The sequence below is a fragment of the Bufo gargarizans genome, chromosome 9 (genome assembly GCF_014858855.1).
Source record: "Bufo gargarizans isolate SCDJY-AF-19 chromosome 9, ASM1485885v1, whole genome shotgun sequence".
NCBI classification, from domain to species: Eukaryota; Metazoa; Chordata; class Amphibia; order Anura; family Bufonidae; genus Bufo; species Bufo gargarizans.
Window position 1 is genome coordinate 9,423,680 of NC_058088.1, and position 144,179 is coordinate 9,567,858.

The following is a 144,179-nucleotide window of genomic DNA, read 5'->3' on the forward strand; positions in this document are numbered from 1 at the left end:
TGCTATGTCTTGTCCATGCTTTTTACCATGCCTTGTATATTGCCTTGTTTCTGTCCTGTATTTGTTCGCCTAGCAGTACGTAACTGCGTCTTGTCCATGTTCGCCTAGCAGTGCGTAACTGCATCTGATAGCCTAGCAGAGCTTATCTGCGTCTGAATAGCCTATCAGAGCTTATCTGTATCTGGATAGCCTAGCAGAGCTGTCCTGCGTCTGTTCCTGTTTATGTCTGTTCCATGTTCCTGTTATTGTCTGTCTGGCAGTCCTTACTGCTTCTGGTATTCCGTTCATGTCTGCTTCTGTTTTGTCAGTCCATGTCTGCCTTCGGAAGAGGGTTCCTGTGTTCCCAGGAGGGGGAATGCCCATTCTCTGCCTTGCTATGCCTTGTCTGTCTCTATGTCTTGTTCTGTTCTGTAATATGCCATGCCTTGCTCCTGTACTGTCAGTACCTTGTCTGGTATCTCCTTGCCTCTGGCTCCTGCTGCCACTGACTTGGCTTACGCTCTGGAGTAGCCCCTGGCAACTACCGTGGCTCAAGTATATCCTCATCACCAGAGGTGCTAGTGAAGACCCTCCAGAGTATTGCTAGTCAGTGGCGCAGTGGGTTCTCACCCACTGATCTGGTTCAGTACATTGAGGTCTTCTATTATTGTCATTGTCACGTGTCTTGGTTTCTTTGTATGGTTATGTGTTCCGTGGTCCTTGGCCTGTTTTGCCTTGTCCAGCTCATATGTTGTCCCGGAGGTCCCCTTTGACACCCGGCACGTGACAACCAAGACAGCAAGCGTGCTAGTGCCACACAATGAGATGGAAATATCAGGTTTAGGTAGGTTAGTAGATGGAGAAAACACCAGCAGTTTTTGAAAGATTGAGTTTCATTGTTGGCATTGGTATTTTATATTTCAGCAGGGTTGATATCACGGGAAGAATTATATAGTTTGGTGTCGTTGGCATACAGATGGTACTGCAGACCAAATCTGCTGATAGTCTCTACAGTAAGGGTTGTGTAGAGAGAAAAGAGGAGAGGACCAAAGAAGGAGAGGAGGGGGGGGGGGGGGGGTACAGCCAGCAAATGATACACTGAAAGAGCCATCAGAGAAAAAGGAAGAAAACCAGAAGAGAACAATGTCCTTAAAGGGGTTGTCTGACTTCAGTAAGTGGCATTGATCATGCAGAGAAAGTTAATACAAGCCATTTACTAATATATTGTTATTATCCATATTGCTTCCTTTGCTGGTTGGATTCATTTTCCCATTACATTATACACTGCTCGTTTCCATGGTTACAGACCACCCTTCAATCCATCAGTGGTGGTCGTGCTTGAGGAGATCAGGATGGTAAAATAGGTCTGTTTGGCAAGGTGAAGGGCAGAGTTATAGGTTTTCAACATGAATTTATAATGGAGGAAGTCTTGTGACGCAAGTTTTTCTCCATAGGCATTCAGCACTTCTCGACTATCACTAACCCTGGGTTCACACCTGAGCGTTACTGAGACGCGCGTTTTACGCGCGTATTTGTCACGCGTTTTTATGCGTGTTTTTTGCAATAGTAAACGCGCGTTTGACGCGATTGACTGCAGTGTTGTCCAATGAGTCTGTGGCCAAAACGCGCGACAAACGCCCCAAAAAAAGCTCAAGAACTTGTTTATGCGTCGGGCGTTTTACAGTGCGTTCAAACGCGCTGTAAAACGCTCAAGTGTGAACCAGGGCCATAGGGAAGCATTGGTTTTCACGTGTTGAGCGTTTTACAGCGCGTTTGAACGCGCTGTAAAACACTCAGGTGTGAACTTAGGGTTAGGGTAAAGGAAGCGAGTTTGAGGTGTAAGCCAGGGTTGCTTTTTTCTCTGTTTGGAGGTTCTGAGTGTGGGAGGCACTATTTAATCCAGGCTGCATCTGTCACTAAAATCTTTTGCAGCTAGTTCTGAACTGGAGAGGAAGGAGATTGGGGACAGGGATGACTGTAGAGAATCCGTAAATTTCTTAGTGTCAATGGCATGCAGATTTATGAATGTGTGATAAGTAGGGTAGGAGTGTGCTGAGATGGATGAGGACTTGTGACAGTGAAGGAGAGAATTATGTGGTCAGAGAGCGGGAAAGAAGAGTTAAGGGGTTGTCCGGGTTCAGAGCTGAACCCGGACATACCCATATTTTCACCCAGGCAGCACCCCTGAGGCTAGCATCGGAGCATCTCATGCTCCGATGCGCTCCCTTGCCCTGTGCTGAATCGCGCAGGGCACGGGCTCTTTTGTTTATCATAACACACTGCTGGGCAGAGGCTTCCGCCCGGCATTGTGTTCGGTGATGTCACCGGCTCTGATGGCCGTTTTACTGGCTAGGGCAGCGCTAAAGCCCACCCATCAGTGCCGGTGATGTCACCAGGCTTCCTGGCAGCCCCACCGGAACTCCTAAAAATTCCTTTGCCCTGCGCGATTTAGTGCAGGGCAAAGGAGAGCATCGGAGCATGAACTGCTCCGATGCTAAAGTCAGGGCGGCTGCCTGGGTGAAAAAATGGGGATATGTCCGGGTTCAGCTCTAAACCTGGACAACCCCTTTAATTAGGTCAGTGTTAGTAAAGTGTGTTAAAGTCTTTATGTGTCTGAGAGTTTGAAAGCTGTGAAAGTCCAAGATAAGAGCTTAGAGATAAAAGCTGAGATGCAGGCACGGAAATAGGGCTTTCAATTGGGATGTTAAAGTTGCCCAGAATGAGAGTTGGTAGTTCTGAGGACAAGAAGCGTGGCAGCCAGGCAGCAAAGTGATCCAGGAACTGGATGGGTGAGCCAGGGGGTCGCTATACAACCTCAACTCTGATTGAGAGGGGATGAAAGAGTCTGAGGGTGTGGACCTCAAAAGATGGGAATGAGGCTGATGGTACCGGGGGAATGACCTGGAAAGTATATTGTCGGGAAAGTACACCTACTCTACCACCATGTCTGTTGTCAGGTCTGGGGATACTTAAAAAGTGTAGGCCACCGCCAAGTGTCAGATTGCTGAATCCAAGTTTCAGTGAGGGCCAGCAGGATAAGACAATTAGTAAGAAAGAAGTTTTGAATGTATGGCATTCTTGTGATAGGTGGGGAACCAGTGGTAGGACCCCCACTGATCCTGTGGATATGGGATAAATTTATATAACTGGACTAACCCTTTACCCCATTTTAAGGGTGGATACCAAGGAGTGCCTTAGACTCTGCTTTTGAGTTTAGCCCCAAGCCAATTCCATATCAAACCAGTTGCTCCATATCATCTACAAAGTAGACGACAATTTTCTTTGTCATTGCATATATTTTATGTTCATTTGATACACCCTTTGACACGGAGGGACGCTTATTAAAAGTATTGTATAGCATTAATGGTCACTAGCTTTTGTATCACATCTTATTTCATCAACAGGCCATAAGATGCAAGAAAGAAATCAGACATGGGTGACATTTTTTATCATGAAAGGTATTAGTGACTTGCCTCAGCTGCAGACTTCCATCTTCTTCTTGGTTTTGGTAACTTATCTAATAATTCTTAGTGGAAATGCAACTATTTTACTGCTAATCGGCCATGACCGCCAGTTGCACACTCCAATGTATTACTTCTTGTCTCACCTTTCCATCATGGACATCTGTTACAGCACAGTCACCATGCATAAGACATTGGCTATATATGTATCTGGGGATGAAAGAGTTTCGTTCCACTCCTGTATTGCACAGATGTATTTTTATGTAGCTCTTCTCTGCTCTGAGTTTTTGCTCTTGACCACTATGAGTTATGATCGATATGTGGCAGTTTGTAATCCTCTACATTATGTCAGGATCATGAACAGTAAAGTCTGCTCTGTGTTGTGCACAGTTTCATGGGTGCTTGGTTTTTCTGAGGTCATTCCAGCGATATTCATTATCTATGACATCCACTGCTTTAAATCCCATGAAATCAATCACTTTTTCTGTGATCTTTTGGTTATCATGAAGTTGTTTTGCTACAAGGCCTCCAAAATGGAACAGTTAATTTACATAGAGTCGATTTTCGTTGGTGTCTTGCCCTTCTCACTTACCCTTACTTCTTATGTCTTCATCATCAGGACCGTTCTCCGAATCCACTCCAGCTCCGGCAGATATAAAACCTTCTATACATGTTCTTCTCATATAACTGTAGTTTCCCTCCTTTATGTCACATTGTTCTGTGTCTACCTGAGACCTACCTCATTGGTCACTCTAGAGTCAGACAAGTTGCTTATGTTGTTTTATACCGCATTAACACCCATGTTAAATCCTGTAATCTACAGCCTGAAAAACAAAGATATAAAAATGGCCTTCAGACGTTTGATGATGATGAACAATAAAATATTACTTTGATCTTGTGGTAAATTTTCTGTTCACATTAAACAGTTTATATTATATAAATTCTGTTCCTTAAAGGGGTTATCTGTTGACATGTATTGTCTATCCACTGGGGGGCTCACCAGTGGGGCACCACCAATTATTACAATATGTAATTTCTGGGCACTTCCCACCCACTTCATTGGGGGGCATTATCATTTGGCACTTCCCTCTACAGAATTCACAAATGATGTAGTTGATCAAGTTCTGGAATACGGCTGGGGCATTACACAGCCCTGACAATTTGATTAAATAAATCAGGAATTAGAGGAAGGGGTACTAGTTACAAACAGTAATTTTAATAAGCTCCCTATGATCAATACAAGGATGCAGGCCACCTTATTTCTTCTCCACAAAAAGAAGCCCTACTGGAGAAACAGGCAGTCAGATGTGCTCTTTCTGTAGACTATCATGAATATAGTCCTTCATGGCCACTCTTTAAGGGCCGGAGAGGTTGAATATCCACCCCTTGGGAGTTTGGCCCCAGGGACCAGCTCAATGGCACAATCATATTCCATATGAGGAGGCAACGCTTCAGAAGCTTCCTTGGAAAATACATCCTAAAAGTCTCTGATGAACCCAGGGATACTACCTTCTTCAAGATCCATACTAGAAAGCTGGACAGACAAACAATGATCAGAGCAGTGAGGACCCCACTTAGTTAATTCCCCAGTGCTCAAATTGAAGACTGGACAATGTTTTTTCAACCAAGGTTGGAAATATCTTAAAAACCTTATTTTTAATCGCTGTGCCTGTACAAATGGCTACATAATCTAATATCGCTGAGCAATGTCCCTCCAATTCCTCCCCCTGTGCGAGCACATCCTAATCCATATTTTTGAAACACTCACTATTCCAAGATTTTAACAGTTTTAACTACTGGTCATAATCTGCAAACTAGGGGTTTATAAGATGGAATCAATTCTATTCAAATATGATCAGATAAACAAAATTGTGGCAAAGAAACAGCCGTATAAATCCCCCATATATTAGTATAGACCTGATCCAGAATATTCTTATCTCTAGTTTGAAAATGAACATTTTTATATAGTCTAGGCAGTATTATAAGCGATGTGTTGTCTTCCTATGTGTTGTGTGTTGTCTTACTGGCGCTTGAGTTCAACATATCACAGATCGGGTTGACAGATTACTGGAAAGGGCTGGCGAAGACCCAGCGGTCATGATCCACAATGGAACCAATGACAAAGTTAGAGGTAGGTGGAGTGTCCTTAAATTTTTTTTAGAGACTTAGGGTGCAAGTTTAGGGCAATGATCTCAAAGGTAGTATTTTCTGAAATACGGTACCACGAGCCACACCACAAAGGCAGCGGGAGATTAGGGATGTCAACAAGTGGCTGAAGAACTGTTGTAGGAAGGAGGGGTTTGGGTTCATGGAGAACTAGGCCGACTTCTCTGCCAGCTACAGGCTCTATCGTAGGGATGGGCTGCATCTCAATGGGGGAAGGTGCAGCTGTTTTGGGGAAGAAGATGGCTAGAAGGTTGGAGGAGTTTTTAAACTAGAGAATGAGGGGAAGGGTAATTACATTATAGGAGGGGTAAATAGTGTAGATAGTGACCTGGGACAAGGTAATAGAACAGGGTTGAATGTAGGGAGGGACTAGAACAGTTCATAAGGAAAGGTGTAGAGTAAATAAATAGCCAAAAATATCTTAATTGTATGTATACTAATGCCAGAAGCCTAACTAGATTAAGTACTGTCTGAAGAGGACTATGACATAGTGGGAATAACTGAGACATGGCTGGATGATAGCTATGACTAGGAGGGTAACATACAGGGTTACAGTCTGTTTAGTAAAGACCGTAAAAAAGAGGTGGAGAGGTTTGCCTTTATGTAAAGTCTGGGAAGATATAAGTGAGGAAAATGAACATGTGGAGTTACTGTGGGTAGAAATACATGCAGTCAAAAACACTAATAAAATACTGATAAGGGTTTGTTATAAGCCATAGAAGAGTAAGCCAGCACCTCTACATATGGTGTCTTGTGCAAGGCCCCGCTCCAGTCCGTACAGATCCAGAAAAGTAGCAAGAGATGTCCAGCACCGAGAAAAATAAAAATCTTCAGTCTTTATTTCATAAATTTAAAAGAATGCAGTTTCTTCACATAGATGATGGTGACACTGTCAATGCATTTCGATCTATAGATCTAAACGCGTTGGTGGAGTCATCATCATCTATGTGAAGAAACTGCATTCTTTTAAATTTTTTAAAGACTGAAGATTTTTATTTATATCGGTGCTGGACATCTCTTACTAATCTAATCTACTACTAATGGAAATATATTAGGCGGCAAATCATAATGAGGTCGTTATTATGGGGGACTTCAACTACCCAGGTATAGACTGGGAAAATAAAACCTATAGAAAGTTTTTGGCAATAACTAAAAACAATTACCTTTCCCAACTGGCTCAGGATCTGACTAGATGGACGGCCACACTGGACTTAGTACTAACCAATAGACCTGACAGAACAACAGATGTGCCAGTTGGAGGACACCTGGGAAACAGTGACCATCACATTTGTTGGATGGCTTGGGTGGACCTGTGCACCTAGATTGATATCATTAAGGAGACAAAAAGTTTTCTGATTGTCCTAACATATTATTCAATAACCTTTCTATACAGTTTTGTCATGTACAAACAAATTTTCATTAACATGGGCATATGGGAAAGACATGCAAGTGAGCAGAATCTGCCTTGCTTTTCAGCTGAAAACCCATTTGCATGGAAAATTCGCAAATTACACTACTCATGAACAGCGCCATCTATTGGATTCATAGTCTTGTCATGGAATGAATGGTGCATTAATATTTAATAATAATAATAATAATAAGAGATCGGTTCTGTCAAGCTAACTTAATCAGTTTCTATGAGGAGGTAAGTTCTAGACTTGACCGCAGCAAATCGATGGGTGTCATATATCTTGACTTCTGCATAGCATTTGACACCGTACCACATAAAAGTTTAGTATATAAAATGAGAATGCTTGGACTGGGAGAAAATGTCTGTATGGCTCAGTAATAAAAAATAGAGCGTGATTATTAACCCCTTAAGGAGCGGGCCATTTTTCACCTTAAGGACCAGACTGATTTTTGCAAATCTGACATGTGTCAGTTTTATGTGGAGATAACTTTAAAATGCTTTTACTTATCCAGGCCATTCTGAGATTGTTTTCTTGTCACATATTGTACTTCATGACAGTGCTAAATTTGAATCATTATATTTCATTTTTATTTATAAAAAAATACCAAATTTACCAAAAATGTTGAAAAATTCGCAATTTTCCAAGTTTCTATTTCTATGCTTTCTTCTTGCGCTTTAAAACAGATAGTGATACCTCATGAAATAGTTATTACTTTACATTTCCCATATGTCTACTTCATGTTTGGATAATTTTGTTAATGCCATTTTATTTTTTGGGGATGTTAGAAGGCTTAGAAGTTTAGAAGCAAATCTTGAAATTTTTCAGAAAATTTCCAAAACCTACTTTTTAAAGGACCAGTTCGAGTCTGAAGTCACTTTGTGAGGCTTACATAATAGAAACCACCCAAAAATGACCCCATTTTAGAAACTACACCCCTCAAGGTATTAAAAACTGATTTACAAGAATTAATAGAAAACGGAGATGAAAAGAATTTCACTTTTTTGGCAGATTTTCCATTTTAATAATTTTTTTTCGGCTAACAAAGCAAAGGTTAACAGCCAAACAAAACTCAATATTTCTTGCCCTGATTCTGTAGTTTACAGAAACACCCCATATGTGGTCGTAAACTGCTATACGGGCACACGGCAGGGTGCAGAAGGAAAGGAACGCCATATAGTTTTTGAGGGCAGATTTCACTAGGATAATTTTAAGTTGCTATGTCACATTTGAAGACTCCCTGATGCACCCCTAGAGTAGAAACTCCAAAAAAGTGACCCCATTTTGGAAACTACGGGATAAGGTGGAAGTTTTTTGGTACTATTTTAGGGTACAGATGATTTTTGGTTGCTCTATATTACACTTTTTGTGAGACAAGGTAACAAAAAAATAGTTGTTTTGGCACTGTTTTTATTTTTTGTTATTTACAAAGTTCATCTGACAGGTTAGATCATGAGCTATTTTTATAGAGCAGGTTGTTACGGACGCAACAATACCAAATATGACTTTTTTTTGGCTGTTTGTTTCAGTATTACATAATAAAGCATTATTTAGTTTCACCAGTACCCAATCCAGTACCAGTACCCAATCTCCTGATTGTAAAGAATACATTGCTTCTTTACAGTCTGGATTCTATAAAACAACTAAAACTTGGAAATACACAATAGACAATCAATTTGTGCAACAGACAACATAATTTGAAAGACTACTATGCTGCATCTGGAGCTGTTGGGGAAATAGAGACTTAATCCAGAGGCATTCCCAAAGAGTCCTTCATAAGGATTTAGGCCTATCTTCCGGTTAAGTGTGTACCAGATGGAAAAAAGCCCCTAGGGTAGGTACTCTCACCTCAGTCAGTATCTTTTAGCTTTAGCCTTTGCTACAGGCCAAATCTCCGAATATCGTGGAAAGGGATCAATACAGACACATACATATTCACACTGTTCCACCTCTGAATATAGTCAATCCGTAGTCTCTGAAATGGATAACATAACTTTGGCATATGCCTACCTGGAACTCCCATAGTTTTCCCATCATTATTACAGCATTCACCTACAACTAACCTTGTTGGCAGCATTGTTGAACCCAGGAGCCATCCACCACAGAACCCAATCACACCTTCTCTCTCTTGATTTGCACACGTTCTAAATCCATCCTCTTTAGGTAGAGTGCCCATTGAAGGAAGATTTTCTTACCAACTCTCCAGAGTCCATTCTCAATTATCACGAATACCTTTATCCTTTGATGTTTCCTTTCAGCCTCTGTAGCCTGTATCTGAAAAAGACAAAGTTTTGGAAGTCCACTGGCCCTAAGCTATTCCGTATCACACAGATTTCGACTTAGCGTAGACTTCAGGTAATAGTTTAGCCTTTACCTTCTCAGGCAGCATCAGGGCATCAAACATCTTTCATACACTCAGCATTCATTATTTATGGGCTTACCCATGGATCAAACAAAATCTCTGCTTCACCAGATTAGACCATAATAATGAGTGATACCGAAGGCATACCTGGAATAATATTGATGTTAGCAGTCTTACCCTCAGCCATCTTACAAACCTCAGCGAGCGTCTTCTGCTCTGCCTTCTGCACTAACATTGCTGGAGGGAGTGGTTCTTTCTTGACAACATCAGATTAAGTAGGAACAGCATATCCTGTCCCAGATGATCCATCTTCCAAGAACCTGAAATTATCTACCAGAAACTCAAAAATTAGGTTATTAATTGGAGACAGTCATGTGAATTAGAATTTTTATTTTTAGAGGTGGGAAGGCACTACTACTCCATCCCCACTCCAGAGGCAGCAAAGTAGTCGGATCTAAATTTGTGCACATTTAAGGCAGTGAACAGTTGGTTAGAGGAGAAGAAACTGCTTTACTATCTACTCCTACACATGTGATACTACCCTTAACCATGAGAGATCATGGAGCATGTTTGCTATGAGGCAATGGAAGCAGATCCCAAGGATTGTGAAGATAATAGGAATCCAGCATTTGATTCTGGATTTTTAATTCCCTACGGGTGTTGCACTTGAAGGGCTGAACATTTGTAGCTCCTTCCACTGGCGAGGAAGTGGGCAAGTACATACAAAGTCTTCCTTCACCCTTCTTGTGGGGAGGACTGAAAGGCAGCCATGCCCGCCTTAGGCCTTTGTTTAATTCAACTTCAACAAAATGGAGGGACAAAATTGAGGGTTATAGTGAACTTCACTCAGGCCTAGCTAATACTAGACTTTTCCAGATGATCCTTAAGACCATCCACAAAGGCAGCACTTAATATTTTCTCATGCATATCTAAGGTATGCTCAAAGCCCAACTTTTCTGGAGTCTAATGAAAACTTTCTCCCTACTCTCTGCCCTGTCCTGATGCATATTCAGACAATGTGACAGAATAATCACATAAATGCTTCCTCCCCCACCTATTGTTGAAGCTACAATCGTGAGAGAAATAATCCACAGCTCTACATTGGACTAAACCTTCTAAATCTCACTAACAACATGAGAAAACTCTCAATTTTTTTCCCCAACTAATTCTCTACCAAACAGCATAGGTAAGTCCTCTGAATTGGGACTTCTACTCATAGGGTAAAATTGATGTTACTACTGGGGATACTGGGCGCAGCAGATTTCATAAATCATAAAATGATGCTAGAAATCTTACATTTTCCTGTTAGTGGAATATGAGACTTTGTAAGAAAAAAAAATAAAAGAAAAAAATCATCATTTTCCGCTAACTTGTGAGAAAAAATAAAAAATTCTAGGAACTCGGCATTTTAGGGGCCCTAATGTGTGAGAAGTAGTTTGTGTAAAAAATGCCCTGTGAAATCCTAAAGGTGCTCTTTGGAATGTGGGCCCCTTTGCCCACCTAGGCTGCAAAAAAGTGTCACACATGTGGTATCGCCGTACTCAGGAGAAGTTGGGCAATGTGTTTTGTGGTGTCATTTTACATATACCCATGCTGGGTGAGATAAATATCTCGGTCAAATGCCAACTTTGTATAAAAAAATGGGAAAAGTTGTCTTTTGCCGAGATATTTCTCTCACCCAGCATGGGTATATGTAAAATGACACCCCAAAACACATTGCCCAACTTCTCCTGAGTACGGCGATACCACATGTGTGACATTTTTTTGCAGCCTAGGTGGGCAAAGGGGCCCACATTCCAAAGAGCACCTTTAGGATTTCACAGGGCATTTTTTACACATTTTTATTTCAAACTACTTCTCACGCATTAGGGCCCCTAAAATGCCAGGGCAGTATAACTACCCAACAAGTGACCCCATTTTGGAAAGAAGACACCCCAAGGTATTCCGTGAGGGGCATGGCGAGTTCCTAGAATTTTTTATTTTTTGTCAAAAGTTAGTGGAATATGAGACTTTGTAAGAAAGAAATAAAATAAAAAAATCATCATTTTCCGCTAACTTGTGACAAAAAATAAAAAATTCTAGGAACTCAGGTGATCAATGACAGGGGGGTGATCAGGGAGTCTATATGGGGTGATCAGGGGTTAATAAGGGGTTAATAAGTGACAGGGGGGGTGTAGTGTAGTGTGGTGCTTGGTGCTACTTTACTGAGCTGCCTGTGTCCTCTGGTGGTCGATTCAAGCAAAAGGGGCCACCAGAGGACCAGGTAGCAGGTATATTAGGTTTTGATAACAGCGTCAAATATAGCTGTTAGGGGTTAAAAAAAATCGCATCTACAGCCTGCCAGCGAACGATCGCCGCTGGAAGGCTGTAGATCCACTCTCTTACGTTCCGATCCTGTGAACGCGCGTTCACAGGAAGTCTCGCGCCTCGCGATATGACGCGTAGATGCGTGACTCTGCCTGGGACAGCCGCCTCCGGACCGCGATCCTGCGTTAGGCGGTCCGGAGGCGGTTAAACTAGTGGAATATACAATTGGGAAAGGTTACTTGCAGACATCACTGATTCTAATCCAATACTGGGACCCATAACATGAATGGAGCCCTGTCTGGAAGATCTATAGATAACACACATGTTAGTATATTCACAGTATGCAGATACATTACCAATTACCAGCCCCCACCATAAAGGGGGGTTGAATTCCTGGGGTGGGGGGGGCTTCACTAGAGCACAATAGGGGGATGGAAAAGAAAGAAGCAGAATACACGATGGGAGGGGTTCCCTCTGGAGGAGCACATTCCAGAGGGAGAAGAAAAACAGGAAAAGTTATTGTTGAACTAAAAGACACAGAAAACCAGTGTGTGTTACAGTAGATTTTGAGAAAGGGGGATGGGATGCCACATGGTTACTTCTTTGTTCTCTATAGGATTCAAAATCCTCCATTTTGCAATAGAAATACTGCTCATTTCATTTCTCCAACTTACTTGAACTTCTATCAATCACTTTCATAGACAATTTTTACCATAACTCAGCTTGCACCAGCCTATTACCCTTTAATCAACTTTTCTTTTCCTTCAATACACTTATCCACAAACTTTCATTTAATCTACCTCCTACTGCACTTTATTTCTTATGCAGTTTCTATATGCAACCTCTAGGGGGAACTCTTACACAATACTACGTATTTCCGGATAATACCAGATATCTTTGCTGCACAGTATCACAAAAATGCTTTCAACTTTCTAACTGAAACATTTTCCTCTCTTTCTTGCATTTGCTGAGCTGCTGTTAACATCTCCTTATTATATCCTATAACATTAGAATTGCCCCATTTTTGTGGTTACACACACATCAAACGATATTTGATTACTATCGAACCCGCTAGCTTAGAGCGGTTACACAAGATCTAACGGTATCTAATCACCATCGAACCCACAAATCCTTTGGTGAAGACTAGTGTTGAGCACGAATATTCGAATAGCGAATTTTTTATCACGAATATCGCCACTTCAAGAATTCGCAAATATTTAGAATATAGTGCTATATATTCGTTATATCGAATATTCAGCATTTTTTCCATCTGAACACATGATTCCTCTCTGCTTCTTGCTTGTGGGCCAATGAAAAGAAAGCAATGTCAAGTTCACAACAATACTTAGTGCACCAATCAGTAATCTGTAGTCAGACCTGCTTAAATGTGAAGTTGCACACTGCCGATTAGTGCAATCACTAATATATTGGAGCACTTGACTGTATCTGCATATAAAGCTATTCTAATGTTCTGCAGTGCTAACCATTTTCTCCAGTCTCAGGAAACTTATGCCAGCTTGAAAATGTAGCCAAAGTGGCCCATGCCTGTATTTCACATTACGAATTCGCATTACATGATTTTTACATTTTAGATTTATCGCATTTAATAAAATAATCTCGAATTCTCGAAATTCGCGAATATATGATGAATATTCTACAAAATATTTGTGAAATATTGCGAATTCGAATATAGCCCTTGCTACTCATCACTAGTGAAGACCCCTGGTCCTATTCACCTCTATAGGGATACAAAATCTTAATAACTGCCAATTGCTTATTATTCTTCCTAATAGGGACACATAGTTCTAAAGATATGCAGCCGTTATTAACCCTTCTGGACTCATATAGTCTTAAAGATATTTTTAAGATATTCAGCTGCTATCTAACCTGATTAGGGTACACACATTACTATGCAATTGGTGTTAATCCTACTCAAGCCTGTAATTGTCATTAATCCTACTCATGCCCGTAATCGGCATTAATCTCATCAGAGCTTGGCTTAGGTCCAATTCTATGTCACAGATATCCGACTCAGCTGTCTATCAATTCCCGCTTAGTTCCAGCACGTCCTACCACAAAAGAAGGAATATTCAAATAGGTTCTTTCATTCTAAAGGACATATCAGCTATAATTTGAACCCTTCTATCGCGATAACACCAATTCAACTCTTGAGAATCTACTTGAAAAAAAGGCTCAGAGAAGGTATGTAAGAAATAAAGCTTTCTTACCTTGCTGCAGCATGTGACCTCGTCTGATGGTTTTGGCCAAGTCCTCTCGGGGTGTTTAAATCAGAAGTTACGCAAGCTGTCTGCCCACCCAGGGACACCAAATTGTTATCGCAATTCATGCGATTCTCTTCTTCTTTGTGTGGTGCCAAATCAATTAGAAGTATAAGTATGAGTGCACCATACTGCTTTTATAATGAGACCAGACACACAAGTTGGTTTCATGAAAGCATCTTCTCATCCCCCTGAGCCAGAGACCTTTATTCAAGTTACATTTACTTAAATAGCAGACAAGACATCACAAAAGGGGTGTTCCTTAAGAAAAGACTATTGGCTCCCTAACTTGATAGGAGTGTTTTCAACAACTTCAACTCTGAGTTTCATTGGCACATTCAAAAATGGCAACCTTACTCCCACTCCCCCAGTGACCTTAAGACAAAGAAATGCACATGAGGCTCACACATCTGGTTTGCTGCCATCTTGTGGACAGAAAAGAGTAATACAGTACATATATATAGAGAAATAAAACCTCTCTCTCACAGGTGTGAGGAGAATGAATCCAAGTCGATGAATAACAGTGACAGGGCTGGTGGTAATTTAAGGTGGCCTTGCATTAGGATATTGATAACTCTTTGGGCAGCATTCCAAAGGGGGATAACTTTATGACAATGCCAGCGGATATGTTTCAAGGTGCCCAGTCTACTACATCTCCTCCAGCACCTGTCAGAGCAGTGAGGGTACATGATGCTGAGTCTTGCAGGTGTATAATACCAGTGGAACTGAGTTTTTATAGCAGCTTCATGATGGGTGATACATCTGAAAAGCTTATGTGTGTGTTTAAATGACATATTAAACACACACATCATTAATTTCACACTCACTGTTTTGAAACTATAAGGAGTGCTGTGGCTCATTTGAGGATTCAACTTGGGGACCATCAAGCCAAGGCCTGTTGTCGCATGCACACACCTCTCCCATTTGAGGATTGCTATATATGAATGGATTATAACCTAATATAAGGTAACGCAGTGCTGCTCCTATTTGATTTTTGACATCCACCTAAACTGACAGCCCAGGCAAGGAGAGCACTAATTAGAGAAGCAGCCAAGAGGCCCATGGTCACTCTGGAGGAGCTGCAGAGATTCACAGTTCACGTGGGAGAATCTGTCCACAGGACAACTATTAGTCGTGTACTCCACAAATCTGCCCTTTATGGAGTGGCAAGAAGAAAGCCATTTTTGAAAGCAAACTATAAGAAGTGCAGTTTGCCACAAGCCATGTAGGGGACACAGCAAACATGTGGCAGAAGGTGATCTGGTCAGATGAGACCAAAGTGGAATGTTTTAGCCTCAATGTAAAACACTATTTGTGGCGGAAAACTAACACTGTACACCATTCCTGTCATGAAACATGGTGGTGGCAGCATTATGTTGTGGTAAGGCTTTTCTTCAGCAGGGACAGGGAAGCTGGTCAGCGTTGATGGGAAGATGGATGGAGCTAAATACAGGACAATCCTGGAGGAAAACCTGGTAGAGGCTGCAAAAGACTTGAGACTGGGGCAGAGGTTCATCTTCCAGCAGGACAACGACCCTAAACATACAGCCAGAGCTCCAAAGGAATGGTTTAGACCTAATGTCACCGAATAACCGTGAGCCAATAAAAACATTAAACTGGAGCCAATGCTCACATACATGAACACTATATAAATGAAATTACACATATACCTATGTAAACATACTACAAAAGGCCTATCAAAAAACTACCAGACCACATAGAATATAAATACATTTTATTATAACAATATATAAGAAACAATTCATACATAGAGAATAGGTACAGAGAAGGGCGACATCCACAGGAGGAAGACAAAGTGTTAATGATTAAATACAATATCCACTGGTGTTGGCTTTTGTTTCAATAAATTGTTTGACATGAGGAAATCACTATAGCATACTTAAATGCCCTACTTTCATATCACTGTAGTGTGAACTTTTTACATTTTCCATATATTTCATCCGAAAGCCAAATATCCCTAACTTTTAATGAGTAGTGTATATAGCTAACCACTGTAGATACGAGATATTTATGTGTAGAGCACATTTTATGAGCTTCTTGGTTGTTATATTACAGGGTGTTGACAGGCAATAATTTTGCATCAAATTTTATACCATAAGCAGGCTATAGGATGGAAGCAAGAAACCAAACTTGGGTGAAATTTTTCGGGATAAAAGGCCTTAGTGAGTTGCCTCGGCAGCAGACTTCCATCTTCTTCTTGGTTTTATCATGTCACTATTCTTATTGGAAACTCAGCCATTCTACTGCTAATCTGCAAGGGCCGCCAGTTGCACACTCCAATGTATTACTTCTGGTCTCACGCTTCCACAATGGACATCTGTTACAGCACAGTCACCATTCACATGTATGTATCTGGGGATGAGTGTTTAGGTCTTCGCCAATATTGCACAGACGCATTGTTACGTAGCTTTTATCTGCTTTTTTGCTATTTGAAGTTGATATGTGGCAGTTAGTAACCTCTACATTACATCACAATCTTCAACAGTAAAGTCAGTTCTGTGTTGGCCTGAGTTTCTTGGATTGATTCATTTACGTAGAGTCAGTCTACATTTGCATCATACTCTTCTCACTCATCCTGACTTCTTATGTCTTCATGATCAGGATCATTCTCTGGATCCTCTCTGGCAGACGTAAAACCTTATACTGTATACATATTCTTCTCATATCATCATAGCTTATTTCAGGTCTACTGGAGACCTACCTCTTTGGTCACTCTAGATTCATTTTTTACACTGGTTTACAATGCATTAACACCTACTTTACAATATTAATTTAAAAAAATTATTTATGTATTAAAATTTTGGGGAAAGGGGGGTGTTTTAGTAGTTGTTTTCAGCAATGCTTCATGTATTTGTTTCTCACGGATCCTGATACAATGAGGCTCGTCTCCCACAGTCAGACCTCGTTACATGCCAGTTACATCCTCTCGCGCTTCCCCGCGCATGCGTACTGGGATCATCAAGAAGCGGCCGAGGCTCTGCTGTACCGCAACATTGGTGTGACCATAGACCAGTGGTGGCGAACCTATGGCACGGGTGCCAGAGGTGGCACTCAGAGCCCTCCCTGTGGGCACCCACGCCCTGGAAAAAGTCTAAAATGCCTTAGACTTTCCCTGCCATTCATCAGCGCAGGGCGCACTATGAACGGCACAGGCAGCGCACAGAATGTAGCTATTATAGCTAAGTAATAAAGTACATGGAAGATACACTATATTGGACTGTTGTATTCAGGGTCAATTGCCGTGTTGGCACCTTGTGATAAATAAGTGGGTTTTGGGTTGCAGTTTGGGCACTCAGTCTCTAAAAAGTTCGCCATCACTGCCCTAGACCCTCCAGGGGTGCTGCAGCTTACCCCTCTGCCCCCCACACACACATTTTTTAGGGTGCAAGCATTTTATTTTTTTATGCATACGCTGACTGTGGCCGGCACTCTTAGCGTCCGGCCACTGTTAGGTCCTTTTTTTTCCCACATTTTTTGGGCTTTTTTTTTTATTCTGTTTTTTTTTTTTTCTGTTAGTGTTAGGGATGAGTACGAACACCTGTGCCCCCACACACACAAAATAAAGATTTACACACATGCACACGCACACACACACTCCCCTATGGCCCGCCGGATGTTCTCGGCTAAGGAGGTATACACCCAGCTTGCCTCCGACTCCGAGAGCCCCAGTGAGGACGAGGATGACCCCACTTTCCTCTTGTCATTTGCGTCCTCCTCATCATCTAGTGATGATGATGAGCCCCCAAGGCGGCAGAGACGCCGCCAGGCGGAGCAAGGGGACCTCCATGCCAGGGACCCTGTGGCCCACACTAGTACGAGCAGCTCTGGGGTTCGTACTAGTTTTCCGGCCCACCAGTTAAGTCCACCAGAGCCCCCTACCTTTTTGGCTAGGGCCGGTGGCTGGACTCCGGTCAGTGCAGCCGAGATGAGGACATTTTGGAGTCTCGTGCTGCACATGGGCCTAGTCAAAAAACCCAGTGTCAGGCATTATTGAAGTGGGGACGTCCTGCCTATGACCGCCTGTACAAAATCAGGCTGGTCATCGATCACTTTGGGGCCAAGTTTTTGGAGGCCTATGTACCTGGAAGGGAGGTTGCTGTTCATGAGTCTCTCATCTGCTTTCAAGGGAGACTCATTTTCCGCCAGTATGTTCCCTCTAAGCGGGCAAGGTATGGTGTGAAACTGTACAAACTTTGTGAGAGCACCTCAGGGTACACTTACAAGTTTTGTGTGTACGAGGGGTGAGATTCTTATATTAAACCCCCAGAATGTCCCCCCACTCTGGGTGTTAGCGGGAAACTTGTGTGGGACCTTATGCACCCACTGCGAGATAAGGGTTACCACCTGTAAGTGGATAACTTTTATACTAGTATCCCCTTGCTCCAGTCTCTCGCCGCCAGATCCACGTCCGCTTGTGGGACCGTGCGTAAAAATCAATGCGGCCTCCCTACCCACCCCCTCCAGGTACCTATCCCCAGGGGTGAGACCCGTGCCCTTACCAGTGGAAACCTGTTGCTGGTAAGATATAAGGACAAGAGGGATGTCCTTGTACTGTCCACAATTCACTGTAACGGCATCACCCCTGTCCCTGTGCGAGGTACCGCGGCAATCGCTATATGGGAGGAGTTGATCTCTCTGATCAAGTCCTCAGGCCATATAATGCCATGCGCAAAACCTGGGCATGGTACAAAAAAGTTGCGGCCTACTTGGTACAGGTTGCCTTCTACAACACTTTTGTGCTGTCCCAGAGCACTGGCAACACAGAGAAATTCCTCCAGTTCTATGAGGCAGTCCTCAAGGCCCTGATCTTTTCTGACCGGGAAAGAGCAGGCCAGAGTACCTCGGGAACTGGAGGCGCCCGGATCGTCCCTGGCCAACACTTTCCAGGTGTGCTCCCCTATACTGAAAAGAAGGGACGGACCCAAAAAAGGTGCAGAGTGTGTCACAGGAGGGGGATATGGAAGGACACCACCACTCAGTGTGACATGTGCCCCGATCATCCAGGCCTCTGCATTATTGGTTGCTTCAGGGAGTACCACACTTCCATGGAGTACAAAATTTATAATCCCCTTCCCCAATTTTAATTCCATTTAGCCACTGACAATCTAAAAAAAACTATGGTTCTCAGACTTGAGACACTAAAACAATTTTTTTTTAATTTTTTTAAATATTATTTTGTAAAACTAAAATAAATAAAAGAAGTAGACATATTAGGTATCGCCGCTTCCGTAAGAATGTGCTCTATAAAAATACCCCATGACCTAACCCCTCAGATGAACACAGTCAAAAAAATTAAATAAAAACGGTGCAAAAAAAGGTATTTTTTGTCACCTTACATCACAAAAAGTGTAATAGCAAGCGATCAAAAAGTCATATGCCCCCCAAAATAGTGCCAATAAAACCATCCTCTCATCCCGCAAAAAATTAGCCCCTACCTAACATAATAGGCTAAAAACTATAAAAAAAAAAACTGACTCTTAGACTATGGTGATACAAAAAAAATGTTTTTGTTTATAAAAGGATAATATAGTATAAAACCTAAATAAATGTAAAAAAGTAGACATATTAGGTATCACTGCGTCCATAAGAATCTGATCTATAACAATACCCCATGACCTAACCCCTCAGATGAACACGGTCAAAAAAATAAAATAAAAACGGTGCCAAAACAGCAATTTTTGGGCAAATTTTCAATTTTAATCAGTTTTTTCCAGTAACAAAGCAAGGGTTAAAAGCCAAACAAAACTTAAAGGGAACCTGTCAACAGGATTTTGTGTATAGAGCTGAGGACATGGGTTGCTAGATGGCCGCTAGCACATCTGCAATACCCAGTCCCCATAGCTCTGTGTGCTTTTATTGTGTAAAAAAAAGAAAAATTGATACATATGCAAATGAACCTATGATGAGTCCTGTCCTTGACTCATCTCACGTACAGGACTCATCTCAGGTTAATTTGCATATGTATCAAATAGTTTTATACACAATAAAAGCACACAGAGCTATAGGGACTGGGTATTGCGGATGTGCTAGCGGCCATCTAGCAACCCATGTGTTCATCGCTATACACAAAATCCCAATGACAGGTTCCCTTTAATATTTATTACCCTGATTCTGCAGTGTACAGAAACACCCCATATGTGGTCGCAAACTGCTGTATGACCAAATGGCAGGGCGCAGAAGGAAAGGAACGCCATATGGTTTCTGGAAGGCAGATTTTGATGGCCTTTTTTTTTTTATGGCACCATGTCTCATTTGAAGAACCCCTGATGTACCCCTAGAGTAGAAACTCCATAAAAGTGACCCCATCTAAGAAACTACACCCCTCAAGGTATTCAAAACTGATTTTACAAACTTTATTAACCCTTTAGGTGTTTCTCAACAGTTTATGGCAAATGGAGATGAAATTTCAGAATTTCTATTTTTAATATAGAGCAACAAAAATCATATGTACCCTAAAAATAGTCCCAACAAAACTGCCACTTTATCCTGTAGTTTCCAAAATGTGGTCATTTTTATGGAGTTTCTGCTCTAGGGGTACATCAGGGGGGCTTCAAATGGGACATGGTATAAATAAACCAGTTCAGCAAAATTTGCCTTCCAAAAACCACATGGCGCACCTTTCCCTCTACGCCCTACCGTGTGCCCGTACAGTAGTTTACGGCCACATGTGGGGTGTTTCTGCAAACTACAGAATCAGGGCAAAAAAAATAGAGAGTTTTGTTTGGCTGTTAACCCTTGCTTTGTTACTGGCAAAAAAATTATTAAAATGGAAAAATTGCCAAAAAAATGTAATTCTTAAATTTCATCTCCATTTACCAATAACTCTTATGGAACACCTAAAGGGTTAGCAAAGTTCGTAAAATCAGTTTTGAATACCACGAGGGGTGTATTTTCTTAGATGGGGTCACTTTTATGGAGTTTCCACTCTAGGGGTGCATCAGAGGGGCTTCAAATGGGACATGGTGTAAAAAAAAAACAGTCCAGCAAAATCTACCTTCCAAAAACCACACGGCGCTCCTTTCCCTCTACGCCCTACCGTGTGCCCGTACAGTAGTTTACGACCACATATGGGGTGTTTCTGAAAACTATAGAATCAGGGAAATAAATATTGAGTTTTGTTTGGCTGTTAACCCTTGCTTTGTTACTGGAAACAATTTATTAAAATGGAAAATTTGCCCAAAAATTAAAATTCTTAAATTTCTTCTCCATTTGCCAAAAACTCTTGTGGAACACCTAAAGGGTTAACAACGTTTGTAAAATCAGTTTAAAATACCCTGAGGGGTGTAGTTTCTTAGATGGGGTCACTTTTATGGAGTTTCTACTCTAGGGGTGCATCAGGGGGGCTTCAAATGGGACATGATGTAAATAAACCAGTCCCCCAAAATCTGCCTTCCAAAAACCACACAGAGCTCCTTTCCCTCTACGCCCTATCGTGTGTCCGTACGGTCCGCTGTATGGAAAAGGTTAAGTGTCATCGGTCAGGAAGCTCCCTCCCTCTCCCATCGGGGGGCTGCTGTGCCTTTGCAGCCCCCCGATGGAGAGGGAGAGAGCCCCCCGACAGCCCTGTGCTCACCCTTCCCCGTCTGCAAAGTTGTGGCAGACGGGGAAGGTTCCCCTGGCAACAGGATGCCTTCTCAGGCGTCCTGCTGTCCATGGTGCTGAACAGATCTATGCTAAAAGCATAGATCTGTTCAGTGTAAATAAAATACAGTACAGAACCCTATATGGTGTACTGTACTGTATTATACAGACATCAGAGCCACTGGATCTTCAAGAACCAAGTGGGTCTGGGTCAAAAAAAATGTAAAAAAAAGTGAAAAAAGTTAAGAAAAAAAAAACACATTTATCACTGAATAAAAAATAAAATAAAAAATACACTACACATATTAGGTATCCCCGCGTCCGTAACGACCTGATCTATAAAACGGTCATGTTACTTTCCCCGCACGGTGAACGCCTTAAAAATAAAAAAATAAAAACTATGAGAAAATTGAAATTTTGCCCACCTTACTTCCCAAAAAAGGTAATAAAAGTGATCAAAAAAGTCGCATGTACGCCAAAATAGTACCAATCAAACCGTCATCTCATCCCGCAAAAATCATACCCTACCCAAGATAATCGCCGAAAAACTGAAAAAAACTATGGCTCTTAGACTATGGAAACACTAAAACATGATTTTTTTTTGTTTCAAAAATGAAATCATTGTGTAAAACTTACATAAATAAAAATAAAGTATGCATATTAGGTATCGCCGCGTCCATATCGACCGGCTCTATAAAAATATCACATGACCTAACCCTTCAGGTGACCACTGTAAAAAAATTAAAATAAAAACGGTGTAAAAAAAGCCATTGTTTGTCATCTTACGTCACAAAAAGTGTAATAGCAAGCGATCAAAAAGTCATATGCACCCCAAAATAGTGCCAATCAAACCGTCATCTCATTCCGCCAAAAATGAGACCCTACTTAAGATAATCGCCCAAAAACTGAAAAAACTATGGCTCTTAGACTATGGAGACACTAAAACATTTGGTTTTAAAAATGAAGTCATTGTATAAAACTTACATAAATAAAAAAAATTGTATACATATTAGGTATCACCGCATCCGTGACAACCTGCTCTAAAAAATTACCACATGATCTAACCTGTCAGATGAATGTTGTAAATAACAAAAAAAAAAACGTGCCAAAAAAGCTATTTCTTGTTACCTTGCCGCACAAAAAGTGTAATATAGAGCAACCAAAAATCATATGTACCCTAAACTAGTACCAACAAAACTGCCACCCTATCCCGTAGTTTCTAAAATGGGGTCACTTTTTTGGAGTTTCTACTCTAGGGGTGCATCAGGGGGGCTTCAAATGGGACATGGTGTCAAAAAAACCAGTCCAGCAAAATCTGCCTTCCAAAGACCGTATGGCATTCCTTTCCTTCTGCGCCCTGCCGTGTGTCCGTACAGCAGTTTACGACCACATATGGGGTGTTTCTGTAAACTACAGAATTAGGGCCATAAATAATGAGTTTCGTTTGGCTGTTAACCCTTGCTTTGTAACTGGAAAAAAAATATTAAAATGGAAAATCTGCCAAAAAAGTGAAATTCTGAAATTGTATCTCTATTTTCCATTAAATCTTGTGCAACACCTAAAGGGTTAACAAAGTTTGTAAAATCAGTTTTGAATACCTTGAGGGGTGTAGTTTCTTAGATGGGGTCACTTTTATGGAGTTTCTACTCTAGGGGTGCATCAGGGGGCTTCAAATGGGACATGGTGTCAAAAAACCAGTCCAGCAAAATCTGGCTTCCAAAAACCATACGGCGCACCTTTCACTCTACGCCCTACTGTGTGCCCGTACAGTAGTTTACGGCCACATATGGGGTGTTTCTGTAAACGGCAGAGTCAGTGCAATAAAGATACAGTCTTGTTTGGCTGTTAACCCTTGCTTTGTTAGTGAAAAAAATGGGTTAAAATGGAAAATTAGGCAAAAAAATTAAATTCTCAAATTTCATCCCCATTTGCCAATAACTCTTGTGCAACACCTAAAGGGTTAACAAAGTTTGTGAAATCAGTTTTGAATACCTTGAGGGGTGTAGTTTATAGAATGGGGTCATTTTTGGGCGGTTTCTATTATGTAAGCCTCGCAAAGTGACTTCAGACCTGAACTGGTCCCTAAAAATTGGGTTTTTGTAAATTTCTGAAAAATTTCAAGATTTGCTTCTAAACTTGTAAGCCTTGTAACATCCCCCAAAAGTAAAATATCATTCCCAAAATAATTCAAACATGAAGTAGACATATGGGAAATGTAAAGTCATCACAATTTTTGGGGGTATTACTATGTATTACAGAAGTAGAGAAACTGAGACTTTGAAATTTGCAAATCTTTCCAAATATTTGGTAAATTAGGTATTTTTTATGCAAAAAAATTAAAAATTTTGACTTCATTTTACCAGTTTCATGAAGTTTGATATGTGACGAAAAAACAATCTCAGAATGGCCTGAATAAGTCAAAGTGTTTTAAAGTTATGAGCACTTAAAGTGATACTGGTCAGATTTGCAAAAAATGGCCAAGTCCTTAAGGTGAAATAGGGCTGAGTCCTTAAAGCGAACCTTTCACCTCATTTTCACTTTTTAAACTATCAACAGTACGTTATAGATTACCTTTAGTGTGTTGTTATCCATGTTAGGTGCGCTTTCCTGCGCTCTTTATTCATCCAGAAATCGGCTTATAAAGCTCAAATTTTGTGCTGTAACAGTCAAGCAACAAGTCAAGGGGGTAGCCCTTTCCTCTCCTCTGGCCGTACCGCCCCTGCCCTAACGCCGCCTCTATGCCATGTAATTGACAGCAGGCTCACTCGCAGGGACGGCGCTTCTGAATCCTGTGCATGCGCCGTCCTCCTTATTCGCCGCTCGCTCCCGTCTTTCTTGCGGACACAAGCTCCGCTCCCGATGATCACTGGCTTGCAATCTGGTTACAAGTCTACAGTGATCACGTGGGGCACTTGGAGCATGAAGATAGTGGAGCGCGCGCACGGGAGGTAGAGAAGAGAAGCAGGCAGGAATCGCGTACGGCGCATGCGCTATTCTCTTACATGGTCGCGCTTGTGTCCGCAAGAAAGACGGGAGCGAGCGGCGAATGAGGAGGACGGCGCATGCGCAGGATTCAGAAGCGCCGTCCCTGCGAGTGAGCCTGCTGTCAATTACATGGCATAGAGGCGGCGTTAGGGCAGGGGCGGTACGGCCAGAGGAGAGGAAAGGGCTACCCCCTTGACTTGTTGCTTGACTGTTACAGCACAAAATTTGAACTTTATAAGCCGATTTCTGGATGAATAAAGAGCGCAGGAAAGCGCACCTAACATGGATAACAACACACTAAAGGTAATCTATAACGTACTGTTGATAGTTTAAAAAGTGAAAATGAGGTGAAAGGTTCGCTTTAAGGGGTTAAAGTTCCCAATCCACCACTGACAGACTGCCGCACACATCATCGGTATATATCTCTTTATGGGGGTTGTCCAGCTTTGAGGGCCTCTCTGCCAACCACCACCTCACTGGACTTGCTGAAGGACGCCTACCTACCCGCTCCCCACCACTGGGCTCCTTCGTTCCCCCGCTGCCTTTGATACTCTCCTGTCCTCACTCGTAAACCAGTTTGACCGGGGTCACCTGTACCAATCACTGACCTCAGTGGTGACATGTCCCCTTACCCTGGGTTCACACCTGAGCGTTTTACAGCGCGTTCAAACGCGCTGTAAAACGCTTAAGACATGAAAACCAATGCTTCCCTATGGGAAGGGTTCACACCTGGGCGTTTTACAGCGCGTACGAACGCGCTGTAAAACGCCCGACGCTCAAACAAGTACTTGAGCTTCTTTGGGGCGTTTTGACGCGCGTTTGTGGCCATAGGACACTGCAGTCAATGACACAAACGCGCGTCAAACGCGCGTTTACTATTACAAAAAACGCGCATAAAAACGCGCGACAAAAACGCGCGTAAAACGCGCGTTTGAGGAACGCTCAGGTGTGAAACCAGGGTAAATGTCATGTGACCCAGTGACGTGACACACGGGGGACACGTCACCACTGTGGCCAGCGATAGCCTCTAGTAACACGGGTGACCCCAATCAAACTAGCCGTTTACCAACAGGGAACGAACCGTGGAGTCGGAAACCCACCCGGGGGGAGGCAGAAAGGCTTCCATGTTGGACAGCCCCTTTAAGGTCTCCTTTAAACATAAATTTGCATATTAACATAAACATTTGTAAAACCGCATGGATTTTTATGGCTTTTTTAGTGACAATTTTCTCTTCACACCTTAGTGAATTGTGATCCCCCCCCCCCAAAACCTTCTCACCCTATAGAGAAGGGTATGGAAAACATCTGAAAAAAATAAAATAAAAAAATCTAATAGATTTCCTGCTGTTTTAATAAAAATAAAAAAAAATTACTTGGACAACCCCAAAAAAACTGAGGGAAAATTAAGCTAAATATCCTGATAAATGAAAGTAATTGAGTCTGAGGGGAAAGAAAGTCATCAAAAAGCTTAATGCTGCTAAGTAACGGTGGATAAAAGGCGGACGCGCGGGGCTAATCAACACAGCCGCCTGCAAGCGGCGGACGGAGCAAATTTCCAAACGCAAGTCTTCCGTGAACCACATGATTTACTTTAACGCGCATGCGCATTCACGCCCGCCTTCTGCACGCAGGCGCACAGCGGAATACCTGCATCCCCTTCCGCGAGGCGTGCCGGGAAATGTAGTTTCCCTGTGTCACCCGGCTCTACCTGCTTTGTAGGTGACTCCCAACCAGGAAGTAGAAGTTGCTGGTCGGGTGGTAGTCGGCTTGTATTCTGGGAGGTAAGTGTCCTTGTGTTTTTTTTTACCTGGATAAATGTATGAGGGGCCGGAAGGAGGTAAAAATGCACAGAAATATACTTGTATGTAACTTTGTGGAGTTTGGTAGGTGCCATGTTCTCCTATAAAGGGGCAGCCTGTGCTGGATTATGGTGGGGTGCCGCTCATATACGTCAGCTCGTTAGGCCACCCGTTACATTACATCACAGCACCCTGTAATAACTTTTTTGGGGGGCTGATTTTGGAGGAATTTTTACTATAAATTAGTTGACCCCCGATCTCGTGCTGATGACGTAGAAAAGCAGCTGTCCGCTTCTCGGGGGAAGTTCACATTGTGGCATCGTGGTCACGCCATAAATGTCCACGGACGACCCCTTGTACTTGACAAAAATCCACGAGAAAAAAAAGGCAAAGGTTCCAGAATGTCGGAATTTTCCAAAAAACCCGGCCTAATAAAATATAAAAAAGGCAGTTACAGAAACTACAGCTAGTTTCACACTTATCGGATCCGGCATAGAACAGTCGTCAGGGATTCACCGGATACGGCTGTTCACCTCCTGACCGTATTGACTATTCCGGGATCCGGCGGTGATCTGTCTGGTTTCCGGCATGAGCGACGGGTTTCATCCAGACAAAAAATGCTGCAGGCACCAGTTTTTGTCCGACCAAAACCCGCCATAATGGATTCCATTATAGTCAATGGTGAACGGCGGTATCCGGCTAGGCTGCATCCGGTAAACGCCAGCGGGCTACTCTCTGCCGGATCCGATAAATTCAAGTGTGAAACTAGCCTTTCAGCCTCAGTGCGCCTGCGCCGATGACGTCTTCTCTTTCGGTGATGTCATCGGCGCAGGCGCGCTGAGGAGGCGAGCCTCCTTATCTCAGAGCGCCTGCGCCGAATCATCACAGGCGCACGATTTTTGAAAAGCTGACAGGGCCGGCCGGAGGAGGAGATCACGGCTGGCCCTGTCAATCAACACAAGGAGGGGGCGGTTTTCTGCGGCTGCTACCAGCAAGTAGACGCCCTACTTGCTGGTAGAAGGGTAATTAGCATATCATAAAAGTACGTTTTTGGCTAAATCTACTGAACGAAAATTATTAATAACATAATGTATGGCAATATGGCAGGATAGGGATTAGAAGTACACAAAAAAAAATGCGTTTAGTGGGGTGAAAAAAGCCCTTTAATTTGCCTAGAAATGTGTCATTAGAAAATGACCTTTTTGTTTAAATCAAGTTTTTGAACATATTATTATTATTATTATTATTATTTATTATTATATATATATTTTTTTTATAACATTCTAATTAATTTAGCATGTTACTATCATAAAGTGCAGCTGTCGCACCGGCCATTAAGCTTAATAGGCGCCATTTCTTGTTTTGTACGGATCGCTTTTCAGCAGTCATCTCATGATCATCACAGGCAGCATTACAATGACAGGTATTCCCTATATATAGATAACACATGATCCACCCTTTACAATAGGTGATGGCACAGCTTATCTTCTCCCTCCTTACCTCTGGACAGGCCATGCCTAGAAAACTCTCCCATAGACGTCAATGGGGTCCAGCCCTGTGCTGTCCCTGGAGGCGGCTGGAAAGCTAATCTCTGAACGCTGTTATGAATGGCTCAGGCAAAATGGCCGCCCCCATAATCGTGTTCAGGAAATAGAATTGCTCAACTAATTTAGATGCATTTGTTGTGTGAACTGTAAAATGGTTATGACGGGTGAACCTGCCTATAAACTTCTGTTTTAGGGATTTTCATAAAGACTCTGATATGGAGGATTCTACGAAACCTCTGACCAGCTTAGCTTGGACTTCTGGCCAGTCCACGTGCCCCAAAGGTCACATCATAGTAAGTGTAAGATTTGAATTGGTTGGTTTTGGTTTTCGCCCACATTCGGTAACGTAGCAGGTGGATTGTTTGTTCCCTCCATAGATCGCAGCCTCGGCGGAAGGAGCCTCTGCCAACTTTCTGAAGGGGTTTAATCAGAGGTCTGCTCTTTACCTATGTTACAGCGCCGCTCTGGAGGTAAGCTCTGCTCACACCCGGAGTATACATCTGGCATAATACTATGACACGTCATAAGCTTCCTGTCACGTCAGGGTTGTCAGACCGGACATCCTGGTGATTGGACGTGGATTGATGGGTGGCAGACGCCATTGAGTTCTGTGGGACAGCCGGAGGTAGCCCCGCAGCTTGGTATTCTGCAATCTCCAGCAGTCCCATAGAGCTGGATGTAGCGGCAGTGGACACATGCAAGCACCGCTCTGGTAAAATGGACCCCGGTTCTCTTGAGTGTTTGGAGTCATGGCGATCAGAACCCCAACAATCAGACACTCAAAAAATAAACTACTAAAATAGAAATGACATAAAAATAAAGCCTCATTGTCGAAAAAAGGTGCAAAAATTATTTACGTAACCAAACTAGTGCCATCAGGCTGCTACCTCCCCCCCCCATCCTTAGTGCCATCAGGCTGCTGCCTCCCCTCCCCCCCCCTCCTTCGTGCCATCAGGCTCAGGCTGCTGCCCCCCCCCCCCCCCCCCCCCTTAGTGCCATCAGGCTGCTGCCCCCCCCATCCTCCTTAGTGCCATCAGGCTGCTGCCTCCCCTCCCCCCCCTCCTTAGTGCCATCAGGCTGCTGCCCCCCCCATCCTCCTTAGTGCCATCAGGCTGCTGCCTCCCCTCCCCCCCCCCTCCTTCGTGCCATCAGGCTCAGGCTGCTGCCCCCCCCCCCTCCTTAGTGCCATCAGGCTGCTGCCCCCCCATCCTCCTTAGTGCCATCAGGCTGCTGCCTCCCCTCCTTCGTGCCATCAGGCTCAGGCTGCTGCCCCCCCCCCCCCCATCCTCCTTAGTGCCATCAGGCTGCTGCCCCCCCCATCCTCCTTAGTGCCATCAGGCTGCTGCCTCCCCTCCCCCCCCTCCTTCGTGCCATCAGGCTCAGGCTGCTGCCCCCCCCCCCCTCCTTAGTGCCATCAGGCTGCTGCCCCCCCCCTCCTTAGTGCCATCAGGCTGCTGCCCCCCCATCCTCCTTAGTGCCATCAGGCTGCTGCCTCCCCTCCCCCCCCCCCCCTCCTTCGGCTGCTGCCCCCCCCCCATCCTCCTTAGTGCCATCAGGCTGCTGCCTCCCCCCCCCCCCCTCCTTAGTGCCATCAGGCTGCTGCCCCCCCCATCCTCCTTAGTGCCATCAGGCTGCTGCCCCCCCCATCCTCCTTAGTGCCATCAGGCTGCTGCCTCCCCTCCCCCCCCCCCCCCTCCTTCGGCTGCTGCCCCCCCATCCTCCTTAGTGCCATCAGGCTGCTGCCTCCCCTCCCCCCCCCCCCCCCTCCTTAGTGCCATCAGGCTGCTGCCCCCCCCCCCATCCTCCTTAGTGCCATCAGGCTGCTGCCTCCCCTCCCCCCCCCCCCTCCTTAGTGCCATCAGGCTGCTGCCCCCCCCCCCATCCTCCTTAGTGCCATCAGGCTGCTGCCCCCCCCCCATCCTCCTTAGTGCCATCAGCTGCTGCCTCCCCCCCCCCCCCCCCCCTCCTTAGTGCCAGCAGGCTGCTGCCCCCCCCCCCCCCCCATCCTCCTTAGTGCCATCAGGCTGCTGCCTCACCTCCCCCCCCCCCTTCCTTAGTGCCATCAGGCTGCTGCCCCCCCCATGCCTCCTTAGTGCCATTCAGGCTGCTGCCCCCCCCCCCATCCTCCGTTAGTGCCATCAGTCTGCTGCCCCCCCATATCCTCCTTAGTGCCATCAGGCTGCCTGCCCCCCCCCCCCCCCATCCTCCTTAGTGCCATCAGGCTGCTGCCCCCACCCATCCTCCTTAGTTGCCAGCAGGCTGCTGCCACCCGCCCATCCTCTCTTAGTGCCATCAGGCTGCTGCCGCCCCCCCCCATCCTCCTTAGTGCCATCAGGCTGCCTGCCCCCCCTCCTCCTTAGGGCCAGCAGCGCTGCCCCCCCCCTCTGAGGGCCATCAGGCTGCTGCCCCCCCCCATCCTCCTTAGTGCCATCAGGCTGCTGCCCCCCCCATCCTCCTTAGTGCCATCAGGCTGCTGCCTCCCCTCCCCCCCCCCCCCCTCCTTAGTGCCATCAGGCTGCTGCCCCCCCCCCCCCCCATCCTCCTTAGTGCCATCAGGCTGCTGCCCCCCCCCCCCCCCATCCTCCTTAGTGCCATCAGGCTGCTGCCTCCCCTCCCCCCCCCCTCCTTAGTGCCATCAGGCTGCTGCCCCCCCCCATCCTCCTTAGTGCCATCAGGCTGCTGCCCCCCCCCATCCTCCTTAGTGCCATCAGGCTGCTGCCCCCCCATATCCTCCTTAGTGCCATCAGGCTGCTGCCCCCCCCCCCCCATCCTCCTTAGTGCCATCAGGCTGCTGCCCCCCCCCCCATCCTCCTTAGTGCCATCAGGCTGCTGCCTTCCCCCCCCCCCCCCCCAGGTCATAGTGCGTGCTCACATGCACTACATCCTGACGATGTCTCAGGATCCAGTGCGTGAGTAATGGCTAGCTCTCCACTCACATGACACAAGTGAATCTGCATCAAGGATTTTTTTTGTGTCGAATTATTCGATTAAATCGAGTAATCGTTTCAACCCTAACCCAAACGGGGAAAAAATGATGGCTGTTTTCTTCTAAAAATTGGACCACGCTTGCTCACAGGTTGCATGTATTGAGGCTCAGCTATGTTTTCTTAAATGGGTTTTCTGAGATTTGAATACTGATGAGCTATCCTCGGGATCTGATCGGTGGGGGTCTGACCAAGTGTTTTGAGAAGGCACCGGCTTTCCTGTGAGCGCCGCTGCCTTCTCACAGCTCACCAATCACAGCGCCGTACATTGTATAGCGGCTGTGCTTGATATCGCGCTCAGCCCCATTCACTTCTATGCACCTAGGCCAATGGATGTGTCGCCACTGGCCTAGGAGAAGCTGTGAGAAGGCCGCTGCACTATTGAGCACTAGTGCCTTCTCAAACAGCTGATCGACGGGGGTCCCGCGTGTTGGACCCCTACTGATCAGTATTTAAGTCTGGGAAAGCCCCTTTTAAATTAAACTGGGCTAAAACACCAGAATCAAACCATGAGCAGGTCTGGACATGACTTTGGAAGAAAGCAGCCATGTTCTTCTAATCCTAGACGACCCCTTTAAGAACTGACCTGGGTTTCCAACCTCCCTGAAGAAGCCTGTGGTTTGGTTGTATTTAGTTTACATGTAAGGTTTTGGATTTCTGGCCGGATGTACAGAACAACCTCTGAGTAACTGCATATCTGTCCTCTGCTTGGACCGCGCTCCAGGTGCCTTCACGGTGTCGGCTCATGTCTTCTTGTATCTACAGACCATAGAACAAGTCATCACTGAGGTGGTGCTGCTGAGCGAGAAGAGCGCCTTACCAGTAGGGTTCGCTTTTATTGGGGAGTATGTAGATCCCAGTAAGTATCTAACCCAGTGTGTTTTTTTTTTTTTTTTTTTTTTTTTTTTTAGCATTCATTCTTCCAGCTGAGTAATGCCGCTAGTATGTCCTGGATCACGTCATGTCTCAGTTATATCGGATAATGATGTAAACCTGCCCAACGACAATCTCCGATTAGCAATTATGTCCATTATGTGTGTCTCCTCCCTGCACTAGACTGCTGACCAGAGTATGAGTGTGTTCTGGTTTATATCCTTATAGTGCGTAGCTTATATCAGGTCCCGGTTTGGCTCTACAGTCAGTAAAGTAGAAATGGAAGAGTCTCCTGTTGGTACATGGGAACCATCAACAAGCTGCTCCTGACAGATCTGATATGTTATTGTGATTAGTATTTTAAGCACATAGTGGTCTCCTGTTGTGAATGGATTGTGGTTTTGATTGTACCATTAAAGGGGTTGTCCGTGTTCAGAGCTGAACCCAGACATATCTCCATTTTCACCCAGGCAGCCCCCCTGACTTAAGCATCGGAGCAGTTCATGCTCTGATGTTCTCCTTTGCTCTGCGCTCCATTGCGCAGGGCAAAGGCTTTTTCTGGAGAACTGGTGACGAACCAGGCTCTCCTTAGGGCTGCCAAGCGGAGGCTTCCGCCCAGCAGTGAGCCCGATGACCCCACCGGCACTGATGGGCGGCCTTTAGCGCTGCCGTAGCCTGTAAAACCGAACACACTGTTGGGCGCCCTTGCCCTGTGCGATCCAGCGCAGGGTAAGGGAGAGCATCGGAGCATATGTTCCGATGCTAACATCGGGGGGGCTGCCTAGATGAAATTATGAGTATGTCCGGGTTCAGCGCTGAACCCGGACACCCCCTTTAACACCACAAAAACCCTGCAGATCCTTATAAGAGTGGTTGTGCATGTCTGACGGGGGGGCTTGACCCCTTCCCTCTTCTGGGCAGACCTGCAAGGGAAAGCCTACTTACCGGCTTCCCGACACTAGTTCCTTCCCTCTTCGGCCTTTGTTGCTTCACTCGGGACCCTGAATGTAAACTTCCAATTTGACAAGACTCAAAGGAAGAAGGTCACCTCTATGGCCAGCAAATGGGGGACACATCCAGGGACCTGAGCGGAGCTGCCAAGGCTGGAGAGTGCAGGAGCCAATGTCAGGAAGTAGGTAAGTAGGCCTCCCTTCACAAGTTTGTTCTCGCCTTCAATTTGGGGGCCCTGTTCTGAAGATAGGAGCGGTTACCATATCTGACATTGATGGTATATGTTACAGATATGCCCCTTTAAATGTCTTGTGATGAAGAGGATTGACCAAGTGAGGTTGTTCTGGTTCTGATCTTGTTCCAGTTTGCTGCATTCAGTTTGAGTTGGGCTGTGTTTACATTTGCCTTAAAGGCTTCATTAGGAGAGACGTCACATATGGAGGATAAATAGTACAGCATGCAGCCCCCCCCCCCCCCCCCGGTAAAATGAAATATACCATGAATGACCCCATTATAGGTCATAAGGGACTATTGGGCACTGCCGGTGTCTGTCTGTCTTGTACTCCGTTTGACGGAACAGAAATGTGTAATTCCTAAACCAGATGTGGACTGTGCCTAAGCGTTGCTTGCCTTTTACAGAGGTAAACGTGCCGAAGAAGAAACGTCTGTGTGTTAAACTGAGCCCTGCAAACACTGCCGACTCTGCTGTCTGTGACATTAAGCTAACGGTGAAAAGCAGGCAGCTTGCTGCGCCGTACACTCGCGTTGGGTAAGTACTATGAGCGGGGTATCAGTCTTGTCTGCCAGTTTTCTAGCATGGCAAATGTTGGCTCAGGTGCTGTTTTGCTCCACCTTTTCTGCCATTTTTACAAGAAGTGGGAGGGGGCGAGCGTTTATGGGTCACCCATGGACCACCACATTTGCAAGCCACCCATGGAAGCTGCCCTGCAGTAACTCGGCGTGGCCACTACACTTTGAACAGAGATGTGTTAGTTCAGCGCCAGAAGCTGCAGGAAATGGCTGATCGGTGGAGGTGCCAGTAGTCGGACCCCCACCAATCTGAAATTGGTAACCTACCCTGAGGACAGGTCATCAATACCTACAGCCTGGAAAACTCCCTTCATACATTTGTAGACATCCCATGTAAAAAATGTATCTCCAGTGCTCATGAGTCCGTAAATGGTTTTGGACCTCATTAACACTCCTTATAGCTCAATTTTTATCAAACCGATAAGAATATGGCTTAAACAAATGTTTGAGGCCACAAACTCGGAGGTAAGAGCTACACATGAGCGGTCAGCTGATGAGATCCAAAGAAAACTAAGTCACAGCTTGCAAACGGATGATTTTTTAATTCTTGTATCTCAGAATTGGCTGACCGTTTTATTTATATATATATATATATTTTTTTTTTTTCTCCCAAGACCAAGTGAAAAAATTATTTTTAGCCCAAAATGAGTAAAATGCCATCATAAAACAAACAAAAAATTGCAGAAGGCATCCATAGCCTTTTACTGCAGTCACTGGGGTAATGGAAACAATGGCAGCTTACATGTATATACTGTTCAGAGGTAATTCAGCCATTTATTTCCCAACCAATTCCTTTCTCCGGACAGCTCCAGCGCGCTCATCCTGTAAATGGCAGCTGACGGCGGGGGAAATCACTTGACCGCATGCGTCCGCACCTCCTGCTGAAACGGCATCTGCACCAGCTTCTCTCCTGGATCCTGAATGAGAAAGGAAAGTGGAGCAGACTTGGTTTCAGTGGAAGGAGCTGATGGACAGGTTATGTCATGTGCCCCACCATTAGCCGCCATTTGCAGGGCATAGCCATGGCCATAAAATAAATGGCTGCAGAACTGCTGAAGAGCTTATATTGGTGAGCTGACAATATCCCATTTATCCCATATTTGTACTGATTGTATATAAGGTAGACAACCCCTTTAACCAGAAGCAGCCCCAGGATCATAAAGTACATTACAGAGAGGTACTGACCTGTATTGGTTGAGAATTTAGCACTTGTGCTGAGATATAAATCCCTTATGCAGCTGTGCAGCCTCTTAAAGGGGTTGTCCGAGGTTCAGAGCTGAACCCGGACATTCCTCCATTTTCACCCAGGCAGCCCCCCTGACTTGAGCAGTTCATTCTCCGACGCTCTCCTTTGCCCTGCTCTAAATTGCACAGGGAAACAGCATTTTCAGGAGTTCCGGTGACGTACTGGGGCTACCAGGAAGCCCGGTGATATCACCGGCACTGATGGGCGGGCTTTAGTGCTGCCCTAGCTGTTATACCGCCCATCAGATCCAGTGATATCAACGAACACACTGCCCGGGGTAAACAAAAGAGCCCGTGCCCTGCGCGATATAGCGCAAGGCAAATGGAGCGCATTGGAGCATGAGATGCTCCGATGCTAACATCGGGGGGCGTTGGCGGCTGTCTGGGTGAAAATATGGGTATCCTTTAAGGGTACTTTCACACTTGCGTTGTTTGATTCCGGCAGACAGTTCAGTTGCCTGAACTGCCTGCCTGATCAGGAAAACTGTATGCAAACGCATGTCATTTGCAGACTGATCAGGATCCTGATCAGTCTGACAAATGCAATTGCAGTACTGGATCCGTTTTTCCGGTGTCATCCGGAAAAACAGTTCCGGTATTTGTTACTGTTCACATTTTTAAAGGTCTGCGCTGTACCGGAACACTTGATACCGGATCCGGCATTAATACATTTCAATCAGGCAACTGTTCCGGAATTTGGGCCAGAGAAAATACCGTAAAAGTCACTGAACTGAAGACATCCTGATGCATTCTGAACGGATTGCTTTTCATTCAGAATGCATTGGGACAAAACTGATCAGTTTTTTTTCCGGTACTGAGCCGCTAGGGCGGAGCTCAATACCGGAAAACTGTAATTCTAGTGTTTAATTCTTAGTGTCTCTCTTTGACTCCCGTCCCACCCATGCTGCTGCTCACTCTTCTCCCCCACCCCTCTCCATAGACTTGTATTGACATGTGTAATATGATCCTTCTGTGTAGCTGGTCCATCTGGAGATGGAAATCAAAGCATTTTTCAGCAAAGCAAGGGGGAAGGTGAACCGCTGATAACATGAGAACTATACATTTCTAACCGATAAAACATGTTACAAAGTTTCTTGTGGTCGCTTATACTATTGATTTACGTAAAGCTGTGTGATTGTACAGTGACGCTTTAAGTCTCATCCTATGGTTCTATTCCACTAATGACCCAGTGATATGAGTGGCCTGGCTATATGGTGCAAGAAGGTTCCCTGTGCTTTCCAGAAACCTACTCCGAAACCACGAAGCATCACATCAGGCGTCCGAGGACTTTCTTTAGATAACGGCATTCCAGCCCAGACTAAGTGAGTACAGTCCTAAGAAAGCTATATTCTAGGAGGAAGTAAATATGGAAGAGTACTGAAGTATTGGCCATCGCTTGACCAAGCTCCAGTACATTCCTTTTGTTAGATTCAGAATCTTGTAAAAATAAATGAGATAAGTACTATGTACTATTTTGGGGCAATATTGTGGGATTTTACAGAATAGCAGCTTAAAGGGGTGACTTGCTTTAGGCAGTGTCTCCCATATGGATGTAATGGAGGTGGTTACCCAGCAAAGATCCTGTTCTGCGGAGAATGGCTCTTCCTCATGAAGACTTGACACGTCATTGCATGGGCAGCTCATTGACTTGCCAGACATTTTCAATCCTTCTGGCAGTTGATTGTGGAGTATCTTCCCAGAATTAGGGGTACCTCTGATGGGGAAAGGAGTTGTCCACTCTAGAGAACCCAATTTAGCATATAGTTAAGGCCCATAGTTTTATCAATATGGAATTTTACTTCAACTCTTAGACCAGGAATGGCCAACCTGAGGCTTTCCAGCTGTTGCAAAACTACAACTCCCAGCACACCCACACTGCCTACATCTATCAGCTTACAGCAGGGCATGGTGGGAGTTGTAGGTTTACAACATCTGGAGAGCCGCAACATAAAAAATGTTGATTAGCGGGGGTCCTAGCTCTGAGACCCCCCCCAACGATCTCTAGAACGAGGAGTCAGTGCTGCTTCTCCTCACTGCTGAGCGCGAGAATGCAGACGATCTCGTAGGCTTTCTATTGAAACCATCTTCAGTCTTGCACTCGGCAGGGAGGGGAAGCAGCACTCGGCTGAGAGCTTCTGACTCCCTGTTCTAGCGGGAGCTGTGGGGGTCTCAGAGCTGGGACTTCCGCCAATCAACACTTTTGATATGTCCCTATGACATATCAAAAAAAACCAGTGGATTGTCTGTGTAATCCAGGACAGGTCGTCCAGACCAAGAGACGGTCTTTGTAGCCACTTTTAACACTGGCAGAGAGATGAGGACCCCCTCTATTAACTCAGAATCCCCTAATAGACTATACAAAAATTAGTTTTCTTAACAGCACAACAAAGTGTTCATGCCATGTCCTGTAAAAATGAAAATCGGGCATCATATAGACCATGACAGCCTCTTTCTAACAAAGCAGCCAGCCCTGTACCTCACATGGATCTAGAGATCTCCTTCATTGCTCCCATTGCCCTGCTAGATTTTCTTTATTCTGGTAGCTCAGCTCCTTTCTGCTGCAGCTCTCTCCCGGTCACAGCTCAGGGGGTGTGCCCTTTCTGCTGCAGCTCTCTCCCGGTCACAGCTCAGGGGGTGTGCCCTTTCTGCTGCAGCTCTCTCCCGGTCACAGCTCAGGGGTTGTGCCCTTTCTGCTGCAGCTCTCTCCCGGTCACAGCTCAGGGGTTGTGCCCTTTCTGCTGCAGCTCTCTCCCGGTCACAGCTCAGGGGTTGTGCCCTTTCTGCTGCAGCTCTCTCCCGGTCACAGCTCAGGGGTTGTGCCCTTTCTGCTGCAGCTCTCTCCCGGTCACAGCTCAGGGGTTGTGCCCTTTCTGCTGCAGCTCTCTCCCGGTCACAGCTCAGGGGTTGTGCCCTTTCTGCTGCAGCTCTCTCCCGGTCACAGCTCAGGGGTTCAGGGGTTGTGCCCTTTCTGCTGCAGCTCTCTCCCGGTCACAGCTCAGGGGTTGTGCCCTTTCTGCTGCAGCTCCCTCCCGCTCACAGCTCAGGGGTTGTGCCCTTTCTGCTGCAGCTCTCTCCCGCTCACAGCTCAGGGGTTGTGCCCTTTCTGCTGCAGCTCTCTCCCGCTCACAGCTCAGGGGTTGTGCCCTTTCTGCTGCAGCTCTCTCCCGCTCACAGCTCAGGGGTTGTGCCCTTTCTGCTGCAGCTCTCTCCCGCTCACAGCTCAGGGGTTGTGCCCTTTCTGCTGCAGCTCTCTCCCGCTCACAGCTCAGGGGTTGTGCCCTTTCTGCTGCAGCTCTCTCCCGCTCACAGCTCAGGGGTTGTGCCCTTTCTGCTGCAGCTCTCTCCCGGTTACAGCTCAGGGGGTGTGTCCTTTCTGCTGCAGCTCTCTCCCGGTCACAGCTCAGGGGGTGTGCCCTTTCTGCTGCAGCTCTCTCCCGGTTACAGCTCAGGGGGTGTGTCCTTTCTGCTGCAGCTCTCTCCCGGTCACAGCTCAGGGGGTGTGCCCTTTCTGCTGCAGCTCTCTTCCTGTGACTGTCACACTTTGACAGTACAAACAACTGGTGGTTGTAGAAGGATGGCACTGAGCATGTCTGACCATGCACATCCTTCTCAGTAGGTGGACATTCACATTACTATACACACTGAACACCAGCAGGCTCATATATTATACAGTTAAAATAGCATTTAATGTTGGTACAGCCCCTTTAAGAATTACAGTTGAAGATCTTGTTTGATTTTTTTTCCCTCCTACGTCTCGGCTTCTGACCTGTAATATTTCCTCTGTCCCCCGCTGTAGCACATCCCAGATCCCGGCTCCTGTAGCTGATACTAAACCTCATGTAAGATCCCCTCAGTCTGAACACCCGCTCTACGAGGCCAATGTCTATGGCGTATCCGGTAAGATCTTAGACCTCTGTGACTATAATAAATGTCAACCCACTTCTCCAGGGTTTATATCGTACCATTTTTGTCTTTGTGTTTCAGCAATCGATGGGATCCCATTCACCATCCATCCCATGTTTGAAAGCAAGATTTCTGAGCCTTCTGTGAGTACCTGAATCATGCCATCTCTTCTGTGCCCTCCCGTTGTTGCGAAACTACAAATCCCAGCATGCCCTGGCAGCCTCTAGCTGTAAGGATGGGATGAGAGCAGATGTTTTGGACGTGGAGGGTCATAGGCTGGAGACTGCTGATCTGTTGTGATGCTTCATTAGTATCTCCCTTCTATATCGGTATCGTGCTAACATAGCCAAGGAGACAAATCTCATAGAACTATTATTTCCCCAGCATTAAATTAGCCAGAGTCCGCCAGGTCCACTAGTCGACAAACAAAATCGAAACTTCTGAAAAAACTATCAATTTCATTTGCTTTCAACCAGGAGGTAATTATGTCGCCAAGGTTCAAGCCAGCTTGATAAGGTCACCACTTCTCTTCTGTGTTGGGATGCATAGCAGGATTCTGGTTTCAGCAAATTTTTTCCTAATATGTAAAGTCTTGTAGATTTTCATTGTACTTTAACAATTCTTTATGATTTTCAAGATATCTGCTTGCTGTCATTCAGTAGGAAGTATCAAAGTTAACTTCCAGTGGATAAGACTCGCTCTTGGTCCTGCAATAGACACACAGGAGCACGACTTGTTGATGTACAGTTATAAGAGCTGTGCCTCGTGTCGTCCATCACTTGACCAGAGCAGATTTGTATCCCACGGGAGCAGAAGATGAGCGTTCCTATTAAAGCGGTTGCGTCACCTCACACGTTGGGTCCCGCACCTATCTCTAGAATGGGGCCCCCAATGTAAATCAGAGCACCCCACACATGCATAGTGTTCTTTCCATTAGTTTCTGTGGGAGTTCAAAAAATAGCTGAGCAAGCGTGCTCTGCCATAGGCCTCATGCCATGACCATTGTGTGCATCCGTGTCCGTTGTTCCGTTTTCCGTGATTTTCTGCGGACCCATTGACTTTTAACTCGGAAAATGCACCGTTGTTCATCCGTGTCCGTGATCCGTGTTTCCTGTCCGTCAAAAAAATAAGACCTGTCCTATTTTTTTGACGGACAACGGTTCACGGACCCATTCAAGTCAATGGGTCCGTGAAAAAACACGGATGCACACAAGATTGGCATCCGTGGCCGTAGGTTACTTTCATACAGACGGATTCGAAGATCCGTCTGCATAAAAGATTTTTCAGAGCTGAGTTTTCACTCCGTGAAAACTCAGATCCGACAGTATATTCTAACACAGAGGCGTTCCCATAGTGATGGGGACGCTTCCAAGTTAGAATATACTGAGAACTGTGGAAATAACGGCCCCCCGCTGCCTGGCAGCATCCGATCTCTTACAAGGGGCTGTGATCCGCACAATTAATTGTGCGTATCATAGCCCCCTGTAAGAGATCAGGGGCTGCCAGGCAGCGGGGGGCAGACCCCCCCCCCCTCCCTCTATTGTATTAATTTCATTGGTGGTCAGTGTGCTGCCTCCCCGGGAGGGGTTAATTGTACGGATCACGGCCCCCTGTAAGAGATCGGGTGCTGCCAGGCAGCAGGGGGCAGTCATGTCCACAGTTCGTAGTATATTCTAACTTGAAGCGTCCCCATCACCATGGGAACGCCTCTGTGTTAGAATATACTGCCGGATCTGAGTTTTCACGATCTAACTCAAATCCGATGGTATATTCTAACATATAGGCGTTCCCATGGTGATGGGGACGCTTCAAGCTAAAATATACCATCGGATTGGAGAAAACTCCGATCCGATGGTATAATAGGGACTCCTGACTTTACATTGAAAGTCAATGGGGGACGGATCCGTTTGCAATTGCACCATATTGTGTCAACGTCAAACGGATCCGTCCCCATTGACTTGCATTGTAAGTCAGGACGGATCCGTTTGGCTCCGCACGGCCAGGTGGACACCAAAGCGACTTTTTTTCCTTCATGTTCGTGGATCCTCAAAAAATCAAGGAAGACCCACGGAAGAGAAAAACGGACACGGATCACTGAACTACGGAACCCGTTTTTGCGGACCGCAAAAAAAAAACGGTTGTGTGCATGAGGCCATATAGAAATGGAGAGCTCACTGCGCAAGCACAGCTGTCACTCCACTTCTATAGGACTGCCGGAAATAGCCAAGCCAGCACACGGCTGTTTTTGGAACTCCCATAGAAATGAATGGAGGGCAGCTGAGCCGTTCGAGATACAGTTCCAGGTCCCATACTAGGAATATGCCACCAGTGTCTGAGGTGAGACAACCCCTTCAAATAACAGCAAGCGTAGGTTTTGAAAAGTGTATTAAAAAATATTATTCCTTTTCTAATGCAAATCGATTCCTGGCTTAAAGGTTTCCCAACGACCCAGCAGTTGTAACACGTGGTGTCCGGCATCTGCTGATGTCTCCATTGTCTTATTCCTTTCTTTTTAGATAAACTTTTCTAACTTCAAGAATCTTCAAATCAAAACTTTGGCTGACATTGAGAATGAGGTGAGTTTTGAAGATGTGACCAGACGACGGTGGACGCTGCACTCGTGTACCGTGGTCACTTTTGCTAGTGACTAGTAGAGCTCAGTAGTTTCTGAATAGACTCAGGTCGTGGGGTGTCGTTGTAGGCCATCGTCGGTGTATTTATAGATGAGCTGAACTTGTGGCAGAGTTGAAAAGGTTTTCTGGGATTTTCCTTAATATCCCGACATGGGGACCCCTATCACTCAGCAGAATGGAGGGGCACCGTGCCCCTTCTCTGTATTACACAGCGATGTTCATGCATGAGGGACAATATCTGGTATCACAGCTCAGCCCCATTGACTAAAGGAGGCTGCAGCCCCCCAACAAATCTTCCTGCCCCCTTATTCTGCAGATCAGTGGGAGTCATGGGATTGGACATACAAAGGATAAGATCAGTGTAAAATCTGTTACGTTTATCTGGAGAGCTTTTTGAAGCCACGTATTGTGGTACCAGGATGAGTTTTGCTACGTCTGTCAGTCCTTGGTTTCAGTAGTTAAATTCACTCTAGTGATTGTTCACTTTGAACGTTTTGTTCTTATTTTCAGTACGACTATGGATTTGTGGTGGAGCGCTCCGCATCTGCCAGATGACAACGACCCTGCAGCTCAGCAACAGACTTGTATACACTGACCGAATGATGGAGACCGAAAATGTTACCGACACATGCACTAAGGGGCATTTATCAAACCAGATGCGTCAGTTTTGTGGCTTTAAAAAGTCACGGCGATTGCTGCGTTTTTTTGGGACCGTTGGTCACTTTTTGTGAGATTTGGTGTTCCTTGCCACTTTTCAAAGTGGTCTGTGAAAAGTGAGATTAGTCCTGGATTGTGGCTCATTTTGCAAAAGTCGCAACCTACGCCAGGCAACCCCCTGGTCTACTTCTACACATATACAGTGCCTTGCAAATGTATTCACCCCCTTGACTTTTTCCGTATTTTGTTACATTACAGCCTTAAGTTCAATGTTTTGTTAATCTGAATTTTATGTGCTGGATCAGAACACAATAGTCTAAGTCGGTGAAGTGAAATGAGAAAAATATATAAATAAAACTATTGTTTAGAAACAGAAAATTGGCACGTGCGTATGTATTCACCCCCTTTGTTAGGAAGCCCATAAAAAGCTCTGGTGCAACCAATTACCATTAGAAATCACATAATTAGTGAAATGATGTCACCTGTGTGCAATCTAAGTGTCACATGATCTGTCATTACATATACAGATGTCATATGGATAGCACTCCTTTTTTCTGAGATTTCTGAGTTTGGTTATCTAATCTAAGCAAGCACCTTCAATGGCTTTTGTCTCAAGATAATGGAATGAGTTAATAAATTTGAGTTAACAGCGGGAGTGCTAACCATGGTACATCTATACACACCTGTTTTGAAAGGCCCCAAAGGCTGCAACACCTAAGCAAGAGGCATCACTAACCAAACACTGCCATGAAGACCAAGGAACTCTCCAAACAAGTAAGGGACAATGTTGTCGAAGTACAAGTCAGGGTTAGGTTATAAAAAATATCCAAATCTTTAATGATCCCCAGGAGCACCATCAAATCTATCATAACCAAATGGAAAGAACATGGACAACAGCAAACCTGCCAAGAGACGGCCGCCCACCAAAACTCACAGACCGGGCAAGGCGGGCATTAATCAGAGAGGCAGCACAGAGACCTAAGGTAACCCTGGAGGAGCTGCAGAGTTCCACAGCAGAGACTGGAGTATCTGTACATAGGACTCCATAGAGTTGGGCTGTATGGCAGAGTGGCCAGAAGAAAACCATTACTTTAAGCTAAAAACAAAAAGGCACATTGTGAGTTTTGTGAAAATTCATGTGGGAGACTCCCAAAATGTATGGAGGAAGGTGCTCTGGTCTGAGGAGACTAAAATTGAGCTTTTCGGCCATCAAAGAAAACGCTATGTCTGGCGTAAACCCAACACATCACATCACCCAAAGAACACCATCCCCACAGTGAAACATGGTGGTGGCAGCATCATGCTGGGGGTATGTTTTTTTTAGCAGCCGGGGCTGGGAAACTGGTCAGAGTTGAGGGAAAGATGGATGTGCGTAATTTGAGTCTAGGACGGAGGTTCACCTTCCAGCAGGGCAATGACCCCATCACACTGGTAAAGCAACACTTGAGTAGTTTAAGGGGAAACATGGAAATGTGTGGGAATGGCCGAGTCACAGCCCAGATCTCAATCCAATAGAAAATCTGTGGTCAGACTTAAACATTGCTGTTCACAAGTGCAAACCATCCAACTTGAAGGAGCTGGAGCAGTTTTGCAAGGAGGAATGGGCAAAAATCCCAGTGGTAAGATGTGGCGACTGCTCATAGAGACCTATCCAAAGCGACTTGGAGCTGTGATTGCCGCAAAAGGCGGCTCTACAAAGTATTGAGTTTAGGGGGGTGAATAGTTATGCACATTGACTGTTTCTGTTATTTTGTCCTATTTGTTGTTTGCTTCACAATAAAAAAATAAAATAAAATCTTCAAAGTTGTGGGCATGTTCTGTAAAATAAATGATGCAAATCCTTAAACAATCCATGTTAATTCCAGGTTGTGAGGCACCAAAATATGAAAAAAGCCAAGGGGGTGAATACTTTTACAAGGCACTGTAGGTGTAAACCACATTGCATGCACGCCAAATATATTAAGGTGCGCAGGTTCCTAAGTTTGGTGCAGGCTCGCAAAGCCAGACGTAAAACTGACACGCAAACAACCTCAAATGATAAATGTCCCCCTAAGTTTATATACTGTACAGTGATAATCGCACCGCATCCAATAAAATAACCGTTCTTTATTGATCACTTAAAATCCATAAAGTCCAATCTATTGAATCCACCTATGCATTTTCTTTTAAATATGTAGTTTGCACATTGTATGAAACGCCATGATGTTTGTCGACATGCGTTTGTCTGAAACGCGTAGCTTTTTTCATGCACTTTATGGATTTTAAGTGATCAATGAAGAATTGTCATTTTATTGGACGCTGTGCAGGATTCCATTTTCCAGTACTATGACCACAGCCGGAACGGCTTTTCTTCTGAGCACCGTCTGGACTCGTTGTCTATGGTGTTGGTGTGCTGAGTTGACCAGCTTATCATCTTCCTCCTTATACTGTACAACCATGCAGCCCTTGTAGTTATATAACCATACGGATCTGAGAGTTAAAAGGTTTTTTAACCCCCAAAAAAATACAGAACAGCAGGGTACTATCTAGAGCCACTTTCTAAGGTACAAATCTGCTGACTGATGCCCGTTAAACAATAGGTCACTTTCTGGTGGCACATCCCCCTTAACCTCCCTGACGGTATGATTATGTCAGGAATTTTGTACCAAAAGTGATACCATTTTTTGCATAAATATTTTATGGGCACAAATGACGGTAAAATGGCAGGCAAGGGGCACTGTACAGTCATCAAATGTCAGATCTGAGGTGATACAGTGCAATCCTCTCAGATTACACTGTATAACCTCTTTTATGTGTGTTTGTCACTTTTTATGTTTATATTTATTTAAATTTCCCGCCCCTTCCCGCTCCCATGCGCAGCTGCTGCTCGCAGGGAACGGAACCAGGAAGTCAAATGCCGGCCGGTGTTCTGCCAGATCTCTATACCTTGCGAAAAGTCTATACCGGAAGTGACGCAGCCGCACACGAATCAGCTGGAGGAGGGTGTGCCCGGCGCTGCGCAAGCGCACATCCACTGGCTTAGGAAAGAATCGTTGCAGCGCTGCGATAGAAGTACTTTGTGCACCGCGCGTGTGCACTTAGGGGTATAGAGATTTTGCAGCGCAAAATGTTGCATCAGATCTCTGAGTGCGCACGCGCCCACAAATCATCAGATCAACTGATGATTTGTGCGCGCGTGTGCACTCAGGGGTAGGGAGATCTGATGCAACATTTTGCGCTGCAAAATCTCTATACCCCTAAGTGCGCACGCGCGGTGCACAAAGTACTTCTATCTCGGTGCTGCAACGATTCTTTCCTAAGCCTGTTGATGTGCGTTTGCACAGCGTCGCGCACACCCTCCTCCAGCTGATTCCCGTGCGGCTGCATCACTTCCGGTATAGACTTTTCGCAAAGGTATGGAGTTCTGGCAGAACACAAGTGGAGGACATCGCCGGCAGAAGGTGAAGGGACTCTGCAATGTTACCCCCCGAGCGTGACTCGGGGTTACCGCTCCTGGCAGCAAAAATGAACCCCGAGTCACGCTCGTGGAATACAGTCAGGGAGGTTAAACGTCCAGGCCACCAAAGAAGCCAACCCCTTTTATAATGAGAAGGAATTCCTTCTAATCCTTTTAGCTAAAGTCCATTGCAGTCAGTGGATGCATATTGGACACCCTGAAGAGCTCGCGTTATACACACAGCATATCTCACCCTTTGAAATGCACTGGATAAATTTGCACCAAACCCATAGCGCTTGTGACTCATGCAGCTGCCAAAATCCTGCTGTAGAAAATCCACCCATGTAGGGTTACCCTAAAAATAGGAGTGATCATTCTCTCTGTCTTGTGTCTTCTCCATGTATTCATTTTCTATAGGTTGGGTCTACCATTGTGGTAACTAACGGTGAAGGACACCCTAGAAGAAGTGGTCCCTATAGTCAGCTGTAGTGTGATTGTAGTCCGATGATACTAGCACTGTAGTTTTTTTTTTTAATCCAAAATTAGACATGCATACGTTAACGATGTCGCCTAAATGTGTTGGCATCTTTATTAAAGGGGTTGTCTTATCACAGACAGACCCTTTAATATTGAATTTCTGGCAGCTACTGGGGGAAGCTAAAGCCAACCAGACACTTTACTGCAGGAGAAATGTACTATTACCTGGTGGCCATGAGTAGTGTATTGTATACTGACCAAATACACACATTTTATTCCCAGAATGTATCTTTTTCTGCCAGTATCTGGATGTATACACAAGATCTCTTACCAGTATTTCAATTTTTTTTCTGAAAATGTAAGTCACAAATTATATGATGAAACTTTTTCTATGGTCCTGTGTGATTTTCTTACAGAATTATATGTTTACTAAGCCTATAGTTTTCCTTCCCCCTGTAAATATTCATCACATCAATAACATCAGTCTCCTCACCCCTTTTAGGCTGCTCTGCAAGTGGAGGCAACCAGTCCTGTTCTTATTTTAGGACAGGTTGCTGGCAGACACTTTTTAAATCATTCCTTGAGAACCCCTTTAAGGAATGAATGCTAAGCTATCAGCAGTAATAAGTCAGAGAAACGGGACTTGGTGTATTTTCTCTTGGAGACACCAAGTCATCTGACTGTCTTTCTCTGTTCAAATGATGTGTATAAGGAATCTCCAGCATTAAATACTGGTGTCTCATGCTTCAGTCAGCATAATCTGTTTTTAATGCCAGAGATTCCACGTCATTCGATATGAGAGACAGTCTGATGACTAGCAAAGCCTCTTCAAGACAAAAACACACGTCCAGTTGACTTATTACTGCTGATATACCACGAACTGGATCAATGAGAACCTTCACAAGCATGGAGGCTCAGTGGTGACTGATTATTGCCAATGACCGTTTCATTGGCAATTTTGATAATTCATGCATGCTATTGTTGGGGTTTTAGAAATATTTTACTTTTGGCTTATTAAAATAGTTAAAGGGGGTTATTCAGGAATTGATAATGATGACCTATCCCAGTACCCCTGCCGATCAGATGTGTCAGGTAGCTGCCGCCCTCACTGGAGCTGTGGTGAGCACAAACCGCTCCTGACACCTTTCCAAGCAAAGCGCCATACTTTGTATAGCGGCTGTGCTTGATATTGACTTGAATGGAGCTGAGCTGCAACTAGGCCATTTGACCAATGTATGTTGACATCACATGGTCTAGAACAGACATGCCCAACCTGCGGCCCTCCAGCTGTTGCAAAACTACAACTCCCAGCATGCCTAAACACCCTACAGATATCTGTCTGCAGCAGGGCATTGTAGGAGTTGTAGTTTTACAACAGCTGGAGGGCCACAGGTTGGGCATCTCTGGTCTAGAAAGAGGCCACAACGTTCACGGAGTGCAGGCCTCCTCTAACAGCCAATCTAATATTGATGACCTCTCTAGAGGATAGGACATCAGTATAGATCCCTGGATAACCCCTTCTGTACTTCTAGCTAAAAATGTCAATCGGCTGCTTCTACAGCCAGCCAGATATGGATGCCACGGAGCAGGAAGGCTTCTCTGGTTGGCTGACGGCACAACTTCTAAGATCTCGGTAACGTACATAGGAGAGAGGGCCCCAAACCAAAGAGCAAAATGGGGTCTCTAATATAATGCCGGCCAGACTCGGGATCCTTAGGCAGATTTCCCACCCCATGTTTGCTAATATTATAGAAGGCGGTCTGGAACAGCTTCTCGGCGCCTAGCAGCAAAGGAGATGGAAATAACCAGACCTTCTCCCCCTAAAGGAGCGGCATCATTTCTCTTGCCTCAAGTATTTTACATGTGCCATTCATTTAAAGACATCTTGAACTTTCAGTTAAATTATTGTGTCAAAGGAGCATTTTAGACAAGTTTATAATTTGTAATAGCATAGTATAATAATATTAATTCATTTATAAGAAATAACAAGCCTGTTAACACTGATAATAGTCACAATAAAATATTGCAGAAATATAGGATTATCGAGGTAAAAGCTGTGATAGATAAATACATGGAGCCTGTTCTGACCAAGATCATAGGGTAAAAAGTCATCTTTATGTATTTCAGGAGAAATCCATGTTCCTCCGTCTCTCCTGCGCATATCAGAAGATGGGTAGGATTTTGGCTAGGAAGCAGTTTGCTGATACAGAAAGTTCATTCTGTTGACGCTGTCTGTAGAGAAGTCCAGAAAATTGAATCCCCATCCCCCAAGCCTTACTTTATCTAAAGATGGAGTGAAAGGTCGCAGAAAGGGTTATAGGTTATAAAAAAAAAAGTATTTGCAAAAAGTCAGTCTTCAGTTGAGTGCTGCAATTTAGAAGTAGGTCTCTTTTTTACCAGACAATAAAATAAGACAACTTGGGCCACTCAAAGTCATACAACTAATTCTAAACAGGACAATGAGCCTTAAAGGCTATCTACACCATTGAGGGCATTCTTTATTATTGCATTGAACTCATTTTGAATACATATTAAAAAAATGTTGAGCCTCTTTCTCTCTCCGGCCTTGACATTCTCTAGTACCAGGATCTGTATTTTGTTTGCCATCAGGCAGATCCACTGAAGACTTCTCTGATCTCTAACCTCATAAACATTCATAGTTTAATTATTATCTTACTGATAAGAATGTGGCTTAAAGAGGTTATCCCATCTTAGACAATGGGGGCATATCGCTAGGATATGCCCCCATTGTCTGATAGGTGCGGGTCCCACCTCTGGGACCCGCACCTACAAGGAGAACGGAGCAGAGAAAGTTGAGGAGAGCGCACTGCACATGCGCAGCTGCCCTCCATTCATTTCTATGTAGTTGCCGAAAATAGTCGAGCGCTGGTTCAGCTATTTTCGTCGGCCCCATAGAAATGAATGGGAGCGGTGGCCGCGCATGCGCGGTGCGCTCCTATTCGCTTCAATGGGAGAGGCGGAGAGCTGTGCCTGGTAGTGGACAGACCCCGGGGTCCTCCAGCCGCAACTCTCCCCGGTTCCGTTCTCCTTGTAGGTGTGGGTCCAAGAGGTGGGACCCGCATCTATCAGACAATGGGGGCATATTCTAGCGATGGGATAACCCCTTTAAATATGTATTTATGACTAGTCATTTAGAGATAAGGTTTATTAGGTGACCAGCACAAAGTGAAAATACAATTCACACAACTAAACAGTTAACCCTTTGTGACAGCTGAATATTTTTAATGAAGACCAATTATTTTAAGCCCAAAATGAGTAAAAGGTGTACATATCCTTTAAGTCACTTGCCAATCCTGCATTGAACTTCCAAAGATCTGGAATCTTTTGATGCCGTTAATGCATCCTTCACGTTGCTGAGGATTACTTCACCTCCCGCTGATCTCAAGTCCTTAGAGGAAGACAGTTGACGAAAGACCAATTCAACTCCCTCAAGTTTCGGGATGTGCCCAACTCTAGTTTTGCTTGTGTTTCTTTTGGATAAAGCAAGAGCAAAACTGGAGTTGGGCACATCCCAAAACTTGAGGGAGTTGAATTTTAATCTGATATGCACTGACATTTTTATTTTGTGAGTAGAATAAACCCTGAACTGAAGGCCCTTCACCATTGGTCTCATTTCCCTGCTTTCCTCTAAAGGACTTTAATTGCTGTGGGACTTGAGAATATCCTTTGGAGTGGAAGTAACTGTTAGCAACATAGCAGATGGATTTTCTGCATCAAGAGGTTCAGTATCTTTGGCAGTTAAAGGGGTTCTGCAGTTCTTTTTAACTGATGATCTATCCTTTGGACAGATCATCAGCATCTGATTGGCGGGGGTCCGACACCCGGGAACCCTGCCGATCAGCTGTTTGAGAAGGCAGCAGTGCTACAGGAGCGCCGTGACTTTCTGTCTGTTTCCCTCAGGCTAATAATGTCACAACTAGTGTCACTGGCCTGGGCAGGGCTGATCTCTGTTCACTTGAATAGGGCTTAGCCCCACCCAGGCCAGTGATGCTACTCGTGATATCACTGGACCCCCGCCGATCAGATGTTGATGATCTATCTAGAGAATAAATCATCAGTTAAAAAGAACTGCAGAACCCCTTTAATGAGAAATTAATGCATCCAACAACCAATGACTTGCCCTGTAATAATTTCTGTTCAAATTTTGCCACGGAATAAATGATCCTGTAGTTTCAACAAAGTGATTCCAGCACCATCGAAAATCTAAAAAGAAAAAAAAAAAACGCAAATTTGTATCTTTTTTTTTTTTGTGTGTGTGTTTGCATCCTCCAAGTACTTGCCCAGGTGTTTGTTCTGTGTGCTTAATGGCTATATGCACCTTTAGGGTAAATTTTATTATTATTGCATTTAACTCATTTTGAGCTAAAAATCTTTTTTTTTTTTTTTTTTTTTTTTTTTCCCCCCAGTTGGTCTTTATTAAAAAAAGCTTAACCACTGTCTTTGTGCTACCTTGAGTTTATCCAGTAGCAGGATCTGAATTTTCACTCTGTTCCATCAGGCAGCTCATCTGAGAGGCTCCTTATTTATGACCTTATAAACACTCATTATAGTTCCATTCTTAAGTGTTTATGACCTTTTAGTAATTTATCGAACGTTTATTAGATGACCAGGACAAAGTGAAAGTAAAAAGTACCATTCACACAGCTAGACAAACTGTTAACCTTTAGTGACAGAACAGCTCAATATTTTTTAATAATGACCAATTGAAAAAAAATTTTTTTAGACCAAAATGAGTAAAATGCAATTATGAAAAAAAAGACCTCTGATCAGATTTCCATTGCCTATCCTAGGGATAGGCCACCAATAATGGAATCGTGGACAACCACATTAAAGAGGTATTCTAAGACACCAAAATTTTTTAAATATGTTAGATAAGAGCAGGAATTGTAAAAAAAATAAAATAAAAATAAAGATACCTTACTCACCTATCCACTCCCCTGCCGTTCCAGCACTGCCGCTGTGTTTCCAATGCTGCAGTGATGATATCATCAGCTACCCTACATGATCGCCATAACCAATCACCTGACTCTGCTATTACGTGTGAGTAGGCATGGACATAATCTCTGCAGATAGACTGGCACTGCCATGATGACTTATCCTGACTTCTTCAGTGATTGGCTGCAGAGGCTACGTGGGGTAACTGGGGACATTATCACTGCAGTGCCAGAAACAAAGACCACCATACAGCATTGGAGTGCAGGGAGCAGAGGGGGGATGGAAATATACGGCATCTCTTGTTATTTTATAACAATAGTTTTTTGGGGTCTTGGAAAACCCATTTAAGTACGCATTAAGACAGGTCACTCCCAGATGATGGGATGAGGGTTGGTAACTAGAAGATCCTCAGAACTTGGCTGTAGGGGAACTCTCATTGATAGACCATACTTACCAAATTTACTCATTACACGGATATTCACTCCATTTTCATGAAGTTCTCGGACCATAGTCTTTGAGGTGAGATCGTAGACCTTGGCAAATATGATGTGCAACTTGACATGAGGGTTATTGGGAAGGAACGTTTTCAGCAAAATCTGAAGGCAGCGATCGCAAGGACTCCAGGAGATGTACCATACAAGAGTGCATTGCTTCCAAGCATCTCGAAACCGTTCACCAAGAAATACTTCCTCAGCGTGGGACTCCTCAGTGTTGGTCAGGTGTCCGAAATAAATTAGTGTGCTCTGATCATACACCTCATAACAGAGATGAGTCGCGGGTGGATGTGTATGTAGTCCATAGTGAGAGTAAAACATATCAGGAGGCATCAAAATCATGATGGTGGAAAGGGCTCAAATAGCAGGCCTAAAGAAAGAGAGTTTCAAAAACAGGGATATTATGAAAAAAGGAGACACAGACACGGCACTTCTCACAGCAGAGAGTTTGCTATAATTATAGACTATTGAATGTGAGCTAACTACAAGGATTGGCAGCACAGATTTCTTCTTCTTGTCATGATCATTTGCTACAATGTATCATTGTAGGTGAAATGTATCAGCCTCGAGTTCTGGTAGTATTCACACTCAGCAAATTGGTTGCGGAAATTTCCGTGACTGAGAACCGGTTCCTTTCACCTGAAAGGGGTTGTTTTGGCACCAAGCACATGGCAGATGAATGGGAAAACGTTCTCCCCAAAAATCTACCATGAGTGTATTCACCCTTTGGGCTCATGCACATGACTGTTGCCGTTTTTGCAGTCCGCAAAACACGGATACCAGTCGTGTGCGTACCCACGTCCTGCCCTCTATAGAACTGTCCTATCCTTGTTCCTAAAAAGGACAAGAATAGGACATGTTCAGTTTTTTTTTGTTGGGCTGCGGAACGGACATACGGATGCGGACACATCTTTTAAAGCCCCATTGATGTGAATGGGTCCGCATCCGACCCACAGAAAATACGTTCATGTTCACGTGGCCTTAGTCACAGATTCCATCAAAAATATAGGATGAGAAAATCCATAAAATGACGCACTCCCTAGCGGAAACCCGGCAGGGCCTGTTATAGTCAATGGGAGCCATTTCTCTCTGTTAGTGTCGGTTATGTGCCGGATCCAGCCCTTCTGTTATTTCCCTTGTTCTTCACTGTGAGGGTACGGCCACACGGTCAGGTTTCCTGATGCAGGTTTGGGAAACAAAACCAGGTGAATTCATAAAGAGAAGTCGTATCTGTATATTTTTTCTTCTTTTATGATCTACACCTGATTTTTGCTTCCAAAACTGCATGCGTAAACCCAACCTTGTGACCATATCCTTATAGCGGTATTGTAGACACCATCTTGGGTCTATACCGACCAATAATTGGCTCTAAAATTAGCCTTTTGCATTTGACCTGATGTGTTTAAAACACTAGTCTTGAGTTAGGAAAATCCATCCCTGTGAATAAAATCTCGATTATTTTTAATTAAGAACCAAGTCAATTTTGGCAACAATGTTTTTGTGCCTTTTTTGTATTTTGCCATCTATATATCCATAGAAGTTTTATCTTTATTGGCAACAGTAAATATTTTTGGGTCTTGTTTTCATGATCTGCACCCTGGGGTAAAAATGCCATAGCCGCAATCTGAAACTTTTCCCGCTCACGGCAAGTCTAAAAATGGTGGCGTGGGCGGTGAAGGGGGCAAGCCGGCAGGCCAGTTTCATTCACCATTTTCTATGCCTGGTTTAGAAGTAGAAAATGGTCTAAATGTAGGACAGCAAGGAATATATCGTACATTTAGAAGTGGCAGGGTATCCACCGAAGTTATGTAGAGTCTGGCGCCTCTACATAGTGTTTTGGTCAGTGATTTCCATCAGTGATTGTGAGTCAAAACCAGGATTGAAGCCTCCACAGACATAAGGTATAAGGGAAAGATCTGCACCAGTTCTGTGTTTAGACCCTCATCTGGTTTTGGCTGGAAATCCCTGACCAAACACTGATGTGTGAATGAGGCATAGTACAGTACCAGCAAACTGAATGAGATTAGACTATTGTTATGTACATTTTGCTTTTGTTTTCTGTGCAGAAATTAACCCGCCGTGCGGATTTTGAAATGTGAAGCATGTCAACTCTGTGCAATTTTTGGTGCAGATTTCGCCCTTTTCAATGAAAGGCGGAGATATGCGGCAAAACCGGATCAAATCTGCAGCAAAACATGCAATTAATGCATATATTTTTTGATACAGATTTGATGCAAAAACACATAAATCCACATGAAAAGCTGCGCAGAACTTCTGTTTTGAAATCTGCACTCATGTGCAGGTACCCTTACACACCGGGAATACATCCAGGCCCCTCTTGAATTCCTTTATTGTACTCACCATCACCACCTCCTCAGGCAGAGAGCTCCATAGTCTCACTGCTCTTACCGTAAAGAATCCTCTTCTATGTTTGTGTACAAACCTTCTTTCCTCCAGACGCAGAGGATGTCCCCTCGTCACAGTCACAGTCCTGGGGATAAATAGATGGTGGGAGAGATCTCTGTACTGACCCCTGATATATTTATACATAGTAATTAGATCTCCCCTGAGTCGTCTTTTTTCTAAAGTGAATAACCCTAATGTTGATAATCTTTCAGGGTACTGTAGTTGCCCCATTGCAGTTATTACTTTAGTTGCCCTCCTCTGGACCCTCTCCAGCTCTGCTATGTCTTTCTTGTTCACAGGAGCCCAGAACTGTACCTAGTATTCCATGTGTGGTTGTGACTAGTGATTTGTAAAGTGGTAGTGTGGCACACCGAGCATGAGTGCTTGGCCTGTGTTCTGGGGGCTCGGAGCTCCCCCTTATTCAAACAAATAACTGTCCCTTCTCTCCCTCTCCATCTTCCCCCACATCCTAAACCAGACCACCGCCATAAACTTCTTAGTCCCTGACTCAGAGGTGACAACGATCACTGGCCTCCACAACACTTTATATAAACATGCCTGTATAGTGGACAACTTCAAAGGGGTTTATTACTTTATGATAGGGGCACGCTTCCGGAGGGTGGGGGCAAGCTGCTCTCCACACCTTACTGTCATCTGGAAAATCCAAAAATCTTACTCCGGTCATCACTCGAAAATACAGCTCAATAGAGATTATTGAGGTACGCCATTTTAACGGTCAGGAGGTGACGGTGCCACACATACCAAAAACCACCCACTTATGTTAAATCCTGGCTCAGAAAATCAGTTCTTCTGATTGGGGTTACGTGGACACCAGGTGTTTGGTACCCCTGTGACCCCAATACTGAGAGCTGAAAAATGAGCCCACAATTATCGGGCAGGCATTCTCCTGTGTAGCGTTATGGGCAGAAATCCATTTTAGACCAGATGTCAGCATGACTGACCGGTCATAAAAGTCACAGCCAACCTATATGTCACACCTTAAAGGTGGGTTTACAGACTGCCTGGACCAATTCTTATAAATTGGACAGAGCAGATTGTACCGGGTTCCCTATTTTGAGGCCAATCTGATTGGATGAGGATCGGTGTCTTTCTGTCTTGCCTCAGGACCTGATAGCTGCAAGTCTCTGTGTGAGAAAAGTAGGCGTCAGTTTTCTTTTATTCTTTTTATTTTAAAAACTGTTCTGTGTATATTTGTATGTTTCTGTTTTTTAAATCTTTTAATTTTTATTAAAACCAATTATTTAACCTAGCACGGGCAGTATTTTTTAAGGCAATTACAGTCCCTAATTTTGAGCTACCTGTTTGCTTTAAAATACGAATCTCACAAGTTTATTAGTTGTTAGAAGGAACCGGCAACAATTTGATCTCCCGTGCAATCTGGTAGATTGTAGGAAGCAGGGTGATTAAATTCGATAGTGTGTGTAGTGATAGTACTTGTCCTGATTGACCGCTGGTACCTGATCCCGGTCTGATCAGGTACTGCGACCTGGGGAATCGGGCAAGATCGTGACAGGTAGGACTATGTTCCCATCACCGGCATCTATGCAACTCATTATCGTATTGGCCTTGGCAGCAGCTGCCTGACACTGGTTTCTACATTTAAAAAACTATGTACACCTTCTGAGGAAAAAAAATGTATGATTGAAAAAAATATTTTTAGCCAAAAATGAGTAACATGCAATCAGCCTTTATTAAAAAATATTGAGCTGTTCTGTCACAAAGGGTTAACTGTTTATCTAACTGTGTGACTGGTACTTTCACTTTTACTTTGTGCTGGTCATCTAATTAACCATATCTCTAAACACCTGAGACTTCATAAACACTTATTTAAGCCACATTCTTATAAGTAAGATACGATCAGGGCTATAATGAGTGTTTATAACGTCCGTTTTACCTGCCGCTTCAATGTCGAGAGCATGCAGATAAACAGCCGATCTGATAAAGATGACCTATAGGTCATTAATATAGGAAAACAGGACAACCCCTTTAATGTCCTAATTCTAGGAGGTCTTATTTATGGACAAATCATTAGAAACAGGAAACAATACAGTTTTTCTTCTTTTTTATGCTATTTTTCACCTTAGTTTGTTCAATAGATACTAGATAGTAGTATTTGCCCCAAAAATTTATTTACCCCATAAATGTAGTATGTAATGGTGATAAGTTTCCCCTTCCCATGTGCATAACCTTACATATTTATCTGTGTTAATGCCCATTTTACCATTTTTGTATATTTGAATAGTGTTGATCACGAATATTCGAATTTCACATTTTTAACGCGAATATAGGAACTTCGAAAATTCTCGAATATTTTGAATATAGTTATATATATTCGTAATTTCGAATATTAAAAAAAAAAATTCCCTTTTTTTTTATTCTATTTTTTTTTTTTTATCAGTACACATGATCCCTCCCTGCTTCTAGCTTGTGGGCCAATAAGAAGGCTGCAATATACTTGACTTTAGGAGTAGTAGTGTTTGCGAATTTTGCTCTATATTAGTTTTTTTCGAATATTCGCTATATTGCTATATATTCTTGTTTTAGAATATTCCGAATATTCGAAAAAACAAAGTTATAGCAATATAGCGAATATTCGAAAGAAAAAGAATATAGAGCAATTTAGCTAATATAGTGCTATAATCTTCTTTGTCTAATAGTTGTAATTTTTTTCTCGTCTGAAGTTCAGATTGGAAAAAAATTATAACTATAAAAAAAAGATTATAGCACTATATTAGCTAAATTGCTCTATATTAGTTTTTTTTGAATATTCGCTATATTGCTATATATTCTTGTTTTTGAATATTACGAATATTCGAAAAAACAAAGTTATAGCAATATAGCGAATATTCGAAAAAAAATCGAATATAGAGCAATTTAGCTAATATAGTGCTATAATCTTCTTTGTCTAATAGTTGAAAAAAAAAAAAAGTTGTTTGTCTAATAGTTGAAAAATTCGCAATAAAAATTCGAATCCAAAAATTCGAATTACGAAAATTCGCATATTACACAATCATTACCTTGCCGATTTTTTGAGTAAAAAAAATCGTAGACTATAACGAATATTCGAATTTGCAAATATTTGACGAATATTCTACAAAATATTCGTGAAATATCGCGAATTCGAATATGACCCCTGCCGCTCATCACTATATTGGAACCACATTTGCTCTGCGCCTGCCCTGTGGAATAGATCTGTCATTAGACTCTTGGTGCCATAAACATTGTTTTTTCATTTTTTCCTCCCCACCTTCCAAGGGCCGTAACTTTAACTTTCCTGTGCACATAGCCATATGAGGGCTTTTTTTGGAGAGACAAGTTGTATTTTTTAATGGCACCATTTAATTTGTCATACTTTTGGATAACGGAAAATAAAATACAGTTGCAAGAAAAAGTATGTGAACCCTTTGGAATGATATGGATTTCTGCACAAATTGGTCATAAAATGTGATCTGATCTTCATCTAAGTCACAACAATAGACAATCACAGTCTGCTTAAACTAATAACACACAAAACATTTAATGTTACCATGTTTTTATTGAACACACCATGTAAACATTCACAGTGCAGGTGGAAAAAGTATGTGAACCCCTAGACTAATGACATCTCCAAGAGCTAATTGGAGTGAGGTGTCAGCCAACTGGAGTCCAATTAATGAGATGAGATTGGAGGTGTTGGTAACAGCTGCTCTGCCTTATAAAAAACACACACCAGTTCTGGGTTTGCTTATCACAAGAAGCATTGCCTGATGTGAATGATGCCTCACACAAAAGAGCTCTCAGAAGACCTACGATTAAGAATTGTTGACTTGCTGTCATCAGTCCACGGTAAGACAAATTGTCTATAAATGGAGAAAGCTCAGCACTGCTGCTACTCTCCCTAGGAGTGGCCGTCCTGTAAAGATGACTGCAAGAGCACAGCGCAGACTGCTCAATGAGGTGAAGAAGAATTCTAGAGTGTCAGCTAAAGACTTACAAAAGTCTCTGGCATATGCTAACATCCCTGTTAGCGAATCTACGATGCGTAAAACACTAAACAAGAATGGATTTCATGGGAGGATACCACAGAGGAAGCCACTGCTGTCCAAAAAAAAACATTGCTGCACGTTTATAGTTGGCACAAGAGAACCTGGATGTTCCACAGCAGTACTTGCAAAATATTCAGTGGACAGATGAAACCAAAGTTGAGTTGTTTGGAAGAAACACACAACACTATGTGTGGAGAAAAAGAGACACAGCACACCAACATCAAAACCTCATCCCAACTGTGAAGTATGGTGGTGGGGGCATCATGGTTTGGGGCTGCTTTGCTGCGTCAGGGCCTGGACGGATTGCTATCATCGAAGAAAAAATTAATTCCCAATTTTATCAAGACATTTTGCAGGAGAACTCAAGGCCATCTATACACCAGCTGAAGCTCAACAGAAGATGGGTGTTGTAACAGGACAATGACCCAAAGCATAGAAGTAAATCAACAACAGAATGGCTTAAACTGAAGAAAATACGCCTTCTGGAGTGGCCCAGTCAGAGTCCTGACCTCAACCCGATTGAGATGCTGTGGCATGACCTCAAGAAAGCGATTCACACCAGACACCCCAAGAATATTGCTGAACTGAAACAGTTCTGTAAAGAGGAATGGTCAAGAATTACTCCTGACCGTTGTGCACGTCTGATCTGCAACTACAGGAAACGTTTGGTTGAAGTTATTGCTGCCGAAGGAGGTTCAACCAGTTATTAAATCCAAGGGTTCACATACTTTTTCCACCTGCACTGTGAATGTTTACATGGCGTGTTCAATAAAAACATGATAACATTTAATTCTTTGTGTGTTATTAGTTTAAGCAGACTGTGATTGTCTATTGTTGTGACTTAGATGAAGATCAGATCACATTTTATGACCAATTTGTGCAGAAATCCATATCATTCCAAAGGGTTCACATACTTTTTCTTGCAACTGTAATTGTGGGTGAAAATGAAAAAATAAAATAAAAATAAATAAAGTCCACAATTGTTTTTCAGGTTTATTTTTATGGAGTTCACCGTGCACTGAAACTGAGGATAGGTCATGGGTCAGTATGACTGTGGCGATCGCAAATTTACTTTGTTTTTGTTATGTTTTACTGCTTTAAAAAATAGAAATAAATCATAAAAAATTTTGCTTCCTGTCGCCCTATTCCCAACTTTCTTAGTTTTCCATCGACGGAGCCATGTGAGGTTTTGTTTTTCACAAGGCAAGCTATAATTTTTTAAATATTGGTACCATTTTGGGATACATGTGAATTTTTGATCAAAAGTTTTTTTGTTTTTTGTTTTTTTTGTTTCTTTTTTTACGGCATTCACTGTTTGGAATAAGTAGTGCTATATTTGGACAAGTTTGGACTTGTGGAAAAAACAATTGTGTTTATTTTTCTACAGCTTACATTTTTGTTGCATGAATGGAAATTAATGTCATGGGTGTGTAAGTTGTTTTTTTAATGCGTGCCTTTTTTAAACTTAAATACTGAGGTCTCTATTGTCACTTAAGGCAGTTGTCAGTTACATAAGACGGCTGGCATCTCCGGCGCCAAACAGTCCCTGCACATCTATGACCACATGTACGTCATGGTGTGCTAAGTGACTAACCCGTTCCCAACCTCATCACACAATTATATGGCAGCCTACAGAGCCAGTTTTCATGCCTTCCCCGACAGTCATGGGGTCCCCGTTTCAGGTAGTGGGGTGGGGGACAGGAATGGCTGTCCCGGGTATCGGCATTGAGGCCTGATTGGGTCAGGTCATATTAACCCCTTCTAAGATAGCTCCCCTTTGCTGTAGGTGGATGATTATCACCCATGTACAGATCTGATATTGATGACCTATTCTGAGGATCCCAAATTTGTTATGGTCATGTGTATGGGACCTAATGAGTACCCCTATTTTAATAAGAAAAAAAGCCCTATGTGTTCTGCAAAAAAAAGGGGGAAAAAATAGAAAATTAAATGGATTTTCCAACATTTTAATACTGATGACCTTTCCTCAGGATAGGTCATCAGTATCTGATTGGTGGGGGTCTGACACCCGGGATCAACTGTTTTGACAAGGCAGTGGCGCTCCTGTCAGTGCCGCTCCCTTCTCTCAGCTTATCAAGCACATTGCCGTTCATTGTATAGCGGCTGTGCTTGGTATCGCCATCAGCCCCATTCACTTGAATGGGGCTGAGCTGCTCCTAGGCCACGTGATCGTTGAACGTGTCGTCACTGACCTAGGAAATGCAAAGAGTTGGCTGTGGGGCTCACAGGAGCGTTGCTGCCTCCTCGAACTGTTGAACGGCGGGGATCCTGGGTGTCGGGACCCCACTGATCAGATAGTGAAAGACCTATAAAAATCTCTGAAAACCCCTTTAACTTTAGAATACAGCATTCCCAAAAGATAAAATTGTGCTCTGGTAATGAAGTCCAAAAACTGTCCCGATAATGAAAGAGCTAAAGGGGTTATATATACGAAAAGGATAAGGCTGCTTTCACATCTTCGTTTTACTTTCTGGTTTTGAGATCTGTCATAGGATCTCAAAACCAGAGGAAAAAATGCCTCTGTTTTGTCCCCATTGATTGCCAATGGGGACAAATCTGTCCAAACTGGAACGGAGTGCACCAGAATTGATTCCGTTCTGGTTTGTTGCATTCCAATGCCGGACACAGAACCGCTGCAAGCAGTGTTTTTGTGTGCGGTATAGGAACCTGTACATGCCGGATCTGGCACCAAAAACCATGTAAGTCAATGGTGCCAGATCCGTTTTTTTGGACACAAAAAAAAACGGATCCGGCGCCAATTGACTTACAATGGTTTTAGTGCTGGATCCGGCATGTTCATTTTCAATATAATACAACCAGATCCGTTCTAAAAGGATGCAGCCGGTTGTATTATTAAAACAGATGTATTTTGCTGTGGTTTTGAGATCTCATGCCGGAGATCCAGGGCCAAAAAAAATTGCTGCTTTCTTCCAAAAACAGCGCCACACCTGTCCACGGGTTGTGTGTGGTATGCTTGGAGTTACGGTTCTGCAACATTTAGAGAGAAAGCACGAAACAAGAATTTACCTACAATGTGTTTTTTCTTCTGGAGAAATTCTAGCTCGCATCGTGTCGAGTTATTATAGCTCCAGAATGTGGTTTTCATTTAGGCAGAATGACTCTTAGATGAGACGTATCTACAGTAGATGATAACTGGAGACATGTACTTACCTAAAGCCTTGTCTCCACCTGAGCTCTTCTATTGTGGCAGCTTGTACGGAAATCACCTAAGCTTTTATACAGTTGTAAACTATCTGGTGACGATGCGAAATAGATTCCGCTCGGTGCTTACATCCTATTATTTCAGGCTATGGAATGTCACCCTACTTCAACTTGCTTTGACAATGGCCCTTCCCTATTGATCTTGCACAAGTTACGTTTTTCACGCCCTACATGGTTAAACCAAAAGGATTACGTAAAGCGTAGTAAACGAAACTGAAAGGTCATGCCCGTGTTACAGGATCCAAGCTGTTCTACAAAAATGACCTTTTTCTAATAGATGATCGAGTAGTTGGACTGGAGAATATTCAAAAAATATATTAGAACTTCATCAGTAAACTACACTCGAAACGTAGATCATTCAGGAAATTTAAAGCGATATATAAATAAATGTTTTCGTGTAATGAAAAGTTTTACCAATGCCGTTATACCTTCTTTATCTATTTAATAGTTTTCAATATGTCTGCTTCATATCATGCAATAGGAAGCTTCAGTGCTCAAATGGGTTATCCGACCCATATAATGACCCTCCCCCAATGCCCGGGCCCCCTCGTATACAATGTACTTACCTGCTCCCCGCTACACCGCGTTGCTTTGGATCCCTGCACGTCCGCCGCAGCATCTCCCCTACGGGGGGAGCAGCCAGTAGCAGGCCGCGAGGGGGATGAGCTTCCCTAGCATTGCCTGTGACGCTAGGAGGCTCGTTTCCATTGCGGCCTGCTATTGGCTGCTCCCCCCATCGCGGGATGTTTTGACCCGAGCAACGGGGACATGCAGCGTGCAGGGATCTAGAGTGATGCTGGTGCCGGGGATCAGGTAAGTATATTGTATACGAAGGAAGGGGAGGGTCATTATATGGGTTGGAAAAAAAAAACACTTTCAGAGGATGATATAGTTGCAGGTAGGGCTACATCCACATGTAATGTTAAAAAAAAATAGATTTTTTTGAGGATTTTACATAGGATAGGAGATAACTATTAGATCGAGGCAGGTCCTACCACTGGATCCCAAGAATGGGGCCCCCGTACCCCATGGAGCTCCTGAAATAAACGAAGTGGCTGCTAGGGGAGGCACTCAACTGCTATATTCATTACTACAGGAGTCCCATAAATAGCTGAGTACAGTTCTCGGCTGTCTCTGGAATGTTCATAGAAATGAGTATAGTGGCTGAGCACAGGGTACGGGGCCCCCCATTTTCGTGATCCTTGGGGGTCCCGGTGTTGGGCCAGCATGTTCGGCTCCAGCATCGCTATGCTCGGCCAAATATTGCGTGTGCTAGAGTCAGTGTATTTTAATGTAATTTAGCCTCTATTTCTGAAAAGTTTCTGGCGGGATTCGAACTTCATAACAACCTTCTACATTACAGCCAAGAATGTTAACCACTGCACTATAGAGCTGCATGGCCAGTTACTTAATAAAAAAAAAATTATTTTTTTTTAACTGTAACTGGCCATAACTGTTAGTGAAAATATATCTGCTCGTCTCATAGGACCCCAACCACCTGCCCCTTAATTCAACTGTCTGGTGACTACACATAGTTTACTTGTAGTCTGAAACCATGGAGACCCATAAGTCAGAATAGGGTCAGCAGAGTTAAAACAGCAAGATGTTTTTATTGAAGACCACTAGCAGAAGGACCCGGCTTTGCACAGGTATATTTCATCTATTTCATTTAATGTTTGTGTGTGTCACTAAAAGATATCGACAGTATCCACTATAACAGTGACATCCTCAGTACCCCGCCTCTTGAACAGTGGCCTCCACAACGGTCTGCCCCCTTAACAGTAACATCCACTGCGCCCTCCCTTTTAACAGTGACCTCCACAGCAGCCGCCTTTTTATTGGTGACCTCCACAGTACCCTGTCTCGTTAACAGTGATTTCCACTATAACCCGCTCCCTTAACAGGGACCTCCACAGCATCCTGCCCCCTTATCAGTGACCTCCACAGCAGCCCGCCCCTTTAACAGTGACCTCCACAGCAACCCGCCCCTTTAACAGTGACCTCCACAGCATCCCGCCCCCTTAACACTGACCTCCACAGCAGCCTGCCCATTTAACAGTGACCTCCGCAGCAGCCACCCCTTCATTAGTGACCTCCACAGTACCCCATCTCCTTAACAGTAATTTCCACAACACCCTGTGCCCTTAACTGTGACCTCCACAGCAGCCTGCCCATAGGGTGGCCAGAGGTCCGGTTTTAGGCCGGGCAGTCCGGCTTTCAGACTCCCTGTCCTCCGTCCAGCGCACTCTCTTACAGCAGCACTGAGCTGTCTGAGCATGAGCTGCAGGGAGAAAGTCTTTTGAGGGTGGCCTGAATGGCCATTTTACCTGCCCTGAACTGTGACCTCCACAGCACTCTGCTCCCTTAACAGTGTCATCCACAGCGCCCTGCCTTATTAAAGCTGACTTAAAGCAGTGAAGAAAAATAGCTGGGTTGTTATGGAAACCTGGTGTAAAACTGTGTGTATGTGGAGACTAAGGGCCTGTGAGCTTCTATTGGCTAATAAGGGTCATGTGACGGCTAATGCATTTTTTGGGAATATCTCACGCAGGGACATCCTTTTGAACAGCTCACTCTCGGACAGCAGCACTGTGCTGTCTGAGCATGAGTTGCAGGGAGAAAGTCACCCTCCCTCCCACCCCTGCAGCTGACCGAAGTAGATTTTTACCTTCATTTCTTCAATCCCTATCGGCTGTGGAGTGGGAGGATGCATGGGGGCGTGACTTAGCGGGACCTGGGGGCAGTGTTTTTAAGTCCTGAATGGCCACCCTACCTGCCCATGAAATGTCATCACCACAGCACTCCGCTCCCTTAACAGTGTCATTCACAGCGCCCTGCCCCTTTAAAGCTGACCTGCAGCAGTGAAGAAAAATGGCTGGGTTGTTATGGAAACCTGGTGTAAAACTGTGTGTATGTGGGGACTAAGGACCAGCGAGCTTCTATTGGCTGATAAGGGACATGTGACCGTGTGTATTGTAGTTGGGATATGAAGAGAAAGACCTGCAGGCTTCTATTGGCTAATGTAGGTCATGTGATGTGCCATATTTGCATTTTTGGGGAATATCTCAGGAACAGTACGTGCTAGAGAGCTGAGACCCCCACAATATTTCTTTCCAGGTACAAGGGGCGTGTATACCAAGTTTCGTTGAATTTGATGGTTGCATTTTTGAGTGATAGCGGAACATTCATAGATACATATATACATCGTTCTTTATATATATATAGATTTGTAAAGTTGCTTCGGTTTCTGATTTTAGATGCATGGGGGCAACAGGAAAACAAATTATTTGAAAAAGTTGATATACTATTTAGGAGTCTGAATTTAGACCTCCAGTCCCAAGAAGGTGAAGTATTGTGTGTGTTTGTAACACTTAAATTGTTTACTAGAGCACAGAGTAATTAGATGAATTTCCTATGTTGTGGTGATCTTGAGTTAATCACCAATTAAAGGGTCACAAAGTCACGGTACTTGCACTCAAGAGATCAATTAACGTTCACAACGATGCTGCCCGTAAACCTTACCCTGTCTGCAGACTATAAAATCTCAGCAATTTCTTTAGTAAATTGGCAGATTTTTTTCTTGTATGTTGGTTCGAAGATCTCAAAAGGGCTCCAGGCTGCCATATTTTCTTACATATGTTTTTCAGAAGTTGGGTAAAGATTTGTAAAAATAAGGGTCTAATCTCTGCAGCACTTCTCCTAAGCAGGGACTACCAGATCAGGTAAGTAACCAACTTCAGCTAAACTGATCTCATCATAGACCAGAACGTATCTACAAAGGGTCTCTCCTGCTTCAGAGGTCTCAGAAAGATCATGCAGTATATGGACAGCCTATTGATTTTCAAGGGGACACGTAATGCTTTATTTCCCCTGTGTTGGTACTCTTGGGGAAATTAACACTTGCTGCTGGGTTACCATATATCTATTGAATCAGATTGCTGACGATCCTAGAAGCAGATCATTCTTGGGGGCCCTTCTAATATGTACTGTATAAGGTGGACCATCACTTAAAACTGCCCATGCTGATTTTGGCCATTTCAGCCAACTATCATTTGGAAATGGCAAAAACATCATTTGATCTGCCAAAAACATGATCTTTCAGATTTAAATTTTTTATCTGTGGTGTGTTTGGGATTGGCTAATTGCTCAGTTACATCCTTGTAAGTCTGGCATGTTGCCAGCAGGATCATTCATATGAACGATCTGGTGAATGATTGATTGAAGTGGCCATGGTGCTTGGACATGTTCATCGGTCACATTACCTTTCTGAAGCCCAGTCCCATTTAAGTGAATGGGATTGAGCTGCAACACTAGGTGCAGCAGCCACATAATTTACTGTGTTATTTCTGGTATACACTGAATGGGCCTCAGTACTTGCCCAAGTCAAGCAGCCCATTTAAACAGCTGATCAGCAAGGGTTCTGGAAATCAGACTCCCATCAATCTGATAATGATTACCCATCCTGAGGTTAGCTCATAGGTCTTTGTAACTCTGACTTATTCTAGTGGAGAGAGACTGCACATTATCCCCTGACCTTGGTCAGGAGACCATCCATTCTAGAGAGTACTGGAGGTCCCCTCAATCTGACTTTTGTGACATGGCATGCAAATTAAGGTGCCTTTGCATCCAAGTATTGTTTTTTGAATGGGCACATATCTTTAGAAGAAAGCGGCCATGCTTTCCTAATCCTGTATAAACCTTCTATGTCCCAGTAAAACTCTCTAAATACATTGGAAAAGTTCAGAGTAGAGGAGAATACTTTTCTCTAGAAAATATAAACACAATGATACCTGGAAGACGATACTGTTGCCTGATTAGGCTTACATGCTTAATTATTTTTCTTTAACATTCACAGAATTCAACCCTTACCATGAATCCACCAAATCAGACGATGGTATCATATTTCATTATTACAGGTATTTCAAGTGTTCCTGAACTTCAGCTTCCCATCTTCCTTCTGGTTCTTCTTATTTACATCATCATTCTTGGAGGTAATATGACCATTCTCATGCTGTCCTGTTTGGACCGTCAACTCCACACTCCCATGTACTTCTTTCTTGCCAACCTGTCCATGGTGGATATCTCTTGTTCCACTGTTTCACTTCACAAGATTCTTCTTAACTTCATACTAGGGGATCGGTCGGTTCCTTACCTCGCTTGTATGATACAAATGTACTTCTTTTCAGCTTTAACTTTTGATGAATTTGCAATACTAGCAGTGATGAGTTATGATCGATATGTAGCTGTCTGTAATCCGTTATTATATCACATAGTCATGAAGCAGAAGGTTTATATGTGGTTGGCTGTAGCCTCCTGGATTTCTGGTTTCATCATAGTCCTTCCACCTAACATTTTTGCTTCAAACTTTACTTGTTATAAGTCTCACGATATCAACCACTTCTTCTGTGACATTGTCCCTCTCATGGAAATCACTTGTGATGACATTGCCATTTTACAGATAGTCATCTTCACGGTCGGAATTACTCTTTTTGCTTTTCTGCCATTCCTTCTGACCTTCGTGCCTTACATTTTTATTATCATCGCCATACTTAAGATTCGCACTAGCACTGGAAGACGTAAAGCCTTCTACACATGTTCTTCCCACCTCACTGTTGTCATTCTTCTCTACTTGACAATCTTCTTTCAGTATTTTACACCAAAATCCAAAAGAACGACAGAATCCAGCAAATTGTTTTCTTTGTTTAATACTGTCTTTCTCCCCATAGTAAATCCATTGATCTACAGCTTAAAAAATAAAGATATGACATCAGCGATAAAGAGGAGGCTTAAATTATGTAAATTGTTCGCATGAATGTAACATTTTGAAAAATCAACAAAATTATAATGCTTTTATCAGAGGCCGATATATTGTGTGTAATTGCTGTAGCTGTGTACAATTGTAAAAACTGGTTTGGAGAAGTTGTATAAGGCCGATTTAAACGGGTTGATTATCAGAGTGATTATTGGGCCTGAACGTTAGATCCCGATTAATATCCTGTGTGAATGTGCAGATGATCAGCCGGCAGAGTCTGATCCAATCATTTACATCGTCATCATTATTGTCCTTGTAATAACAGTCATTTATCTCTTTATTCCCGATCAATGCCCAGTGACTGATTATTAATAGCCGATTTTGCTAGCTGGATTGAAAGAGTGATAAAACCCAAAGATATGCAAACCATAAGGGGCAGACCATGTCACATGTTATAGGACCCCTGACGAGGGGTCCTGTCCTGAGTAGCCTTTTCCCCCTTTGCTATAAGAGGAACCAAAACCGAAGGGGGGGGGGGGGGGATCGATGGATGTGGAAAGGAAAGATGTGGAAGGGGAAACAAACTCATCATTATGATGCAAAAAGTTGCATGCAGAACTTTACCCATGCAGATTGATTTTGTACCAGACAAAGGCATCATGTATGATGCAAGGTTGACTGTTCTGAAGTGCTGCCATTGACCATCTCTGAGATTCATGTATACTTGGCCTTCTGTCCCCTGACATCAGCTTTTGTGTTCTCTTATTCATGCACCATTTGCTTTGTTGACAATAATGTATTTGTGACAAGACTCTCGTGTAACATATCCAACGAGATCAACCGCTTATTTGTACTATTGTTTCACTAATGAAAAATCACATGAAGAAAATCGCCTGGCCTCATTCACATGAGCATATCAAAATTTATCCGTATACGCGCTCCAGAATATACACAGATTCCAGATGAAATACCATTCATATTGCCATCAGTATGGCTTTATCTAGATTTACAAGCGTATTACTTCATTTCTGCATTTTGTATGTGCTCCCGTCCGCCCAAAAGTCAGACATGCTGCAGATTTCAAATACTGATGGAAAGTGTACGCCCATGTGAACAGCCCATTTCATTAACAGTAGCAGTGGATTTCGGTACACAAAATACATGTCATACATACACTGCAAATACGCTCTTGTAAAAGAGGCCTCTAACAAAGGACGACTCTTTTTTCTTACATATAATTCTTCTTTACTCCATATATACTTTCATTGTATTCTCCCGACTGAGAAAGCAGACCACCAGCAAAAGACAGAAAGCCTACTGCACATGCTCCTCTCATTTCACAGTGGTCATCCTTCTCTACGTCACTCTCGCCGGTCAGTATTTCAGGCTACAATCCGCTAACAATTTGGACTGCACTAAACTTTCTTCTCTTGTCCATTCAGCATTGAAGCGTAGGCCTATGTATGGAGATTCTGCCAGCAAGACCTTGTTCAGTGAATTGTTTCAGAATGCCGGTTAAAGTTCTTATTATTCACCGTAGCCCAGATTATTACAAAAAGAAGTCAATGTTGATTGTAGACATTTATAGGAAATTTATTTTTGCGTAGTTTAGTGGTTACCCTGAGTTGAAAAGTTGTAATTATGGTAGGTGTTAAGCCTAAGCCTAAGTCTTCAGTCCTTCATTCCCTTTCAGACCCCTTGGTATGCAGTCTGTTCCCTTCACAGTAATGCATGATCGAATTGAGGTCTGTGGGGGACATTTTTATGGTATTTTTGCCACTGTTGTAAAAAAGTTGCAACTTTTGTCACACGCCATATTTGCTGCAAAATTTATGACTTTTCCCCCTTTTTTGCCACTTTTCAGAAGGGGACGGGAGTGGGCAGGGTCATCAGGCCAAGCACATTCATCTGCATTCACACCAGCTTACTGGTATGAATTAAGACTATGGGAACTGCCGTAGATTTTAGTCTGTCGCATGGTCACCAGGAGGATGCACCAAATCTATCAGAGGTCTGCGCCTCTGCATAAATTTGGTGCATCCTCTGGCTGAGCAGGGGGAATCAATACCAGCAATGAAAACACCGGTCTTGATAAATGTCTCCTGTGTGTTTGTTATGCTGCTGTCATCACTAGCTCTCGTGTATCAGCACAGCTTTATTCCTGACAATGATCCCCATTCAACATCATATGGGGGAATACCAGTATAGACAGAACTCCCAATGAAAAATGAGGTGGGTGGGTGCCTTCCCTTTGGATATGGTTCAATGTCTTCCAAAAGTAAGAAGCAATGGAGACAACTCTCCTGACTAAAAGTTTGTGACCTTTAATCCAAATGCGATATTCTGACTAATCAAAGCCTTGCTTGAAGAAGTCAGGAGTGCTGTCTCCATTGCTTATTATTTTTGGACTACAGCATATGAGGGATGTCTTGTGCTGATTGACAGTGATGCTGAGGCATGTCTCATTACCCCTCTCTGCTGTGTGTAGGGTTTCTGTAAGGTTTGCCATATGTGCTCTCCCCTGTCTACACTCATAGGGTCTGTTCACATTTTCCTCAGAGAAATCTGTGATCAAAACACCAAAAATAGCTTTCAATGACTACAATAGAAAAAATTACACAATATGGCGCTAAATTGAGGTCCACTTCTGAAGTTACTTCTTAAAGGGGTTGTCCGGGTTCAGAGCTGAACCCGGACATACCCTTATTTTCACCCCGGCAGCCCCCCTGAGCCTAGCATCGGAGCATCTCATGCTCCGATGCACTCCCGTGCCCTGCGCTAAACCGCGCAGGGCACGGGCTCTTTTGTTTTCAATAACACACTGCCGGGCGGTAACTTCCGCCTGGCAGTGTGTTCGGTGACGTCACCGGCTCTAAGGGGCAGGCTTTAGCTCTGCCCTAGCCGTTTTACTGGCTAGGGCAGAGCTAAATCCCGCCCATCAGTGCCGGTGACGTCACCGGGGTTCCTGTCAGCCCCATGGAGAGCCCCGGTACGTCACCAGAACTCCTAAAAATGCCTTTGCCCTGTGCAATTTAGCGCAGGGCAAAGGAGAGCATCGGAGCATGAACTGCTCCAATGCTCCTGTCAGGGGGGCTGCCGGGGGGAAAATGGAGGGATGTCCGGGTTCAGCTCTGAACCCGGACAACCCCTTTAAAAGCAAATTGTTAGTAGATATTGAATTGGAGTCAATGTGGAAGTGGAAAGAAACACTATCAGTTTTAGAAGAGGTTTCAGAAGTATTATAGCTGCCTCCAAAAATGCTTCTGAATTATCCCAACCAGGGCTGGATGAAAAAAATGCTGGGAAAAACACTTTTAAAACATTTTCAAAAACTTTGCCAAATCCTCAAACAAAAACTCTTCTAAAAAACAACTAATAAATTGGTACTTCTGGTACCTCGGTACCAAAGCCCACTTCTATTTTCTATTTTAAATGTTTTTAAAGAGGAAGATAAGAATACCGAAGTAATTCACTGAAGTCGCACGCAACTTTGGGCGATACGAACATTGGCTCCACAAAGCCAATAATTGTAATACTGTACAGAAACAGCATTAAAAATGGAGTGTTTGAATAAATCGCCTTCGGATCTATGATCTAAATCTCGATTTGCTCAAGCCTAACAATAAGCGTGCCTAAAAAAAAAATTTTTTAGGCATATTCGAAGGTAAGGTAAGGAGATTGGGAGTTGACCTGATATTCTTTGGCAGAGCATTCTGGAGAGGAGGTGGAGCTCGAGAAAAGTGTTGAAGACGGTAGTGAGAGGTACGAATTATGGAGGATTTTAAATCTTAGATCACTGGTAGAAAGGAGGGCACAAGTAGGGTGCTAGACGGAAATGAGGGAGAAGATAAATAGAGGCGCAGCACTGTGGAGAACTTTGTGGGTAAAGGTGAGAAGTTTGAATTCTATAGTGGATGGGCAACCAATGAAGTGACTGGCACAGGCTGGTAGCATCAGTATAGCAGGTGGACAGATAGATGAGCCTCACTGCAGAATTTAAGACAGACTGAAGGAGGGGAGAGTTTAGTGAGAGGAAGACTAATTAGTAATGAGTTACAGTAGTCAAGAGGAGAATGAATCAAAGCAACAATTAGAATTTTGGCCGTTTCTACAGTAAGAAAAGAGCGGATTCTGGAGAAGTTCTTGAGGTGCCGACAAGAGGGTGCAAGTGACTGAATATGGAAACAAAGAAAAGATCCAAGTCAAACATGACCCCAAGACAGTTATGATAGTACCACAGACCGAAATTGAAATATCAAGTTTAGGTGGGTTAATAGATGGGGGAAAGACAAGTTGTTCAGTTTTTGAGAGGTTCAGTTTTAGATACAGAGAGGGCATGATGTTAGAGACAGCTGCTGGTGTTTTGGAGTAAGGCTACTGTCACATCTGCGTTTTTAATTCAGGTTTTGAGATCCGGAAGAGAATCTCAAAACCTAAATTAAACATTTATTGTCAGTGGGGACATAACTGATCAGGATGCATTAGTATGCATCAGTTCAGTTCAATTGCTTTTTTCGGGACGGATACAGAGCAAAACTGAACAAACCTGATCAGGCATAAAAATCAATGTAAGTCAATAGTAGTGAAGGACCGGCACTCACTTGCGTAGTCTTGCAAATATTTTCTTTATTGCCACATATCTACATCTGTGACGCGTTTCAGCACAGACTGTGCCTTTGTCAAACAGTGAAAAACTCACATACACAACGATTTAAATATCCCGCCTAACATGTACCCATTCACTGCTCTAGTGTGATAAAAGCTACACATGTAACTCACCCACACACAGGAGTACAAATACCTACACGTGATTTTATGTGACAGCAAATTCATTATCTACATTCTTAAATGCCCATGTGGCTTATTATATGTTGGTGAAACATTCACTCGCATGAAAGACAGATTCTGTAAACATAAATCCACGATCAGGAAGGGCAATTTATTGTTACCCATACCAAACCACGTTCATAAAAAAAAACATACAATTGCGCAATTGCGTTTTCAGATTATTAAAAGTGTGGCACAACCACGCCGTGGTGGTGATCGGCATAAACTACTGTTGAAACGTGAAGCTTTCTGGATTCATCGGCTCCAAACCTTGGAGCCGCTGGGTCTAAATTGTGATTACAAATTGAATAGTTTTCTATAATTTTTCTTTTTTAATGCATGGTATATCCTTAACCTGTACCATTATTCTCAACAGCGTGATTGAAGTTACTTGATGTAAACCACAAAGAAGAATTCTATTCTGGAAATGGAGAGACTGTAGTGGATGATATGATGTCTTTTACTTTCATTTTTGTCTTCATTTTTGTCTTTGTTTAGTTTGTTTATTAGGTTGTCATGGTTACATGACATCAGCACTTGGTTGTTAGGCAGGCTATTTAAATCGTTGTGTATGAAAGTTTTTCACTGTTTGACAAAGGCACAGTTTGTGCCAAAACACGTCACATGTGGCAATAAAGAAAATATTTGCAAGATTACGAAAGTGAGTTCCGGTCCTTCACTACTATTATTTATATGGGACGCCAATCCTAGGACACGTGCACCGCCACGCTACACCTGCAGTGCCGACTGATTTATAACATGTTAGTCGATAGTGTCGGATGTGTTTTTTTCGTTAGGGTACTTTCACACTAGCGTTATTCTTTTCCAGTATTGAAATCTGGTAAAGGGTCTCAATACTGGAAAAAAACACATCAGTTTTATCCTAATACATTCTGAATAGAAAGCAATCCGTTCAGTATGCATCAGGATGTCTTCCGTTCCATCCTTTGTACAGTATGTGACTGGACAAAATAACGCAGCTTGCTGCAGTATTTTTTCCGGCCAACATCCCGGAACACTACAACACTTGCCGGATCACAGAGTTGTATTAATGCCGGATCCTGTACCAAGTGTCCTGGAAATTGCCGCGTTGATCCAGTTTTCGGGTCTGCGCCTGCCCCAGGACATAGGAGGAGCTATTTTTGCTTTTGATCTTTGAAAAAAATGAAAACACTGGATCCGTTATTCCGGATGATACCAGATGAGACAGATCGGGTATTTCACCATATCCATCTAACGGATCCAGGAAAAAACTGATTTCTGTTTGCATATGGTTTTCCGGATCCGGCAGGCAGTTCCGTTGCCGGAACTGCCTGCCGGATCCAAACAACGCTAGTGTGAAAGTACCCTAACAGACAAAAACGGATCTGGCACCCATTGACATTGACTGATCAAGTTTGTTCAGTTTTGATTTAATAACAGCTGAAACAGACCCATCAAGATGTATTAAATGGAATGGATCCTTTTAATTCAGGTTTTTAATCCAGATCTGAAAGTAGCCTAAAGCAGGGGTTATGTCAGGGGATCAAGTGTATGAAGGGTGTCGTCAGCATAGAGATGGTACTGAAAGCCAAATCTACTGACAGTCTGTCCGATGGGGGCTGTGTGGAGAAAGACGAGTAAAGGACCTAGGACTGATCCTTGGGGAACCCGAACATCAAGAGGAAAAGAAGTAGAGGCAGCGAATTATACACTAAAGGAGCAGCCAGAGAGAACCAGGAGAGAGCAGTGTGCTAAAGGCCAATTGAGTGTAGCATGGTGAGGAGGAGTTTGTGGTCTACTGTATCAAAAGCTTCTGAAAGATCCAGAAGAACTAGTAGACAATAGTCACCATTCATTTTTGCTGTCAGAAGTAAGGATAGTTTCTGTAGAGTGAAAGGCATATTGTAAGAGATCAAGAAGATAGTTTGCAGAAAGATAGTTAATTAAGTGAGAGTGGATGAGAAGTTCCAGGAGGTTAGAGAGGAAGGGGAGTTGTATATCTGTATATCTGTATGCCTCCATTGTAGACTTGTTACTTATGCTACCTGCATTTTATGGCGTATCTACATTGGTCCAACTGTGTTATTTTTGACCCTAGTAGGTGTCTTGTCATGTGATGTTTTTTGTCTTTACAAAATATGTCTGCTGATGTACAATAAAGCTGATATTTTTAACCATATAGTGTTGGTTGTAGTGGAACTCCTGCTGCAGGCAGATGACGTGGTCAATCTGTGCCAGTTACACACCCAAATGAAACATCTTCCTCTGATGCACGCAGGCGACAGAACGAATACCGCTCTAAGAATGGTGAGGGCCAAACAAGCAGAGGCAGTAGTATATTGGATGGCTGACAGTGCCTCCAGTTCCTTCACATTGTCTTCCACCCGGTCCCCTGCTGAAAGCGCAGAGTTGGCACCTGCGGCCCATGTTCATCTGTCTTCCAACTCACTCCCCTTGCAAACCAGCCAAGTCTGAGCCCCACGTCATGCAGCAGTCACTTATGGTTTTTGATGACACTGCTGGTGGGGGCTCTGTGGGCCATCCACCTAGCCCTGCCCCAGAAATGAAGAGATTGAGTGCGGTAATGCCTAACCACTTATGTTTTAGAATGAGGATATGGCAGGACCACCGCAGCATGTCTCTGATGATGATGATGATGGCAAGGAAGGAAGGGGTGAGGAGTGGATGGAAGATGATGTGGTGGATGATTAGGTCCTACACCCCACATGGCATTAAGGAAATCCGAGTGACGTGTGCAGTTTGGAGAAAGAGGTGGTGGTCACGCAGCACTGACCACACAGCAAAAGAGGGAGCAGGGTGAAAAAGCATAATGGCTAGCCCCTAGGCAGTATGCCTGCTACTGCCCACTGTGCCGAGGGAAATGAGCACATCAAAGCCAGCTCGAAGGAGTTACCTGGCATGGCAGATGGCAGTTCTTCAGTCAATGTGCTGACGACAAGGCACACTATTCACACTGTCCCATGGAAGCATTATGCTCCCCATCCTCCAAACACTGGAGAGAAAGAGAAAGTACCCCCCTACCCACCCGCAAGCCCTGGCCCTGAATGCCAGCATTTCAAAATTTCTGGCCTTTGAAATGCTGCCATTCTGTCTGGTGGAAAAGGACACTTTTAAAAACCTTATGGAGGCGGCTGTCCCACAGTATGTGGTTCCCAGCCACCATCCCTGCCCTGCACGAACAAGTGGTGGACAAAATCAGGGGTACACATAACCACCGATATGTTAACCAGTAACCACGGGCAAGGACGTTATATCTCCCTAACTGCCGACTGGGTAAATGTAGTGGCGACTGGGCCTGAGGCGAAAAGCTTTTTGATGCATATCCAACTACCACCGAGGATTGCGGGACGTTTCTCGGTGTCTCCTGTTGCCTCCTCCTCATACTCCACTTCCTCCTCAACCACCTATTGGTTGGTGCCGCTGAGCCTCAAGCCCGGCCTGGTGGTGTGTGATAGCAGGTGAAATCTCGTAGCAGCTCTGGGCCTAATCGGTTTGACGTACATTCCTTTTCTGGCACATGTGCTGAATTTGTTGGTGCAGAGGTTCCTGAAAAATTACCCCGAGATGTCAGAGCTGCTGCAGAAAGTGCGGGCTGTCTGTGTGCGCTTTCAGCGTTCTCACTCTGCTGCTGCTCGCCTGTCTGCACTGCAGTGTAAATTCTGTCTTCCCGCTCACCGCTTTATATGAAACATACCCACAAGGTGGAACACCACCTTGCACATGCTAGAAAGACTGTGCGAGCAGCAACAGGCAATAGTGGAGTTTCAGCTAAAGCACGCACGGGTGAGTCACTCTGCAGAATGGCACCATTTCACCAACAACAAGTGGGCCTCAATGCGGGAAGTGTGTACCATCATCAGCTTTACTATCCTACTTCTATGCATCCTTGAAAAAACATTTCAGGCGATGATGGATGAGGTTGTGGCACAGGAGAAAGAGGAGGAGGAACAGGGATCATTCACACGGTTATCAGGCCAGTTGTCCACACATGGGTTGGAGGGTGGGCTCCTGCACCAACAGCGGCCAGGTACACAACTGTCCAGCCAGGGCACAGTTTTGGAGGAGGAGGATGATGATGATGATGAGGATTAGGAGCCGTGTTTACAGCAAGGTGGCACCCAAAGCAGCTCACAGGCATCACTGGACCATGGCTGGGGGGGATACAGAGGACACAGACAATAGACCTCCCACTGAGGACAGCTTGTCGTTGCCTCTGGGCAGCCTGGCACACATGAGCGAGTACATGCTGCAGTGCCTGCTCAATAACTGACGAGTTGCCCTGATTGTTACCAGTGCTGATTACTGCCCCATTTAACTTCTGGGTCTCCAAACTGGACACATGGCCTTTACACCTTGGAGGTGCTGGCCCACTCTATGGCAAGTGTAGTGTCTGAACAAGTGTTTAGCACGGCAGGGGGTGTGATCACTGAAAGGTGCATCCGCCTGTCCACAGCCAATGTTGACAAGCTCACATTCATTAAAATAAACCAGGCATGGATCCCACAGGACTTGTCCGTACCTTTGGCTGAGTATACAAGTATACCGGATGCACCCAGCCATTGTTATACTCCAGCACAGTTTGTTAGTTCTGTTTGCCATTTCCACCCCCCCAAAAAAAAAAAAAAGATAAAAAAATTGAACAAGATAAAAAAAACAACACAAAAACAGTGTTGACTACCTACTCTGCCTCTTCCACCTACACCGTCATGTCAACCTCCTCCTCCACTTGGCCTCCACCCCCTGATTCAAGATTATTATCTGTTATATTGGCAGAGTAGAGAAGTATACCGGCTGCACCCAGCCATTGTTATACTCCACCACAGTTGGTCCGATAAAGTTCGGCCCGTCGAACCCGAACATCCGCAGGTCCGCTCATCCCTAATTGTGTGTAACAGTTGAATTGGTTACTAGAGCACAGAGTAATTAGATGATTTTCTTATGTTGCGGTGATCTTGAATTAATCACCAATTAAAAGGTTACCAAGTTACGGTACTTGCACTCAAGAGATTAATTAACATTTCAATTCCAGTGACGCTGCACGTAAACCTTACCCTGTCTGCAGACTATAAAATCTCAGCAATTTCTTTATTAAATTGGAAGATTTTTTCTTCTGTGTTGATTAGTAGATATCAAAAGGGCTCAAGGCTGCCATGTTTTCTTACATATGTTGTCAGAAGTTGGGTAAAGATTTGTAAAAATAAAGGTTGAAATCTAATCTCCGTAGCACTTCTCCTGAGCAGCGACTACCAGATCAGGTAAGTAACCAACTTCAGCTAGACTAATCTCATCATAGACCAGAACGCATCTACAAATGTCCTCTCCTGCTCCAGAGGTCTCAAAAAGTTCATGTAGTATATGGACAGCCTATTGATTTTCAAGGGGACAGGTAATGCTATATTTTCCCTGTGGTGGTTCTCTTGGGGAAATGAACACTTGCTTCTGGGTTCCCATGCTGGGTTATAGCTGATTTCTTAGGATCCTAGAAGCAGACCTTTCTAATATGTATTGAATATGGTGGACCATCACTTAAAGCTGCCCATGCACATAAGATAAAAGTTGGTAGAAACAGCTAATTTTGGCCGTTTCAACCAACCATCATTCAGAAATGACAAAAACATAATTTGATCTGCCAGAAACATGATCTTTCAGATTTAAAAATTTGAGTTGTGGTGTGTATAGGATTTGCCCATTGCATTGCTTTTTTTGTTAAGTCAGTTACACCCATTTAATTCTGGCATGTTGCTGGCGTGATCATTCATCCGAACAATCTGGTGAATGATTAATTGGCTGCATTCTGGCTCATCAAACTCTTACGCTGGGTTCACACCTGAGCGTTTTACAGCGCGTTCAAACGCGCTGTAAAACGCTCAGCACATGAAAACCAATGCTTCCCTATGGCCCTGGTTCACACTTGAGCGTTTTACAGCGCGTTTGAACGCGCTGAAAAACGCCCTACGCTCAAAAAAGTTCTCGAGCTTCTTTGGGGCGTTTTGTCGCGCGTTCCCGTACATAGACTTTCAGGAACACGCGACAATGGTCGTTTGCTTGTCTCTGTATGCGCGATTGTAAACGCCGGTACAATCGCGCATACAGAGCGCTCCTTTCAGAACGCTCAGGTGTGAACCCAGGGTTATGTGTATGGCCAGTGTTTAGAGGGGTTTTCTGGCGCTTACATATTGACAACCTGTCCTCAGAATAGGTGATCAATATTAGGTTGGTGGGAGTCCGACTCCCAACACACCTGCCAATCAAGCTGATGTGGCCATGGCGCTTGGACATATTCATTGGTTACATTGCCTTTTTGAAGCTCAGTCCTATTTAAGTAAATGGGATTGAGCTGCAACAATAACCACAGCAGCCACATACTTTACTGTCTTATTTATGGTATGCAATGAAGGGACCTCAGTACTTGCCCACGTACAGCAGCCCCTTCGAACAGCTGATCAGCACAGGTTCTGGGAGTCAGACTCCCATTAATCTGATAATGATGACCTGTCCTGAGGATTGTCCATAGGTGTTTGGAACTCAGATTTTTTTTTCTGGTGGAAAGAGACGGCACATCCCCTCCCCTGAAACTGGGTCAGAATAGCATAGATTTTTGAGAATACTGGAGGTCATATCTGTCCCACCAATTTGACTTTTGAGACATGGCATAAAAATTGAGGCGCATTTGCATTGGATGTTGTTTTTTGAATGTACACCTGTCTTTAGAAGAAAGCGGCCATGCTTTCCTAGTCCTGTATAAACTTTTTATGGTAATATACATTGGCAAAATTAATTGTGGAGAAGAATATGTTTTTTCTAGAAAATATAAACACAATGATACCTGGAAGACAATACTATTGCCTGATTAGGCTTACATGCTTAATTCATTATTTTTTTTGGCATTTACAGAATTCAACCCTAACCATGAATCCACCAAATCAGACCATGGGATCCATTTTTTTTATTACAGGTATTTCAAGTGTTCCTGAACTTCAGCTTCCCATCTTTCTTCTGGTTCTTCTCATTTACATCATCATTCTTGGAGGTAATATGACCATTCTCATGCTGTCCTGTTCAGACCGTCAACTCCACACTCCCATGTACTTCTTTCTTGCCAACCTGTCCATAGTGGATATCTCTTGTTCCACTGTTTCACTTCACAAGATTCTTCTTAACTTCATACTAGGCGATGGGTCGATTTCTTACCTTGCTTGTATGATACAAATGTACTTCTTTTCAGCTTTAACTTTTGATGAATTTGCGATACTAGCAGTGATGAGTTATGATCGATATGTAGCTGTCTGCAATCCGTTATTATATCACATAGTCATGAAGCAGAAGGTTTGTATGTGGTTGGCTGTAGCCTCCTGGATTTCTGGTTTCATCATAGTCCTTTTACCTAACATTTTGGTTTCAAACTTTTCTTGTTACAAGTCTCACGTTATCAACCACTTCTTCTGTGACATTGTCCCTCTGTTGGAAATCACTTGCGATGACATTGCCATTTTACAGGTACTCACCTTCACGGTAGGAATTTGTCTTTCTGCTTTTTTGCCATTCTTTCTGACCTTTGTGCCTTACGTTTTTATTATCATCGCCATACTTAAGATTCGCACTAGCACTGGAAGACGTAAAGCCTTCTACACATGTTCTTCCCACCTCACTGTTGTCATTCTTCTCTATTTGACCATCTCGTTTCAGTACTTTACACCAAAATCCAAAATATCGACAGAATCCAGTAAATTGTTCTCCTTGTTTAATACGGTTTTTATCCCCATAGTTAATCCATTGATCTACAGCTTAAAAAATAAAGATATGACATTAGCAATAAAGAGGAGGCTCAAATTACATTAATTGATCGCATGAATGTAACATTTTGAAAAATCAACACAATGATAATACCTGTATCAGATGCCAATATATTGTGTGTAATTGATAGAGCTGTGTACAATTGTAAAAAATTGGTTTTGAGACGATGCCTAAGGCGGATTTACACAGGCTGATGATCAGGGCAATTATTGGTTCTGAACATTAGATCCCGATTAATATCCCGCATGAAAGTGCCGATGATCAGCCGGCAGAGGCTGATCCAATCATTTACATCGTCATCATTATTGTCCTCGTAATAATAGTGATTTATCCCCATTATTCCCAACAATTATTAGTAGCTTACTTTGCTAGCTGGATTGAAAGAGCGATAAAACCCAAAGACATACAAAGCATAAGGAGGTGACCATGACACCTGGTATAGGACCCCTGGTGAAGGGTCCTGTCCTGAATAGTCCCATTCCCCTTTGCCACAAGAGGAAAAACCAAAGGGGGGGGGGGGGGATTGGCCCAAGGGTTATGGAAAGATGGAAAGGGGAAAAAAAACACCAGACCTTTCAAACTCGTCACCATGATCTTTGATCTTTGGTATGGTCTTCTCTCTGTTCTGTGTAAGTCACTTACCTTACCTTATGTCACATTGGACTATTGCTAAAGTCATTTTTGACAAATTAAAGTCTTGTGTTGATAACTTATAAACCTCATATGCAAAAACAAAAACAAAAAAGACCCAGGTGGGTCTTTGCTCCTCCATCACCTGTACGGCATTCCTGACTATGGTGCCCCATTTCACCTGGTCTCTACTGCTGGTTTGTTGTTTATTATTTTCATATTGCACTTGCCATACAAACCCTTTTTCCATTGCCATGCGGGTCTGCCTGTTGACCATCGACTCACCTGTATATTTAGGTTTTCACCTCGCTGTTGGGTCACTGGTCGGTCATTGTACCTAGTATTTTTTCTTGATCCATACATATATATTTACCGTTGACCTGTGTGCTACCCCAGGGTGGTGCCTTTTTCTGCTCCCATTCACTTTTTAAATGGCACTATATTTATTTGCTCCATTATTTATGTATATCTTTTAATTATGTCCTAATAAAGCATATTTTTACTTTCTGGTACTATGAGCTTTAAGAACACATTTCTCGCCAAAGTTCCCATTGGCCTCAGACCTCTGATACCTGAGGAGAGTTTTGGCATCATTTTGGGGTACACGTAACTTACTAATTTACTTTTGATAGTATAACACCAGATTTTTGCTACTCCTTCACATAGAGAATTAAATAAGCAGAGATAGACTTCACCACCGATTACTCAGGGGTCTTGAGGATAACTCCCAAGATATCCATCTGCGACGCAATCAATCACTGGCGCGAGTTCTTATTTTGCTCAAAGGAAGACAAGAAAGGTCCAAATAATGAAGTACAAGGACAACATCTGCATGGAATTTGTATGTTCTCCTCATGTTTGTGTGGATTTCCTCCATGGTCTCTGATTTCCTCCCACACTCCAAAAGACATACTGATAGGGAACTTAGATTGTGAGCCCTACTGAGGACAGTGTGATCCTAATGTCTGTAAAGCGCTGCGGAATATAGTAGCGCTATATAAGTGCATAACATAAATAAATACTGTTTCATTAAAGCACAATTTGTGGGATTTATTGCACTTAGGGTACTTGCGTTTTTCTTTTCCGGCAAAGAGTTCCGTCACAGGGGCTCTATACCGGAAAAGAACTGACCAGGCATATCCCCATGCATTCTAAATAGAGAGTAATCCATTCAGGATGCATCAGGATGTCTTCAGTTCAGTCATTATGACTAGGGATGAGCGAACTCGAACTGTATAGTTCGGGTTCGTACCGAATTTTGGGGTGTCCGTGACACGGACCCGAACCCGGACATTTTCGTAAAAGTCCGGGTTCGGGTTCGGTGTTCGTCGCTTTCTTGGCGCTTTTGTGACGCTTTCTTGGCGCTTTTTGAAAAGGCTGCAAAGCAGCCAATCAACAAGCGTCATACTACTTGCCCCAAGAGGCCATCACAGCCATGCCTACTATTGGCATGGCTGTGATTGGCCAGAGCATTATGTGACCCAGCCTCTATTTAAGCTGGAGTCACATAGCGCCGCCCGTCACTCTGCTCTGATTAGCGTAGGGAGAGGTTATGGCTGCGACAGTACGGCGAGATTAGGCAGATTAACTCCTCCAAAGGACTTGATTATTGATCGATCTGCAGCTGTGGGTCATTGAGCTGCTGATACTCAATTGCTCACTGTTTTTAGGCTGCCCAGACCGTTTGTCAGTCACATTTTTCTGGGGTGATCGGCGGCCATTTTGTGTCTTGTGGTGCGCCAGCACAAGCTGCGACCAAGTGCATTTAACCCTCAATGGTGTGGTTGTTTTTTGGCTAAAGCCTACATCAGGGTGAAGCTGTCACACCAAGTGCATTTAACCAGCAATAGTCTGTTTATTTTTTGGCCATATACTACATCAGGGGCAAGCTGCGCCTGTCACCAAGTGCATTTAACCCTCAGTAGTGTGGTTGGTCAAGCTATCACACCAAGTGCATTTAACCAGCAATAGTCTGTTCATTTTTTGGCCATATACTACATCAGGGGCAAGCTGCGCCCGTCACCAAGTGCATTTAACCCTCAGTAGTGCGGTTGGTCAAGCTGTGACACCAAGTGCATTTAACCAGCAATAGTCTGTTCATTTTTTGGCCATATACTACATCAGGGGCAAGCTGCGCCCGTCACCAAGTGCATTTAACCCTCAGTAGTGTGGTTGGTCAAGCTGTGACACCAAGTGCATTTAACCAGCAATAGTCTGTTCATTTTTTGGCCATATACTACATCAGGGGCAAGCTGTGCCCGTCACCAAGTGCATTTAACCAGCAATAGTGTGGTTATTTTTTGGCCATATCCCAGTCTAATTCTGTCACTAAATCCATACCGGTCACCCAGCGCCTAAATACTAGGCCTCAAATTTATATCCCGCTAAATCTGTCGTTACCCACCGCTGTACTGTTGTGGCTGGGCAAGATATTTAGTGTCCGTCAAAGCACATTTTTTGTTCAGGGTTGAAATACAATTCCCAATTTAGCAATTTCATAATTTAGTGGTTTCTGCTATATCAGAGCTATTTGAAATCGATCCCTAAAAGGGTATATAATATTCAAGGTGCACATAGGGTCATTCAGAATAACTTCACACACACGCTACTGTGCATTTCCAAGTCTAATTCTGTCACTAAATCCATACCGGTCACCCAGCGCCTAAATACTAGGCCTCAAATTTATATCCCGCTAAATCTCTCGTTACCGCTGTCCTGTTGTGGCTGGGAAAGTTATTCAGTGTCCGTCAAAGCACATTTTTTGTTCTGGGTTGAAATACAATTCCCAATTTAGCAATTTCATAATTTAGTGGTTTCTGCTATATCAGAGCTATTTGAAATCTATCCCTAAAAGGGTATATAATATTCAAGGTGCACATAGGGTCATTCAGAATAACTTCACACACACGCTACTGTGCATTTCCAAGTCCAATTCTGTTAGTAAATCCATACCGGTCACCCAGCGCCTAAATACTAGGCCTCAAATTTATATCCCGCTAAATCTCTCGTTACCGCTGTCCTGTTGTGGCTGGGAAAGTTATTTAGTGTCCGTCAAAGCACATTTTTTGTTCTGGGTTGAAATACAATTCCCAATTTAGCAATTTCATAATTTAGTGGTTTCTGCTATATCAGAGCTATTTGAAATCTATCCCTAAAAGGGTATATAATATTCAAGGTGCACATAGGGTCATTCAGAATAACTTCACACACACGCTACTGTGCATTTCCAAGTCTAATTCTGTCACTAAATCCATACCGGTCACCCAGCGCCTAAATACTAGGCCTCAAATTTATATCCAGCTGAATTTGAATACAATACATTGGGCCAAATAATATTTTTGTTGTTGTGGTGAACGATAACAATGAGGAAAACATCTAGTAAGGGACGCGGACGTGGACATGGTCGTGGTGGTGTTAGTGGACCCTCTGGTGCTGGGAGAGGACGTGGCCGTTCTGCCACATCCACACGTCCTAGTGTACCAACTACCTCAGGTCCCAGTAGCCGCCAGAATTTACAGCGATATATGGTGGGGCCCAATGCCGTTCTAAGGATGGTAAGGCCTGAGCAGGTACAGGCATTAGTCAATTGGGTGGCCGACAGTGGATCCAGCACGTTCACATTATCTCCCACCCAGTCTTCTGCAGAAAGCGCACAGATGGCGCCTGAAAACCAACCCCATCAGTCTGTCACATCACCCCCATGCATACCAGGGAAACTGTCTCAGCCTCAAGTTATGCAGCAGTCTCTTATGCTGTTTGAAGACTCCGCTGGCAGGGTTTCCCAAGGGCATCCACCTAGCCCTTCCCCAGCGGTGAAAGACATAGAATGCACTGACGCACAACCACTTATGTTTCCTGATGATGAGGACATGGGAATACCACCTCAGCATGTCTCTGATGATGACGAAACGCAGGTGCCAACTGCTGCGTCTTTCTGCAGTGTGCAGACTGAACAGGAGGTCAGGGATCAAGACTGGGTGGAAGACGATGCAGGGGACGATGAGGTCCTAGACCCCACATGGAATGAAGGTCGTGCCACTGACTTTCACAGTTCGGAGGAAGAGGCAGTGGTGAGACCGAGCCAACAGCGTAGCAAAAGAGGGAGCAGTGGGCAAAAGCAGAACACCCGCCGCCAAGAGACTCCGCCTGCTACTGACCGCCGCCATCTGGGACCGAGCACCCCAAAGGCAGCTTCAAGGAGTTCCCTGGCATGGCACTTCTTCAAACAATGTGCTGACGACAAGACCCGAGTGGTTTGCACGCTGTGCCATCAGAGCCTGAAGCGAGGCATTAACGTTCTGAACCTGAGCACAACCTGCATGACCAGGCACCTGCATGCAAAGCATGAACTGCAGTGGAGTAAACACCTTAAAACCAAGGAAGTCACTCAGGCTCCCCCTGCTACCTCTTCTGCTGCTGCCGCCTCGGCCTCTTCTGCTGCTGCCGCCTCGGTCTCTTCCTCCGCCTCTGGAGGAACGTTGGCACCTGCCGCCCAGCAAACAGGGGATGTACCACCAACACCACCACCACCACCTCCGTCACCAAGCGTCTCAACCATGTCACACGGCAGCGTTCAGCTCTCCATCTCACAAACATTTGAGAGAAAGCGTAAATTCCCACCTAGCCACCCTCGATCCCTGGCCCTGAATGCCAGCATTTCTAAACTACTGGCCTATGAAATGCTGTAATTTAGGCTGGTGGACACAGACAGCTTCAAACAGCTCATGTCGCTTGCTGTCCCACAGTATGTTGTTCCCAGCCGCCACTACTTCTCCAAGAGAGCCGTGCCTTCCCTGCACAACCAAGTATCCAATAAAATCAAGTGTGCACTGCGCAACGCCATCTGTAGCAAGGTCCACCTAACCACAGATACGTGGACCAGTAAGCACGGCCAGGGACGCTATATCTCCCTAACTGCACACTGGGTAAATGTAGTGGCAGCTGGGCCCCAGGCGGAGAGCTGTTTGGCGCACGTCCTTCCGCCGCCAAGGATCGCAGGGCAACATTCTTTGCCTCCTGTTGCCACCTCCTCCTTCTCGGCTTCCTCCTCCTCTTCTTCCACCTGCTCATCCAGTCAGCCACACACCTTCACCACCAACTTCAGCACAGCCCGGGGTAAACGTCAGCAGGCCATTCTGAAACTCATATGTTTGGGGGACAGGCCCCACACCGCACAGGAGTTGTGGCGGGGTATAGAACAACAGACCGACGAGTGGTTGCTGCCGGTGAGCCTCAAGCCCGGCCTGGTGGTGTGTGATAATGGGCAAAATCTCGTTGCAGCTCTGGGACTAGCCAATTTGACGCACATCCCTTGCTTGGCGCATGTGCTGAATTTGGTGGAGCAGAAGTTCATACACAACTACCCCGACATGTCAGAGCTGCTGCATAAAGTGCGGGCCGTCTGTTCGCGCTTCCGGCGTTCACATCCTGCTGCTGCTCGCCTGTCTGCGCTACAGCGTAACTTCGGCCTTCCCGCTCACCGCCTCATATGCGACGTGCCCACCAGGTGGAACTCCACCTTGCACATGCTGGACAGACTGTGCGAGCGGCAGCAGGCCATAGTGGAGTTTCAGCTGCAGCACGCACGGGTCAGTCGCACTACAGAACAGCACCACTTCACCACCAATGACTGGGCCTCCATGCGAGACCTGTGTGCCCTGTTGCGCTGTTTCGAGTACTCCACCAACATGGCCAGTGGCGATGACGCCGTTATCAGCGTTACAATACCACTTCTATGTCTCCTTGAGAAAACACTTAGGGCGATGATGGAAGAGGAGGTGGCCCAGGAGGAGGAGGAGGAGGAGGAAGAGGGGTCATTTTTAGCACTTTCAGGCCAGTCTCTTCGAAGTGACTCAGAGGGAGGTTTTTGGCAACAGCAGAGGCCAGGTACAAATGTGGCCAGCCAGGGCCCACTACTGGAGGACGAGGATGAGGTGGAGGAGGATGAGGATGAAGCATGGTCACAGCGGGGTGGCACCCAACGCAGTTCGGGTCCATCACTGGTGCGTGGCTGGGGGGAAAGGCAGGACGATGACGATACGCCTCCCACAGAGGACAGCTTGTCCTTACCCCTGGGCAGCCTGGCACACATGAGCGACTACATGCTGCAGTGCCTGCGCAACGACAGCAGAGTTGCCCACATTTTAACCTGTGCGGACTACTGGGTTGCCACCCTGCTGGATCCACGCTACAAAGACAATGTGCCCACCTTACTTCCTGCACTGGAGCGTGATAGGAAGATGCGCGAGTACAAGCGCACGTTGGTAGACGCGCTACTGAGAGCATTCCCAAATGTCACAGGGGAACAAGTGGAAGCCCAAGGCCAAGGCAGAGGAGGAGCAAGAGGTCGCCAAGGCAGCTGTGTCAATGCCAGCTCCTTTGAGGGCAGGGTTAGCATGGCAGAGATGTGGAAAACTTTTGTCAACACGCCACAGCTAACTGCACCACCACCTGATACGCAACGTGTTAGCAGGAGGCAACATTTCACTAACATGGTGGAACAGTACATGTGCACACCCCTCCACGTACTGACTGATGGTTCGGCCCCATTCAACTTCTGGGTCTCTAAATTGTCCACGTGGCCAGAGCTAGCCTTTTATGCCTTGGAGGTGCTGGCCTGCCCGGCGGCCAGCGTTTTGTCTGAACGTGTATTCAGCACGGCAGGGGGCGTCATTACAGACAAACGCAGCCGCCTGTCTACAGCCAATGTGGACAAGCTGACGTTCATAAAAATGAACCAGGCATGGATCCCACAGGATCTGTCCGTCCCTTGTCCAGATTAGACATTAACTACCTCCCCTTAACCATATATTATTGGACTCCAGGGCACTTCCTCATTCAATCCTATTTTTATTTTCATTTTACCATTATATTGCGAGGCTACCCAAAGTTGAATGAACCTCTCCTCTGTCTGGGTGCCGGGGCCTAAATATATGCCAATGGACTGTTCCAATGTTGGGTGACGTGAAGCCTGATTCTCTGCTATGACATGCAGACTAATTCTCTGCTGACATGAAGCCAGATCCTCTGTTACGGGACCTCTCTCCTCTGCCTGGGTGCTGGGCCTAAATTTATGAAAATGGACTCTTACAGTGGTGGGTGACGTGAAGCCTGATTCTCTGCTATGATATGAAGACTGATTCTCTGCTGACATGAAGCCAGATTGTCTGTTATGGGACCTCTCTCCTCTGCCTGGGTGCTGGGCCTAAATATATGCCAATGGACTGTTGCAGTGGTGGCTGACGTGAAGCCTCATTCTCTGCTATGACATGCAGACTAATTCTCTGCTGACATGAAGTTAGATCCTCTGTTACGGGACCTCTCTCCTCTGCCTGGGTGCTGGGCCTAAACTTATGAAAATGGACTCTTACAGTGGTGGGTGACGTGAAGCCTCATTCTCTGCTATGACATGCAGACTAATTCTCTGCTGACATGAAGCCAGATCCTCTGTTACGGGACCTCTCTCCTCTGCCTGTGTGCTGGGCCTAAACTTATGAAAATGGACTCTTACAGTGGTGGGTGACGTGAAGCCTCATTCTCTGCTATGACATGCAGACTAATTCTCTGCTGACATGAAGCCAGATTGTCTGTTACGGGACCTCTCTCCTCTGCCTGGGTGCTGGGCCTAAATTTATGACAATGGACTGTTGCAGTGGTGGGTGACGTGAAGCCTGATTCTCTGCTATGACATGCAGACTGATTCTCTACTGACATGAAGCCAGATTGTCTGTTACGGGACCTCTCTCCTCTGCCTGTGTGCTGGGCCTAAATATATGCCAATGGACTCTTACAGTGGTGGCTGACGTGAAGCCTGATTCTCTGCTATGACATGAAGACTAATTCTCTGCTGACATGAAGCCAGATTGTCTGTTACGGGACCTCTCTCCTCTGCCTGGGTGCTGGGCCTAAACTTATGAAAATGGACTCTTACAGTGGTGGGTGACGTGAAGCCTCATTCTCTGCTATGACATGCAGACTAATTCTCTGCTGACATGAAGCCAGATTCTCTGTTACGGGACCTCTCTCCTCTGCCTGGGTGCCGGGGCCTAAATATCTGAGAATGGACTGTTCCAGTGGTGGGTGACATGAAGCCAGATTCTCTGCTATGGGACCTCTCTCCAATTGATTTTGGTTAATTTTTATTTATTTAATTTTTATTTTAATTCATTTCCCTATCCACATTTGTTTGCAGGGGATTTACCTACATGTTGCTGCCTTTTGCAGCCCTCTAGCCCTTTCCTGGGCTGTTTTACAGCCTTTTTCGTGCCGAAAAGTTCGGGTCCCCATTGACTTCAATGGGGTTCGGGTTCGGGACGAAGTTCGGATCGGGTTCGGATCCCGAACCCGAACATTTTCGGGAAGTTCGGCCGAACTTCTCGAACCCGAACATCCAGGTGTTCGCTCAACTCTAATTATGACTGATCGGGCAAAAGAGAAAACCGCAGCATGCTACGGTTTTATCTCCGGCGAAAAAAACAGAAGACTTGCCTGAATGCCGGATCTTTTCCCATAGGAATGTATTAGTGCCGGATCCGGCATTCAGAAAACCGGAATGCCGGATCCGTCCTTCCGGTATGCGCATGCGCAGACTGAAAGAAAGGTGAAAAAAATAAATGCTGGATCCGTTTTGCCAGATGACACCGGAAAGACGGATCCAGCATTTCAATGCATTTTTTTGAATTATCAGGCATTTTTAAGACTGATAAGGATCCTGATCAGTCTTACTAATGCCATCAGTTGGCATACGTTTTGCCTGATCCGGCAGGCAGTTCCGGCGACGGAACTGCTTGCCGGATCTCTCTGCCGCAAGTGTGAAAGTACCCTTACAGGGTTAAAATCACAAAGGTACACATCATTAGTCAATGCCTTCACATCCAGGCTTGCCCAATCCAGGAGTTTCACATCTGTTTTATCAGAACGAACTTCACTATTTAGATCTTCCTTATGTCTCCCATTGAGTAAAAAAAAAACTGGCAGAGGACCTATGTGGAGTACATCATCAATAATAACTTGTTCCAGTGATTTATTGTGTTGAATATGGATATTTTCAAGACCCCTGAGTGACCGGTGTTGGTCTATCTCTGCTCATTTTGTTCTCTATGTGAAGGAGCAGCAATAGTCTGGTATTGAACTATTATAATTTGTTAAAGAAGACCTATTTCCTAGAAACACTTGCAGCGCCCATTTATCTAAGACTGAAAACGAATATATATTTTTTTTATTTGATTCTAAAAAAAAAAAAAAGACACCTCTCTATCCAATAAAAATACCCTTTGTTTCAATATCTAAAATAATGAAAACCCCTATAACAATCTCGTATAACAAATCTAAAAATGTATACAGGATACCTTAAGGCAGGACTAGAAATAGTCCTTCTTACTCACAGTCTCATGAGAAATCAGTCCATTTAACAATAACCTTGTTTTCATAAATCCGGAACATCCAATTCTATGACTAGGATGTCCCTGTGACTGAGGGCTCATGCACATGGCAGTTGTGCGGCCGTTCTATGCATTTGTGAGATGGGGACACAGCTCTTCTTGTCTGAACACTGTGTACAGTAAATTAAATGTTCTGGACTGATATTCTGCTGTTTGGCCACAAGATGCCGCTGTTTCCTAAACACAGCTACAGACTGCACATATATCTCCATATTCATAAGAGAGGTGGGGTTTACACAGGGTCTGGAGAGCAGAGAAGGAGAGAGCAGCTATCTTAGGGTACTTTCACACTAGCGTTTTTCTTTTCCGGCATTGAGTTCCGTCCTCGGGGCTCAATACTGGAAAAAAACTGATCAGTTTTATCCTAATGCATTCTGAATGGAGAGCATTAATTTCCATTGAAATGTATTAGTGCCGCATTGACGGATCTGTTCTTCCAGTCCGTGCATGCGCAGACCTTTAAATCTGTGAAAAAAATAAATGCCGGATCCGTTTTTCCGAATGACACCGGAGGGACGGATCCGGTATTTCAATATCCGTCTGACAAATACCATCCGTTTGCGTCAGGATTTCCAGGCATGACAGGCAGTTCCGGCGACGAACTGCCTGCCGAAATCCTCTGCCGCAAGTGTGAAAGTACCCTTAGAGGGATGTAAAACTAAGGAACAGTGTGAGCAGAGAATCTGATGGCATCCAGGTGTGAGAGCATCCCCCAGTGAGCTGCAGCTAAGTGAAGCTGATCATGTCCAAGACACTGATCCTGTCCAGAGGAAGGAGGATTGCTGCCAGGAACACTGATGAGAGCAGAGGAACAAAACATACACTGCGGTACTGCATGCTTATTAGAGAGACATTTGTTCTGTTTGGAGTCACCAGCAGATGCAAAACAGACCTGGGTTGGTAAGATCATGCACGCACCTCACAGTGTTGGCGCCTAGAGACTGAGACCAGGCCTATAGTTAGTTAGTTAGGGTTTCTGTTTGTGTCAAGCCACAAGGGTCTCAGCCTTCGGGCTGGGTGTATGTATATTTATTCTCAGCATGTGTGGTTGTGTTTATTGCCATATTTAAAGGGATTCTGTCACCAGGATTCTGCGCAGTGGACAAGTGGAAGCCAATGCCAGTAGTCTGCACGGGCGCAGACTACAGTGTCCACTGCTCCTGCGCAAGACTACGGCGCAGAGATAACATGACGTCAGGATAGTGCAGTGAATATAAAATAGTAGGCGGTGCGGGGCTCCGGATCGATGGGCGCGGCTGGGCTCCAGGAGATCGTGGGACAACCTCTTGGGCTCCTGACAGAGGTGATTGACATATGAATAAGATCGATTTTTATAAGAATATAAGGCACACAGATCATAAACAGAGGGATGATTGGAAACACTGCATTAAGACTAATGGGCACATATAAATATCTCCATATCGTTAATCCTGGTGACAGAATCCCTTTAAGTTAAATTCTGTTTTGGCAAAAGCTGGTGTTGGGGTTGCTTTCCTCGTTCGTGACTTCACTGTATCCCAGGAAACGGCTGTGTGCATGAGCCCTAACTCTGCCGACAGGCAGAGCACCAGCCCCGAAAAGGGCGACCCCACCACTCGGTGGCTAAGCCCATTCTGCATCCTGTGTTAACCCTAATAAAGTATAATGGATGTCCCAAAATAGAGTCCCGATGCTGCATTTCCCCAACACAGGGTTAGATCGTCAGAGGACAAAAATTAATGAGGGCAAAAAGAAAATGCAGTCGTTCTTTTTCCGTAGACGGTGTCTGCTGCGGACAGTTAAATTATCCGCGCCACATATCCTGTTTAACCTCCTCCCGACCGCCTAGCGCACGGATGCGTCCTGAAGGCGGTCGATTCATTCCTCCTGGACGCATCCGTGCGTCATCTCGCGGGACGCGAGATTTCGGTCAGAGCCGGCCCGCGCATGCGCATCGCGGGCCGGCAAAAGTTCAAGGAGTATTTGCCAGCCAATGATTGTTGCTGGCAGGTTGCTGATTTTTTGAAAATCGATTCAGAAGCCAGCTAACACTTTATATTAATAAATATAAGGTGTTAAATGGCTTCTCTGCTCCTCTGCTGGTCCTTTTCGTCGGTTGGTCTCAGCAGAGGAGCAGGCATCACAGTGAGTACACCAAACAGCACACTTAGCCCCCAGATCACCCCCATCACCCCAATTAACCCCTTGATCGCCCCCTGTCAATCACCTAGTAAAAAGGGAAAAAAGTGATCAGTGTAAACTGTCACTTTTTTTTTTCACTGGTATTGACTGTTAGGTTTAGGATAGTTTAGGTCCCTTGGTTAGGTAGTTTATCGATTGTTTAGCGCCCAGCCCACCGCACCGCAGTCACTGATTCGCTGATTAGCGTATCGCTAATCAGCATTTGTACTTTTATAGTATCTGTAAGTGATCAAAACTGATCACAGTCAGATCTATAATTGTATTAGTGTCACTTTAGTTCGCCCTCCACCCAAAACGCAGTGTTTGCCCGATCAGGCCTGATCGGTCGCCCACATGTGCGTTCGCCCACGCCCGCCCCACCGCAGTGACAACATTATTTTTTTTTTTAATGACTGCACAATTACTTTACAAGCGCTGCGGCGATAAAAAAAATCAGTTTTGATATTTTTTATCAACCGCAGCGGCCTCCGGTACTTCGCTAGCCTCCCATTTGTAAGACAGGCTTGCTTTTTTTCTTGGGTAGTCTCAGGGAATACCCCTAACTTTAGTTGCCCAAATGTCAAACAGGGGGTATTCTTCTGAAGAGGCCTACAGGCTTCTGACCCAGTCGTATGAGGAATGGGAACCCTCATCTGACGAATCTAGCAGGTCAGAATATGAACCTGTAGAAAGCAGTGGCAGTCGGACTCAAAGTTCGGACGAGGAGGTTGAGGTCCCTGATACCACCAGGCGTACCCGGCCCTGTGTCGCTAGACCACAGGTTGCGCAGGATCCGCTTCAAGGGAAGCAGAGTGGGGCTGGCGCTGTCGGATTACATGGTGAGGCATACACCAGCAGCGCAGCCCATCCTGGACCTAGTACCAGCACTGCCGTACAACATGGTGAAGTGGCGAGCACCAGAAGGGCAGTTGAAGCTGGTACAGTGGCACGTGCAGTAGTTACCCCATCGCAGCCACCGCACAGACAGGCCCGTAGAGCCCCTAGAATCCCTGAGGTGCTGGCAAACCCTGATTGGCAGTCCCCAACTTCAGCCGCACCTGGAGTTCCCCCTTTCACCGCCCAGTCTGGAGTTCAGGTTGAGACAGCTCAGATCGGTTCGGCCCTGGGATTTTTTGAGCTGTTCTTGACTGCGGAGCTCTTGGACTTAGTTGTGGCAGAAACAAACCGGTATGCCACACAATTTATATCCGCCAACCCGGGAAGCTTTTATGCCCAGCCTTTCCGGTGGAAACCAGTCCAAGTTTCTGAAATTAAAATTTTTCTGGGCCTTCTACTCAACATGGGTCTAACCAAAAAGCATGAATTGAGGTCGTATTGGTCCACAAACCCAATTCATCACATGCCCATGTCCTCTGCTGCTATGTCCAGGACACGATTTGAGACCATCCTGTGTTTCCTGCACTTTAGCGATAACACCACCTCCCGTCCCAGAGGCCACCCAGCTTTTGACCGGCTCCACAAAATTCGGCCCCTCATAGACCACTTCAACCAGAAATTTGCAGATTTGTATACCCCTGAGCAAAACATCTGCGTAGACGAGTCCCTAATACATTTTACCGGGCGCCTTGGCTTCAAACAATACATCCCAAGCAAGCGCACCCGGTATGGGGTCAAATTGTATAAGCTCTGTGAAAGGGCCACAGGCTATACCCACAAATTTCAGATCTATGAGGGAAAAGATCAGACCCTGGAGCCGGTCGGTTGCCCTGACTACCTGGGGAGCAGTGGGAAGACAGTCTGGGACTTGGTGTCACCCTTATTTGGCAAGGGGTACCATCTTTATGTGGACAATTTCTACACAAGTGTGGCCCTCTTCAGGCATTTGTTTCTAGAACAGATTGGCTGCTGTGGCACCGCGCGAACTAGTCACGTGGGCTTCCCCCAACGGCTCGTTACCACTCGTTTTGCAAGGGGGGAGAGGGCTGCCTTGTGTAACGAAGAACTGCTCGCGGTGAAATGGAGAGACAAGCGTGACGTTTACATGCTCTCCTCCATTCACGCAGACACGACAATCCAAATTGAGCGAGCAACCCGTGTCATTGAAAAGCCCCTCTCAGTCCACGACTATAACCTTCACATGGGAGGGGTGGACTTCATCTTCATCTTCGGTAATTGGACAACATCATTCCCAGCAGCGACCTGGGAGTCCAAGATGCATCCAGACATCCTCCCCATGCTGTTTCCGAACCATTTCGGTGGTGTTTCCATCAATTTCTGACATTTTCCTATGAACCAGGCACCCTCCGCACTTCAGAGCAGGTTCTCCCATTGACTTCCATTATACTCGGGTGCTCAATCAACACTAATGTTGATTCAGGGATTTGTCCAATTGCCAGAGGTTGCGGGGAGGAATTTTTATTTTATTTTAATGATGAATTGGATGTCTGCCTTCAAATGAAAGATTTTTGCTGCTTGCTCAGCTATTTTCAGAAGTCCCATAGTAAGGAATGGAAAAGGCTAAGCATAACGTGGCTTTCTCTCCATTCATGGGTCTCGTTTTTCACATAGGTGCGTTTCACAGGTGTCACCAGCACCAATTTTACATTTATAGCATATCCTATGGATGTCCACTAAATGGGAAAACCCATTTAATGATAACTCAGAATTAAAACATATGCATTGGTTTTATAAAAAATGGAAGGTAGGTCCTTGGAAGGAATTCTTCTGGTGGGCCCAATGCAGCTTAGTCTGACACTGGTAAAGGGTAACTGTTGTGTTGTAGGAGGTTGTTCAGTGGGACAATTTAACAATCTGATTCTTACTGTCAGAGGCATAAGGTGAAGCTTCTAGGCCCTACAAAAAAAACGGTTCCATGTTATGCCACTTATGCTCTTATAGTATGTGGCACAGTAAGAGGGGGTCCACCAGTCTTTACAGCTCTTCCCACTGACCAGAAGATTGTGAACCGAGAGCAAGGCAGGTGGTTTGGCTCCGCAACCAGAAAAGAGTGTGTACGCAGTGGTGAAGTTCAAGAAGATTGTATTTATTATAGATTATTAAAGGCAGGTTAATGGTGAGACAACAGGGGTAAATACAAGCAAAATATTCTGAATAACGCAAACAATTCAAGTCAAATGGTACAACAATTTTCACAGTTTCTACGTCCGTATTTGCAGTGCGAACACTCAATAAGCAATAGTCCCACAAACTGTCCCTAACTTACCCTAATCTTCACAATTGGGTGCGCACCCCCCTTGTCCCAGTGACCCAACTGGACCTCTTACAGTTTGTAGAAGTGCACGGTAGGGCCCGATGTTGTCCTTTTCTTCTAGTGAACGCAGGATCTGTAACAATGAAATCCTCCTCAGCAGGCTGGGAAACCAGTTGGATACAATGGAGTTCAACAGCAGAGGTCCTTTAGCACTCTGATCGTCCTGCAGAATGTACCGTATTTTTCGCCCTATAAGATGCACCGGCCCATAAGACGCACCTAGTTTTTTGAGGGGGAAAATAAGAAAAAAAATATTTTTAACCAAAAGGTGTGCATTTGGTGGGTTTGAACTAATGGCGGTCTGTGCATGACACTATTGTGGGGGATCTGTGGATGATGCACTGTTATGGGGTGGGGGATTAGTGGATGGCACTGTTATGGGGGAGCGGTGGATGGCATTATGATGGGGGGGTCTGTGGATGGCATTATGATGGGAGGGTCTGTGGATGGCACTGTTATAGGGTGGTGGATCTGTGGATGACACTGCTATATGTGTCATCCACAGATCCCCCCATAACAGTCCCATCCACAGATCCCCCCCATCATAATGCCATCCACAGATCCCCCCCACCATCATAATGCCATCCACAGACCACCCCATCATTATCCCAGCCACAGATTCCTAGGGAGGGACTGTAGTAGGCGGGGAGAGCGGCGGGCAGTGCAGGCACTGTACTCTGTCCCCCTCGCTCAGTATGTACTGTATTATACGTAGTGTTAATCATAATATCTAAGCTGAATAATGATGTGCTCCCCCTGTGCTACATGTCACGCTCCTGTAGTAAGCACTAGCAGCTAGCAGGTAGGCCGGGCGGCCGTAACTCACTGAGGTCACGTGCCCGCTCTGCCTACTTTATGAATGTAAAGCCACCTCAGGGTGTGTTCAATTACAAGATGGCGCCTGTCAATTATTTTAGTGAAATCTCTCTTCCAGAACCCATTTGGTGCTCCTTTCCTTCTGACCCCTCTGGTACGCAGTATACAAGCACATATGGGGTATTGCTGTAATCAGGAGAAAATGGGTAATAAATTAGGGGGTCAATTTTCTCCAGTTCCCCCTTGCGAAAGTGAAAAATCTGGACCTAAAGTTCTCAGTACACATCTTGAAATATTCCTTGAGGGGTGTAAGTTCCAGAATTATGTAACTTTTTGGGGATTTCCACTCTATGGGTACCTTAGGGTGTCTTCATATGCGACATAGCTCCCAAAAGCCAATCCTGCAAAATCTGTCCTCCAAATGCCCTATGGCGCTACTTCCCATTTGAACCCTGCCATGCACCCATACATCATTTTTTGAGCACATATGGGGTGTTGGCGTAATCGGGGGGAAATGGGGAACAAAATGTGGAGTGCATTTTGCCGTGTTACCCTTTGTGAAAGTGAAAAATGGGGGTGTAAAGCAACTTTTTCTGGAGAAAAAAAATTAAAATTAAAATTTTCACAGCCATGCATTGCCTAATTCTGTGAAACGCCTGATAGGTCAAAGTGCTCACTACACACCTTGAAATATTCCTTGGGTGTAGTTTCTGGAATGGGGTCACTTTTTTGGAGTTTCCACTGTAGGTCCACCTCAGGGTGTCTTCACATGTGACATAGCTCCCAATTACCATTCCTGCAAAATCCGCTCTCCAAAAGCCATATGGTGCTCCTTCCACTCTGAAGCCTACTGTGTGCCCATACATCAGTGTTTGAGCACACATGGGGTGTTTCTGTAAACTCCAGATTCGGGGTAATAGATTTTGAGGTTTTTTTGGCTGTTAAACCTTGATGTGTTGCAGATTTTTTTTTTTAAATGTCATTCCCATTTTCCTTTAATTCTCGTGGAGCACTTAAAGGGTTAACAAAGTTAGTAAAATCAGTTATGAATAGCTTGAGGGGTGTAGTTTCTAAAATGGGGTGATTTATGGGTGGTTTCTAATACATACGCCCCAGAAAGGGACTTCATAACTGAACTGGTCCTGAAAAAACTGGGTTTTGGAAATGTTCTTAAAAATTTTAAGATTTGCTTCTAAACTTCTAAGCCTTCTAACGTCCCCAAAAAATTAAATGTCATTTTCAAAATAATCCAAACATGAAGTAGACATATGGGGAATGTAAAGTAATAACTGTTTTGGAGGTATCACTATCTGTTATAAAAGTAGAGAAATTAAAATTTGGAAATTTTTCCAAATTGTATATAAAATAAAAATGAAATATTTTGACTCAATTTTACCACTGTCATAAAGTACAATAGGTGACGAGAAAACAGTCTCAGAATGGCCTGGATAAGTAAAAGCGCTTTAAAGTTATTACCGCATAAAGTGACACTGGTCAGATTTGCAAAAAATGCCTGGGCAGGAAGGTGAAAACTGGCCCGGGGTAGAAAGGGTTAATTTAATTTACACTTGTATATTGAAAACATTGATTTACACAGAAAAAAAAATAATATACTTTGCTGTGACATCTTTTTCCCAGGTGGCCCTAGTGGGGATATTATTAGTGAGCATATTGTAAGGATGCTATTAGGCCTCAGAGGATACTGTTCTCTGTGCTATCCAGCAAGTATATAAAGCAGTATATTACTGAATACAGGATATGAAGGATCTTACAACATGACTCATGGACGCAGCAAGGTCTGTAACTCTGTATGTGTACTCTGTCTATGACTATGGAACGTTATAAAGTGCAACGCACAGTATGTGAAAATACGTCCTAGAACCTCTCTAAGGCCCCTTTCACACTTGTGTTGTTGGATTCCGTCAGGCAGTTACATTGCCAGAACTGCCTGCTGGATCCAGAAATCCGTATGCAAACGGATATCATTTGTTTACGAATCCGGATATGTCTGTCAAATGCATTGAAATTCCAGATCCGTCTCTCCGGTGTCATCTGGAAGACCGGATCCGTCAATGCGGCAATTTTAATGCCGGATCCAGCACTAATACACTTCAATGGAAATTAATATCGGCATTCCGACAAGTGTTCCAGAATTTTGGCCGGAGAAAATACTGTAGCATGCTGCAGTATTTTCTCCGGCCAAATACTGTAAAAGGGACGGAACGGAAGACATCCTGATGCATACTGAACGAATTGCTTTCCCTTCAGAATGCATTGGGATAAAACTGATGTTTTTTTTCCGGTATTGAGCCCCTAGGACGAAACTCAATACCGGAAAACTTTAACGCTAGTGTGAAAGTACAATAATTCTCCAACTTCTGTGAAACGCATCCGTTCAATAATACAACCATCTGCATCCGTTCAGAACTGATCCAGTTGTGTTATCTCCAAAATGAACAAGACGCATGAAAGCGACACACGCAAAAAAAACTAAAACTTTTTTTTGTGTGTTTTTTTTTTATTGTGTTTCATGCCAGATCCATCTTGCTCAGTATCCCATGCCGTACACAAAAAACGCTGCTTGCAACGGTCTGATGCACTCCGTTCAAATTTGTTCCGTTTTGTCGCCATTGAAAATGAATGGGAAGAAAACGGTGGGAAAAGTGTTTTGCTTCGGTTTTGAGATCCTGTGACGGATCTCCAAACTGTACAGCAAAATGCAGATGTGAAAGTAGCCTTCCCTAAAATGTGATCTCATGTACAGTAATTGTTAGTTATGATGTATAACACAGACAACACGCGATTGCGGGATCAGGCTACACACAGGATCGTTTGGAATGTGTAATCTAGGAGACACATAGATCTTCATTAGAGCTGTATACATAGACTGGAAGGAGCTTGAATCAGGACTCATTTGTATACTTGAACTGCATTGAGGCCGCGGATGTATTTGACACTAAGCTGCTCAAGTAGCTGCTATGGGGCTCGTGGAGATAGAAGACCAGCCATGATTGCTCCCATCTACTGTAAGATCAGGCGGGAGAACCTGGGAAAAGGAATAGAAGGGGGAACAACACCAGACCATTCTGTCCTAGTGTATGTGGCATAAATCAGAACCTTTAGGCCCCTTTCACACGGGCGAGTTTTCCGTGCGGGTGCGATCCGTACGGCGAACGTATGGCACCCGCACTAAATCCTGACCCATTCATTTCTATGGGGCTGTGCACATGAGCGATGTTTTTAACGCATCACTTGTGCGTTCAGTTGAAATCGCAGCATGCTCTATATTTTCCGATTTTGACGTGACGCAGGCCCCATAGAAGTGAATGGGGTGTGTGAAAATCGGATGGCATCCGCAAGCAAGTACGGATGCCGTGCGATTTGCACGCATGGTTGCTAGGAGACCATCGGGATGGAGACCCGATCATTATTATTTTCCCTTATAACATGGTTATAAGGGAAAATAATAGCATTCTGAATACAGAATGCATAGTAAACCAGCGCTAGAGGGGTTAAAAAAAAATAAAAAATCATTTAACTCACCTTAGTCCACTTGCTCGCGAAGCCCGGCATCTCCTTGTGTCTCCGCTGCTGATGAACAGGACCTGGGGTGAGCTGCTCCATTAAATAGAGCTTAATTAAGGACCTTCGATGACGTCACTCCGGTCATCACATGATCTTTTACCATGGTGAATCACCATGGTAAAAGATCATGTGACGTACCATGTGATGACCGGAGTGACGTCATCGAAGGTCCTTAAGCTCTATTTAATGGAGTAGCTCACCCCAGGTCCTGTTCATCAGCAGCGGAGACACAAGGAGATGCCAGCTTCGCGAGCAAGTGGACTAAGGTGAGTTAATTTTTATTTTATTTTTTTTTAACCCCTCTAGCGCTATTGTACTATGCATTCTGTATTCAGAATGCTATTATTTTCCCTTATAACCATGTTATAAGGGAAAATAATACAATCTTCAGAACATCAATCCCAAGCCCGAACTTCTATGAAGAAGTTCGGGTTTGGGTACCAAACATGCGCGATTTTTCTCACGCGAGTACAACGCATGACAATGTTTTGCACTTGCGCAGAAAAAATCGCGCATTTTCCCGCAACGCACCCGGCTCTTATCCGGGCAAAAAAAATGACGCCCGTGTGAAAGAGGCCTTAAAGGAATCTGTCATCAGTCCATCTTGGCCCTAAGTTATCTCTAGTCTTGGTTATGGCGGCCGGGTGTATTACACAGATGGCATCTGCAGTGTTTGGAGTGGGCTCAGCTCATAAGCCCTCTACAGACATAGGGCTCGTTCACACGTGAAGCCCTGTTGCCGTGCTGTGGACCGCAAACTGCGGTCTACAATGCACGGGCACCCACCGCGGGGCAGCCGCATGGGGATCGCGTACCCATTCACTCGAATAGGTCCGCGATCCTTCCATTCCGCAAAAAGATAGAGCATGTCTTACCTTTTTGCGGTGCGGAGGCACGAAACAGAACCCCAGGAAGCATTCCATAGTGCTTCCGTAGTGTTCCGTGCTTCCGTTCCGCATCTCCGGATTTGCGGACCCATTGAAGTGAATGGGCCCGCATCCGTGATATGGAATGCACCGCAGAAGCGGTCCGCAATACGGCAACGGGCAGCACACATTCGTGTAAATAAGCCCATACGATGTACACCCATGATAGATATATCCATCACGGGTCACCAATCCCTTAATGACCCGTCTGCTTTAAGACTTAATAACCGAAAGATTTTTTTTTCACTTATTCATCGTGACATTCCAAGAGCTATAACCTTTTTACTTTTCCATCAATATTGCAGGAAAATTTGTAGTTTTTAATTGTGCCATTTTGGGGTACATATATAGTTTGCTGATTTAGGCTTAGTTCACACGACCGTATGGCTTTTATTGTTTTTTGCGGTCCGTTTTTCACGGATCCGTTGTTCCGTTTTTGAGTTCCGTTGTTCTTCCGTTTCCTTTCCGTTTTTCCGTATGCCATGTACAGTATACAGTAATTACATAGAAAAAATTGGGCTGGCCATAACATTTTCAATAGATGGTTCAGAAAAAACGGAACGGAAACGGAAGACATACGGATGCATTTCCGTATGTGTTCAGTTTTTTTGTGGACCCATTGACTTGAATGGAGCCACGACCCGTGATTTACGGCCAAATATAGGACAAGCTCTATCTTTCAATGGAACGGAAAAACGGAAATACGGAAACGGAATGCATACGGAACACATTCCGTTTTTTTGCGGAACCATTGAAATGAATGGTTCCGTATACGCACCGTATGCGGACCACAAAAAAAAGGCCCGTACACTCTCAAAAAAAACGTTTGTGTGAACTAGGCCTAACTTGTATTTACTTTCTGGTGGGGAGATGGGAAAAAACAGCAATACTGCCACTGAGTTTTTATTTCTTTTTTTGCAGCGATATTTTTTTGGGCATAAATAACTTTATTCTCTGGGTCAGTATGATTACAGTGATACCAACTCTATATTGTTGTTTTTTCTGTTTTACTGTGCTACTTTTGCACAATAAAAACCTTTTTTTTTTTTAAGAATCCCAAGACCCATAATTTTTTTATTTTTCTTTCTAGCTGTGTGTGTAGAGCTGTGTGTGTGTCTAGGGGGGGGGGGAGGGGTGCTTGATTTTTTGCTGGACAACTTGTATTTTCACTGCTATCATTTCGGGGTTCTTTTTTTTTTATAATGCTCACTGTATGGAAAAAAATTGCATGATAATTATTTAGAGCTTGTTGTTACAGATGCAGCAATACCCAATATATGGAAGGGACTTTATTTTTTTATTATTATTTTTTTTTACTGTCAGTGCTATACTGACATGTGCACCTCCTGGCATACACTGCAGGCAGACCTGGGGCCTTCATTAGGCCCCAGGCTTCCATGCAAGAACATGAGCACCCCACAATCTCATTTGCTGGATGCCAATGGGAGACAGGCCAGGATCTGCTCTTCTGGAGCAGGAGCCCAGATCTCATGTGTGAGCCAAATCCCTCAGGACTAAGGATTCGTATGAATCGATTTGTTCATCAAATTGAGTTCTGAAGCTGTGAGGGCCTGTCTCCGCTGCCGGCGAAGCTCTCCTTGCCACTTGATTGACAGGGTTGGACATCTCGCCTGGCCCTGACAATCTCGTACCTGTACCGCTGCTCCAAGTAGCGATTTAATCACACAGGCTCTGCTTCCGGTACTGGAATAGGGACTGTTCATGTGGTGGTACCTGGAAGTGTAGTGATGCATACACGGTTGCTGTTTTGGTATTGGCAGCAGAGGCCTTGCGCTTGCGTAGCGCAGGCACAAGATTGTCAGGGCCAGGTGAGATGTCCAGTGGGGAGTAGACTCTTCAGCAGTGGGGACAGTCCCTTACAGCTGAAGAACTCTGGTTGACGTATGAATAAATGCAGTCATCCCCAATCAGGACTCATCGACTTGCCCTGGGTATCGAATAGCTCCAGCAGTGGAGCTGCTCAACGCAAGATTTTAGCAAAGCAGCTGGGTCAGTTTTAAGGGGTTTTCTGAGTGTCTGATTGGTGGAGGTCCGACACCTGGGATCCCTGCCCATCAGTTGTTTTGGTATTTGCTACAATTTTGTCTAGTATAGGTAATCTCCTGAGACCTACACTCCGCATCAGAACCACAAAACCACCATGAAGGTTTGCTACAATGTGTCAGTTCATGTTTTATTTATCAGTCCTAGATATAAAAGTGTCACCTCACAGATAAGATGCCAACTATTGAAACAGGACATCAAGAAGATTGTGTAAAGTGGAGCACAAAGTAGCGTAGTACACACACCTTGCAAGATTTCTGGTCTTTAAAGGAGTTGTCCAGGATTTTGTTATCGATGACCTATCATAAGGTTAGTTCATCAATATCATGTGCGTGGGGATCCAACTGCTGTGGTACCTTCTCATATGTGATCAATGAACACAATGTCACTAGCCTAGGCTAAGCTACAAGAAGGCTGTAGCACTCACAGGAGCACTGCAGCCTCTTTGACCAGCTGATTGGTGTGGGTGCAGGGTGATGATCGCTGGGGTAGCCTTAGTTCGGGCAGCACAAATTAGTGTCAGGTGGTGGTTGATATCTATGTTTGTTCTGCTGCCTATAGACTTGATAAATTTTGGATATAATGTCTATTGGATTTGTCTACAACACATTGCATTTCTATTGGCTGTGAAGTAGTGCCAAGCCTCCATAGCAGTGAATTTCTTACTCCATTTTCCATAAAATAGGTCTTATCAACAACACAGCCGAGTACTCTATGGTCATTAAAACTACCAAAGCAACATCATCAACCATAACATCATTTTCCCCTATAAGTCTTCAGAATGAATCCAGAAAATATTTTCAATATCACTCATTTTATCATTGTGGGAATTTCCAGTGTTCAGGAACTACAGCTTCCAATCTTTCTTCTGGCCCTTCTCATCTATCTCTTCACTCTTGGTGGGAACATGATCATCCTTCTACTGGTCTGCCTGGATTGTCACCTTCACACACCAATGTACTTCTTCTTGGCCAATTTGTCCGTCTTAGACATGTCTTCTTCTACAATCACTTTACATATGATCCTTACAGGATTCATTTCTGGAAGGTCAACAATATCTTATGGTGGTTGTATACTACAAATGTACGTTTGGGCATCATTAATAGGACTTGAACTTCTAATATTATCATCCATGAGTTATGATAGATATGTTGCCATATGCAAGCCTCTGAAATATAACATGATCATGAATTATAGGCTTTGTGGCCTATTGGCTTCACTCTGCTGGGTTTCAGGGTTTCTTCAAAGTCTACCTCACACCATTGTCGTCATAAAATTTTCCTGCTATGAGTCAATCAAAATCAACCACTTCTTTTGTGATATTTTGCCTCTGAAATATATCACTTGTAGTGACACGTCACTTTTGGATTATTTGATCCTTGCCAGTGTACTTTTTCATTTATTTTTCTCATTTCCTTTTACTTTTATGCCTTACGTTTTTATTATTGACACCATACTTAAAATACCTTCCAACATCGCAAGACGTAAAGCCTTCCACACATGCTCCTCACACCTGACAGTTGTCATCCTTCTGTACGTGGTGCTTCTCTGTCAGTACCTAAAGCCTGGGCAGGAGAATAACTTGGAGTCCAGTAAACTTTTTTCATTGTTTAACACGGCAGCAGTCCCTATGCTTAACCCATTAATTTACAGTTTGAAAAATAGAGATGTAAAACTAGCTCTTCGACGGGAACTAAAAAGATTCAAAAGTAGCTATTAATGGGAATGACAATTTTCATGGTGCACACAGAAGGGAACCCAACAGAAAGGTATCTCAAATTTATCAGGATGCAAACTATGGCCCATAAGGCTGCCATAGCTGAGAGCAAAGAGTGTATCTTGGTCTGGCAGACTCAGTGGGGGAGATAATGACATCCCTGCCTGTGGCTTCCTTCTAAGAAGAGGTCGCTTTGAGAGGAGTATTAGTTGAGTTATGAATGTGAAATAAATAATGTTTTTGTACAGTATTTCTTATTTTATTTCTCTTCTTCCCAATATTACTAAATTGTGTTTAAAATTGAAGTATACAGTAAGTAATCTAGTTTTATAGATTTGATAATGTGAAGGTCTTTGTGCTTGAACCATGTGTCACAACAATAAAAAAAGGCTATCCATTGCCTATATTTTAAACATATTCTATTTTTCTGTTTTACTTGCTGATTGTATTTGTTTTATTATTATTATTATTATTTTTACAGCAGCCACACGGACATACGGAAACCTCAGCCAGAAAACAACCTATTGACTTTGGCAGAATGTTGTGGGCATGCTCTGTGACGAGAGCTGCGCTGTGCCCATCAACTATTGTCAAAGCTGTTACCCTTTGTTATGTATATAGAGTTGTTATCTTTCATTATAATCCTACCCTGTGATGACAGTGACCCATAAGCTGGAGTGTGGTGACTTCATGTTCTCCCATAGAATTAGTGCTTCTAGGGGGGAGTACCTTCTTAACATAGCATACATCAAATGGCACATTTTTTGCATAAAAAATTGGAGACACAGAGAGTCACAGAATGGTCCTACTATGTAATTTGGTTGTGGGAATGAGACCTTAGGCCAGAGTCATGGAGTACATAACTATGGTACCATTACCAAGCTCAGTATATAAATAGAGCACCAGTACTAGCCTTGGCATATACAGTTAAGGCTACTTTCACACTAGCGTTCGGGCGGATCCGTTCTGAACGGATCCGCTCATAATAATGCAGACGGAGGCTCCGTTCAGAACGGATCCGTCTGCATTATTTTTAGCATAGAACAGCTAAGTGTGAAAATAGCCTCGGACGGATCCGTCCAGACTTTCAATGTAAAGTCAATGGGGGACGGATCCGCCTGAAGATTGAGCCACATTGTGGCATCTTCAAACGGATCCGTCCCCATTGACTTACATTGAAAGTCTGGACGGATCCGCACGGATCCGCACGCCTCCGCACGGCCAGGCGGACACCCGAACGCTGCAAGCAGCGTTCAGCTGTCCGCCTGTCCGTGCGGAGGCGAGCGGAGCGGAGGCTGAACGCCGCCAGACTGATGCAGTCTGAGCGGATCCGCCTCCATTCAGACTGCATCAGGGCTGGACGGCTGCGTTCGGGTCCGCTCGTGAGCTCCTTCAAACGGAGCTCACGAGCGGACCAGCGAACGCTAGTGTGAAAGCAGCCTAATACAATGCTAGAACCAATCTTATAACATAAATACTGTGCAAGAACCAACCTCATAATATGTACCATAATAGAACGAATCTTGGTATATAAATGCAACACTAGAATCCGACTTGTGATGTAAATAAAGCTCTAGAACCAGCCATATAACATAAATATAGCACCAGAACTAAGCTCAGTACACAAATACAGTACCAAAACCAAGCCGAGTCCCATGGTGGCACTCTGTGCCTGCCACTGTCCCACTATTCGGGGAAGGCACGGACGTGTCATTACTCAGCCCTTGCCCGGAGTCTGCCGCAGTTCTTTGTCCCTCAGTGGATGCCACAGCCTGTGTCAGGATGCAAGGCCTCTTCCTGTCTCCCTAAGAGCATGCGCACTTTTCAGCACCTTAAGGACCAGTGCAAAATTGCTTGAATCTTTGCCAGCCAATGGCTGTACAACTGTAGGTACTTTGAGTGCCTTTCCCAAAAAAGAGATGCATAAGCTTTAGGTTCCTAGCTTACTAGTTTACCAGTGAAGGTGTATTTTCTGTCTATCGACTCTGACCCTCCACTGCATGCCCCCATACATAGCCTGTTTACCGTATTGATCCATTGCTGCCTGCCTTGACTTTGGACTTGTTTTATGGATTTGCATGAACTCTGCCTGTCCTGACCTCTGCCTGTTTACTAATATTGCCTGATCCCTCAGTGCTTTTCACCAGTGTCCCTGGCTCCTGTGGGCCAGCCACCAACTACACCAGGACTATTCCAAGAGGTAGCAGCCTGGTATCTCCCCTGCAGCAAAATCCAAATTCCTGCTAAGGGGGTTAAAGGGTGAAAACCAGGGTAATGCCAGGATAATAACTTTAGGTCTCGCCTAGAGCCAAACCAGTTAGTTGGTATAGTGGATCCACATCTACTGTCTGTTACGATTAGTAAACAGTACCAAAGCCAAGCTGAGTACATAAGTACAGCACCAGAACCAAGTTCAATATAAAGAGCAATTGCAACGTCAGGTTAATACCATCAATATAAGTTTCTTCCATATAAAACTACAACTTCCAGTATGCGTTAAAGAGGTTGTCTGGTTTTCTAATATTGAGGAATTATCCTCAGGATCGAGTTGGAGGCTACGACTATTCCCGTTCAAGTGAATGTTGCAATGTGGACAGCAAGCAGGTAAACAGCGAAGAGAACACAGCACTTGCAGGAGGGATGCGGTCTCTTCAAACAGCTGATCGATGGGATTGCCAGGAGTTGGATCCCCACCAATCTAATGATGATCTATCCTGGTGATAGGTCATCAATATGAGAAAACAGGGTAACCGATTTAAACAGTGAAAAGGAATAATGGGAGTTGTCTCACAAACTAGAATACCATGCATCATTTCTGAAGACTATAAAGGGAATTCAGCACTGGTCCATCATAGTTGGAAAGAATTCACCTTTACTTCCAGACCATCATGACAACTTCTCCCAACCATGTCTCATCTTGGCGGCATTTGCTGCTGATGTCTTTGGTTCCTTATGTTTGCAGCTCATTTCCACACTGTGTACTAAGATGGAATCCTCATAGTGCCATACTATATTCCCCTGAAGATACCTGGCACACACTTTTACCACTGTAATCTAATAGCACAACGCTGTTACAACCTAAAAATATAGCACCACAAACTGTGCTTTCTAAATATAATAGAGCTATACAGGGAGTGCAGAATTATTAGGCAAGTTGTATTTTTGAGGATTAATTTTATTATTGAACAACAACCATGTTCTCAATGAACCCAAAAAACTCATTAATATCAAAGCTGAATATTTTTGGAAGTAGTTTTTAGTTTGTTTTTAGTTTTAATTATTTTAGGGGGATATCTGTGTGTGCAGGTGACTATTACTGTACATAATTATTAGGCAACTTAACAAAAAACAAATATATACCCATTTCAATTATTTATTTTTACCAGTGAAACCAATATAACATCTCAACATTCACAAATATACATTTCTGACATTCAAAAACAAAACAAAAACAAATCAGTGACCAATATAGCCACCTTTCTTTGCAAGGACACTCAAAAGCCTGCCATCCATGGATTCTGTCAGTGTTTTGATCTGTTCACCATCAACATTGCGTGCAGCAGCAACCACAGCCTCCCAGACACTGTTCAGAGAGGTGTACTGTTTTCCCTCCTTGTAAATCTCACATTTGATGATGGACCACAGGTTCTCAATGGGGTTCAGATCAGGTGAACAAGGAGGCCATGTCATTAGATTTTCTTCTTTTATACCCTTTCTTGCCAGCCACGCTGTGGAGTACTTGGACGCGTGTGATGGAGCATTGTCCTGCATGAAAATCATGTTTTTCTTACCTTGCAGACTTCTTCCTGTACCACTGCTTGAAGAAGGTGTCTTCCAGAAACTGGCAGTAGGACTGGGAGTTGAGCTTGACTCCATCCTCAACCCAAAAAGGCCCCACAAGCTCATCTTTGATGATACCAGCCCAAACCAGTACTCCACCTCCACCTTGCTGGCGTCTGAGTCGGACTGGAGCTCTCTGCCCTTTACCAATCCAGCCATCTGGCCCATCAAGACTCACTCTCATTTCATCAGTCCATAAAACCTTAGAAAAATCAGTATTGAGATATTTCTTGGCCCAGTCTTGACGTTTCAGCTTGTGTGTCTTGTTCAGTGGTGGTCGTCTTTCAGCCTTTCTTACCTTGGCCATGTCTCTGAGTATTGCACACCTTGTGCTTTTGGGCACTCCAGTGATGTTGCAGCTCTGAAATATGGCCAAACTGGTGGCAAGTGGCATCTTGGTAGCTGCACGCTTGACTTTTCTCAGTTCATGGGCAGTTATTTTGCGCCTTGGTTTTTCCACATGCTTCTTGCGACCCTGTTGACTATTTTGAATGAAACGCTTGATTGTTCGATGATCACGCTTCAGAAGCTTTGCAATTTTAAGAGTGCTGCATCCCTCTGCAAGATATCTCACTATTTTTGACTTTTCTGAGCCTGTCAAGTCCTTCTTTTGACCCATTTTGCCAAAGGAAAGGAAGTTGCCTAATAATTATGCACACCTGATATAGGGTGTTGATGGCATTAGACCACACCCCTTCTCATTACAGAGATGCACATCACCTAATATGCTTAATTGGTAGTAGGCTTTCGAGCCTATACAGCTTGGAGTAAGACAACATGCATAAAGAGGATGATGTGGTCAAAATACTCATTTGCCTAATAATTCTGCACGTAGTGTATACTGTGCCCTTCTGAATATAAAACTTTTACCCAGTGTGTTCTCTGAATATAATAATGCTACACATTCTGCCCCCCTTATTTTAGCAGTACCATCACAAAGAGCCACACACAGTGCCCCACAAATCAATGGCACATAATAGTAACATAGTAATGGTGAAACATAGTTTAAAACAATAGTAAACATAGTTTATAAGGCCGGAAAAAAAAAAGACATTTGTCCATCCAGTGCGGCCTGTTATTCTGCAAGTTGATCCAGAGGAAGGCAAAAAAAAAACACTGTGAGGTAGAAGCCAATTTTCCTCACTTTAGGGGAAAAATTCCTTCCCGACTCCAATCAGGCATCAGAATAACTCCCCGGATCATCGCCCCCTCTCTAGTATCTATAGCCTGTAATATTATTACGCTCCAGAAATACATCCAGGCCCCTCTTGAACTCTTTTAGTGAACTCACCATCACCACCTTCTTAGGCAGAGAGCTCCATAGTCTCACTGCTCTTACCGCAAATAATCCTCTTCTATGTTTGTGTACAAACCTTCTTTCCTCCAGACGCAGAGGATGTCCCCTCGTCACAGTCACAGTCCTGGGGATAAATAGATGATGGGAGAGATCTCTGTACTGACCCCTGATATATTTATACATAGTAATTAGATCTCCCCTCAGTCATCTTTTTTCTAAAGTGAATAACCCTAATGTTGATAATCTTTCAGGGTACTGTAGTTGCCCCATTCCAGTTATTACTTTAGTTGCCCTCCTCTGAACCCTCTCCAGCTCTGCTATGTCTGTCTTGTTCACAGGAGCCCAGAACTGTATACAGTACTCCATGTGTGGTCTGACTAGTGATTTGTAAAGTGGTAGGACTATGTTCTCATCACAGGCATCTATGCCCCTTTTGATGCAACCCATGATCTAATTGGCCTTGGCAGCAGCTGCCTGACACTGGCTTCTACAGCTTAGTTTGCTGTTCACTAAAACTCCTAGGTCCTTTTCCATGTCAGTGTTACCAAGTGTTTTATCATTTAGTATGTACGGGTGACTTGCATTATTCCTTTCAATGTGCATAACCTTACATTTGTTAAACCTCATCTGCCACTTCTCTGTCCAAGCCTGTTTTGTTCCTGGACTTTAAATTATATACAATATATTACCAGGCTGGCATTGAGGGCAGACAGGCACTAAAGGAACTTAGGCAGCAGACGGAGTCACACAGGCTGGCGCTTGGTCCTATGCTTTAATCCCGCTGGGGGGGTTACGTGATGTAGCAGACGTGCATCACGCACTTCCGCTACCCAGGCAGCCCCTGCACTAGCCTTAAAGGACCCTGTCACCCTGACCATGCACTGGTGATGGGGCGGACTGGTGAATAAATTGTATCGGTGAATAAATTGCGCTGCACCGCCGGGGTGGAGGAGGGTGGGCATGTGCGGAAGCTCTGCAGTTCAGGAAGGAGAGCGGGGCTCGGCTCACCCTAGTGTTACAGTGCACCCCAGAACCCCACAGTATGGAGTATAGCACCCTATAGTATATAGCACCCCGCAGTAGACAGTATAGCACCTTATAGTATACAGCACCCCACAGTATGCAATACATAGTATAACACCCCACAGTATGCAGTATAGCATCCTATAGCATAAAGTATAGCACCCCACAGTATACAGTAGAGCAGTATAGCACCCAGTATACAGCACCCCACAGTATACAGTAAAGCAGTATAGCACCCAGTGTACAGCACCCCACAATATACAGCACCCCACAGTATGCAGTAGAGCAGTATAGCACCACACAGTATATAGCACCCCCAGTATATAATCTCATATAGCAGCCCCCAGTATATAATCTCATATAGCAGCCCCCCAGTATATAATCTCATACAGCAGCCCCCAGTATATAATCTCATACAGCAGCCCCAGTATATAATCTCACACAGCAGCCCCCCAGTATATAATCCCACACAGCAGCCCCCAGTATATAATCTCATACAGTAGCCCGCCCAGTATATAATCTCACACAGCATCCCCCCAGTGTATAATCCCATATAGCAGCCCCCCCCCCGGCACCAGTATATAATCTCATACAGCAGCCCCCCCCCAGTATATAATCCCACACAGCAGCCCCCCAGTATATAATCCCACACAGCAGCCCCCCAGAATATAATCCCGCACAACAGCCCCCCCCAGTATATAATTCCACACAGCCTCCCCCAGCATACAATCCTCAGACCCTCCCCAGTAGTCACATCCACCTCTCCAGCGCTGACACACTCTCTCCCCTCTACAGACGCTGCTGAACAGCCATCCCTGATCTTCCTACTCTGCAGACAGTCGGCCAGTGCCTGTGATAGCAGAGCGCTGCCGAGTCCGACCCATGGGACCTACCCTTCTCCTGCAGGCTGCAGCAACACTGAGTCCTGAAAGAAAGAAAGAACCTTTGATTACCTCATAGCCATGTGACCAGTAATATCTCTATGTTACTGGTAACATGGTGATGATGTCATGTAAGGTCCTTTCTCCTGCACCTCTCTCTCTCACACAGTTCACTCTGGAGTGATGGTGTTCTGTCAGAATACCATACCTTACCGGCACGTAGGCAGGCATGGCAGCACCCCCCTTTAGCTGACAGCCTGACACCTGGGGCGGACGGCTCCCTCCCCCGCAGCACTCCACTTGATGTCATTGAAATTGTGGCCAGTGGTGCTCAAGAGGCAGCTGCCTTGGGCCCCCCAGGAAGAACTGGGCCGGGGGCAGCTGCCCCTTTTGCCCCGCATTAAAGAAGGCCCTGGGCTTGGGACAACATAAAAAAAGGGCATTAAAGGGGCAGGGGCAGAAGGGGCAGGGGCTCAAGCCCCCTTTGAGCCCTATGTGTGCATGTCCCTGGTTTCCTCGCTATGTTTTTGCACCCTTTTTAAATATTGGAACCACATTTGCTATGCACCAATCCTGTGGAACACTCCCTGTCATTATATAGTCCTTAACCCCTTAAGGACTCAGCCCTATTTCACCTTAAGGACTTGGCCATTTTTTGCAAATCTGACCAGTGTCACTTTAAGTGCTGATAACTTTAAAACGCTTTGACTTATCCAGGCCGTTCTGAGATTGTTTTTTCGTCACATATTGTACTTCATGACACTGCAAAAATTGGGTCAAAAAAGTTAATTTTTTGGGATAAAAAAATACCATATTTACCAAAAATTTTGAAAAATTAGCAAATTTCAAAGTTTCAGTTTCTCTACTTCTGTAATACATAGCAATACCCCCAAAAATGTTGATGACTTTACATTCCCCATATGTCTACTTCATGTTTGCAGCATTTTGGGAATGATATTTTATTTTTTTGGGGATGTTACAAGGCTTAGAAGTTTAGAAGCAAATCTTGAAATTTTTCAGAAATTTACAAAAACCCAATTTTTAGGGACCACTACAGGTCTGAAGTCACTTTGCGAGGCTTACATAATAGAAACTGCCCAAAAATGACCCCATTCTATAAACTACACCCCTCAAGGTATTCAAAACTAATTTTACAAACTTCGTTAACCCTTTAGGTGTTGCACAAGAGTTATTGGCAAATGGGGATGAAATTTGAGAATTTCATTTTTTTGCCTAATTTTCCATTTTAACCCATTTTTTCCACTAACAAAGCAAGGGTTAACAGCCAAACAAGACTGTATCTTTATTGCCCTGACTCTGCCGTTTACAGAAACACCCCATATGTGGCCGTAAACTACTGTACGGGCACACAGTAGGGCGTAGAAGGAAAGGTGCGCCGTATGATTTTTGGAAGCCAGATTTTGCTGGACGGTTTTTTTGACACCATGTCCCATTTGAAGCCCCCCTAATGCACCCCTAGAGTAGAAACTCCATAAAAGTGACCCCATCTAAGAAACTACACCCCTCAAGGTATTCAAAACTGATTTTACAAACTTTGTTAACCCTTTAGGTGTTGCACAAGATTTCATGGAAAATAGAGATACAATTTCAAAATTTCACTTTTTTGGCAGATTTTCCATTTTAATATTTTTTTTCCAGTTACAAAGCAAGGGTTAACAGCCGAAAAAAACTCATCATTTATGGCCCTAATTCTGTAGTTTACAGAAACACCCCATATGTGGTCGTAAACCGCTGTACGGGCACACGGCAGGGCGCAGAAGGAAAGGAATGCCATACGGTTTTTGGAAGGCAGATTTTGCTGGACTGGTTTTTTGACACCATGTCCCATTTGAAGCCCCCCTGATGCACCCCTAGAGTAGAAACTCCATAAAAGTGACCCCATTTTAGAAACTACGGGATAGGGTGGCAGTTTTGTTGGTACTAGTTTAGGGTACATATGATTTTTGGTTGCTCTATATTACACTTTTTTGTGCGGCAAGGTAACAAGAAATAGATTTTTTGGCACGTTTTTATTTTTTGTTATTTACAAAATTCATCTGACAGGTTAGATCATGTGGTAATTTTATAGAGCAGGTTGTCACGGACGTGGCGATACCTAATATGTATACAATTTTTTTTATTTATGTAAGTTTTACACAATGATTTCATTTTTAAAACAAAAAAAATGTTTTAGTGTCTCCATAGTCTAAGAGCCATAGTTTTTTCAGTTTTTGGGCAATTATCTTAAGTAGGGTCTCATTTTTTGCGGGATGAGATGACGGTTTGATTGGCACTATTTTGGGGTGCATATGACTTTTTGATCGCTTGCTATTACACTTTTTGTGATGTAAGATGGCAAAAAATGGCTTTTTTTACACCGTTTTTATTTTTATTTTTTTACGGTGGTCATCTGAGGGGTCATGTGATATTTTTATAGAGCTGGTCGATACGGACGCGTCGATACCTAATATGTATACTTTTTTTATTTATTTAAGTTTTACACAATGATTTCATTTTTGAAACAAAAAAAATCATGTTTTAGTGTTTCCATAGTCTAAGAGCCATAGTTTTTTCAGTTTTTGGGCGATTATCTTGGGTAGGGTATGATTTTTGCGGGATGAGATGACGGTTTGATTGGTACTATTTTGGCGTACATGCGACTTTTTGGATCACTTTTATTACCTTTTTTGGGAAGTAAGGTGGGCAAAATTTAAATTTTCTCATAGTTTTTATTTTTATTTTTTTATGGCGTTCACCGTGCGGGGAAAGTAAAATGACCGTTTTATAGATCAGGTCGTTATGGACGCGGCGATACCTAATATGTGTAGTATATTTTTTTATTTTTATTTTTATTCAGTGATAAATGTGTTTTTTTTTATCTTAACTTTTTTCACTTTTTCTTTACATTTTTTTTGACCCAGACCCACTTGGTTCTTGAAGATCCAGTGGGTCTGATGTCTGTATAATACAGTACTGTACAATATATATTGTACTGCACTGTATTTTACTTACCACTTTGTCTGAACAGATCTCTGCCTTCAGAACAGATCTGTTCAGCACCATGGACAGCAGGACGCCTGAGAGGCGTCCTGTTGCCATGGGAACCTTCCCCGTCTGCTCAGTAGTGTTCAGAACTTCGCAGACGGGGAAGGGTAAGGACGGGGCTTGGGGGGCTGCCTGGGAGCTCTCTCCCTCTCCCATCGAGGGGCTGCAAAGGCACAGAAGCCCCCCGATGGGAGAGGGAGGGAGCTCCCTGAGCTGTTAACCTTTTCCATACAGCGGTCCGTACGGACCGCTGTATGGAAAGGGTTAAACGGCTGACATCGCATCACCGATGTCAGCTGTTTATACCAGGGTGCCAGCAATGTGCTGGCACCCTGGTATACCCACTAGAAGCCAACGATTATTCAAGGGGAGGCGGGCGGGGGATCGTGATCCCGCCTCCCGCACCGCCCGCCTCCCGCACCTCCCGCACCGCCTGCGACACCCCCCCTGCACCACCCGCCCACATAATATCATTCAGGGGTGCAGGGGGGGTTAATAAAACTTAATTTCTGGCATTTTAACGTTTGATCCCCGCGATCAGAGACCGCGGGGATCAGAATCGGCTAAAAGCGCAGCAAACCGCAGGTCTGAATTGACCTGCGGTTTGCTGCGATCGCCGATACGGGGGGGTCACATGACCCCCCTCGGCGTTGTGACAGGATGCCGGCTGAATGATTTCAGCCGAAATCCCGTTCGGATTAACCCCCGGGGCGGCCGCAATCTCATTTTAAACTCATGACGTACCGGTACGTCATGGGTCCTTAAGGACTCGGGAACCATGCCGTACCGATACATCCTAAGTCCTTAAGGGGTTAAATATCAGAAATAAGGGTCTGGCTATGACATTACTTAACTCTCTTAGGATACGGGGGTGTATGCCATCTGGTCCTGGCGATTTGTCTATTTTAATCTTTTTAAGACGCCGCTGTACTTCTTCCTGGGTCAGACAGGACACTTTTAATAGGGAATTTACTTTTACATTCTGCATTTCATGTGACAGTTTATTTTCTTCAGTGAATACAGTGGAGAAAAAAATATTTATTAGCTTTGATTTCTCCTCATTGCTCTCTGCAACTCCCCACTCATTACTCTGTAGAGGGCCGACACCTTCAGATTTATACTTTTTACCATTTACAGTATTTAAGAACATTTTAGGGTTAGATTTGCTCTCTTTGGCAATTAATCTCTCCGTCTCTAGTTTGGCTGCTTTTATTTATCTTTTACAAATTCAATTTTTTTCCTTTACAATTCTATTTATCCACATTGTTTTTTTCTTGTCCCTTAACCTTTTATTCCCATAAGGTATGCACCTCTAGCAATTAGATTTTAGGATGGTTTTAAAAATATACAATTTTGTGGCTGTATTTTTATTTTTGAGGACTTTGTCCCAGTTTGTTAGGCCTCTCTTAGTTGGCTAAATTTAGCTTTTTTGAAGCTTGGTATTTTTGTTCCTCCCTGAAGAAACACTCTTTTGAATGACAATTGGAAGGTTATTACTTTGTGGTCACTATTTCCCAGGTGTACCCCAACCTGCACATCTGTTGTTCTGTCAGGTCTATTGGTTAATACTAAGTCCAGTATGACTGTCCCTATAGTCGGGTCCTGAACCAGTAGGGAAAGGTAATTGTCTTTGGTTATTGCCAAGAACTTGTTTCCTTTATGAGATGTACAGGTTTCAGTTTTTCAGTCTATATCTGGGTTGTTGAAGACCTCATTATGATCTGCCGCCTCATCTATCTAGTTTAGAAGTAGATTTTCTGTGGACTCTGGTATATTAGGTAGCTTATAATAAACTCCTATTTGTATTTTATTATTGTTTTTTCCTCCATGTATTTCTACCCACAGTGACCCCACATGTTCATGTCCCTCACTTACTTCTTCCCGGAGTGTTGGCTTTAGACAGGACTTTACATAATGGCAGACATCTTCTCCCCAAAAACAGCTGCCCCTTCCCCATTGAGGTGCAGCCCATCCCTACGATTGAGCCTGTAGCCTACAGATAAGTCGGCCCAGTTCTCCAGGAGCCCAAACCCCTACTTACTACACCAGTTCATGAGCCACTTGTTAATCTTGTGAGCCACACATCATTCCTCTAAAAAAAAATAGTGCCTTCCAAATGCTCCCAAAGCATATCAATGCAACTCAAAGTGCCCCAAAAAATATGTAAGACAGGTGCTTCCACAATATGAGAGTGCCATACAAATACCTGACAGTGCCACACTCAGATTGGCATCATTTTGCCAGAGAAAAAAGCATGCTCCCTATATATGTACCTGAGACCAAATGCCTCAATTTCAGTAATTTTGTTTAGACCCCCCTTAAAGCTTATTTTTGAGGAGCTTCTGTGTATCCTTTCTTCTACCTTGTGCAAAGAGGCCACTGCTGCCAGCCTGGCATCTCCATCACCCATCAGCATCTGTTTAGGCACTATTACAGAGCGGGGGATCCAGGTCGTAATCATGTTTTTCCCTAAATCTATGAATGAGCTGTTACTGTATTTTAACAACCAGTGTAGGAGAATCAGAGAGAATCGGACAGATCCCACCACCGCTTTCTGAGCTCCTCCTGCAACTCTTGACCTGCCTTAGCTGCGGAGGGTGAAAATAAGTCATAATCTGATAGTTCGGCCTGTGCTAAATTCAACAAGTGATGTGCGCTGCTTTCATAAATTTGTCTAACAGACTGTCTCACTACTTTTTAATAGACAAATTTGATGACAAACTTCAAAATTGTCACTTTTTGACAAATCGGAGCCACAGTATCTGCAGTAAAGTGACTAAATAAAATAATAAAGCACGTGTCCATATGCACAACATAACACAGTATAACATTGTTTACCAGTTACGCTACTGGTGGTTCCCAGTTCAAGGATACATTTTGCAGGAGAAAGGGGGGGGGGGGGGGGTGAAGTGCTCCGAAAGTTCTCATTGAGGCAGAAGTACACATGTTCCAAATTGTAAAGGGGAATGGGAAGTATGTATTATACAAGTGAGAACTCTAGAGAAGGTTGAAGAAGGATGGACTGGAACAGAACAATTAAAGTGAAACTCTGATCAAGAGATAAAATTCACATTTGCTAGGGAATGATCAGAGCACCTACCTAGTGAGCTCATTTTCAACCTTGTAGAGGCAGATCTGTCAGTTCCCAGGCTCCTTTTCTTCCATCCAAGATGGCTGCACTCTTTTTCAGACTTCTAGATGCATACTGTGCATTTGGTATCCCAAGACACTTCCTGCTGCCCTTTTTTTTTTTTAGCACTGCTCATGTGAACAGTACTGGACAATCCAAGAGCAGAAAACTAAGGAAGTAGGGAGAATCTTGGGCTACCAAATGCCTGAGAATTGGTGTGGCCATCTTGGGTGGCTGATGAGGAGTCCAGGGATTAGCAAATCTGCAACTAAAAAGAGGAAAAATAAGTCATCAGGTAAGTGTTCTGTTTGTTCTCCAGTTACTTTGAATCTTTTTTTCTTGAACTGGAGGGTTGTTTTAATAATTTATTGTCCATTTGATAGCTAACATTTAAAACTCTTGCTTTGGGCATTATGAGTACTTAAAGGGGTTATCCCATGAATAATGTGAAAAATGAAAATCAGAAGTCATACAGTACATGAAAACTTCTTTCTAACAAAGCTATAGCCAGCCCTGTACATCACTAAATGATGAAACTGAGCATCTGAGGCCATCTCAGTGAGAAGGACAAAGAAATAAGAAAAAACTAACAGCAAGTAGCGCTATACAGATATTTTCTATTGAATTACTCTGTAGCTGTGCCAAATTTTACATCACGTGCAATTACAAAAGTATTCATATCCAGGTGCTGGTTTGAAAACTGTAGAATATTTTTTTGTGGGGCAACCCCTTTAAGCCACCACAAGTTACTGTTAAAGCAGGTCACATATAATGTCCGAACTCCAAAATGTTTCTTTTTTGTAATCAAAATTAGGTTCAAACCCCAACACAATGGGCAGTATGGTAACTCAGTGGTTTCCACCAGGTTCACTGGTTACATAGTTACATAGTTGGTCAAGTCCAATCTATGATCCTACGTTGTTGATAAAAAAAAAAGCAAATACCCTATGAGGCAAATGCCAATTGTCTCATATTAAAGGGATTATCCGACACTTTGCAACTGATGACCTGTCCTCTGAATAGATGATCAGCATCTGATCTGTGAGGGTCAACCACCCAGGGTTCCCGCCAATCAGCTGTTTCAGAAGGCCATATGACTGATGGTTACTGGTCTAGGGTAAGCTGTGGGAAGGCCATGGCTCTCACAGGAGCGCCGGAGCTTTCTGAAATGACTGATCAGCAGGGATTCTGGGTATCGGACCCTCACCAATCAAATATCAATGATAATTTATTCAAAGGATAGGTCAGGGATCAGCAACCTCTGGCACTCCAGCTGTTCCGAAACCACAGCTCCCAGAATGCTTCATTCACTTTTATGGGAGTTAGAAGAGCAACCGAGCCTGTTTGCATTCTGGGAGTTGTGGTTTTACAGCAGCTGGAGAGCTGAAGGTTGCCGATCCCTGGGATAGGTCATCAGTTACAAAGAGTTGTTAAACCCCTTTAAGGTATAAAAAATAATTTTCTGTGGTTGCATAAAAATACTGATATGTTAATTGGCTTTCTATGAAGTTTGCCCTAGTGTATGTGCGAGTCCTGAATGAGAGGCCCTCATCCCTATTTACTTAGAATTACTTTCAATGAATAAGCCCACAAAAAGGGTAAATTATTTAAACATTGGATTTTGACTGGAACATATGAAAAAAAACATCTCATATGAGAATAGCTTTTTATCACCACCATAATATAATGCATAATGTAGGCAGAGACAAGAGTGGCAGTATCCGGCAGGAAATAATCTCCCTGTCCCCAAATAATTTCAATCCTCCTCCTTCCAATTCCTCCACATGCTCTCTCTCCTCTTTTGACCCTATAACAGAGGAAGAAGTCTCCAGGCTTCTCTCATCTTCTCGACCTACGACCTGTAGCAGTGATCCTATTCCATCACACCTCCTCCAGTCCCTGTCCCTGGCTGTCATCACTCACCTAACTACAGTTAGTGATGAACGAACATCGGCTGGGACGGTTCGCAAACGCGATCGCGCAAATGCAATCAAATGTTCGCGAACCACAAGTTAGCGGCAGGCCCCATTCACTTTAGTGGCAGGCGAACCTGGAAAACCTTCAGCTCATATTTGCAGCCACCAAATACTTAGTAGAAGTGTACAAATAGTCCCACAACATGGACATCACTTACTAGAGGGGGATCAATGACAAAAATTCCAACAAAAATATGTATCTTAATCAGGGGACAGTTTAATGCATCTTAAAGGGAAATTCTCTGAAATGTGTCCTGTTGGAGCTTAGAAAATTTGTATTTTTGGCCACGGTAGTACGGGTCTTAAAAATTAGGCATTCACCTGACGGAAATTCACCTGAAATTCTGATTATGTGGCTCGAGGTACATTATGCGGTCAATGGATAAAATTTTTACTGTAGGCCACTGGACTACAGGCCCCAAACATTAGGCATTCACCGGACAGAAAAGATCAAGTGATTATGTGGTGGGAGGTATATTGCACGGTCAAAGGATATCAATTTTACTGCGAGCCAGTACAAATACAGGTCAAATACATATGTTTAAAAGAACTAAAAAAATAAAATTGGATTACAAACATGGCTAACAAAAGGCCCTTTATGCCGCTGTATTTACCAAAGACAGGGACCAATATTTGTGGGCTGGCATGTGGAAATTCAATTAAACGTGGTCCTCCGAGATGCATGCCTCATTCATTTTTAGAAATGTGAGGTAGTCCACACTGTCGTGAGCTAGGTGAGTGTGCTTATCGGTCACGACCCCCCCTGCTGCGCTGAACGTCCTTTCGGACAGGACACTGGACGAGGGGCAAGCCAAAAGTTCCATGGCAAATTTTGCCAGCTCTGGCCGCAGGTCAAGCCTGCACACCCAGTAGTCCAGGGGTTCCTCGCTTCTCAGAGCGTCCACATCGGCTGTTAACCAGATGTAGTTGGACACCTGTCTGTCTAGGCGTTCCGCGAGGCTGGATCCGTAGGGCGGCTGTCAATGGGTTGGCTGCAAGAATGATCTCATATCCGAAGTGATCAACACATCTTTAAACCGCCCTCTTCTTGCATGCGCTGTAGGATTGGTACCCGCAACTGTTTCTCTGTGAGTGGAAATTCCTCTGCCAGCGCCCACAAAAGCAGAATGCAGCATTTCTGGAAGCAAGGCCTGGAAGTGCTGCATTCTGACAGCCCTCTGTGATGGTGGTAACATGTCTGCCATTTTGTGTTTGTACCGGGGGTCTAAGTACGTTGCCACCCAGTACTGGTCCTTGGCGTTTATGCTTTTTATACGGGGGTCCCTCTTCAAACACTGGAGCATGAATCCATTTAAAGCATGCTCTTCTTGCTCCTCCTCTGCCCCAGCACCATCCTCCTTTGACTCCTCTTCAGACTCCTGTTGACTTGTCTCGGATGGAGTAGCCCTCCCAGCATTGCGACTTCCTCATCTTCCAGCTCCTGCTCCTCGACGGCTTGATCAATGACACGACGCAATGCACCCTCCAGAAAGAAGGCGTAAGGTACGATGTCACTGATGGCGTCCTGGCTGCGACTGACCAGTTTGGTGATCTCATCAAATGGCCACAGAAGTCTGCATGCGTCGCACATGAGCAGCCACTGGCGTGGTAAAAAAAAAAACAAGCTCCCCAGAACCTGTCCTGCCGCAGAGTTTGTACAAGTAGTCGTTAACTGCACGTTTCTGCTGGAGCAGCCTATCAAGCATATACAAGGTGGAGTTCCATCACGTCGGGCAGTCACAAATCAGACGTCTGACAGGCAGGTGGTGTCGCTGCTGAACGTCAGCAAGGCAGCCATGGCCATGTAAGATCTTCTAAAATGGCCAGAGATTTTCCTGGCCTTCCGCAAGATGTTCTAACCCCGGGATATTTGGCAACGAATCGCTGTACGACTAAGTTCAGGACGTGTGCCATGCACAGTATGTGTGTCATTTTGCCTTGTTTCAGCGCACTCAGCAGATGTGCACCATTGTCGCACACCACTTTACCAACTGTCAAATTGAGCGGGGTTAGATCAGTCTGTGACTGCACAGCTGAAAGGAGTGCAGGACCAGTGTGGCTCTTGGCTTCCAGACACAACATCCGCAGCACAGCATAGCATCGTCTCACCTGGCACATCAAATAGGTTCTGGGGAGCTTGGGGGGCGCAGCGGAAGAGGCGGTAGCGGTGGAAAAGGAGGAGTCAGCCAAGGAGGAGACGGAGGAGAAGAAGAGGCAGGCCTGCATGCAATCCGTGGCGGTAACACCAAATCCACACGGGTGCCATGGGTTGCATGCTAGACGGCCGTCAGAAGGTTAACCCAGCGGGCAGTAAAAGTTATGTACCTTCCCTGCCTGTGTTTGCTAGACCATGTGTCTGTGGTCAGATGTATCTTGGCACCGACACTGTGTGCCAAAGATACATTCATTTGCCACTGAATGTGGCCATATAGTTCCGGGAGGCCCTTTTGGGAGATATATTTCCTTCCGGGTACCTTCAATTGCGGTGTGCCAATGGCCACAAATTTTTTAAAGGCCTCAGAGTCCACCAGTTTATATAGCAGTAGTTCCAACAAACCGTTGGGCAAGAGGGTTATCCGGCAGCATCATCTTTTTTCGCTTCAATATTTGGGCCATCCTTTTGCCAGATGAACGCGACGACGGCACAGTGGAAGGTGGAGTGGAGGACAAATGGGGAAGGAGAAGAAGCAGGACATGGAGCACCATGAGTGTGTCTTTGTGGGTTCTGACGGTGTTTCTCCCACTGGGCTTGGTGATGGGAGGCCAGGTGTCTTCTTAATGTGGTCGTCCCTAGGTGAGTGTTGGGCTTACCGCGACAGCACAGGCTGCAGATGGCAACACTATTGTCAGCAGCAGACACGTTAAAAAAATCCCACACTGCGGAGCCATGTGCCGCCGTCCTGGGAGCGCCAGATGTGACTGTGCATGGTGGATGGCTCATTCCAGATACATTAGCAGTCTGCTTTTTGCCTCCTGTGCACTGTAAGTTCTGCCTGCTTCTCCTCCCTATCTGCTGCTCTGTCTCTCCCTCTGAACTCCCCTCCTCTTCCTCTGTTGTGGGCACCCACGTGACGTCCATAGACACATTATCATCGTCCCCTTCACCACCACTGACATTCGAGATCCCAGACCACTCTCCTTGGGCTGATCTGGGTACTGTCGTCAGACCGCTGGGTAGCGATCGTTGATACCTCCTCTTACTGATGCGATGCCAAGAATGGCTGCGCGTTGTTAAGGTCTTGTAATAGATGGGAAAATAATTCCTCTGACTTGATCGGAGGTGATATGGTGGTGGTGTCTTTGGGGGTGCACACAGCAGAGAGTGAAGAGGGTGCAGATAAAAAGGATGAGTAGGGTGCAGAAGCGAACTCTGGTGCGTGTATTGATCGAGGTAGGGAGAAAAAAGAGAGGGTTAATCCTGTACTCCAAAAATAGGAGGTATGGGATGAACAGACAGGGCGCCAGAGGTAGAGGACACAGTGGAGTGGGGGAAAGCAGGGCAGCCTAGGTGATAAACTATCTGCAAAAAAGCTGTATAGTAAAACTGGAGAGAAATAAAAAGAAAAAATCACCAAATGGCGCCTACCGCTAATAACATGTAATAAATGCTATGGCGTAAAGTATCCCAAAATACGGGAAAAGAAACGCTATTATATAAATTAGTAAAATAATAAAAAGCCCCTATGGGGTCACGAGGAGCAACTAGTGTAAAAGAATAGAGTAAAAGATAATTAACACCGAAACTCACTTCACCAGGGAGGGGTGTAGAGGGATAAAGCTCAAGACACCCAATACAACCGCCTCCCTCGCCTGGTTCGTACGTAGAGTGGTAGGAAAATACGGCAGTCCACACCAAGGGTCTTCAGGTATAATCCCTTTAATAGGTGAATAAATCAGGTAGGCTCAACGCGTTTCGGGGATACATAAACCCCTTCCTCAGGAGCAGAGTCAGTAATAGGTTTATTGATGTAATTGCACGCACCTTCTGCAACTTCCCACTTAGGCTCCGGCCTGGTGCACCTGCACGACCCCTACCAACCCTGCGGAATGGCCTGCCTCTTCCTCTACCTGTCATTTTCAAAATGACCCTGTGGCAAAAGTCCCTATAGAAGAGCAGTATTTGTGGAAGAAGGTATATCACACGCCTGCTTCAATCACTTGTTTTGGGGGGCAACTGGTATATCACACAAGTAGAAATTATTTGTTCTAATAGCGTTTGGCACTCTGTGTAGCTGCAGTATCACAGCAGAACCGCACACAACTGCTGCACAATACAAATGCACTAGAATGTACTTTCTATGTTAGAAAGTATATTATAAGTATATTACATAAGTATATTACACCCCTCAGGAGGTCACACTTATCAATAGCACACCTATACCAGTCCTTAAAAGGACTTTTGTGGCCCTATTAGCTAGCATTTGGTGTCCCTAACAGTCTGTCCCTGCTCTACACAGCAACCTCTCCATTCACTGGCAAAAGACTGAATGTAAAATGGCAGCCAGATCAGGTTTATTTATAAGGTAGGGGGTATGTCCATGTGCTGGACATCTCAATTGGCTGTCTTGTACCTCCTGATGGATGTCATGGGTCAAAGTTCTTTACAATGTAAAAGAATATGGCGCCGGCGGACATCGCCATATGTTCGCCTGTTTGGCGAACCGCTAATGAGCAAAGTTCGCGGTGAAACGTCCGCCGGGCGAACCACAAGGCCATCTCTAACTACAATTTTTAACCTCTCTCTCTCTTCTGGTATCTTTCGCGCCTCTTTCAAACACTATATTATAACCCCACTACTAAAGAACCCATCTCTTGACCCAAACTGTGCTGCCAACTACCAACCTGTTTCTAACCTCCCCTTCATCTCTAAACTCCTTGAACGTCTTGTCTACTTTCACTTAATAAGCTATCTCTCTGCTTGACCCCTTATAATCTGCCTTTTGCTCGACAGAAACTGCACTTTCTAAAGTGTCTAATGATCTCCTAACAGCAAAAAGAAATGGTGACTATTCTCTACTGATTCTGCTGGATCTCTCTGCAGCGTTTGATACCGTAGACCATAAACTCCTCCCCACCATGCTCCAATCAATTGGCCTTAAGGAAACTACTCTATCTTGGTTCTCTTCCTATCTCTATGGCCGCTCTTTTAGTGTATCATTCGCTGGCGCTTCTTCTTCTCCTCTTCCTCTTGATGTTGGCGTTCCTCAGGGCTCAGTACTAGGTCCTCTACTCTTCTCCCTCTATACAGCCACCATCGGACATACTATCATTAGATTTGGATTTCGATACCACCTCTATGCTGACGACACCCAACTATACACTTCATACCCTGACATCACCCCTACTTTACTCCAAAACACCAGTAATTGTCTGGCAGCTGTCTCTAATATCATGTCCTCTCTGTATATAAAACTGAACCTCTTAAAAACTGAACTTCTTGTCTTTCCCCCATCTACTAACCCACCTGAACTTGATATTTCTATTTCGGTCTGCAGCACTATCATAACTCCTGTGCAACATGCCCACTGTCTTAGGCCACATTTGACTCTGATCTTTCCTTTGTTGCCCATATTCAATCACTTACACGCTCTTGTCCTCTGCACCTCAAGAATATTGCCTGAATCCGCCCCTTTCTTACTGTGGAAACCGCAAAAACTCTTGTTGTTGTCTTGATTCATTCTCGTCTTGACTACTGCAGCGCATTACTAATCGGTCTCCCTCTCACTAAACTCTCCCCCCTTCAGTCTGTTCTAAATGCTGCAGCCAGGCTCATCTATCCATCTAACTGCTACACTGATGCTACTAGTCTGTGCCCGTCATTTCACTGGTTGCCCATCCACCACAGAATACAGTTCAAACTTCTCACCCTCACCCACAAAGCTCTCCACAGTGCTGCACCTCCATACATCTCCTCCCTCATCTCCATCTACCACCCTACTCGTGCTCTCCATTCTGTTAGCGACCTAAGATTAATACCCTCCATAATTTATACCTCTCACTCCCGTCTTCAAGACTTTTGTCGAGCTGCACCTAGTCTCTGGAATACTCTGACCCGGAATAATAGGTCAATTCGCAACTTCTCCACCTTTAAACGTGCCTTAAAAACACATATTTTCAGCCAGGCTTATCAAGCTACCTAAACTGACTTTTACCCAGACTAAACCTCTCCCCTACCAACTCCTCTGGCCTAAACTCGATCCTCTAGTAGTCCCAAACCCGAAGCAGATTGGCCGGCACCACTTCTGTCAGTTTAATAATGGCTCAAATCCTACTTATCACAATCAACTACCTTATGTGTCACCCCCAATTCCTCATAAATTGTAAGCTCTTGTGAGCAGGGCCCTGACTCCTAGTGTTTCAGTTGCATTTTAGCCAGTTACTTTTGTTATGTACACGAACCCTATGAATTTGTAAAGCGCTGCAGAATATAGTGGTGCTATATAAATAAATTTTATTATTATTATTATTATTATTATAAATGGTTTTTTGTCATCATTAATTATGAGTAGGTGTCATCATTTCACTGGTGTATGTGATCTTTGAAAACAAACAATGAGCGTCTACTAATGGTTAAGTGTATTTCATCTACCAGGGGACCTCATTAACTTTAATAACTAGTATATATACGGTATATATAGCGTGTATATATGTAAATATGCTCGTATACTGTATGCACTAACTTGACTGACAGTAACTGGAGTCAGATAATCTATCAGGTGCATCTACCATCCAGTAATCTACAATCTTTATTTTCTTGGACTCCTTTGACCACACATGTAAGTAACACCTCTCTCTGTAGGTACAGAATATACTTTATTGATTGCGTACTAGTGCTTTATGTATGAGAATATTAATGGAAAAGACGATAGGAACAGTCAGCAACGATAAACATCTGCTCAAGCTGGTTGTGGTGGCCTTACCTTGATGGAAATGTAATGTTGGTGCCCATATTACCTGTGATACCTGTTAAAGAAACCTAAACCATGACCAGTAGCACTGCTGCTTTCTCAAACAGCTGATCGGCAGAGTCCCAAGTGTTGGACCCCCACTGATCAAATACTGATGACCTATCTAGAGGATAGGTCATCATTAAAAAAAATCTTGGAAAAGCCATTTAAAACAATTGTCCCACCATAATAACATATACACATTATAGGTGATAAATATTTAATCAGTGGGGATCCCAGTGGTCAGAGCTCAGCTTCATCTGTCAGACAGTCTTGGTTGGGGCTCAGAGCTCTCTGCCTCCTCCCATTGTATGCATGGTCTCATGCTGGTGGTTACTGGGAGATTGCTTTGAGTCAGACCTTGCACTCCTGTAATTCGCCTACTGGCTCCTGGTATTGCCCATACGGCCCAGGTAGGTTTAGCGTTAGGTCCCGAGCTACTTGAGAAACCTTGGCGCGGTGCTCGGGCTCAGACATGTCCTCCAAGCAGGATATGTTGGCTAATTCTCAATTTTACACCAGTACGAGGGTTAGTAAGACCGCAGAGTGCACCTGTCTTTGTTTTTGTTATAATACAAATACTTATGACCTAAAGTATCTTGTATGTAGGTGATAAATTGGTAGTTGTTGGTAGTACATCAGCTGGTGTAAACTGGCATCTTCTTGTTTGCAATGGAAACAGCATGAGAAGAGAAAAGACAAGAAAATTCTAATACAATTATTCAATTGTTAAAAGACTTGCATTTGTCGATGATTGACTTTATGACCATTTATTTATGTATATAGTTGACCACAATGACTGATCAGAGACCGACATCACCTTTCAACATGTTCCAAAAGGTTCTTGTTTTTTGGGTAAAGCATAACTGAGCTCTTTATCTGTATGTAGATTACCTTATTTAGATTAATATTTATACTTACATTCTTTCAGACTTACCTTTGACTGATCTACTCTAAATAGGTCATTTTTGGGTTTTAGAAATTGGCCCTACAGATGTACATAAATAAGACCATAATTGAATATTTTATCCTGAAGGGATTTTCCGATACCCCAGAGGTACAGATTTTGATCTTTATTTTAGTTCTACTCATCTATCTTATCACTGTTGGTGGAAACTTGACAATTTTCCTACTGATCTGCTTGGACCTTCATCTCCACACTCCCATGTACTTTTTTCTGGCCAACCTGTCCATCATTGATATCTCTTTTACCACCACCATGCTACATAAAATCTTCACCAGCTTCATGACCGGAGATGAAACAATATCATTCTATGGGTGCATGATTCAATCCTTTATGTCAGGATCCTTCACAGTTCACGAGTTGTACATACTGACTGCCATGAGCTATGACCGTTACGTGGCCATTTGTATCCCACTGAGTAGAGTTGAGCGAACACCTGGATGTTCGGGTTCGAGAAGTTCGGCCGAACATCCCGGAAATGTTCGGGTTCGGGATCCGAACCCGATCCGAACTTCGTCCCGAACCCGAACCCCATTGAAGTCAATGGGGACCCGAACTTTTCGGCACTAAAAAGGCTGTAAAACAGCCCAGGAAAGAGCTAGAGGGCTGCAAAAGGCAGCAACATGTAGGTAAATCCCCTGCAAACAAATGTGGATAGGGAAATGAATTAAAATAAAAATTAAATAAATAAAAATTAACCAAAATCAATTGGAGAGAGGTTCCATAGCAGAGAATCTGGCTTCCCGTCACCCACCACTGGAACAGTCCATTCTCAGATATTTAGGCCCCGGCACCCAGGCAGAGGAGAGAGGTCCCGTAACAGAGAATCTGTCTTCATGTCAGCAGAGAATTAGTCTGCATGTCATAGCAGAGAATGAGGCTTCACGTCAGCCACCACTGCAACAGTCCATTGGCATATATTTAGGCCCAGCACCCAGGCAGAGGAGGGAGGTCCCGTAACAGAGAATCTGTCTTCATGTCAGCAGAGAATTAGTCTGCATGTCATAGCAGAGAATGAGGCTTCACGTCAGCCACCACTGCAACAGTCCATTGGCATATATTTAGGCCCAGCACACACACAGGCAGAGGAGAGAGGTCCCGTAACAGAGAATCTGGCTTCATGTCAGCAGAGAATCAGTCTGCATGTCATAGCAGAGAATGAGGCTTCACGTCAGCCACCACTGCAACAGTCCATTGGCATATATTTAGGCCCAGCACACACACAGGCAGAGGAGAGAGGTCCCGTAACAGAGAATCTGGCTTCATGTCAGCAGAGAATCAGTCTGCATGTCATAGCAGAGAATGAGGCTTCACGTCAGCCACCACTGCAACAGTCCATTGGCATATATTTAGGCCCAGCACCCAGGCAGAGGAGGGAGGTCCCGTAACAGAGAATCTGTCTTCATGTCAGCAGAGAATTAGTCTGCATGTCATAGCAGAGAATGAGGCTTCACGTCAGCCACCACTGCAACAGTCCATTGGCATATATTTAGGCCCAGCACACACACAGGCAGAGGAGAGAGGTCCCGTAACAGAGAATCTGGCTTCATGTCAGCAGAGAATCAGTCTGCATGTCATAGCAGAGAATGAGGCTTCACGTCAGCCACCACTGCAACAGTCCATTGGCATATATTTAGGCCCAGCACACACACAGGCAGAGGAGAGAGGTCCCGTAACAGAGAATCTGGCTTCATGTCAGCAGAGAATCAGTCTGCATGTCATAGCAGAGAATGAGGCTTCACGTCAGCCACCACTGCAACAGTCCATTGGCATATATTTAGGCCCAGCACACACACAGGCAGAGGAGAGAGGTCCCGTAACAGAGAATCTGGCTTCATGTCAGCAGAGAATCAGTCTGCATGTCATAGCAGAGAATGAGGCTTCACGTCAGCCACCACTGCAACAGTCCATTGGCATATATTTAGGCCCAGCACCCAGGCAGAGGAGGGAGGTCCCGTAACAGAGAATCTGTCTTCATGTCAGCAGAGAATTAGTCTGCATGTCATAGCAGAGAATGAGGCTTCACGTCAGCCACCACTGCAACAGTCCATTGGCATATATTTAGGCCCAGCACACACACAGGCAGAGGAGAGAGGTCCCGTAACAGAGAATCTGGCTTCATGTCAGCAGAGAATCAGTCTGCATGTCATAGCAGAGAATGAGGCTTCACGTCAGCCACCACTGCAACAGTCCATTGGCATATATTTAGGCCCAGCACACACACAGGCAGAGGAGAGAGGTCCCGTAACAGAGAATCTGGCTTCATGTCAGCAGAGAATCAGTCTGCATGTCATAGCAGAGAATGAGGCTTCACGTCAGCCACCACTGCAACAGTCCATTGGCATATATTTAGGCCCAGCACCCAGGCAGAGGAGGGAGGTCCCGTAACAGAGAATCTGTCTTCATGTCAGCAGAGAATTAGTCTGCATGTCATAGCAGAGAATGAGGCTTCACGTCAGCCACCACTGCAACAGTCCATTGGCATATATTTAGGCCCAGCACCCAGGCAGAGGAGGGAGGTCCCGTAACAGAGAATCTGTCTTCATGTCAGCAGAGAATTAGTCTGCATGTCATAGCAGAGAATGAGGCTTCACGTCAGCCACCACTGGAACAGTCCATTCTCAGATATTTAGGCCCCGGCACCCAGGCAGAGGAGAGAGGTCCCGTAACAGAGAATCTGTCTTCATGTCAGCAGAGAATTAGTCTGCATGTCATAGCAGAGAATGAGGCTTCACGTCAGCCACCACTGCAACAGTCCATTGGCATATATTTAGGCCCAGCACCCAGGCAGAGGAGAGAGGTCCCGTAACAGACAATCTGGCTTCATGTCAGCAGAGAATCAGTCTTCATATCATAGCAGAGAATCAGGCTTCACGTCACCCACCACTGTAAGAGTCAATTTTCATAAATTTAGGCCCAGAACCCAGGCAGAGGAGAAAGGTCCCGTAACAGACAATCTGGCTTCATGTCAGCAGAGAATCAGTCTTCATATCATAGCAGAGAATCAGGCTTCACGTCACCCACCACTGTAAGAGTCAATTTTCATAAATTTAGGCCCAGAACCCAGGCAGAGGAGAAAGGTCCCGTAACAGACAATCTGGCTTCATGTCAGCAGAGAATCAGTCTTCATATCATAGCAGAGAATCAGGCTTCACGTCACCCACCACTGTAAGAGTCAATTTTCATAAATTTAGGCCCAGAACCCAGGCAGAGGAGAAAGGTCCCGTAACAGACAATCTGGCTTCATGTCAGCAGAGAATCAGTCTTCATATCATAGCAGAGAATCAGGCTTCACGTCACCCACCACTGTAAGAGTCAATTTTCATAAATTTAGGCCCAGAACCCAGGCAGAGGAGAAAGGTCCCGTAACAGACAATCTGGCTTCATGTCAGCAGAGAATCAGTCTTCATATCATAGCAGAGAATCAGGCTTCACGTCACCCACCACTGTAAGAGTCAATTTTCATAAATTTAGGCCCAGAACCCAGGCAGAGGAGAAAGGTCCCGTAACAGACAATCTGGCTTCATGTCAGCAGAGAATCAGTCTTCATATCATAGCAGAGAATCAGGCTTCACGTCACCCACCACTGTAAGAGTCAATTTTCATAAATTTAGGCCCAGAACCCAGGCAGAGGAGAAAGGTCCCGTAACAGACAATCTGGCTTCATGTCAGCAGAGAATCAGTCTTCATATCATAGCAGAGAATCAGGCTTCACGTCACCCACCACTGTAAGAGTCAATTTTCATAAATTTAGGCCCAGAACCCAGGCAGAGGAGAAAGGTCCCGTAACAGACAATCTGGCTTCATGTCAGCAGAGAATCAGTCTTCATATCATAGCAGAGAATCAGGCTTCACGTCACCCACCACTGTAAGAGTCAATTTTCATAAATTTAGGCCCAGAACCCAGGTAGAGGAGAAAGGTCCCGTAACAGACAATCTGGCTTCATGACAGCAGAGAATCAGTCTGCATGTCATAGCAGAGAATCAGGCTTCACGTCAGCCACCACTGCAACAGTCCATTGTCATAAATTTAGGCCCAGCACCCAGGCAGAGGAGAGAGGTCCCGTAACAGACAATCTGGCTTCATGTCAGCAGAGAATTAGTCTGCATGTCATAGCAGAGAATCAGGCTTCATGTCAGCCACCACTGCAACAGTCCATTGGCATATATTTAGGCCTAGCACACAGGCAGAGGAGAGGTTCATTCAACTTTGGGTAGCATCGCAATATAATGGTAAAATGAAAATAAAAATAGGATTGAATGAGGAAGTGCCCTGGAGTCCAATAATATATGGTTATGGGGAGGTAGTTAATGTCTAATCTGGACAAGGGACGGACAGGTCCTGTGGGATCCATGCCTGGTTCATTTTTATGAACGTCAGCTTGTCCACATTGGCTGTAGACAGGCGGCTGCGTTTGTCTGTAATGACGCCCCCTGCCGTGCTGAATACACGTTCAGACAAAACGCTGGCTGCCGGGCAGGCCAGCACCTCCAAGGCATAAAAGGCTAGCTCTGGCCACGTGGACAATTTAGAGACCCAGAAGTTGAATGGGGCCGAACCATCAGTCAGTACGTGGAGGGGTGTGCACACGTACTGTTCCACCATGTTAGTAAAATGTTGCCTCCTGCTAACACGTTGCGTATCAGGTGGTGGTGCAGTTAGCTGTGGCGTGTTGACAAAAGTTTTCCACATCTCTGCCATGCTAACCCTGCCCTCAGAGGAGCTGGCCGTGACACAGCTGCCTTGGCGACCTCTTGCTCCTCCTCTGCCTTGGCCTTGGGCTTCCACTTGTTCCCCTGTGACATTTGGGAATGCTCTCAGTAGCGCGTCTACCAACGTGCGCTTGTACTCGCGCATCTTCCTATCACGCTCCAGTGCAGGAAGTAAGGTGGGCACATTGTCTTTGTAGCGTGGATCCAGCAGGGTGGCAACCCAGTAGTCCGCACAGGTTAAAATGTGGGCAACTCTGCTGTCGTTGCGCAGGCACTGCAGCATGTAGTCGCTCATGTGTGCCAGGCTGCCCAGGGGTAAGGACAAGCTGTCCTCTGTGGGAGGCGTATCGTCATCGTCCTGCCTTTCCCCCCAGCCACGCACCAGTGATGGACCCGAGCTGCGTTGGGTGCCACCCCGCTGTGACCATGCTTCATCCTCATCCTCCTCCACCTCCTCCTCATCCTCGTCCTCCTCGTCCTCCAGTAGTGGGCCCTGGCTGGCCACATTTGTACCTGGCCTCTGCTGTTGCAAAAAACCTCCCTCTGAGTCACTTCGAAGAGACTGGCCTGAAAGTGCTAAAAATGACCCCTCTTCCTCATCCTCCTCCTCCTCCTCCTGGGCCACCTCCTGTTCCATCATCGCCCTAAGTGTTTTCTCAAGGAGACATAGAAGTGGTATTGTAACGCTGATAACGGTGTCATCGCCACTGGCCATGTTGGTGGAGTACTCGAAACAGCGCAACAGGGCACACAGGTCTCGCATGGAGGCCCAGTCATTGGTGGTGAAGTGGTGCTGTTCTGTAGTGCGACTGACCCGTGCGTGCTGCAGCTGAAACTCCACTATGGCCTGCTGCTGCTCGCACAGTCTGTCCAGCATGTGCAAGGTGGAGTTCCACCTGGTGGGCACGTCGCATATGAGGCGGTGAGCGGGAAGGCCGAAGTTACGCTGTAGCGCAGACAGGCGAGCAGCAGCAGGATGTGAACGCCGGAAGCGCGAACAGACGGCCCGCACTTTATGCAGCAGCTCTGACATGTCGGGGTAGTTGTGAATGAACTTCTGCACCACCAAATTCAGCACATGCGCCAAGCAAGGGATGTGCGTCAAATTGGCTAGTCCCAGAGCTGCAACGAGATTTCGCCCATTATCACACACCACCAGGCCGGGCTTGAGGCTCACCGGCAGCAACCACTCGTCGGTCTGTTGTTCTATACCCCGCCACAACTCCTGTGCGGTGTGGGGCCTGTCCCCCAAACATATGAGTTTCAGAATGGCCTGCTGACGTTTACCCCGGGCTGTGCTGAAGTTGGTGGTGAAGGTGTGTGGCTGACTGGATGAGCAGGTGGAAGAAGAGGAGGAGGAAGCCGAGAAGGAGGAGGTGGCAACAGGAGGCAAAGAATGTTGCCCTGCGATCCTTGGCGGCGGAAGGACGTGCGCCAAACAGCTCTCCGCCTGGGGCCCAGCTGCCACTACATTTACCCAGTGTGCAGTTAGGGAGATATAGCGTCCCTGGCCGTGCTTACTGGTCCACGTATCTGTGGTTAGGTGGACCTTGCTACAGATGGCGTTGCGCAGTGCACACTTGATTTTATCGGATACTTGGTTGTGCAGGGAAGGCACGGCTCTCTTGGAGAAGTAGTGCCGGCTGGGAACAACATACTGTGGGACAGCAAGCGACATGAGCTGTTTGAAGCTGTCTGTGTCCACCAGCCTAAATGACAGCATTTCATAGGCCAGTAGTTTAGAAATGCTGGCATTCAGGGCCAGGGATCGAGGGTGGCTAGGTGGGAATTTACGCTTTCTATCAAATGTTTGTGAGATGGAGAGCTGAACGCTGGCGTGTGACATGGTTGAGACGCTTGGTGACGGAGGTGGTGGTGGTGGTGTTGGTGGTACATCCCCTGTTTGCTGGGCGGCAGGTGCCAACGTTCCTCCAGAGGCGGAGGAAGAGGCCGAGGCGGCAGCAGCAGAATAGGCCGAGGCGGCAGCAGCAGAAGAGGTAGCAGGGGGAGCCTGAGTGACTTCCTTGGTTTTAAGGTGTTTACTCCACTGCAGTTCATGCTTTGCATGCAGGTGCCTGGTCATGCAGGTTGTGCTCAGGTTCAGAACGTTAATGCCTCGCTTCAGGCTCTGATGGCACAGCGTGCAAACCACTCGGGTCTTGTCGTCAGCACATTGTTTGAAGAAGTGCCATGCCAGGGAACTCCTTGAAGCTGCCTTTGGGGTGCTCGGTCCCAGATGGCGGCGGTCAGTAGCAGGCGGAGTCTCTTGGCGGCGGGTGTTCTGCTTTTGCCCACTGCTCCCTCTTTTGCTACGCTGTTGGCTCGGTCTCACCACTGCCTCTTCCTCCGAACTGTGAAAGTCAGTGGCACGACCTTCATTCCATGTGGGGTCTAGGACCTCATCGTCCCCTGCATCGTCTTCCACCCAGTCTTGATCCCTGACCTCCTGTTCAGTCTGCACACTGCAGAAAGACGCAGCAGTTGGCACCTGTGTTTCGTCATCATCAGAGACATGCTGAGGTGGTATTCCCATGTCCTCATCATCAGGAAACATAAGTGGTTGTGCGTCAGTGCATTCTATGTCTTTCACCGCTGGGGAAGGGCTAGGTGGATGCCCTTGGGAAACCCTGCCAGCGGAGTCTTCAAACAGCATAAGAGACTGCTGCATAACTTGAGGCTGAGACAGTTTCCCTGGTATGCATGGGGGTGATGTGACAGACTGATGGGGTTGGTTTTCAGGCGCCATCTGTGCGCTTTCTGCAGAAGACTGGGTGGGAGATAATGTGAACGTGCTGGATCCACTGTCGGCCACCCAATTGACTAATGCCTGTACCTGCTCAGGCCTTACCATCCTTAGAACGGCATTGGGCCCCACCATATATCGCTGTAAATTCTGGCGGCTACTGGGACCTGAAGTAGTTGGTACACTAGGACGTGTGGATGTGGCAGAACGGCCACGTCCTCTCCCAGCACCAGAGGGTCCACTAACACCACCACGACCATGTCCACGTCCGCGTCCCTTACTAGATGTTTTTCTCATTGTTATGGTTCACCACAACAACAAATATATTATTTGGCCCAATGTATTGTATTCAAATTCAGCGGGATATAAATTTGAGGCCTAGTATTTAGGCGCTGGGTGACCGGTATGGATTTAGTGACAGAATTAGACTTGGAAATGCACAGAAGCGTGTGTGTGTGAAGTTATTCTGAATGACCCAATGTGCACCTTGAATATTATATACCCTTTTAGGGATAGATTTCAAATAGCTCTGATATAGCAGAAACCACTAAATTATGAAATTGCTAAATTGGGAATTGTACTTCAACCCAGAACAAAAAATGTGCTTTGACGGACACTAAATATCTTGCCCAGCAACAACAGTACAACGGTGGGTAACGAGAGATTTAGAGGGAATTAAATTTGAGGCCTAGTATTTAGGCGCTGGGTCACCGGTATGGATTTAGTGACAGAATTAGACTTGGAAATACACAGTAGCGGGTGTGTGTGAAGTTATTCTGAATGACCCTATGTGCACCTTCAATATTATATACCCTTTTAGGGATAGATTTCAAATAGCTCTGATATAGCAGAAACCACTAAATTATGAAATTGCTAAATTGGGAATTGTACTTCAACCCAGAACAAAAAATGTGCTTTGACGGACACTAAATATCTTGCCCAGCAACAACAGTACAGCGGTGGGTAACGAGAGATTTAGAGGGAATTAAATTTGAGGCCTAGTATTTAGGCGCTGGGTCACCGGTATGGATTTAGTGACAGAATTAGACTTGGAAATGCACAGAAGCGTGTGTGTGAAGTTATTCTGAATGACCCAATGTGCACCTTCAATATTATATACCCTTTTTGGGATAGATTTCAAATAGCTCTGATATAGCAGGAACCACTAAATTATGAAATTGCTAAATTGGGAATTGTACTTCAACCCAGAACAAAAAATGTGCTTTGACGGACACTAAATATCTTGCCCAGCAACAACAGTACAACGGTGGGTAACGAGAGATTTAGAGGGAATTAAATTTGAGGCCTAGTATTTAGGCGCTGGGTCACCGGTATGGATTTAGTGACAGAATTAGACTTGGAAATACACAGTAGCGGGTGTGTGTGAAGTTATTCTGAATGACCCTATGTGCACCTTCAATATTATATACCCTTTTAGGGATAGATTTCAAATAGCTCTGATATAGCAGAAACCACTAAATTATGAAATTGCTAAATTGGGAATTGTACTTCAACCCAGAACAAAAAATGTGCTTTGACGGACACTAAATATCTTGCCCAGCAACAACAGTACAGCGGTGGGTAACGAGAGATTTAGAGGGAATTAAATTTGAGGCCTAGTATTTAGGCGCTGGGTCACCGGTATGGATTTAGTGACAGAATTAGACTTGGAAATGCACAGAAGCGTGTGTGTGAAGTTATTCTGAATGACCCAATGTGCACCTTCAATATTATATACCCTTTTTGGGATAGATTTCAAATAGCTCTGATATAGCAGGAACCACTAAATTATGAAATTGCTAAATTGGGAATTGTACTTCAACCCAGAACAAAAAATGTGCTTTGACGGGCACTAAATAACTTTCCCAGCTACAACAGGACAACGGTAACGAGAGATTTAGAGGGATTTAAATTTGAGGCCTAGTATTTAGGCGCTGGGTGACAGGTATGGGTTTAGTGACAGAATTAGACTTGGAAATACACAGTAGCGGGTGTGTGTGAAGTTATTCTGAATGACCCTATGTGCACCTTCAATATTATATACCCTTTTAGGGATAGATTTCAAATAGCTCTGATATAGCAGAAACCACTAAATTATGAAATTGCTAAATTGGGAATTGTACTTCAACCCAGAACAAAAAATGTGCTTTGACGGACACTAAATATCTTGCCCAGCAACAACAGTACACCGGTGGGTAACGAGAGATTTAGAGGGAATTAAATTTGAGGCCTAGTATTTAGGCGCTGGGTCACCGGTATGGATTTAGTGACAGAATTAGACTTGGAAATACACAGTAGCGGGTGTGTGTGAAGTTATTCTGAATGACCCTATGTGCACCTTCAATATTATATACCCTTTTTGGGATAGATTTCAAATAGCTCTGATATAGCAGGAACCACTAAATTATGAAATTGCTAAATTGGGAATTGTACTTCAACCCAGAACAAAAAATGTGCTTTGACGGGCACTAAATAACTTTCCCAGCTACAACAGGACAACGGTAACGAGAGATTTAGAGGGATTTAAATTTGAGGCCTAGTATTTAGGCGCTGGGTGACAGGTATGGGTTTAGTGACAGAATTAGACTTGGAAATACACAGTAGCGGGTGTGTGTGAAGTTATTCTGAATGACCCTATGTGCACCTTCAATATTATATACCCTTTTTGGGATAGATTTCAAATAGCTCTGATATAGCAGAAACCACTAAATTATGAAATTGCTAAATTGGGAATTGTACTTCAACCCAGAACAAAAAATGTGCTTTGACGGACACTAAATATCTTGCCCAGCAACAACAGTACAGCGGTGGGTAACGAGAGATTTAGAGGGAATTAAATTTGAGGCCTAGTATTTAGGCGCTGGGTCACCGGTATGGATTTAGTGACAGAATTAGACTTGGAAATACACAGTAGCGGGTGTGTGTGAAGTTACTCTGAATGACCCTATGTGCACCTTCAATATTATATACCCTTTTTGGGATAGATTTCAAAGAGCTCTGATATAGCAGGAACCACTAAATTATGAAATTGCTAAATTGGGAATTGTATTTCAACCCAGAACAAGAAATGTGCTTGAACGGACACTAAATAACTCGCCCAGCTACAGCACTAGGGACAGATTTAGCTGGATATAAATTTGAGGCCTAGTATTTAGGCGCTGGGTGACAGGTATGGGTTTAGTGACAGAATTAGACTTGGAAATACACAGTAGCGGGTGTGTGTGAAGTTATTCTGAATGACCCTATGTGCACCTTCAATATTATATACCCTTTTAGGGATAGATTTCAAATAGCTCTGATATAGCAGAAACCACTAAATTATGAAATTGCTAAATTGGGAATTGTACTTCAACCCAGAACAAAAAATGTGCTTTGACGGACACTAAATATCTTGCCCAGCAACAACAGTACAGCGGTGGGTAACGAGAGATTTAGAGGGAATTAAATTTGAGGCCTAGTATTTAGGCGCTGGGTCACCGGTATGGATTTAGTGACAGAATTAGACTTGGAAATACACAGTAGCGTGTGTGTGAAGTTATTCTGAATGACCCTATGTGCACCTTCAATATTATATACCCTTTTTGGGATAGATTTCAAATAGCTCTGATATAGCAGAAACCACTAAATTATGAAATTGCTAAATTGGGAATTGTACTTCAACCCAGAACAAAAAATGTGCTTTGACGGACACTAAATATCTTGCCCAGCAACAACAGTACAGCGGTGGGTAACGAGAGATTTAGAGGGAATTAAATTTGAGGCCTAGTATTTAGGCGCTGGGTCACCGGTATGGATTTAGTGACAGAATTAGACTTGGAAATACACAGTAGCGGGTGTGTGAAGTTATTCTGAATGACCCTATGTGCACCTTCAATATTATATACCCTTTTTGGGATAGATTTCAAATAGCTCTGATATAGCAGGAACCACTAAATTATGAAATTGCTAAATTGGGAATTGTACTTCAACCCAGAACAAAAAATGTGCTTTGACGGGCACTAAATAACTTTCCCAGCTACAACAGGACAACGGTAACGAGAGATTTAGAGGGATTTAAATTTGAGGCCTAGTATTTAGGCGCTGGGTGACAGGTATGGGTTTAGTGACAGAATTAGACTTGGAAATACACAGTAGCGGGTGTGTGTGAAGTTATTCTGAATGACCCTATGTGCACCTTCAATATTATATACCCTTTTTGGGATAGATTTCAAATAGCTCTGATATAGCAGAAACCACTAAATTATGAAATTGCTAAATTGGGAATTGTACTTCAACCCAGAACAAAAAATGTGCTTTGACGGACACTAAATATCTTGCCCAGCAACAACAGTACACCGGTGGGTAACGAGAGATTTAGAGGGAATTAAATTTGAGGCCTAGTATTTAGGCGCTGGGTCACCGGTATGGATTTAGTGACAGAATTAGACTTGGAAATACACAGTAGCGGGTGTGTGTGAAGTTATTCTGAATGACCCTATGTGCACCTTCAATATTATATACCCTTTTTGGGATAGATTTCAAATAGCTCTGATATAGCAGGAACCACTAAATTATGAAATTGCTAAATTGGGAATTGTATTTCAACCCAGAACAAAAAATGTGCTTTGACGGGCACTAAATAACTTTCCCAGCTACAACAGGACAACGGTAACGAGAGATTTAGAGGGATTTAAATTTGAGGCCTAGTATTTAGGCGCTGGGTGACAGGTATGGGTTTAGTGACAGAATTAGACTTGGAAATACACAGTAGCGGGTGTGTGTGAAGTTATTCTGAATGACCCTATGTGCACCTTCAATATTATATACCCTTTTTGGGATAGATTTCAAATAGCTCTGATATAGCAGAAACCACTAAATTATGAAATTGCTAAATTGGGAATTGTACTTCAACCCAGAACAAAAAATGTGCTTTGACGGACACTAAATATCTTGCCCAGCAACAACAGTACAGCGGTGGGTAACGAGAGATTTAGAGGGAATTAAATTTGAGGCCTAGTATTTAGGCGCTGGGTCACCGGTATGGATTTAGTGACAGAATTAGACTTGGAAATACACAGTAGCGGGTGTGTGTGAAGTTACTCTGAATGACCCTATGTGCACCTTCAATATTATATACCCTTTTTGGGATAGATTTCAAAGAGCTCTGATATAGCAGGAACCACTAAATTATGAAATTGCTAAATTGGGAATTGTATTTCAACCCAGAACAAGAAATGTGCTTGAACGGACACTAAATAACTCGCCCAGCTACAGCACTAGGGACAGATTTAGCTGGATATAAATTTGAGGCCTAGTATTTAGGCGCTGGGTGACCGGTATGGATTTAGTGACAGAATTAGACTGGGATATGGCCAAAAAATGAACAGACTATTGCTGGTTAAATGCACTTGGTGTGACAGCTTCACCCTGATGTAGGCTTTAGCCAAAAAACAACCACACCATTGAGGGTTAAATGCACTTGGTGACAGGCGCAGCTTGCCCCTGATTTTGTATATGGCCAAAAAATGAACAGACTATTGCTGGTTAAATGCACTTGGTGTGACAGCTTCACCCTGATGTAGGCTTTAGCCAAAAAACAACCACACCATTGAGGGTTAAATGCACTTGGTGACAGGCGCAGCTTGCCCCTGATTTTGTATATGGCCAAAAAATGAACAGACTATTGCTGGTTAAATGCACTTGGTGTGACAGCTTCACCCTGATGTAGGCTTTAGCCAAAAAACAACCACACCATTGAGGGTTAAATGCACTTGGTGACAGGCGCAGCTTGCCCCTGATTTTGTATATGGCCAAAAAATGAACAGACTATTGCTGGTTAAATGCACTTGGTGTCACAGCTTCACCCTGATGTAGGCTTTAGCCAAAAAACAACCACACCATTGAGGGTTAAATGCACTTGGTCGCAGCTTGTGCTGGCGCACCACAAGACACAAAATGGCCGCCGATCACCCCAGAAAAATGAGACTGACAAACGGTCTGTGCAGCCTAAAAACAGTGAGCAATTGAGGATCAGCAGCTCAATGATCCACAGCTGCAGATCGATCAGTTAATCAAGTCCTTTGGAGGAGTTAATCTGCCTAATCTCGCCCTACTGTCGCAGCCGCAACCTCTCCCTACGCTAATCAGAGCAGAGTGACGGGCGGCGCTATGTGACTCCAGCTTAAATAGAGGCTGGGTCACATGGTGCTCTGGCCAATCACAGCCATGCCAATAGTAGGCATGGCTGTGATGGCCTCTTGGGGCAAGTAGTATGACGCTTGTTGATTGGCTGCTTTGCAGCCTTTCAAAAAGCGCCAAGAAAGCGTCACAAAAGCGCGAAGAAAGCGACGAACACCGAACCCGAACCCGGACTTTTACGAAAATGTCCGGGTTCGGGTCCGTGTCACGGACACCCCAAAATTCGGTACGAACCCGAACTATACAGTTCGAGTTCGCTCATCCCTACCACTGAGGTATCAATTGGTTATGAATCAAAGAACATGTACTGTATCAGCTTTTCTCTGCTGGGCCTTGGGTTTTCTCTTGCCATGTCCAATTGCTTGGACGCTAGCAAGTTTTTCATGTTATACCTCCATTGAAATCAACCACTTCCTCTGTGACATTATTCTTTTGATGAAGATAACCTGCAGCAATACCTCTGTATTAGATGTTTTACTCTTCATTGAAGGATGGTTTCTCTTCACTATTTCTCCTTTTCTTCTTACTTTTGTGCCCTATATTTACATAATAATTGCAATTCTGAAGATTCGTAACACCACGGGCAGATATAAGGCATTCTACACGTGCTCCTCACACCTCACTGTTGTCATCCTTGTCTATGCAATGAACATTTTTCAGTATTTGATACCGAGCAGTCTAGACTACAAAAAACTTTATACTTTGATCAACACTGCTGTGGTCCCTCTGCTAAATCCAATAATTTATAGCTTAAAAAACAAAGATGTGAAAAAAGCTCTAAGGAGAAAAAGGACGGCTTGGTGTAACATTTCCATTTAACTCATTATGTTTTAATAGTATATAGATATTATAAGTTGTATAGGATTACTTAGGAAGCATTCAATTTCAGAGCTACCTAAAGAATAATCTCAGTTCTGCTAGATCTGTGTAATTTCAGTGTATTAAAATTAATTCCACCAGCTAAGCTAAGCTTGATAAGATGGCAGCATTAGGAAGAACTTGATGGAAATTTTTTGATAATCAAAGTAAAGTAATGCCCTTAGGCCTCAGAAATAGTATTACTGCATATACATTGAATGGAATATAGCCTGGGATAACCAAATGAGAGGAAGACTTGAGCATACTGGCATCAAGAAAGGTAAGCAGTGGTAATCAGCGCTTTTGGCCATTTTGGCAACTGTTGTTTAAAAAACTAGAGGAAATGATTGTTCGCAATAGCAGAAGAATGCAGACTCTTGTCTGCCAAAAATTTAATTGGCCATGTCGAAAAATTTCCATTTCCGCCCATCATTGGCCAAAACTGCATGCTTATGGCATGATCGGCTGTTATTGTGTTCAATGACCAAGGATTGTTTTTGGCATGATCATTTGCCATTGTGTTCAATGACCATGGATTTTTTTTTAAACTGACTTTCCACTTCGCCATGGCATGCCCGCCAGCCCCATCAACTATAATGGGTTCCAGAGGAGCCTGTTCAGAGACAATTCACATATCACTAAAGCGAATCTGTCAGTTGCATCCCCCATGTAATAGCAATTCTAGAGCATCTATTCTTATGACTCTATATTGTACCATTCCTCAATTATTCCTTAATAAATTACTAGCAGTTTGCATTGAAGGTCCAGATGGGAGTCATCTATTGGGGGGGTGTCTCCAGTCTGACAGAGGCAGCACTGATTGGATTGTGGTAACACCCAACTGGATGTTCATTTGCAAAATTCTAGTAATTAATTCATAAACTTCTAGCTGTAATAATAAAGGAATGGTGGGGAATGCAAATAGTTACTATAACAGAGGTGACAGGTCCTCTCTAAGGAGATGTATGATGGAGACTAGAATGATCAGACTGATAGACAAATACATGAATTTAAAAAAGGGGTTGGGATAAAGCATCTGAGAAGGTGAGTGGGAGAGATTGTAATATGTGATTAGTACTTGATAAATGTGAATGAGCACAAAGTATGTGGTTTGATATAAATGACCTAAAATGTGTTTAATATGTATACATAGAGAACAAATAAATGACTAACATGTCATTGTATGATATACAACAAATAAAAAACAGTAGTAGAAAATAAATTAATTCTGAATTATACCAACAAAATCTAAAGGAATATGTCAAGACATCTGCCCATGAACTGAATCTCAAGAGAATGTGGGTCATGCAGAAAGACAACGACCCAAAGCACACAAGTCGTTTAACCAAAGAATAGGTAAAGAATAAAGTTAAAGGGAACCTGTCACCAGGATTTCTTGTATAGAGCTGAGTACATGGGTTGCTAGATGGCCGCTATCACATCTGCAATATCTAAACAGACTTGATACATATGCAAATTAACCTGAGATAAGTCCTGTCCCTGACTCATCTCACGTACAGGACTCATCTCAGGGACAGGACTCATCTCAGGTTAATTTGCATATGGATAAAATCTGTTTGGATATTGCGGATGTGCTAGTGGCCATCTAGCAACCCATGTCCTCAGCTCTATACACAAAATCCTGGTGACAGGTTCCCTTTAACATTTTGGAATGGCTCAGTCAAAGTCCTGACCTTAATCCAATAGAAATGTTGTTGAAGGACCTGAAGCGAGCAGTTAATGGGAGGAAACCCCCAAAATAACAGAGTTGAAGCTGTTTTTTATGATGGAACTGGCTAAAATTCCTCCAAGCTGATGTGCGGGACTAATCAACAATTACCAAAATGTTTATTTTCAATTATTGATTTGTTTGATTTGGTTATCTTTATCTTATTTCAAGACTTGTGTGAAAATCAGATTTTTATGTCAAATTTATGGAAAAATAAAAAAAATTCTGAAGGGTTCGCAAACTCTCAAGCATCATTATATACAGTACATACAGCATATGTATAGTTCAGGTGGATAAAATCATAGATGGGGATTGATTGATTCTGCCATATCGACTGTCCGATTAAATTTGTGTCCCAATAAATGTGACCTGAATCAGAAGTTTTCTGAGTCTGGAATAGTCTCTCCTCTCTCCCTCCATCCCTCCCTCTCTCTCTCTCTTCTTCAATCCTTCTCTGTCTCCCTCCCTTGTTCCCTCTAGTAAGGAGCGACATGTTTGGTAGAATATTTATCATATATTTGCGAATTCGAGATTATTTTCTTGATCACGAAAAATCGCCAATGTAATATTCGCGTAATGCGCTCGCAATACAGGCGTGGGTCACTTTTGCTACATTTTTCAAGATGCTAGAAGTTTCCTGAGACTGGAGAAAATGGTTGGCATGGCAGAACATTAGAATAGATTTATATGCAGATAGAGTAATCCAATATATTTGCGATTGCGAAATTGGGACTAATGATGTGAATATTTTGGCGCAATACGCGCAACTTCACATTTTAACAGGTCTGACTGCTTATTAGTGATTGGTGCACTAAGTATTGTTTTGAACTTGTGACATCACAGCGCTATGTCTGTATGGACAGCTACACTCTATCAGGATCTAACCTACACTGACTATCT

General features: G+C 44.3%; 5 protein-coding genes across 5 annotated transcripts; 4 read left to right on the forward strand and 1 right to left on the reverse strand.

The window, feature by feature from the left end:
* Positions 1-3,391: 3,391 nt before the first annotated feature.
* Positions 3,392-4,333, forward strand: LOC122946614 (olfactory receptor 6C1-like). Its single transcript, XM_044306354.1, has one exon. It carries the CDS (start codon positions 3,392-3,394, stop codon positions 4,331-4,333), a length of 942 nt encoding a protein of 313 aa, XP_044162289.1.
* A 21,857-nt stretch (positions 4,334-26,190) lies between these two features.
* MVB12A (multivesicular body subunit 12A) lies at positions 26,191-42,271 on the forward strand. Its single transcript, XM_044306545.1, has 10 exons — positions 26,191-26,331; positions 28,090-28,189; positions 28,274-28,366; positions 31,646-31,739; positions 33,344-33,473; positions 35,950-36,081; positions 38,556-38,656; positions 38,744-38,805; positions 41,179-41,238; positions 41,806-42,271. Exons 2-10 carry the CDS (start codon positions 28,112-28,114, stop codon positions 41,848-41,850), a joined length of 795 nt encoding a protein of 264 aa, XP_044162480.1. The 5' UTR covers positions 26,191-26,331; positions 28,090-28,111; the 3' UTR covers positions 41,851-42,271.
* Positions 42,272-47,937: 5,666 nt separating this feature from the next.
* LOC122919676 (DNA dC->dU-editing enzyme APOBEC-3G-like) lies at positions 47,938-53,710 on the reverse strand. The gene is made up of 3 exons (XM_044268837.1): positions 53,677-53,710; positions 51,276-51,685; positions 47,938-48,148 (listed from the first exon to the last, which is right to left on the reverse strand). Exons 2-3 carry the CDS (start codon positions 51,655-51,657, stop codon positions 48,051-48,053), a joined length of 480 nt encoding a protein of 159 aa, XP_044124772.1. The 5' UTR covers positions 51,658-51,685; positions 53,677-53,710; the 3' UTR covers positions 47,938-48,050.
* A 12,170-nt stretch (positions 53,711-65,880) lies between these two features.
* On the forward strand, positions 65,881-66,822 carry LOC122946615 (olfactory receptor 8D1-like). Its single transcript, XM_044306355.1, has one exon. The coding sequence runs from the start codon at positions 65,881-65,883 to the stop codon at positions 66,820-66,822; it is 942 nt and encodes a 313-aa protein (XP_044162290.1).
* A 36,198-nt stretch (positions 66,823-103,020) lies between these two features.
* Positions 103,021-103,959, forward strand: LOC122946616 (olfactory receptor 5V1-like). The gene has a single exon (XM_044306356.1). The coding sequence runs from the start codon at positions 103,021-103,023 to the stop codon at positions 103,957-103,959; it is 939 nt and encodes a 312-aa protein (XP_044162291.1).
* Positions 103,960-144,179: the final 40,220 nt, after the last annotated feature.

Bases quoted from the DNA above. Each gene is read 5' to 3' on its own strand.
- LOC122946614 (XM_044306354.1), top strand. From the start codon at position 3,392: ATGCAAGAAAGAAATCAGACATGGGTGACATTTTTTATCATGAAAGGT.
- MVB12A (XM_044306545.1), top strand. From the start codon at position 28,112: ATGGAGGATTCTACGAAACCTCTGACCAGCTTAGCTTGGACTTCTGGC. The intron at 36,082-38,555 runs GTGAGTACAGTC...CCCCCGCTGTAG, and splicing joins GGCATTCCAGCCCAGACTAA to CACATCCCAGATCCCGGCTC. The intron at 38,657-38,743 runs GTAAGATCTTAG...TTTGTGTTTCAG, and splicing joins CAATGTCTATGGCGTATCCG to CAATCGATGGGATCCCATTC.
- LOC122919676 (XM_044268837.1), bottom strand. From the start codon at position 51,657: ATGATTTTGATGCCTCCTGATATGTTTTACTCTCACTATGGACTACAT. The intron at 48,149-51,275 runs GTAAGTATGGTC...CTCCATCTTTAG, and splicing joins CCGTGTAATGAGTAAATTTG to ATAAAGTAAGGCTTGGGGGA.
- LOC122946615 (XM_044306355.1), top strand. From the start codon at position 65,881: ATGAATCCACCAAATCAGACGATGGTATCATATTTCATTATTACAGGT.
- LOC122946616 (XM_044306356.1), top strand. From the start codon at position 103,021: ATGAATCCAGAAAATATTTTCAATATCACTCATTTTATCATTGTGGGA.